Here is a 140903-nt window from a genome sequence, read left to right as displayed (position 1 = left end):
TCATGGCATGATGTTGGATTGGAGCTTTAGAGAATACAGTCTAAGGTTTTGTACAGATGGTCCTAGTAGTCCTTTATGTTTATGTGTTTGGTTCCTTTTGAATCAGTAAAACAGTTTTATGTCCTCTTTTTGTTCATATTTATATTTATACTAGCCTCTGTGTGTGAGAGAATGAGAAGGAAGAAGCCAATTCTTAACTCGTTAAGAATGAATAAGATGTTTCATAATGAAAAAATTAGTAATTGGTTTGATGAACATGAACCTTTGTCTGAAAGGAAAATCAAACGTGAAATCGTTCCATGTCTTTTTTTGTTCTTTGTTGAATCAATCGTTCGATGGCTATTTGCTTTTGTTGTTGCGTGTATCTCTCTTCAAACTTAGTTTCTTTATGGAGCATGTCAACCTTATTTTTTTTAATGAAACATACAATTAAAAGAAACCTCTAGAAAACTAGTACAAACAAAGTCTGCTATTAAAGCATGCAAAATAAAACCCCGGAGAGTATCAAAGAGACGACATGAAAATTGGAGATCCAATCCAAATTTAGCCTATGCATCATCAACTTGATTAGCTTTTCGCAGGGTGAGTCCAAGAAATGTGGCTTGTGTACTGGTGAGTTCTAGGAATAGCCTTAATCAACTTATAGCAAGGGTGAAGATGACATCAACCCTTAGATAAGAGACTAATTAGAATCAGATAGGACATTTATTTTACAAAAATCTCTGCTTCATGCTAATTGCAAGGCATGAAAAATACCCCAAAGCTCTCCTTCCAAAACAGAACAGGTTCCTAGCTTCACTGCAACGGCAAACATAAAGGCTCCATCCTCATCTCTTAAAACACATTCAATGGAATCTAGTTTGTTTTAAACTTAGTAAAATAGTTTCATGCCTAGGATAAGTTCAATCTATTAAGATGAGCATACTAGAAGCTCAAAATTGTTCACAAAGCAAATTCAGAACAAAATAATTACTGCTGCAGTTCAAAAAAAAATTCTATATCTTCATTTATTGAAAAATAGATATTGTATTATAAGATAAAATAGTTGGTTAGAGTTCTATAGAGCTAGGTAGTCGTGGTTGTATGGTGCAATGGTGTAATGGTGTAATCAAACTCGTTCATTGGAAGGGGAAAGTAAAGGGATATAAGTGTTATGAGCAAGAAAAGAGTCCTAGCTTTCGAGGCCTAGGCACCTCCAGAACAAGGTAAGGAAGAAGAGATTTTATTTATCGTTATCCATTAGAATACATCAGTCATATATACATATATAGGAAATTTCTACTACTATTTCTAATGGATTTTGACATCTTGTGTGCCTTGGAGGAAAACGAAAATGCAAATGCGAGGGAGACAATTCTCAACGGAATGCGTTACCCTGCCGACAGGAAGAATCTCGATCCACTACTCAGCAGCCAGCTCACCCCCCTATTTGTTAACGAAATCTTTGAGGTAATTTGGTTTGCTGATTTCCCTTTTTGGCCTTCTTCCTTCTTCTTTGTTTGCTTCTGCATTTCTGTTTGGGTTCGCTTCTTCTGATTTAGGGCCTTGTTGCTCCTTGCTTCTGATCATAACATTCCTTGGATCTTCCAAAAACACCTTGTCCTCAAGGTGTTACGAGTTTGCCCAGATCCTCCAAGATCCCAAGGTTTGTCCCGGCGCAACTCACTTGGTTTAGCAGCCGTCCATAGCACAAAAACAGCTAGTCGGCGCTTGCTTACGACCATGGCAGACCCATAGGACTCAACTCCCCTCTCAAACAGTGTCATATCTCTATGGTCCAAAAGCATGTCATGCAAAGCCGCTGCATAACCATAATGAACAACAACACTTAAGAGGTTGTCAAGGGAAACAACGGTACAAGCGTGCCCGAGCTGGTTGAAGATGGAGGATGGCACATGGGACACTTGGTGACGAGACACTGTGCCATTGTAGTTGCTGAATTCGCAACCTCGTCCAAACACTGATTTCTCATTGCTTCCCAGTGCAAATTTGGAACCATCTTCACCATGAACTTCCGACTCCATGGTTTGATTTTCCACAACCGTCCCTTGACTAGAAATCAAGTTCAGCAACTCTTCCATGAAGCTTGGTACCTTTTTGTCTAAGCAAACGAAGCTCGGTTCGAACTCTGTGGCTCCCTCTTCGGTACTCGACTGAGGAACTGTGCTGACGACGGTTTTCTCAAATGAAGGGGTTGAAGGAGGTTGGGAGTGAAACACATAGGAAAACTGATAGTAGATTTCAAGAAGGGTCAACCTCTGAAGAAATTCGTCCAGTTTGGTGGACATGGTTTGATCGAAGGTGAGTTCTACGATGGCGGCCTCAATGTGGTCTGTAGTGGACGTGGAAGAAGCAAAGGCAACCATTGATGTTCTCAATGAAAGCACCAAGTTGTTATGAGCAAGAAAAGAGTCTTAGCTTTCGAGGCCTAAGCACCTCCAGAACAAGGTAAGGAAGAAGAGATTTTATTTATTGTTATCCATTAAAATACATCAATCATATATATAGGGAATTTCTGCTACTATTTCTAACGGATTTTGGCATCTTGGGTGCCTTGGAGGAAAACGAAAATGCAAATGCGAGGGAGACAATTCTCAACAGAATGCGCTACCCTACCGACAAGAAGAATCTCGATCCACTACACAGCTGCCAGCTCACCCCCCCCCCCTATTTGCTAACAATATCTTTGAGGTAATTTGGTTTGTTGATTTCCCTTTCTGGCCTTCTTCCTTCTTCTTTGTTTGCTTCTGCATTTATGTTTGGGTCCACTTCTTCTAATTCATGGCCTTGTTGCTCCTTGCTTTCGATCATAATAACAAGCATCTCCAAATTTCATGTAAATTAAAATGAAAATCTAAATATAACACCCAGAATATTAAACCAAACCAACAAAAAATTTCAGCAGCAAGAAATAAAGTAATAGAATTGTGATTAACAGACTCAATGCTACACTTCACATACAACTATTCATCAAGGATGTTTGGGTGTTCCAACCAAAAGGTTGGTCCAATAATGTCAAAATGTCCTACAATAACCTTTCCATAATTTTCAGGAGACTCTCCATTCTCCTGATGAATTAGAACATTGTCTACCTTGTCCCTATAAATTGAGGATCCTTGTCGGTACATGACTGGTAATTTATTGTAGTCAATAGCCAATTCCTCAATTTTCTTTTGCAACTGACCACCTTTTAAACTGTTCTGGGCTTCCCTTTTGCTTTTTCCAGATGCAACTAACTTCCAGAAACAAGAGTTATATTGATTGTTGATGTGACAATCCACTTGTCTCCATGAAAGGTAGTCCCGTAGAATCTCGGTAGATGGATAACACACAGCTCGTCCATCAAAGGAAGGAGGGTACTTTAACTCACTTTGTGGGAAGAAATCTTTCCATCTCATCACATAAGTGGATGTGAAGAAAGACACAATAGCTGAAATTATTGTATTAGCTCTCCTTTGATAAAGATTAGTGGTTTTCTTAAGAATAAAGCTATACTCGTCACTAACCCCATAGGCAAAGACTATATCCTCCCAAAACTTTTCTAAGACAGCGACTGCACACAAATTCATCAAGTTAAGAACTCTATCATCATTTGGCTTCACAAATTCATGTATCTCAGAAAATCTGTGGAAGTGGCACCCATCTATTCGAACTACAATCCATGTACATGGCATCAATTTGCTATCAAATTCAAAGGACCTCACATACTCTGGAGTCACATTGTTAATTTCTTCAACAAAACCACCAAGGTCCTTCAAAAGAACAGTATGCTCATTCCAAAATCTCTTGCTAGCTATTTTCTTGGAATGCACCGTGACTATCTTCCTTCTGTGCCTTTTAATTGGAGCACCATTATCTGTGTACTTCACAGTATCCTCACCCGTTGTCTTCAGAACACAAGACCCTTGGCGGAGTATCGGCTCTAGTGTATTGTAATTGACGTTGAACTCGTCAAATAAAAGATTGTTTAGATCACTTTTTTCAAAACCCTTGATGAAATCCCATGCTTCCTTCTCATTCATTCCACGTTCAACAAGACGCCAAAGGCATTGCTCATGTTGATTACTCAAATGACAAATAGTCTGCCGCCACAAAAGATAAGCTTGGAGAGCTTTTATGGACGCACAAGCTATGACCCGCCCATGTAGGGAAGGATGACATTGTAGTTCCTTGTGTGGAAAGAATTCATCCCATTTTCTCACAAAGACAGATGAGAAAAAAGAAGTAATGATGGATAGCACTTTGCTTGCACGCCTTTCATGGAACTTGGAGGTCTTCTTGAAAACAAAAGTATACTCATCACTGAACCCATATGCAAAGACTACATCTGCATACTCTTCAAGAACTTCAACAGCACAAGAGTTCATCAATTTCAAGGTATTTGAATCATGAGGTTTATGGAGTTTACTAGCCTTGATCCAAACAAGGATGATATTGGGAAACATGGCCTCATCCCCAACTTCAAAACACTTGACATACTCATATTTGCTGTTTGCCATACTGCATGCAAAAGTTTACACATGTATTACTTTTATTAGCACACACAAGTTAACAACAACAACAACAACAACAAACTAATCCCACTAGGAGCATACACAAGTTAACAAAGTGAAACTAAAAATATACTAATTTAAAACTCTGAATCTACAACAATTGTTTTCAGATTATGAGATTATGATAAAGCTGCATATTTAAGATGAGTGTAAACTTTGAAGTTGCAGATTATAAAATGTACTAATTTAAAGCTTCTAATATAAAGCTGCAGATTATAATTGAAAGTATAACTATCAACAATTAAACATATCAGTAATAACTTATTAGATTTAAATTGAGTCATTCAGTGGATGAGATGAAAGGTATTTTACTATATTAAGGTAAAAAAATAAGCATTGGGTGGTGTCAATCAATAGGCCATAAGTTTGGTATTGCTTTTATCTTGCATCCTTAATAAGTATATTTGAGCAAAGTATAATATCTATATACAAGTATGACAAATAAGCTAACCATACAGACACATTCATCATGGCAGATAAATTGCTATGATCTAGAAAAAAGTGTTGCTAGTATCACAAAACACGAGGAATTAGAGCAAAAATACAGTAAAAGGAATGACCACAACGTAAAACATAGGAGTAATAATCAAAGAAAATCTCTTAAAAAGCATTTAAGAAAATTAAAGAGAAAGCATTTCTGTGTATCCAAACACAACATAAAAGGTGTCTTTAACCAACTAAGAAATCAATAATACACCAGCTAAAAGCATTTCTAAACCCAAAAGGCCAAATAAATATAGAAATCAAAGTGCATAAATCCCATTCCCCACACCTCAAACACCATCACAAAGCAAACAGCTACGCACTTTTGGAGTGACTGAATCCTAACCATAATTGGCAATAAACCAACTCTCACCCCTCTCTTTCTAATTATGTCTTAACCTCGCACACATTCTCATAAACTAGAATTGGCAATATCACACTCTTTGAAGACTGAGACCACCACACCACCAATCTATCGATTATTTCTCTCTTTCTCTTTCATGCATACTCACAAACAAATGGTGCTCACCAGCTAGCTCAACCAAAATCCAAGTAAACTCAGAAAATAAATTCAGAAATCGAAAGAATAATAATAATATAAAGTGGGCAGAGAGCGACAGAGAGAAAGAGAGAACCTACCAACGAGAGAAAGAGATGGGAGTTTCACGGGATTTTCAAAGTGTTCCCTTCGAGAACTCGATTCTGTACTGTAAAACCAAAATAAAGGCACAGTTCAAGGTACACTTCACAATAAATTAAAAATCGATACATTATTTTCAAAGTGTTCAAGGTACAGTTCATGGAACTTCCTTATCTCATCAAATATTTTTAATTCAGGGAGTGGCTCCAATTCCTGTAAGAAATTATTTTCATATATCAACAGATTGTAACAAGACAAGATCCTTAATACAACAGATATAAGTTGAATAACTTGAAGCTACAATTGAAGATATAAACAATAGCAAACATACTGCCCACAAATTAAAGAGGTTTAAATCAATACCTACAATTGAAGATATAAACAATAGCAAACAATCGTAGACTGCAGTACCAATGAAGAAACACATTTAGGCACCAATAATGACAAATTGGAAACAAAAGCAAAAATGATTATGACATCACCAAATCACTTGTATTTCACCCATTAATTCATTAAAATAAAGAGGGTATTGGAAAGTAATGGAGTGTGTTAAACACACATAATCTACATCTTTCGACTTTGGCATCCATGACTGCTTATATTTAGTTCATGGTTAGATAAATTTCTCCATAAGCACTCATAGGAGAAGAAAATAAGAAGGAAAGAAAAAAAGCTTCTCTCATAAACTTATATTAGCTTACACATAAGTTAAGATCAGCTTTTAGAGAAGCTAAATTATATAACTTAAACTTATAGAGTAAGCTTATTTCATTTTTTCTTCTTTCTTCTCCTATAATTTCTTATAGAGAAATTATCCAAACAAGGCCATAAACATGTTTCTCTGCAAGTACTGGATACAATGCTTTATTGATCATATATGCTTGTATTTATAATTTTATATGCAACTCTAGTGAGAATACAAAACTTATAAGTGCATAGCAGAGTGCTGGAAGTGCACATGATCAAGCATTCAAGTTATAGCCTAAATGATGATAGAATCGCATGTTTCTCCACATTTTAGGGGAAAGTCATATTAAGTCTATATGGTTGCATATATCTCTCGTTTGATATTGCAAGGTATAGTGCTAGAAAGTATCATTAGGCTTGAATAACAGCATAAATAATGTTACATAAAAGTTTGCTAGAGCAATTATTTGATATTGATACTAAACAGGAAGCATGTCTCATTTAGTTATCAGTTGTTATGAGTCTGGACAGCCATGACACAAATACTGCTGGGTCTGATACGAAAAAGACACTAAGTTATGCAGCTGATGCGTCAAAGCTACATGTTGAAGAAAAGAAGTACTCATTCTACAAAAGATGGCCATGATGCTGAAAAAATAGGTTTTGGAGAGGCAACACAGGAAAGTGTTCATCAACCGAAAAGGACTGCAAAGATTCATGACTTCTGTTTAGGCATCCCCTTTGGTAAGTGTTTCCTTGTTAGTTAATTTGCATGTTAGGCAACTTTATTGTTAACTTATAATAATGCATTCCACTTACAGTGTGCTTGGTTGGACGGAAATGGAGGAGGAGGGTAGTTCTTTTTTTTACCTTATTTAATTCAGAAATTTGGAGGGGAGGGGAGGAGAAATCGTTGAGCTCAAATGCCTCCTTGCCTGTGTTTGTTTCCCCTTCAAATTAGGGGGGTTTGGATGGGAGGGAAAGTGGTTTATAATTTTTTGACTGTGTAGAGTAAATTGTGTCAAATTTGTTTACCTCTTTATTAGGTTAGATCTAGATAGAGACATAAAATATAAGTGAAGGGGGATAGAAAACAATCATTCCTTCTTTTCAAATTTCGAAGAGTGTAGCAAATTAAGTGAAGGATCTATCAATAATAAGTCAATTGGTTTATGTTAGGGCACCACTCACAATGACTGGGTGGCCTGCTCTCAACAATGCCCAAGTCTAACTAACTAGTTCCAACTCATCATTAGTCACTAACTCCTGCTAACGAGCTTCCTGATCTGTCTTTTTCCTGACCAACTCTTATGTTGTCTACTCCATGACTGAACCTTGTGTCATAACATGGCCCTTTCCTGGACCTACAGCCTTGTCCTTAAGGATGAAAGAAGGAAACTGGCTACATAGCACAAATTCATCCTCCCACATTGTGATTAATTTCCCCTTCCTCTTTTCCAGCCTTTGATGAATCATCTCTCTCCTAAATAACTTGTCTGCTAACCATTACCATTACATATTCTGGCTCCACTTCATCTTGTAACTCAATTTCCAGTCCCTCTAGCAGGTCGTTAGGCACAATTTTAAGGAAACCTAATTTCCTACCTCAAAACATTTGTTCCTTTCTTTTTCGATCCACATACTCATTCATCAGTTGTTGTGCCTGTATAAGGTTCTGTCTCAGCTGTGATAGGCTTCATCTCTGTCCTTCATATATTGAGCTAGAGCGTCAACTCTGGTTTTGCTAGATAAGAGGCATACCAAGGTAGGAAGGAGCCTCAACTCTGGCAGTGTCTTTGCAGCACTGGTATACTAACGTACCATGTTTGTTTTGGCCATATTTTACTTATTCAACGGCATTTAACAAAGATGATCATGGTTTGCAGGGTTCTGATGGAGGACTGAAGCTGTATTGTGGTATTGCAGCTGATGGATCTGTGGTGATCACTGATGATCTACAAGTCTTAAAATAGGGTTGTGCCAAATCCTTTGCTCCCTTTCCAACAGGTATAGCACCATCCTTTTGGATACTTTATTCAATGCAAAAGTTGCTGGTTTTGGACTTGCTAAGATGTTAATCAAGCCAGGGGAACTTAACACCATGTCAGTTGTGATTGGGTCATTTGGCTATATTGTTGCAGCTGAGTTTTTTTTCCTAAATTTATTTGCTTTTGCTTAATCTTTTTGTTTCCTAACTAACAAATATATTGCTTTTGCTTTTACCATAGACAGGAGTAATCCTTTGTTCAGTGTTGTAAATATAAGTAGTAAACTAAAATAACAAATATAAAAGGTAATACTCAACATTATGGCAGGTTCCAGTTTGTAACTTGAATGTAATCATGAATTTACGATAACCTTAACCTTGTATGAAAATATGTTCTGCTGTTTTTAGCTTTTTACCAGTATTATAACCAGTTCATTTTAATTTTAATATCTGCTATGTTTTTCATGCCAACTTAACAAGGTCCCTCTCTATTCATGCATGAAATGACTTGAAATTTTACTCATGCAGGTAGCACACATGATTGGGGTTCAGATCTGAAAGATGATTTCTTTACGATTAATTTGATGTTATGCATGTATAGATTCCTTTAGGCTTTAGCTTTGCTGTACATGTTCTGCTCCTTTTGTAGATGCATATCCTTCGTAGTTCACAATACCCACTTACCCACCACAACAGTGATTTTGGATTCCCAACACTTAACAAAGGATTAGTCCTGTCTATGGTATGCACTGGTACACAATATAAGGGCCCTTATAATCTATGAGTCTTATGAATATATTCATTATATACTAAGAGCACACATTAAAAATGAACGTAAATATATTACAGTGCAAACAAATAATTACGCATCTATGAAGGATTAACAAAAACAGGATAAATCTGTAAACTCATAAACAGTAGTTACTACTTTAAAGCACAGAGACAAAGACCGATTTCACTACTATAAAAAACTTACTTGATCGAAGCCAACAACTTGAGTCAGCGTGATGAAATGGAGCTCTACCACTTGTATTCACAGTCTGAAAGTAAATATTTGCACACCAAATATTACAATTAAGCTGAAATTTCCAGGTTCAAACAAAATTGAAAAGTATCGTCTTAGTAGGTAATGAGTTACTAACAAATCCACTAGAATGAAGTTGTAAATTACAAATGTCATAAGACAAGGTATTCTATTGAGGTCGACCCTCAAGTATTCCATTGAAAAACCTTTCAAATTAGAAAAAAGTAAACAGACAAATACACATGGATGAAATGAGCAACAAATTTTATGGTACCACAACAATGTAGGAAAATGACCTTACACAATGACTGTCAACGACAAGGACGACCCAGGCCTGGAAAATGACCTTTGACGGTAGTCAACCACGCGCGAGAACCACGGAGGTGCTGGAAAGCCTTCACGACGATCGACTAAGACGAAGAGGGAGAAAGGCTGCAACTCAGACGAGGGCTAGGGTATATGACTCGTGAGGGAAAAAGATGAAATTAATTAAATTGCTTCAATTTCAAAGACCATCTTTGAATAATAGAATACAAGTGGAATTTTTAATATGAAGGTTTAGAAAGGAAAAATTGTCTCATAAGTGGATTTATATATATTAAGATAAAATAAGATATTTTTTTTTTAGGTTAAAGACCTACAAATATTTTCAACCCAATATTAGAAATTAATTCTGTTCATGTGATCTCTTATTAGTTAGATCATTTTCACTTATAAATACTATAAGATCTTAAATTATTAAATTATTGTGTCAATCATTTAAATTATTTGTTTGTTATATATAAGAACAAATATAATAATATATATTTTTTAATACTTATAAAATAAATATTATTTATATATTTTTTTTAAAAATGATTAACATATATTTCAAAATTGATTTTTTATGAATTTTAATTCATAAGAATTTTGAAAAAAGAAGACCTCATTAATTATTTCTTTCTTTCTTGACCATGATTAAATAATGTCCAGATTTATATGCTTGGAAACAAAAGATCATGAAACAAATCTCGTTCATATATGTTATAAGATTTGAACATTTTTTATGAGCGTTTTGAAATTTTTAGTCGATAAAAGGAATATATTTAGCTTATAGTTATTCTTACAACTACTATTTAAAAAAAAAACACTTTTTAAGCTTGTCAATTTTAGCTAATAATTTTTTTAGATTAATGGAATACTCTCTTAACTTCCATAAATCTATGATTATAAAAAAATTATCCAGATCAATTAGTCCTAATATGATTAGTCGTACAATTCATGATTAATGGACTATAAATAGTATACACAATAGTTTAAAAAAATTAACTTTAAATTATTCTTTTTTTTTTTAAATGCTTTGATATAAAAAGTAATTGCTTATCGTAGTTGAGCTTATAAAAAATAAGGTGATTTTGGCACTCAGAAATCATACCGATGTCAGGAAGAGACATGAGTGGAAAATTAGACAATCTTCTATTGTTATTTTGTAACAATTTATCCAACTCTGAGAGGCGAAATTTTTTAACTCTTTATCTGACAACACTAAGCATGTTATTCAAATAAATAGGAATTATACATTTTTGTAAATTGTTGTAAACTAAGTAAACAAAACAAAAATAAATTATATCAATTACCATTATTCTGAAGAACAAGTCTTTGTCTGTGTTGAATGTCATGATTTAAATACATATAAGTCTTTTGCCAAACAAATTCTAGTCTAGATAATTGATTTGACAAAAGTAAGGTAATGTTCTCAAATATCTTCGTGAGCCCCAATGACTTGCCTCAATAATGGCATCAACATATTCTCAATCATATATCATAACAGGCCTAGTGCATAACAAACATCTTTAAAGGTAGTATAAAGAACATTACTAATTGTTCTTATGCAAGAATATGATTGTGGCCCCTTTGAGTAATTTAGTAAAATTCTCAAATAGTACAACTCTCCACTTCCCAGAAGAATAAATTGCAATCTTCCAACTGTGGTGCTCCTTTTCCTAAGACACCACACCCTTTCATGTTGCTTCCAAACAAATTTTGAAGGAAAATGAGCATATAACAGTTTAATCAGTTAATTATTTTAACTAATATGGATAAAAGAAAAATCATGCATAAAAAACACCACATAATTTGTTACAACACAATTTACATGATAATTTTGTTCAAGAAAGAAATATATCAGAACTCAGAAGGAACTTTATGATATAATAAGGGAGTTCTGCATAATTCAGAAAAAAGGATGTGAGAGGGTTTATGCAATTATGCTATGCATGTAAATAAAAAATGGAAATTTTCAAAACAAAGGAGAGGTCATTCTAATTTTATTGAAACTTGGTCTTCACAATTTACTCAAAAAGAATGACTGAAATTTTACAATTGGAAAAAATCAAATGCGGATGCAATTATACTTCTCTGATAGCTTTGTATGGCTTTCCATTAGATCTGCCAGCAACAAATAACTTTTCCTCCATGCTGAAAAAAGGGGGGAAAACAGTCACAAATACTAGACATAAATAATGGAAAGAGGGTCTCCCCAAAAGATAGCATGCAAAATTACTTACTTTTTATTGGAAAGAAAATGTAAAGCTTAGACTTGGCCAAATGTATATGATCAACAACTGTCAGATTCAGGGAATCCATATAGTACATGGCTGCTTTGAGTCCTAAAAATGGGCTGAAATACAAAGAAAATGTTTTCATAGTCATTAACTATTTGAATAGCATGATATATATATATATATATATATATATAAGTATGTAGCTTTGACAAATGACATTTGAGTATTGACCACCAATATGTTGAGTTAAGACTTATTTGCACATAGAATAACACAAATTTCAGGATAGTTTCATTTAGTGGCAATGCAAGTGACACCAGAATGCAGCTAAAAAAATAAATGTGGTTCACGCTAAAACTAAAAGCAATCATTTTGACAATGATGTTGGTACCCAGATAATAATGTTAAATATACCTGAACAATGCGGTGTGCAAGATTAAAATCCTCTACTGTCAAACCATATCTTCTCCATACACCAAAGAATGTAGCATACAGGACCAATTTCTGCCCAGAAAAAAAAACTTTTCCTTCTATCCTCATTCCTGGTATATACTAAATTACTTTAGTCCTTGAAATGAAGAAAAAGAGGAGAAAGCAGTTCATGTAGTTCCAAAGAGGTTTCAACAATCCAATTCCCATTACTGATCTTCAAGGATAAAACTTGTTCCCATTCCAGAATCCTGCAAAACATCAGAGACATGTAGTCATGATTAGGTAAAATCATGTCTCTTTGAAATGTTGTTACTATTCTGGCAGATAAAATGATCTTTAAGAAATGAAGAGCAATGTTCAGCAACTACAAACAATATATACAACAAATATCAATTTATCCTATCTTCATTTTTCAGATATCCCCATATATTTTGCTTCATTTTATGGAGAACTATTCAAACTACCAAACCATATTATAAGATTATTATAGAAATTACCAGTAGTAATTCTAAATACTGTGATTGAAATGCTCCAACCATAGCCTCAGGCCTCAGCCATGTAGCCAATAAAAAGGCAAACAACCAGCTCCAGAGGAAAGCCAGACTAGGTAAGCCTCCAATCATGCTTTTATACCTTATGTAGGCTCCAACCATAATTAACCACATCTACTCGTTTGTATAATGAACTCCTTCAAATGCACATGAGAGTGCCAACATCCATGCTTGCAAACCATGAGGAGCATCCCTTTTCACCATTACTTCTAGCCTGCCAACAGCCTGCTTTGAAACTCCACAATTCAGTAAAATGTTTGCAAGAGCTCTGAATGTAAAATCATCTGGTTGAACACCAGATTTTATCATTTCCTTGAATGTCTCTGTAGCTTCCCTTAGCCTCCTATCCATAGAATACAAGCCAAGCACATTATTATAACTCAATATATCAGTCAAGAATCCTAGTCTTCTCATCTGTGTTGCAATTTGAATGGCTTCGTCCAATCTTCCAATTTTCTTATACATGCATAGCATCATTGCATATGAAAACTCATTTGCAACTTCATTCTTCATCAAGCTCTCAAATATCTCTTTTGCTTGTTCAACCATAAGTCGCTCAGTATAAAGATCAATCATACAATTAGAGGAAAATAAAGAAGGACCTTCATCTGATAATTGAATCAACTTGTATGTTTCTTGTGCTTCTTTCAGGTAGCCTACTTTAGTATACAACTTTATCAAAGAGTTATATATAGCTGGATTCCCTGGCAGTCCTGCCTTTCTCATTTCGTTAACATAATTGATGGCTTCTTTAACGCTTCCAGCATCAGCAAAAGCATTGATAAAAACACCATAAATAATGACATCAGGCTGGACGGCATATCCAAGCATTTCCTTGTATAATTCTTCTGCCATTTCAAATTGGCCTAACTTTGTGAAGCTTGATATCACAACACAGTATGGGACACAGTCACTCACAAGTCCTGCCTCCTGCATTTTTTTAAGATAAGATTTGGCAATGTGTGGCTTGTCAGCACTGGCCAAAATATGAATGAGAGAACTGTAGCTACATTTGTCTGCAACAACACCAATTTTTTTCATACTATCAAACAATTGACATGCTTTATCATAGCATTTTCCTATCCCATAAGCCTTAATCATCACATTAAACTCAAGGACAGTGAGCTTCTTCTTTTCTTTGCAGCAAATAAAGACTTTCTCGGCTGCTAAAGTATACCCCCACTCTCCATATGCATCAATATTGGCAGAATAACAATCAGAACTGATATTTCCAGCTAGGTGAAACCTCCTGAACCACAACCACGACTGCTCAAGCATACCTGATTCTACATACATTCTAGTCAACGCAGATTGGGTGAATTCATCAATCTCAAGATCCCTTTCGTCCATCTCCCGTATGAGCTCTTCTGCTTCTCGAACCATTTTCCTAGTCGAGTATGCATACAAGAGGGTACGGTAACTCACAACGTCTGGCTCAAGGAAGGCCTTTTTCATCCTTGCAAAATATTTAGCTGCCAATTTGACCTTATTATTCTTAATATTAAGAGAAATGAGGATGTTATACGTCCAAGTGTCGGGTACACACCGAAACTCTCCCATTTTCTGGAACAGCAAACAAGCTTGTCGTAACCGTCCACAGTTTCCATACAAGTGAATCATTGTATTGAGTGTAACCGTATTCAGGGCTCTGCCTTGTCTGATGATCCTAGCAAAAGTTTCACATGCTGCGTGAAATTGACCACCCTTCCCATACGTGTCAATCAAGGTAGCATATGTATGAGAGCTTAAACAAACATTGGTATGTGATACTACTTTATCATCCACACCTAATCTAAAAGGTGCACCTCTCATCCATCTCCTGAAAAACTCTTGAGCTTTTTGAAACTCTCCGGCCCTCTTGTACAAGAGAACAACAATCCCCATGGTGACCTCATCAGGCTCCATTCCTTGACTCTGCATCCTCTGAAGCCAAGCAAGTGCTTCCTCTTTGAGTCCACCTTTGCTATAAGCATCAATCAAGGTCCCATAAGTGGAATTCACAGGGGCAACCCCTTTCGCATTCATTTCGGTCCACAAACTCTCCACGAGGTCCCACTTGCGTGCTCTGCCGAGGGTGCAAAGCATTATGTTGTAGTGAATGACGTTCAAGTCGTAACGACCCTTGTTCTTGAACCACTCGAAAATTTGCAGAGCCCTCTGCCAAGAGACCTGGGCCTTCAGAATGACACTGATTTCCCTGTCGGAGAGAGTCCCCTCTTCCCATTGTCTGAGAGCGTTATCCAAATCGTGAGTGGTGTTGAGAGCGCGCAGAACTGCGGGAATGCTTCCACAGTGAGAGACCCATTTCGTCGAACACGTGGAGTGCACCTTGTTTTTCTCCAAATTGAGCTTCTTTGGTCGATGTTCATTGGGAGAATGAGGCAGAGGCAATGCGTGGCTGGTTGTGTTGGGAATGGAGAGAGAGGTTTCGAGTGTGTTGGTGAAAGTGAAACCCAAAAGTTGAAGCTTCACAAGCATTTGAACTGGACGACGATAGGAATTCGCTCTGCGCTTTCGAATCGGATTATCGTTATCTTCTCTTATGGGCAAGGTTCGGCTTCTTTGCTAAGAAAGTATTTTGGGGCCTTGGGCCTTCTCCTTTTTTATGTTATAAAAAAATAAAAGTAAGAAATTATATGTCTACATTTCATACTAATTTGGAGGGTTTTACGTAAATATTTTTCCTTCTTATTTTAGTTCTCAAAACGTCAATAGAAATTCGGTATTTTTATCTTACTTTCTTTCTTTTTGTTTCCTTTAATTCTATTCTCTCACCTAAACAGATAGAAAATAAGTCTTTTTGGTTTTATTCTTCAATTGCACTTAAAATTTTACCTAAGTTACTTAATGCTAGTCTCCAATGCAAGTCTTTAATTTTTTTTTGGAATCCCCTTTATATAATGCCACTGTATTAGTAGTTATTCAAAATTAAAAGAAAATAGTGACCCTGATAAATAATTAACAGAGGGAACATTATTATTATAGTTTGATCTCTCTTTCTTTTCTCTCTTTTTCTATATCTAATTATCAAAATACATTTTTCTTGTAGTGAGTTGGTTCATCGGGTGGGTTAGGGCCAACCCATTTTGGTCATATGGATTTTTTTTAAGAATAAATTACACAAATATCTCCTGAAGTTTGACAAAATTACATAAGTAATAAACCATAATTTGAGTGATATTTTATGTGATTTTTTGTGTGATTTCATGTATTTTATTGTCAGAACTCCCGTTTAGACATTAGTTTTTACCTTACAAAAATATAATTGCTCAATCAAGTGGAAAAGTTGAAAAATATACAATTGCATGAAGATCTGATGCTAATTTCACTTGATAACAGACGCGGTAAATTGACCACAATTGTGGTTAACCAAGAAGGTCATGGTTAATCATGAGGGTCCTTATCATTTCACAGCATCTCAAGCCTGGGCACCATTATTTTGATAACAACAATTGTGGATATCACCATGACCATAGTGAGTTTAATTAAGGAAATTACTTTTAGATGTCTAATTAAAGTAATTATCTTTAGAGATCTAATCATAATATTTATTTATAGTGCACCTAATTAAAGTAATTATCTTTAGATATCATATTAGAATATTTATTTATGGTGTGTCTAATTAAAGTAATTATCTTTAGAGATTATATTAGAATATTTATCTATAGTGTGTCTAATTAACATAATTATCTTTAGGAGTTTATAAATAAGAAGTTGGAGTTTGTACTCTGAGGATTCGAAATTCATTAGACATTTAACGAACAATAAGAGCTTTTGAGAGGAGATTACACCAAGAACAATTGGGGTTCAAATTTGTAAGGGTTTTTGATCTTTTTTTTCCTAATGCGATATTGTATGTTGTTTAGTTATTTTATGACCATGGTTGGTTAAACCCCTTTAGAACTCAGATTGTGATGTAGTTGTACTCATGCACTATAGTTCCCTCTTTTTGATAAATTTCTTCAGTGTTATTTATTTAATTGTATATTTCTATCGCTTTCACTTCTATATTGGAATTGATCACTTTGATTATTAGTTAATTACATGTTAGTGACCATCTTTTCGTAATTAAGTGACTTATAGAATGATAAGGTTCATAAAGCTTGCACGACCAAACTGGCGACATGAATCCATTTTTTATAAACTTTTTTTTATTTATCATTAATCTTAAATTAAATCTCAAATGACCAATGCATGATTGGTTTAGGGGAAAAAATATTCTCAAACCTTGACCATAGGCTGATAATTAAAATAAGAGGTATTAGATAGTTAATTGGTAACTGAAAGTTCCTAATTAAAATAAGAATTAGGATAAAAATGGTACATGTGAAATCGTATTTCGAGAAACTTTTACTCATACATATCTCTTCTTTGCTCAAGTTTCTAGTGTTGTTGCTAGGGACCAGTTGTGAAGTTCTTGGATGATTTAATTTGTGTAAATTAAATATAAAAAATTGTTCATATTTTTTTGTTCTATTTTATTTTGTTCTATTTTTATTAGTTAAAATTCTGAATTTTTATTGCAATTTATTTTTCTTCCTTTTTCTGCAAGTTGCATTTTAATAATTTTTTTTTGTTAGACAGTGTATGTTAACTCAATATTAGAGGGGTAAAATTGCTAAGTGTGATTTTGAGATAAAAAAAAAAGTTTGTCGTAGGAACAACGCTGAAACAAGGGGAAGAAAAATGGTCGTCGGTGGAGAGCAAGAACGCACCTTGCAAGATTACCTCACCCCTTGTGTGAGAATTACTGTAGCCATACAACTTCTCAATCTGGGAGATCAAAATTATGATTGAGAGGATACAGTTCCATTGTTTATCGTCAGAAGATCACGTGGTCCATCTAAGGATGTTCCCAAGACTCGCAAGCACACGGTGAAGATCCCTGCCAATGCTCGTGACCACATTAGATTGACTACTTTTTCCATTCTTATTAAGGGGAAAGGTTGAAGATTGATTGGGTAATTTGTCAAGAAGGAGCATTACCACCTGGGACGAATGCTTATTAGTATTCCTAATGAAGTTCTTCCCAGTGGAAAATTGGATAGTTAATATGAAAGATTGGAAACTTTGCCCAGCTTGAGCACGAGTCATTCTCTGAAGCATGGGAACATTTCAAGGGGCTACAAAGAAACTCCCCACATCATGGCCACCCACCACAGAGGTTGATTCATATCTTTTATGGGGGACTATCACAACACAACAGATCATGCCTAGATGTTGTAGTAGGGGGAACCTCATGTACAAACTAATAAATGTAGAAGTGGAGATCATTGAGGTTATGGCCTCTAATGTTTATAATGGCGTAAGTGACAGAAGAATTATCAAGAGATCATTTGCATTCGGTGGAAGCCAATTCATCTAGCTTATCTCTTGAACAAAAGATGGACATGGTAGCCAAACAAATAGAGCCTATGATGAAGGCTCAAGTATAGTTGATGACACCCACACCTCCACCTTCTATTTGTGAAGAGTGTGGGGGAGACATGACATATGTTTGGAGACTACCCATACTCTCAAGCCTTGGAGGAAGTAAACTATGTTGGGGGAAGAGTATTGGCTATGACCCTTACTCTAATACCTACAAACAAGGCTGGAGAGATAATCCAAACTTCTCTTGGAAAAAGCAGAGAGATCAGAGGTAAGGACAAAGTTAGAACCAAAATGTGTATAGGCCCCCTCAATTGCAAAGACAAAATTAGAACATGTATACAAGCCATCAATATCGTGATCAGAGGCCTAAGCATGAGGAGAGAAGACCAACCTTACAAGACATGGTGATGGAGCACATAACTGAGAGTTATGAGAGGTTCAAATCCTTGGAATCCACCATGTCAAACCTTGTCACTCTTATGTCTTAAAGAAATATTGCCACACTTCCTTCCCAGATTGAAGCTAATCCTAAGAATGAGGAGGTGAATGTTGTGAGCACCAGGAGTGGAAAGTCCATGGCAAAACCAAAGAAAAAAAGAAAAGGTCATTCCTACACTAGGAAAAAAATGCTTTCATTGAGGAGAGTCATAAGATAGAAAAAGTGGGCGAGAAAGAGGTTCTGACACCTCTTCAGGAAAGTGTTCCTTTTCCTATAAGAGTAAAAGATGAGTAGAAGGATGACCAATTTTCTAAGTTTGTTGAAATGTTTAAGAAATTGCATGCTAACATTCCTTTTGTTGAGGCCATTGCTAAAATGCCATGCCAAGTTTTTAAAGGGGATTATTTCAAATAAAAAGAAATTAGAAGACTTTGCAATAGTTAGTCTCAACAAGGAATGTTTTGCTATTATTATGCCTCCTAAGCTTAAAGGACCCCAAGGATTTTTTTTAGTCCCTTGTGCCATTGGCAATTTGTCCTTTGATAAAGCATTGTGTGACTTAGCTCTTAACATTAATTTGATGCTTTACTCTATTTATAAGTTGGGGTTGCAAGAACCTCAACCTACTAGCATTTTTATTCAGCTTGCAAATAGGACTCTTACCTACCCATAAGGGATAGTGGAAGACTTAATGATCAAGGTCAGCAAATTTATTTTCCCATGTAGACTTTATGATTCTGGATATAGAGGAGGATGAAGACACACCACTTATTTTGGGACAACCCTTCATTAACACAGGAGGAGCATTGATTGATGTCAGGGAAGGAAAATTGATTTGGTGGCTAGGTGATGAGGAGGAAGTATTTAAGTTATTTGGTACTGCAAAGAACTCCTTTCTTTCCCATTTGTGCAATTTTGTGCAGACCATTAACAAGATAAAAGTGATTATGGCTAAGTCTAACCCAAGTATGGGGAAGAAAAACCATACCAAGAACAAAGTTATTCTAAAAGACCCTAGATGAAGTAAGAAAAAGGGATATGACACCACCATTCAAGCTTTTGGCTATGGAGTACATGGTTATAATAAAGGATTAGTGAAAAGCAACATGTTTGAGGTTGGTTGATTTTCTTCCCTTTTTCATCTGTTTGGCTCATGACGTTAAACAAGCGCAATCTAGGAGACAACCCATGACTTACATCCATTTATTTATGTTTTTCACATAATTTCCTTTCATTTGCTAAGTCAAACTGCTTGTTAGTATGATGACCATAATCATTTTACAATGAACCATGCATTTATTGTCAGAATCAAGTACGACTGTGGTAAAATGATCATGGTGAATTTATTATGATTGTGGTAAAAAAATAATGCCGAAGGTCAAGTTAGTTTTGTCAAAATTTCAGAAAAAAATTGTGTATTTTTTTTATTATTATGGACCATTTGGTCATAACTCATTTTACCAACTCAAAAAGAAAACAAAAAACCAATAAAAAAAACCGACATATGTTTATTTTATTTTTATCATTTTAAACCGCACAGTACGGTTTGCGGGTTGAGAAGGTGAAAACCGAACCGCTTGTATTTTTTTTTTTTTTTGTGAATGCACATCAGGTAATACGACAAACGCTTAACATAGGCAGTCTCTAAAATGTCTCACTACGACTGAAACCCTAAATCTGAACAAAGAAAGCTTTCCGCATCTCTCGTTGCGTTTCGTTTCGTTGAAGACCAGCGGCGTCACCGACCGGAGCAACCTCGCCTCCCTCACAGTAAGTTTCTGTTAATTTGGTTCTGAAGGGGGCATTTTCCCCTTTTCTCTAACTAAGGAATGTGATTCTGTGTAGTTCGTCAATTGTTTGAATAGTTTCTCTTTATTTATTCTTCTTCTTACTATCGTTATTTCAGGAACTTAAAAAACCCGACTCTTCAAATTTACTCTACTTCATACCGAAGCTCCATAGTGAACAGGAACTCAGAAACAAATGTAATGATTCTTTTTGTTATATTTTTTTTTCTTCTTTGCATTCTGCTTGGGCCTTTCAATTTTCAATTGTAAATATGTTATGGCCTCAGAGCCTTCTTGTTTGCTTTCCTGTGCTAAACATTCTGTTTTTTGTTGCAACTTTCTTGTTTGATTTCAATTATCTGCATCCTCATGAGTCATGATCCTTGTTACAATATATTATTTTATTATTTAGGATTTAGGATACAAGTGATGATGATTTTCTATTATTTGACATGATAAAAAAATAGTTTGTTTCCTTATTGTTAACTTATAATATTGGCTATATCTTTATCCATCTGATTGTGGCAGCTGATTATTGTTCGTTGTTCCTCTCCTAAAATATTGGGTACAGGCCATTGGATATCTTAATCTTGTGACTGGAAAAATATATAATGTCTGAAGAGGCTGGATCTATGTTGGTAGTTTATGATGATCCCTCCGACCAACGCTCACTATCTTTGGATGATGCAAGCAGCACAGAGGAGTCACCTGATGAAACCAGGCTCTCCTTGGAAACAACAAATGATGCTATTCCATATATTGGTCAAAGGTTTGCCACTCATGATGCTGCTTATGAATTCTATAGTGAATTTGCTAAAAGGAGTGGCTTCTCAATTAGACGTCACCGTACAGAAGGAAAAGATGGTGTTGGAAAAGGACTTACTAGACGCTACTTTGTTTGTCACCGTGCTGGCAACACTCCTGTCAAGACATCAACTGAAAGTAAACCTCAAAGAAATAGAAAATCTTCTCGCTGTGGGTGTCAAGCTTACATGCGGATTAGCAAAACAACAGAATTTGGAGCTCCAGAATGGCGTGTGACTGGTTTTGCTAACCATCACAATCATGAACTTTTAGAACCAAACCAAGTTCGGTTCCTCCCTGCATACAGAACTATCTCGGATGCTGACAAAAACCGAATACTCATGTTTGCCAAAACAGGAATATCTGTTCATCAAATGATGAGGCTTATGGAGCTTGAGAAGTGTGTGGAACCTGGATATTTGCCTTTTACTGAAAAAGATGTAAGGAATTTACTCCAGTCATTTAGGAAATTAGATCCAGAAGAAGAAAGCTTAGATTTATTAAGAATGTGCAGAAATATTAAGGAGAAAGATCCTAATTTTAAATTTGAGTACACACTTGATGCAAACAACCGTTTGGAGAATATTGCCTGGTCATATGCTTCATCAACCCAATTGTATGATATATTTGGTGATGCTGTGGTGTTTGATACATCACACCGCCTAACTGCATTTGATATGCCGCTAGGGATATGGGTTGGAATAAATAATTATGGAATGCCTTGCTTTTTTGGCTGCACGCTTCTACGGGATGAAACAGTGAGGTCATTTTCCTGGGCACTGAAGGTAGGGTGATGAAGTTATCTATATTAATATTATTTGGTTTTTTATTCAAACTGTGTTGTGACCTCTTACATGTTTTTTTATTGAAGCATAGGTCTGGCCTAATGAAAATAAACTAAATTGAAGTATAACTAATTTTATATTGAAGATTGGGTTGCCATAAACAATACGGCAGTTTTTAAGATATACTTATGTGCATATGGTAATGAGTGGATGCCAATTAAATCACTGCCACTGCAAAACTTTCTTTTTGAGTAGTCTAGCCTTTGGTAGATGTGTGTAAGCAAGCACCTTATACTAGTGTCCTGTTTTCTTCTTTTCAATTCTTCTGAAAGGGACAAGATTATGGTTGAGAATTTCTTTCTTTTTACTTTTCACTTATGAAATCTATATTAATTTTTGAGAAGTTCTACAGCTCTTTAATTTACATTGCTGTTCCTTTTGTTTTTTTTTTTGAATCACCTTGGAAGGCTTTCTTAGGGTTCATGAATGGGAAGGCTCCACAGACTATATTAACCGACCAAAATATATGTCTCAAAGAAGCACTATCCACAGAAATGCCAACAACAAAACATGCTTTCTGTATATGGATGATAGTAGCAAAGTTTCCATCTTGGTTTAATGCTGTTTTAGGGGAACGATACAATGATTGGAAGGCAGAATTTTATAGACTTTATAATCTTGAGTCAGTTGAGGATTTTGAACTAGGCTGGAGGGAAATGGCTTGTTCTTTTGGGCTGCATTCCAATCGGCACATGGTTAATTTATATAGTTCACGTTCTCTTTGGGCGTTGCCATTTTTGAGAAGCCATTTTCTTGCTGGGATGACTACAACTGGTCAGTCAAAGTCAATTAATGCTTTTATTCAACGATTTCTGAGTGCACAGACACGCCTTGCGCACTTTGTTGAACAGGTATTATACCTTTTTGTATTGGTTTGTATATTGTTAAATAGGTTCCCATGAGTATTTGCAGATTTGGTTTTATCAGATGTCTTTATGATAACTTGGGTTTGCACAATCAGGTTGCTGTTGCTGTGGATTTTAAAGATCAAACTGGAGAACAACAAACCATGCAGCAGAATCTCCAAAATGTTTGCCTCAAAACAGGGGCCCCCATGGAATCACACGCCGCCACAATCCTCACTCCTTTTGCCTTCTCAAAGCTTCAAGAACAACTTGTGTTGGCTGCACATTATGCGTCTTTTTCAATTGAAGATGGTTTTCTTGTGAGGCACCACACAAAAGCTGAGGGAGGCCGGAAAGTTTATTGGGCCCCTCAAGAAGGAATTATAAGTTGTAGCTGCCATCAGTTTGAGTTCACTGGTATTCTCTGTCGGCATTCTCTTAGAGTTCTTTCAACAGGAAATTGCTTTCAGATTCCAGATAGATATCTTCCTATTCGATGGCGTCGGATCAACATGCCGTCTTCTAAGCTTCTTCAAAGTGCACCAAATGATCATGCTGAAAGAGTTAAGTTGTTACAAAATATGGTTTCATCTCTGATGACAGAATCTGCTAAATCTAAGGAACGGTTAGATATTGCAACAGAACAAGTAACCCTCCTTCTGTCTCGCATAAGAGAACAACCAATTTCGTTACAAGTTGGCCGAGATATTTCATCCATCAATAGGAATCTTTGACTCCAGGATACAAGAAATGGTTGAGTTGGTAGTCTCTGGTTGAATGAATGGGAGTTACACCAAACTGTTTATGAGAAAGCTTAGTTATTGGATTTCTCATGCTAGATTGAGACAATTTGAAGGGTGATAGAAGCTGTTTGTTAGCATCAACTTCGGCAGTGAAATTTCTGTAGATTGGTTAATGCCATGTTAAGTGAATGACAAGAAATGTATAGTAAATTTGTTCATACGCATTTTTGTATTTGCAATATATCTGCTATTTTTATACATATATGGTCATCTTAAGAAGAGTATTCTTCACTTGATATGTTTCAGGCTCATAATCTATAACTTAACACAACTGTCTGGAAGTCATTGGTGAAATTTTACTGTAAATTCTTCAGTGTTTTGATATACATGCCCTTCGCTCATTGGTCATAGCTTGTTCATTTTTTGTCTGTTAGTGTATGGGTCCAAATTTTCGTTGGCGAGCATAACACCGTTCATTCTTTATTGTTTGTCTTTTGTTCAGTCTGCTCACTCTGCTCTGCTCTTCTGCATCTATAAAGTATCTTCTTTTAGAATGTGCGCACTGCACATTGACTCGTTGAACCTGGACATACCTATTTCTATTTAATAGGTAAGTATTTGTGAAGAGACCTTAATTTCTTTTTAATGAAAAAAGGGTTCCAGAGGATGGGTTTGTCGTGGCCATGGCGTGTTTTGGGTTCAAGGGTGTTTGTGTATGGGGTTATGGTTCGTGAGGGTGATGACATAGTGAAGGTGGCACGTGCGGTTGATTCTGCAGCGATAATGGAGTATTCTGGGGTTTCTGCGTGTTCTGGCTTGGTTTATGGTGAAGACGATGGGATGGGGTGATTGTTATGCCTTGGCTTCTCTGTTGCCTTTGTGGCTGTGTCAACCACATGTTTGAACAACCATGATTAGACACAACAGAAAACAGAGACAACATAAAACATAATCATCAACAACCAAAAACAAAAATGCATTAGAACCACACATTACAAAACTCACTGAAGGCATGCACCCTTCGTACAGTACTGAAGTTCAACAAAAAACATGGGCCTACAAGACCCTTCATTGGAAATAAAGGAAATGACACAAGCAAGTAAACATAAGTAACGGGGAATGTAGGAAAATTATTCTTCCTCGGTTTCTGATTCTGCACTCTGAAGCCAATCAATGAAAGGTTGAACATTCTTCCAAATCTTGGAGTTCTTGTTTTCGCCCTTCAGTCCCTTTTGATACCACTGCACTATGTGCTCTTCCTCCAACACATCAGCATCGTAGAGTGCCTTTAGAACCAGGGCAACCTCCTTCAAAGCATTGGAAGTAGACTTGCAAGAAAATTCTTCGATAGCATGAAGCAATAACAGCTGGGATCCCTCATCGGCAACAGCAGCAACAAATTAGTTCTTCTTCTTAACAGCTTCTTTAGCTAAACCTTTCTCAGTTCCCTCGAATAGAGCTTCAACCAGAGCACTCATCTTTTCTTGAGCAGGTGCAGCAAGTTCTGAAAGATGGGACAGCAATTCATTTGCTCAAATTGATTTACGTGTTCAATGATACTAAGTTAAATCTTTCTACCATAAAAGGTTGTAACTTTTTTTTTTGAAAGGAAGTTATAAAATTTTAATTCTTTCGTAACTAATTCTATCATTATGAAATTGATTTTAAAAATAAAAAATACCATTAAACCAAATAGTTCTTTTAGAATTTTCTAAAAAACAATCTCTAGGAATTGATTATTTGCCTCACTTATAGATCAAAACAAATAGATACTAAAATTGATATCAACACTGGAAATTTAGGGAAGTGCTTTATAAACAGATGTATAAAAATAACAAAATGGTTAGTCAAGCGACTGAAACTTGACATTTTAAGCTTGTGATAAGGAATTTAAATTCTGATTGGTATGTATGGAGTAATCATTATTGAGAGGTTTTTAAAATTTATTTAAGCATTTTGGGTCTTATTTAATGATTTAGCAATTATATGTTTTAAAAATATCATTGGGCAAGGGAGTTATGTAAAAATAGAAAGCAATCAAAATATTCTTTTTAAATAAATAAAATGAGTTAGTGAATTGACCAGTAGGTTAAATGGTCAATAAACATTAATGAGTGTCATTCTCCGAAAAGAGTTTAAAATTTTAATATCGACTGAAATATTCCTTTGCAATCCAGAGCATGGAAGAAAAAAAATTGGTTCCATATTGTCATGTTTGTGGATTCCCACATTCCCACCTACCTGTTAGTTGTTTTTCTTTTTCAACTTTTTCGTACTTTTTTTTTTAGGTTTTTCAAATTTATTTAAGCATTTCGGGTCATATTTAATGATTTAGCAATTATATATCATTGGGTAATTTTACAAATAATATATATATATATATATATATATATATATATATATATATATATATATATATATTTCTTAAATATAAACAAAAACATGCGTATAAGGCACAAGTTGATTTTAAGATTATGTACACATTATATTTGAGTACGAAGATAAAACAAATTTTCTAGAGCATCCTCAAAAAAGCGAAACACATCATAACCAACAAAGAACAGGTTAGCTGAGTCATTAGTGCATTTCAGTAACTTCATTATTCATCCTTCAACTGAGTCATCCACCTCAAAAACCTTCCTCAGTTTCTCTTCGTCTGATTCAAAAACCTTTCTTGCTTGTTTCAGCTCTTCATTCATAGAAAGTAGTTCTGTACAGCGGTTAAGTTTTGGCGAATCCTGCAATATATTATGGATCTTAGACAGATTATCATGAAACGGCAAACAAATATGATTGTAGTGTAATTCTGCTGTTTATAATATAGAGCATATTAACTTATGACTAATGGTATGCTAGCTCAGTCTTCTCTATGAAGGCTGCAACATTCCAGGTTTTTTTTGTAGTGTGAACGGCGTCTAGGCTTGTATGCCAATTTCAAATTTCTTAACTGCTGCCTCTCCGTAATAAGATCGTCAAGAAGGTTGTTGCGTAATCAATTGTCAATACCAACCACCAACGGAGTGAGTTCAATTTTTTCTTCATTTTAGAACAAAACAGTCTTCACTAGTTTTTTATAATATCATGGTACATTTGCTCACCTAAATGAAAAATGATGACGTAACGTTCATGCAGGAAGGGTTTCTGCCAATGCATGTTTAAGCCTTTGACGAACCAGAAAATTAACCTCTGCAAATGTCAGTAGGGTGCAACTTCGACAATCTATGGTACTGACATTTATATTTGCTGGAAATGCTTAATGATCCTTAAGACACTGTTAAATCAACCTAAAATTTGCCTCATATAGATCTAATGCTAATAATTAATGGTCCCATTGCTACAAAACCAAAGTGGGTTCAAGTCTAGACAGGAGTGGAATAAAAAACATTGGTATACATAATTATACATTATGCATTAGTGGTTCTCTGCAGACTCATTTGGTAAAATAATAGTACGTCAGTCCCTAGTCTCAAAATGAGGGTGTTAGGAGTATATAGTCATGAAAATGTCAGATTCCTTGGCTTGTCATGTTAATAGTTCTAATATCCATTGTTAGCATGAAGACAAAGGCAGATTGGAAAGAGCAATTTCTGGCTAGTATTAGTGTTAGATTACTAATTCCAATTGTGTTGTGAAGTTTTGATTCCGAATAAATTAGGAAACAAAAACTTATAAAAAGATGGGTCAATTAAATAGGGCATTCTCAATATATAGAAGGGTGTTATAGAGCATTTTTCCTTTAGTTTCTGCTGGATTCCTGTTTAATTCATTTGTTCAGTTTTGCATTTCTCTTCTAATAGATTTAAACAATTAACAAAAGGATTAGGGAGACTAAGATAAAAATTTGCTAAAATATTTCAAGGTTCCCCAATAACTTTTAACCTTCATAATAATTATTTGCAATTTTTTAACAAAAGAGTACCTTGCGAATCAAATAGAGGAAATCCTCAACTGATAGCTTCCCCCTCTGAGATCCAATATCTTGGGCTTTATGTACCTTGGCAGACAAGTTTAGCATAAGGACAACCAAGCTATAACTACTCCAGGAGTCCAGGCCACTCAGACAGAGTTGAACAACTAAAAAGTTAAAGAGTCTTACCAGTTCTGTGACATACTCCACAACAATGTCCTCCATAAGAGCCACACTTTCAGGAAGTGGCTAATCAAAGCAGCAAAAAAAAAAGTTCAAGTTAATAGACATTATTCTTTAAAATTTACATGAAAAGAATGTAGTTAAATGTTGCATAACCAAGACAATACAACACAAATTAAGTGTACATCGGAACACAAGCATGGGGGCAGGTTTCAAACTCACATTAGGATCATCTCCAAAGCCATACATCATGTGCTGCACTACAAGAACCAAAAAAGAATATTATTAGGATTAGAAAAAAACTAGACTAAAATGTTAAAAATTCAGAACAAAAACTCTTACATTCTTTTTGGAAAACTCCTCTTTTGCGCTTAGACGAAGTTTCTGATGGTTGTGAGGAAGCTGCTCTTGGTTTTGATGAGGTTCCAGCAGAGGAATTGCTCATTTTTATTGCCCAATGCTTCCAATGTTATCTTCAGTGAGTAACTGGAGTTAATGAATAGGAGAAACTGATGATATTCTTGTATCTTCCAATGCAGTGCGTAGGTTCTGTTCTGCACACAGAATGCCAGAGAATGAAAACTGAAATGATGATATGTTTCAACTAAGGAGTAAGGCAAGAATCAGAAACACAGGCCTTAGCAACCGCACACCCCTCAAATGAACTTCCAACTTGTCCCAACCTACCCTTTGGTTTGGGACAAAAACCCACACCCAGCCTACCCCCACACAGCAGTTGTCATCTTCTACCCAAGAACCACAGTTGAAAAATAAACACATAACCCAACAAAAATTATGCCAACTGTTTCGTTTATTCCAGTATGGTCTTCCAACTAGTAAAGGGGAAGATTCTTAATTTTTGTTGCAGCTCAAAGAAACTTATACATAGTATTATGAGCTCAAACATATTTCATTTCAAACGTAAAAAAATCCACCCAATTTAGTTGTATTATGAGTTCAAACATAATCTTATACCTCCGCAATTTGAATTGCTCACAAGTCACAAGAGAGAGATAAACTTCGTTCTTCAGTGGTATGGCATAATGAAACCCTAGACAGAAAACAAAATCCTAAAATCAAACTCGAAACACAAATTGACTGAAGAAAAAACGAAACCTAGATCACAGAGACCAGTGACGAACAGCTGTGAGAGAGGAAGCGTACTCCGAAGTCTGAACAGAGAGAGAGAACGCACTCTGAATGGAAAGAGAGAGAGTGAGAACAAAAATGAAAACAAAGAAAATGAGAACAAAGAGCGAATGAAATATTACCTCGGCGAGAATGAGGAAACATGATTTGCTAGTCACGTTAGAGCCAAAGGCGAAGCAATTTGTTGAGTCTCTGAGTGGTGAACCGCACAAGAGAGGGAGAATTTGTGGATTATGAATTGAGTTGAAGCGTTTGGATGGAAGGAGGAAGAATAGTAAAATGAAACAAAAATATAAATACCTATTTTCAGTATTTTGGTCGGTCTCTCAAAGTGTGAGACGCTTTCTCCTTAAAAAAAAAAAAACAACACGCTCACCGATTGGAATATGACGGAAGGAAATTTTGAATTTGGTTAAAAATATGACAGATTGATGTTGCCAGCTCATCTGTTATTCTATGTAAATAAAAATATGACAGATTGATTTTGTCACTTATCTATTATTTCTAATGTAGTGTGGATACCTACATGATAATTTTGGTGATAATATGATAATTATGGTTAATGCCGGCAGAAAAATAATTCCAATTATAAAAACCTAAATCACATCGATCAAAAAAAAAATATTGATCAATGATTATCTAAAAAAACTAGTTAGTGTTGGCCAAAAATATCATTGGTTGTAAAAAACGGAACGAGGTTTGGCAAAAAAACAGACCCGACTACAACAACAAAAAAAGATTGGTTGAAGTTGGTTGAAAATTACTCCAAAATTCTTTAATTACTATCCTATTGTTGGAGAAGCATATGCAGCTCTCAAGTATTGATCAAGGAAGGTTATAGATGGATTATTAGTAAGGGTGATCTTGTAAGGTGTTGTCAGAGCCTTAGTTGAGGGATCCTAACCAAATTATAATCTCCATTGTCGTTCTATCTCAGGAGGTAAGTCATCTAAGGGTTGAAGATTTAATGATACCAGGTGAAAGAATGTGGAATGAAATTATTATCGATTATATTTTTAGTACATCTGATGTTGATATTGTCTTGAAAGTCCCTATGATTAACTCGATTTAGGAAGATCAATGTATCTAGTTACTTGATAAGTTTGGAAATTATTCTATCTGAATAGCTTGTAATTTTTTATGAATAGTATTGTGGACAATGAGTACTTGAGAGATGATGGAACATGATCGCATATTTGAAATTTGTAGGTCCGGCTGCGAGTTGAAGTTTTCATGTGGAGTGTGTGTCATGATTGTCTGCCGTTCGAACTAGACTGTGTACTAGAGGTGTAGATTGGTCTTCCATTTGTGTCCACCGTAGCTTGAGTAAAGAAAGCATGCCATGTTTTCTTGGATTGCATGACAAATAAAGAGTGATGGAAGGAAGCTAATTTGCGGCACATCATTAATTCTCTTCTTGACCACATTGACAACTTTAAAAAGGTGTGTTTTAAAGCTCTATCTTTACTTTATGTTCCTAAACATGTTACTTTTTGTTATGGAGGGAAGGTTATGAAAGGAATAAAGCAACAACAATGGACTCATCAATCGAATGACACTGAAACAGAAATGCTACAAGCAGACACAAGGGAGACAAGCACAGACGAGAGGCCCAAAAGGAAAATCATCAAACCTCAGCATTTGAGGGATTTCGTATAACTAATTCGACAGAGATTGCTGAGCTGGCAGAACTTAATTGGCCAAAGGAGCATATGTTGTCTGCCATTTATGCTTTTTTCTTATTTGCCAAATTCTGTTAATGATGTTTGTTAGAATTTGCTAGAATTGGATAACGGCTTTTAGTATTTGGTACTTATATATATGAATGAATCATGTAATAGAAATCAAGCAACAAATAAAACAAGTTTCTCCCTTCACCTTTATTCTTTGGAGGATCCTAGGCCTTGAAAGCTAGGAAACCACTGAGCTGTTTAGCAATTCATAACATTTTTGCAACGACTCAGTGGAGTTTGTGGAATGCAAGAAATGACAGACTTTGGAATAATCATAAATTGGTCTGTAAACAATTGGTCTTGCGTGCTAAACAAGTGGTGCACGAGTGGATGACAACAAAAAATATGAATTCTAATTCTCATGATATGCATTTTTGTCTACTTATGGTATTTGGTCTCCCCGAACTCATGATTATCTAAAATGTAACATGGATGCAATGTTTCATTCACAAGACCAAATCACTGGTTGAGGCTTATGTATCTGAGACAACGAAGGAAGATTTATGATGGGCAAAATAGCTACCACGAGACCATGTGTAGCAGTTACTAAAGGTGAAGCTTTAGGGTTATTGTCAACTATGAATTGGATGATTGAGCTAGAAATATTCCATGTTATTATGGAACAAATTATAAGGGGATTTTGACTTTGGCAACCGCCTGTCTCATCTCGCCCAAAAATCAGAGTGAGAAGCTTAGATTCACTCCACCACAGATCGAATCCGAGTCAACACAAACAGTAATTCATATCGATCGCAATTCAAAAGAGCAACAAAATCATTGAATCGAAGAACCCTAACATGAGTGAAACAAAAGCAAACGAAAACAAAAAACGCCTAAGTTCAAAATCAAAACAAAGTAGCCAATCGGAGCGGAGGAGAAAAGTAAGAAAGAAAAAAGCGAGATCGGATTAACAAAATTACCTGGAATCGGAGAAGAGATCTGAAGAACCGAAACGAAGAAGAGTGAGTGAGAGAATAGTGTGAAGAAGGTGAAGAAGCAAGTGCAACAGCGGTTACAATCGCATGGGCTAGTACTGGAATTAAAAGTATAAAAAAAAAACAAATATATTTTTATAAAAGCACGCGCTATAATAATAATCGAATATATTATTATCTTTTATTTACTTAGATAATATTTATCTTTTTTGTCTTTTGCCCGGGCGACGGGCCCGCGTTTGAATTGAATAAAAAGTGATAAAGGAGGTTAAGAGGTATTATAGCCACATAATTATTTTTAACATTTTTATTAAAAAGAGTAGATTGTAGTAATTGTTTGTGTTTGCCAAGGAGATATACGCCTTAACACAAGAAATTAAGATTACGGTGTATTACTTGCATCTGGTAAGAATGATGTAGTAAAAGCTATTTTGTTAATAATAATTTGTAATAAAAGTTAATAAATTTTTAACAAAAAATTAAAAATTAAATAGTGTCATATATGTAAATTTGTCAACAACAAAAAATGATAGTATATATATAAAATAAATGAGAAATAAGTCAAATAACATAACGAGAAGGAAATATAATTTATTGAAATTATTTAAATTATAATTTGAACTTTAATGCATATTGAGCATTGGGCAATTCACCCACTCGTTTTTATTTATTTTAAAAAAATATTTTGATTGTTTTCTATTTTTCCGTAACTCCCTTGCCCAATGATATTTTTAAAATATATAATTGTTAAATCATTAAATAAGACCCAAAATGCTTAAATAAAATTTTAAAAACTCTCAATAATGATTTCTTCATACATACCTATCAAAATTTAAATTCCTTATCACAAGCTTAAAATGTTCCAAGTTTCAGTCACTTGAACTAACATTATTGATATCAATTTTAGTATCTATTTGTTTTATCTATAAGTGAGGCAAATAATCAATTCTTAGAGATTGTTTTTTTAAGGAAATTCTAAAAGAATTATTTGGTTTAATGGTATTCTTTATTTTTAAAATCAATTCCATAATGATAGAATAAGTATGGTTCATCAAATATAACCGAAACATTAAACGTAGATCAATACGCGTGATGCCATGTTCGATGAGTGTTGTAGAAAAGCATCAAACGAAATTATTGTAGATAGGCAGATGCAAAGAGATCATAAGAAATAATCACATGAAATGAGAAGAAAGAGATCAAGAAAAGATTTATGCACCTGAGATCGGAGGAGGCAAGAGCGTGCAGAGAGGAAGAAAGGGATTAGGGATAGTGTTTGTTTCAGTTGTTGAGGCGGCGCGGCGCTGTGTCCTCTCTTCTGTTCGGTCCAATATTTATAATGATATAATAAAAGGTTAAAATAAGATTTTTATTCATGTAATTTAAAGTTTTTTTTGTTTTTCGTCCATGAAAAAAAAGAATTTAAAATAGGTCCTTGTAAAAAAAGAATTTGTATAATTTACCCAAAAAACATTACAGGGACTGAAAATAAAAAAGAAATTACAAAAGAAAAGTGTAGATTGCTAACGTTTTTAGCTATAATTACTCACGTTATAATTTTTGTGTTTACATAAAAAATTATAAATGAAGATTAAAACCCATTTTAGAAATCCCACTCAAAGTCAATTTTAATTGTAAGTTTCTAAATAATATTCTTTGTTAAAATCAATTTCTAATACTTGTTATCCCAACAAAAATCACGTTAAACCCACATCTACTTAAAATTAATTTTATAAAACCACGGTAATCTAAAATTAATTTTATAAACACTCATCCAAACACTCAATAGCCCCTCATTGACTAAAGCTTGTATTTCTTTTCTAAAGTATGTCATGTGCTTCAACTTCGCATTTGCAAAAATTGGTGTGCAGAATATTTAAGGGTGGATAATTAAGTGCTTGTTTGCATTGAAAGCCCAATGGAATTTGGCCTCCGTCGCTTTTGGAAAATTTGTGTTGAAAAGTGTGATTTTATCTGAAAACTGTGCTACCCCGTTGGACAAATAAACCAAACAGAACCTTAATCAGCAGGCAATTTCACCCATTAGAACCAGATCAAGAATGCAAATGACAAAAATCCTTGAAAAACTTATTAGTCATTAGTTGTTTTAAAAAGGGCGCCAAGGCCGAGTAAATATGGTTATAGCATTTTAAAGAAAAAGTGGCACTGCAAGTGGTATAACTTCTGCATTTTGATAAGAAAATACCATTCCTCCTTGTCGAGCCTCTTCCTCTGGACATCCAATGTTAATGAAGTTGGAAGATCAACATAAAAAACAATCAATCCTCGGTTCACACAATGCCAAAGAAAATTAACTATAAATAATGAGAATTTTATTATATTTAAGTAATCAGAATGTCTTGTCTTTTTCATAACCCAAAGCTAAAATACATCCTTCAGTGAACCAATTTTTTTATTAAAAATTAAAGATAGCAATAACAAATACAGTGTGTTACCCTTTCTTTTTCAAATACAAAATGCACTCTACCCCAATAGCATTAATATTAAGGGAGTCAAATGATTCAATCGCTAGCCTGGAAGGGAGTCAAATGATTCAATCGCTAGCCCGCTCATTTGCAATACTTGTTGAACCACATCGCAATGTTAAGGTAGCTTTCAAAGTCGGATTGTGGCCTGAATAAAAGTTATAAGCAAACTATATTATTTATTACGATTCTGATTAGCCGGAAGAGAGATGTTTATGTAAGATTTGTTTACCTTTCAATTCCATGAACATCATTTGGAAACACAATGACTTTAACCTGTACTCCTTTCTCCCTTAAAGCCCGAGCATACTACAAATATAAACAATATGGTTTTATTTATCTATTATATTGTTCTATCACATTATTCTAGTTTAGAAGGAAAAATCACATAAGAGTTTTCAGTCATTTGTTGAAGCTCATAAATTGAGTGAATCATAATACTTACTTGTAGTCCAGTCGAAATTGGGACACGGAGATCTTGGGCACCTAGTAGAAAAATCGTTGGTGTTTTTACCTGCAGATATCAAAATATAAATTTGCAATGCAAGAATTTAACAGCAATCAGCATGGGATATTATCAATAGGCTTCAACTTTAGTTTTAGTATGGCGGATGCATTAACATTGAGAGCAGTTAGTTCTCTGGATAGTAAAACTTAATCAAGCAATTCAAAGGAATGAGAGGAAAGAATGAAATAAAATAACATTCTAAGCAAGAAAAGTTTCAGTGCCAATGAAAAATTTATATAGCTAATGTCCTAATGCAATTGTTCAAAATATTAAGCCTTAACTATTCCTTGATGTTGGAATTGCAGGCTTGTACGATTTATTGTTATTTGCTAGTCACTTGCAGCATGCTTAAAATTCATAGCAATAACTGCAATTCAATATATCAAAACCTTATTTGGGTGTACAGACCTTTGAGAGGTGTGCAATAGGAGATTTGCTATAAAATAGTGTTAGATCTTCTGCTGAAGGTGCTTCAGTAAACTTATCTCTCCCCTTTGTACCATAGGTCTCCACATAGCACCAATCAGGGATATCAGTTGTACCAACCATCAGAGCAAGGTTACATACAGGATTTCTAGCAGCTGCTGCAACAAATTTCTCTGGTGCCTACGGCAATCAAAATGACAAGATAAAACAAAACCATAAGAGAATTGTAAAGGCCAAAACTTTAAGCAGACAGAATGGCACCACTATTAAAGTGAATATTAATTCTGCAAACTGTGTTAATAGCTAATACATATAAACTGTGAGGTTTGTATATTAAAATTCAATGTGTTTCTTTTTTATATCATCCAATGTACGTATATTATTAAAATTAATTACTTAAATTCTTTTCTTCCATTGAAAAGTTACTTCTAATGCCAATTAATTATAAGTTGAATTTATTGTTCCATGCTATAATTGATGTAATAGTTCAGCAAAAATTTTAAAAAACAAAACCGTGTTTCTTGAAAATGTTCAAGAGATTCAGGACATCAATAAATGTTGGGGTGGTTCAAACCCCCTTATGTCCAGGTGCATATGTGAAATCACAACTATTATGTTTAAGTTGTTATAATAATATCAATCAAACAATTAAAAAATGTCTGCTACTAAAAATAGATAAGCAGCCTCAGCACTATAAACTACTAATTTCATTTCAATCTTCAGCCCAGGTAATTATGTGCCAAAGACCTTTTTAAATAACTTTATTATAAATCCAAGGTTCAACTATCCCAATAACTGATAAAATCAGAATTCAAAAGTAGCAGTATTAATTGCACCTGGCCAATCAAGTGGGTTGTCAGAAAGCCACCATGTGAGCCACCGAGGACTGCAATCTTTGAAGGACTGGCAAGTCCCAAGTTAATGACGTGATCAATAGCAGTGAGCACATCATTGACATCCTGCATATAACAAATTATGATCAAGATTCAACCTCATAAAAAAAAATATGGCCATAATATGACAATAGTTTTGGAAATTGGAACTTGCTTTCACAGAAGAGCTGTTGTTGGATAAAAACTATATCAACTAAAGAAATTAAAAGAAAAAATCACCATGTACCTGAGATCCAGCTTTCCCTGGAAGAGATTGCAAGGCTTCCTCACCAAATCCTAATGAGCCTCTGAGAAATATTATCATGTAAGAAGCTTGGAACAGACTAGAACTAGATATATCTTCATCTATAATTGGATATCTAAAGAGGCTTTTTGTGCTGCGAGACCATACAGGCTATCACATTAAGTGTGCCGACAATATTATTCTTTTTTTTTTTTTGCTGATCAAAAAAAAAAAATTATTCTTTTTTACATTAAAGCATTTAGCATACATGAAATAACAAACTTATTGTTAAAATATTGGGGTTAATGTCAGTCTTATTTTTAGCAGGCTTGGGCTTGCACTAGTAACACTAGTACAAAACCTCATAATTAGTATAAAACTATAAATAAGATAGGGTATTGAATAATATCATCAATCTAATCTTATTATTCAGAGTATCATTTCTATCGGTCAAAAGCGCTTATAATTTGTTGAGGGGGAATACATCGGAAGGGACAATGGATGCAGCTTTTGTTGAGGATACAAAAAAAAGAGAGAGGAGAGATGACAGTGACATCTCACTGCTGCCTTCTGAATAAGGCTTACAGATTAAGCTACCAAACAAAGCCAAAATACAAAAGAAATATTCAACATTCAACACTCCCCCTCAAGCTGGAGCATATAAATCATATGCACCAAGCTTGGAACATATAGTCTGAATTCTGGGTCCTCTTAGGGACTTAGTCAAAATATCCGCTGGCTGGTCATTAGAACCAATGAACTCAGTGACAATCTCCTTGGACAGAAGCTTCTCTCGAATGAAATGACAATCAATCTCTATATGCTTAGTCCTTTCATGAAAGACTGGGTTTGAGGCAATATGAAGAGCAGCCTGATTATCACAATACAACTTCATTTGCAACTCTTCACAAAACCTCAATTCTTGCAGAAATTGTTTAATCCACATGAGTTCACAAGTAACCATAGCCATCGATCGATATTCAGCTTCTGCACTAGACCGAGCTACAACCGTCTGTTTCTTGCTTTTCCAAGAAACAAGATTTCCTCCAATGAAGACACAATAGCCTGATGTAGACCTCCTATCCATGGGACAGCCAGCCCAATCAGCATCACAATATCCTGATAATTGCGTATTACCTTTGTCTTCATACAACAACCCTTGTCCAGGAGCTCTCTTAATATACCTCAAAATACGCATGACAGCATTCCAATGGTCCAAATGAGGATTTTGCATAAATTGGCTAACCACTCCCACAGCAAAGGAGATATCAGGTCTAGTGATGGTAAGGTAAATGAGTTTTCCCACAAGCCTCCTATATCTCTCGGGGTCAGGATAAACTTCACTTTGATCTGCCATGAGCTTCAAATTAGGATCCATAGGACTTTCAACAGGTCTACAATTTTGCATACCTGTTTCTTCTAAAATATCAAGGGCATACTTCCTCTGAGAGATCACAACACCATCTCCTGATTGAGCCACTTCAATACCAAGGAAATACTTCAAAGATCCCAAATCTTTGGTCTGAAAATGGCTGAATAGATGCTCTTTTAGCTGGCTGATCTTAGTAGCATCATTCCCTGTAATCACTATATCATCAACATAGACCATTAGATAAACACATTTTCCAGGAGATGTATGACAATAAAATACAGAGTGATCAGCTTCACTTCGTTTCAGTCCAAACATGTGAACAACATGACTAAATTTACCAAACCAAGCACGAGGAGATTGCTTCAACCCATAGAGAGATCGATGAAGCTTACACACAAGGCCATACTCCCCCTGAGCAACAAACCCAGGTGGTTGCTCCATATAAATATCCTCCTTAAGATCACCGTGGAGAAAGGCATTCTTAATATCAAGCTGATGGAGGGGCCAGTGACGAATAGCAGCCATAGCAAGAAACAGACGAACAGTGGTGAGTTTGGCGACAGGAGAGAAAGTATCACAGTAATCAATGCCATATACCTGTGTGTAGCCTTTAGCTACCAAACGAGCCTTAAGCCGATCAACCTCACCAGTGGGCCCAACTTTAACAGTGTAGACCCACCTACAACCCACAGGGGTCTTACCAGGGGGAAGAGGAACAAGCTCCCAAGTACCATTATTTTCAAGGGCCTGCATTTCATCAATCATAGCCTGTCTCCAGCCAGGATGATCAAGTGCCTCACGGACAGTGGAAGGAATGGCAAGGGAAGACAATGAACAAACAAAGGAACTGTATGAAGGAGACAAACGGTGATAGCTTAAGAAATTATAAATAGGATGAGGATTACGAGTAGAACGAGTACCTTTTCTGATGGCAATGGGCCAATGTGAATCAGAATGAGGAGAAGAAGTGGAAGGAGAGGGCGGATCCATGAGTGGAGGACTGGTTGAAGAAGGACGAGAATCACTAGGAGAGGCTTCAGGTACTGGAGATCCAATCTGCCTTGTCCTGTGTTGATCTGTAGTCAGAGGTGGTAAGATGACTTCAGGTGAATTTGGTGAGGAAGATGGAACAATACTGACATTTTGGCCTGAGTTATCTAGGGGATAAGGAGAAGGAATAGGAAGAACTTCTTGAAGAGATGAAGAATGGTCCACGGAGGGTGAAAAGAAAGGTGTGTCTTCAAAGAAGGTTACATCTGCAGACATGTAGTATCGTCTCATGGTTGGAGAGTAGCATTTGTAACCCTTTTGAAGACGAGAATAACCCAGGAAGACACATTTGACTGACCTAGCAGAGAGTTTATCTAAACCAGGAGACAAATCATGAACAAAACAGGTACAACCAAACACTTTAGGAGAGACATGAAATAAAGGATCATGAGGAAAGACAAGTGAGTGAGGAATTTGGTTTTCAAGAGAAGAAGAAGGCATCCGATTTATTAGGAAACAAGCAGTAAGCACCGCATCTCCCCAATGATGTATCGGAACATTCGAATTTAGCATTAGGGAGCGTGCAGTTTCAAGAAGATGACGATTCTTCCTTTCTGCAATACCATTTTGTTGTGGTGTGTGAGGACATGTGGATTGATGTAAAATACCTTTGGAAGACAGAAAAGAAGAAAGATCATGAGAGAAATACTCTTTAGCATTATCACTTCTGAAAATTTTAATTGTTTTTCCAAATTGATTCTCAATTTCATTGTAGAATGACACAAATATAGGCAAAAGTTCAAATCTGTCTTTCATTAAATAAACCCAAGTACATCTGGAGAATTCATCAATGAAGGTTACAAAATATCGAAAACCAAAAGATGTAACACGACTTGGTCCCCAAATATCAGAATGAATGGTAGAGAAAGCCGAGTTACATCTTTGTACAGTTTGAGGAAATGACGACCTGACATGTTTTCCTAGTTGACAAGACTCACAATCTAAGACTCGAAGATTCTTAAGACTAGGGACCATCATCTTCAATTTTGATAAACTTGGGTGTCCTAGACGATCATGCAAAAGTTTGGGTTTTGAGATTGCAAAACAAGACCCAGGTGGACTGGATTCCAAATAGTAAAGTCCTCGTGATTCATGTCCTTCTCCAATCAGTCGCCCCGTCCCATGTTCCTGAATAACAAAAGAATTAGCAGTAAAGGTTACTGAACAATTTAACGAACGAGTTAATTGACTTAGTGAGATTAAATTATAGGGACACTGCGGAAGGAATAAAACAGAGTTTAATTTCAAGGAAGGAGACAATGAAACTTGACCACTTCCTTGAGACGCAACCTTGGAGCCATTAGCTACAGTGACGAGGTGAGGAATTTTTGGTAAGGAAAAGGATGAAAAGGAAGACTTATTACCAGAAATATGGTCAGAGGCACCTGAGTCGAGTATCCAAGGACTAGGACCTTCAATTGATTGAGAGATACAAGCTGTTGAAAAACATGGTACAGATGAGGATTGAGCTTGGTTGCTGGGTCTCTCAGATTTGAGCTTCAAATACTCCTGATACTCCTCATCAGAGAACTTAGACTCTGCTTTCTCTGATCTAGAAACCTGTGCAACCTTGTCAGGAAACCCATGCAACGAATAACAATTCTCTTGGGTGTGACCCATCCTCTTGCAGTAGGTGCAATGAGGACGTCCACCCCTTCCATTGCGGCCTCCTCTGCTGTTGCGACCGCCTCCTCTACCACGTGATGCAACCATTGCTGACGTCTCCACACTATCAGTAGGATTTTCATCCTTCGATAAGTGAGGCACACGGAGAAGCCTAGTGATGAGAGAATCCATGGATGGAATCTGATCCCCAGCGAGTACTTGATCACGAACATGATCAAAGTCTGAGTGTAAGCTTCTCAGGATAAGAACCATGTAAAACTTGTCCAGTTTCCTGTTCACTTCTTCTAATGAATCAGCCACAAGAAACTTTCTCAGCTCTTCCACGGCAGCCCGAGCCTTAACCACATGAGCAATCATGTCATGGCTGGTTTGCTTAAGGGCTGTAACCTTCATGGTTGCATCAAATAAGCTCTGAATATCATTGGCAAAAATTTCTTGAGCCTTCTTCCAAAAGGAACGACACGTTTTAAATGATCTAAGGATATCCAAAATATCCGGCTCAACTGATTGCCATAACACAGCACACAGTTGATAATCAAGCTTCTCCCATTCGGCTCTTTTGTCACTTGAAACAGAATCGGAAGCTTTCTCCAAGTGGTCATGGTGTCCTTGACCAAGAAACCAAAGTTCTACGGAAGCAGACCATGAGGGGTAATTTTTCCAATTGAGTTTAGCAGCTGTGATGGTTGGAGTCCCGGAGAAGGAGAAAACAGGTCCAGGGGAAGCCATTTTGACCCACAAGGTGAAACCCTAAGGGAGCAAAAAGGTGGAGAGAATAGGGCTGTAGCGTTCCAGGTGACGAAACTGGAAACTGAGGGCTGGAACGGACTCAGGAGAAGCCGACCAAGAGAACGGCGGAGGCGCGGCGCGATTCCGGCGCCGGGACGGCGGCGCGTGCAGTCCACGCGCCGGAGGACGCGCGGGACGGTGGCGGCGCGTGGCTGCTCCGTTGCTGACGCGAGTTGGCCGGCTGGCTCGCGCTTCCCAAGGCGAGCCTAACCCTGGCTTCGCCGGAGAAATGGCCGCCGGAAAGTGACGGCGGCGGCGGCAGACGGCGGCGGTTGCGGCGGACGGTGGCGGCGACAGCGGCGGGCGACGGCGGATGACACCTGCTCTGATACCAACTTGAAATGAAGGTGAGGAGGAGTCAAAACCTCACTTTCTCTCACAACTTTATTAGATTCAAAATGTTACATATATATAGGATACAAAAAAAAGAGAGAGGAGAGATGACAGTGACATCTCACTGCTGCCTTCTGAATAAGGCTTACAGATTAAGCTACCAAACAAAGCCAAAATACAAAAGAAATATTCAACATTCAACAGAACTGTGGAAATTAAAGGTACCAAGCAAATTCACAGTTTTTGCATGGAGATTACTCAGGGATAGATTACCAACAAGAAGAAACCTACAATCACGCCAAATTGTGATAAATGATGGGCGATGCCCTTTCTGCAACCTTGAGGACGAAGACGCAGGGCATTTATTTTTCCACTGCAGAAAAATTATTCCCATGTGGTGGGAAGTTTTGTCTTGGGAGAAACTTGTGGGTGCTTTTCCACAAAACCCAAAACAGCACTTCCTACAACATATGAATGGTCTGGTTGATGGAATACGGGTCAAGAGATGGAGGTGTTGGTGGCTAGCTTTGACATGGTCCATATGGCACCATAGGAACAAAATAATATTCTCTAATGAAGCTTTCACCGGCAACAAAGTCATGGATGATGCATCTTTCTTATATTGGACATGGCTTAGAAGCTTTGAGAAGGACTTTGACAAACTATAATCACTGGTCCAGTAATCTTAAATCAGGTTTTCTGTATTAGCTGAGGAAAGAAATGTAGGTCACACATACACGATAGGCTTCTTTTGTACCCAGACTTGGGTTCCGATCAAGACTACATCAAGTCTGAACTGGAACCTTATGTCTGCTGTCCTAATTTGTATCATTAGTACCTCTGGTACTCAGATTAATATACATATATTATATTTTTGCTGATAAAAAAAAATATTATTGGGGAGAATATGACGCTTAAAAGGTTTATGCTATAACAAATGATCTACTGCAAATAAAATGAAATGTTTAATATAATAATAACTTTGAGGTGGGGAATAATTGAATATCATTTGGAAAAATTATCCAAACACCTCGTGTACAATTCATTATTGATAGGATATATCAGTTTAAGCCACCTTCAACAATCACATAATACTCTAGGCTACCATTACAACTCCAAGTTACATCATCGAAAGGAATCCCTAAAAGGTGAAGTTTTGAGAATCTATGACGAATACAATAAAGGCTTGAATTTTTGTGTGCACCTTATAAGTCATAAACATGGAAACCAGAGAATTTCATGTTTTGAATTGTGCTTTTTGATAGATTAGAGGTTTATATTATCAACTAACATTTCACTTGAAACTAGAAAGACTTAAAGTAGGAAACTGAATAGTAATTTTATTTCTAATCTGATGGCTTTTCCACCCAAAGCAAAAACTTGAGTGTCAAATTGGATCTCCAGAGTCTAACAAGAATCATCCAGATATGGATTTCTACACTTGTTCCATATTATGGCTAGATTTTTTCAGAAAAAAAGAAGAAAAGATCATATAATTAGGGACTTTTCAGACACAGGAAAAGTGCAAGTCTCCTTGGCTTAAATACTTTTTAATGGTCCTAGCTCACTCTTGTGTCAATTTCTTTCGTCATTTATTTCCTTTCTTTCTATGTATGGCTATTTTTCAAAATAATTATTATGTTTCAAATCATTCTTAATCCTAAGAAGAATGAGGATTTTGCTCTTGGTAATTTGATGTCTAAGAATATTGTGGGAATGGATATTTCCTTTGGAACCTCATAACTTAAATGATAGGAAATTAGGTCTCTTTTTTTATATCTCCATGACTCTATTATTCTGTCCCTTGGCCCAACTGAAAGAATGTGGTTTCTTGATCCTTTTGTGGCTTCTCATGCAAATATTTTTTCATATTTCAAACTTAATCATTGAATAGGGTTACCTTCCATTTTGATAAACCACTTTGGAAATCCAAATCTCCCTCTAAAAATCAGGTCTATTATTTGAACCATAGTGCTTAATAGAATCAACACTAATTACTAATGAATAATGATATAATGCAGGTTTATAGGCCATATATGGCTATTTCTTTTATGTGTTATGTGTGGTTGCAGCTCAGAATCAGTAAAAGTCTCCTAGCACTTATCTGCATCATCATCAGTGTGAGAATAAGAATCCATCTCTTGATCCACTACTATGTAAAGAATCAACAGGAATATGATAGAACACATCCGACTTGTGAATTGAAATTGTATAGCCTAGATCAAATGCTTGAGCACCAAGGAGGATACCATTTACCTGTAGTTCACAATTAACAAGCTATATCCAAGGGAAGAAAGATAAGCCAGTGGCTTTGAAAAGCTTGACAATGAGACAGTGTGTGGTCCCCCATGAAGAACTACAATTAGTGGATCAAGTGCATCACTTTTCTTAGTTTTTGATGACACAAATATAGCTTCATATGGTTGACTAGCACCTGAAATTGAAGTTGAGATAACAAAAAAAAAAAAGTAATTCCTTAAGAAAAATCTGAGTATAACCATATATTGTGCAACCAAAAGGTGAGCAAATAAATATCTTTGTCTTTTTAATTTTTTTAAAGCAACTCAACTTTATTATCAGTTTGAAAGCTTTTAGGTATGATCAAGATCATCTAACTCATCAAATGATTTCAATATGATATAGAACAAAAAAACTATTAATTCTATGTTTACCGTTTATCCATGCAAATTCAGCCACACTTAACCCTACTATCCATAAACGAAAAAGTCTCAGTTCTACTATAGTTTCTCCATGTTCATTTTCAATTGTTTCTCACTTTATGATTTAACTTCTCTAAATTTCCATTTCAGCACCTCTATACAAGTTGTCCTTTTATTTAGAGCTTAATTTTAGTCTTCATGAACTAATCAGAAACACTTTTTCTTTACTTTTGATGAAGGGCAGTTGGAAGGTACAGAAGAATGAATAACATTTCTCTTATAACACAATACACAACATTAGATATCCAATAAAATTATTTTGGTCCCTTCTTGCTTAAATGTTCAATTGTTTTTGTTGCAGAACTATTATAGATACCATGAACCAAATAATACCATGGGATGATTACTCTAGAAATTTGTGGTAAGCAGAACATAAGAGCTATATTAAGGTAAATCTGTGCATTTAATCAGCCAAAAGACTCCAAATAAGCCAAATACCTTTTGTTAAGCTAGCAGAAATATCCTTGACTGAGATCTTCATTATACTGAATGTAAGAGAGGAGATCAAGGATCTAACCTGTAGCCAAATTTCAATGATACAATTTTAGCATGTAGGACTATTTCTTTTAATTGATTCGAAAAAATGTTCCAAAAGGAAAATTAACAAAACCTTGTCAGAGCATTTAAATATGGGATTTGCGACATCTGACCAACTCCATTCTTTATTATTAGCTGCCTTCTTAACAATGGCTCCATACTTGATTTGAGGAACATCTACTGGACTGCTAGAAACTGTATAAAGTTGAACAAGTTAGAAAAAACTAACATGTGTCAATACTCCAATAGTCTAGGTCAAATTGAGCATCTAATGGTTAGTACCAGCAAGAATATTGTTCCCATCCAATGCAAGGAGACTCCAAGAGAAGTTTGAGTCAGCAGGGGTGATACGCAATAGTTCTCCACTATATTTGATGAAAAATGTATAGACTTGATCATCATGCTTTGCATAAAGGTTTACACAAACATAACAAAAATACTTTCTACTGTCATAGCTACCTCAACACATTGATGGAAAGTAAAACTTGACTGCTGTGCCAGATAGATGCTATAACCAAAGTGTAGCCATCAGAAAGCCATGGATCACTAAGGATAGTTGAACAGTAAAGCCCAGGGAAGCCACCATCCTCAGCAAACAACACAACTGGAATCTTAAAAAATTGATACAAAATAAAAACCAAAATTTTTAGTATAAGTTTGGGAGAAGATAAAAGAACAATATCATGTAGTCAACTGAGTAAGTTTGATTTGGAGAGTTCACAGTTTGGGTCTTGATGCTGCCTCAGCCAAATGAGAAGCTGAAACATGATCTTTCTGGAGCAGTAGTCAACTGGTATTTGGTTTTTTAAAACATTGCTAACAGCTAGAATTCCTAGAGGCCAGTACAAACAGTCTCATCAACTTGATACTAGACATAGGTCTATGGAAGTAAGATATCCATCCCATTTAATATCTTCTATGGAGATTGAAGCCAGGATTCAGAAACAACAGTAAGAAAGAAAATTAAGTTATACAGTGTTGTATAAACTAACCACAGAGCACCCATTGGAAAAATTCTTTTCTTTCAGTAAAGATACTGAAACCAATTGCATAAAATGTAGTCCCAAGAAAAAGAAATTACAATGGCTGTGAGTAGATTTTCAACCAGAACAAACCCCCCATTCAACCATTGTAGAAAAAGGTTTAACACTTCATTTACAATCAAGGCATGTATTAAAAACAAACTTATCTCAATTCTCATGTAAAATCATAAACATACAGAAAGAGTCATAGTCAACATTTTATATTTTCCTAGGCATGTTCCTAAGCATAAGATAGAGAAGAAAGCACATACTCTTAAAATGAGCAAATACAAGAGAAACAGTAGATATATAGCTCAGTAGCATTTGTTCAGATTAAAGTTAAACTGATCAGGGAAAAAAAAAACTTACCACTTCATGAATTTTAGCTGATTTATAAAGCTTTGAATCTTCAGGCCAATCAATTCTATGAAGTGAATCAGTAGCAGAATGGACTCCAGAATCAACCGAGCTTCTTGCAGATACAAATACAAGAAACTTTCCATCTGGGCTGATAGAAAAATCATGTATAGAAATCAAATGCACATACTTATTACTAATTACTCATTGCTTAAATTTCTAAAAAAAGATGATAAAGTTCCATGTGTGACTAAAACTGATAAGTGATAATATGTACCATTTTAGGAGGTAACCTAACTTTCAGAAGAAAGTTTGGAATGATTTCAAATAGCTTTTGATCAGCATAAGTTCTCACACATCTTACTGAGGAAAAACTGATAATAGAGAATCTATGTTCCTTTCAGGGAATATATGCATCAAAGATTACATTCATATTCTCCGAATATTGGTGGAAGTTGGAACTGAAGTCTATAAAGCCTTTTCAAAAGGATAAAAATAAAAACAAATAACTTGTTAAAATGATAACTATTTTCTGGAAAAAGTTGTTTGTTCTGTTCTAACCACTATCCACCTCACCCTCAATGCCAAGTATTGCTCTCTGATTCTGGAGATTGATAGCCATAATAATCAATCACCTGAAGTCAGTAACCCCTTGCTTTCACCATTAGCTAACTTTCCTATCATCTTTGTCATCAACCTATATGTTATTTGCACACCAAAAGCTGGAAAACTAAAAAAGAAATTCTAACTTTTTGTGGGGGCATGAGGGTAACCTTGTTGCTCCAGCGTAAGAAATAAAAAATAAAAATAAAAAAGCAAAATGAGCCTGACTCTGATGTGTATTGGGAAAGTTAGTACCAGCTTACCTGAACCGTGGAAAGAAAGCGCTACTTATGGTTTGAGTTAGGTTAACAGCCTGAACATCTTCAGTTGAGCTACATCAGCACACCTTCATAATTTAGCACAACCAAACTTAACAAAAAAATACACTTTCCAAAGGAAAATTAAAAAAGAAGTGACGCACTGAATCTCAGTTTCATTAGCTTTTGACTCATGGTGTGGTGCTTTAACAACATATAATGCACATGGCCTGTTATAGCAGTACTTAATACCAAGCTTTCTTGTCTCAAATGTCCATCCAACAAAAACCAGATGTTGCGCAGAGCCTTCAGTTGATGGAGCCCACACAACTTGTCCGACACTCAAAGACTTGTCAATTCCTTTGACTGCTTGTACTTCTCCACTGTAAAATCACCATTTTAGTTAGCATTTCCTATCTAAAAATACATCACACATTATCAAATTAATAAAAAACCTGTTGATGTTGATGACAAAAGGCGCAGGCTGCCTCTTCCCTGCATATGTCTCTCCCCAGTCCTCCTCCCACTCCCCTTGGCCTTTCCAGGTACCACAATCCTTTTCTGAAGAACCAGCTTTCTTGTAGCCACCCAGATCATTGAATGTGGGCTTTGTAGGGGCCGGCTCTTCAGCTACATACGCTATACAAGTTTCATCCGAATTCCAAGAAATTCCCTCAAACCTACAACAACATAGAACAATTCTCCAGCTCATAAATTTTAGTTAGCTAGCAACAACAATGTCCTGTTAAGCACAAGTTTGGTTTAGCCATTTAGCTTAATTTGAATAAATAATTACTCAATTCCAAGCATGCATGGCAGTTTAATATTACTATTGCATCCATCAGACGTTTACAAATCAGTGAAGCACTTGAAAAAAATTATTGGAATAACTAATGAGAGTCTGAAATTAAGATCCTGTTTGGACAAACTTTTTCAGCACTTGTAAGAAAAGAAAATGAGAGGTCAAATAAATTGAGCTTCAGCTTCTCCTATAAGATAAATCAACTTATGCACTTAAATTTTATAAAGCTCTATCAGCTAACTTTTCCACAAGCTGATTTTTAGAAACACAATTCATTTCATAAGAGTTGATGAAAGAGGCTTATCCAAACAGAGTGTTAAACAATAATGAATTGATTTACCATCCATCAGTGTAGACAGAACCATGCTTAGATGGAGGGATATGGAACTCCTTTTGGAGTTGAGAGGAGCTCCAGATTTCGAAGCGGCAAGGGCCATCGCTCTCGGGATTTCGAACGATTAGAAGCTTGGATCCAGAAGGAGACGGAACCATTGCGGAGACTCCGGAAACTTGGATCGGAAACGGAGCCCACTGAAACGTGACGGAGGAGGCGTCGTTTTGTGTGAGAATGGTGGCGGAGACGATGGATTTCTTCCTCTTGTTGACCAAGAGGTTGGGTTGACTAACGCAGAACATTGCATGCGAAGAAGAAGCCGAGGCTGCAATGCAAAGCCAAAATGAAAATGAATCGTTGGAAAGAGGAAGAAGTGAAGCGTGTGATTAGTTAGTTACCGGTGTGAGTGTGGGATTTGAAGAGCCATGCCTTGTCGATGGCGGAAATGGCGGTGAATTCCAGGAGTAAGGTGGAGTGAAGTGCGTATTCTTGCTCCGCCGCCGCTGCGTCTTCCTTATCCATGGCTGAAACGGGTGAGGATGAAAACCTTCTGCTGCTGAAATGAAATGAAAATGAATAATGGATTAATATTTGTTAGTGGTTGTGAGATTAGAGAAAGTGACGTTACTTACCCAGTGAGAGAAAGAGAGAGAGGGGTGGGTGCTACTGATGATGATAAATAATTAAGATTAGGATTAAGAGTGGGAGAAATTCGGGGGAATAAAGTTGATGGTGATACTGCTACTGCTACACACCAATTAGCTACCCTGCTGCATGCCATTTATTTATTTATCCATTATCCCATATTGCCATTTATATATATGTCCCGCGTTGCGCGTTCAAGTCTATATATAATTTTATTTTATTTTTACAACAAGTATATTCTAACTAGGGATGGATACCCGGATGTACATACTAATCCGTTAAGCCTGAGAATAGTGTGGATAACCAACCTAATATTTTGAACCTGCATAATAATTCAAGATTTTAGGCCTGATCCGTTTAATCTGCGGACTTCATGGGCTTAATTTACAAAGTTTATGAACTTATTTGTATCAATTGAAGGTAAGAGAAAACGCCACTTAAAAAGAGAGAGAAAGAAGAAAACCTTCAAGAATATGGTATTCAAGTTCAAGAGAAGAATCCATACAAATGTTACTAACAACTATTCCATGGATTTTACCCGTCCAAGCACTCACACCTGAAGCAAATAACAACAACAACAGAATCAAACCCATCAGTGTCTTCTACTTTTCATGGTTGAGATTGAGAAAAAACAACAAAAAATGGTATCTTTTGTAGATCACTCTATTTTTGGGTAGTTTTCTTATACTTATAATGCTCCTTAAAGGTGTTTAGTGCACATAGTGCATTGGTTTTTCCACCAACACAATAGTTGAAATGCTAAATCACTAAGTCCGACGCCCGAGTCTAATAATTGCTATAGTTTTACATTTTTTTAAATTAAAAAAAAAACAATTTAGGCCACGGATTGGTCTGTATCCGTGGGTTTTGCGGGCAGGATACAAACTTAAATTTTATTTATTTTTCACGGACCGAATTTATCCCATCCGTATAAAATGTGGGCTTTACGGGCAGGGCCTTAAACGGGTTGAATTGGTTTGTATACCCACCCCTAATTCTAACTATATATAACTTAAATACAATTTTGGTTTTCCTCCACCTAAATTGTGATCACCACTAGATAGAAGAGATATGTTAAAAGTCTCACATGATAGGTAATTGGTGGTAAAAATGGACATGGTGAAGTCTCATATCAACAAAAATTTGTGTCAAGATAAACTGTATAAGTGGAAAACAATCGTTACCTTACAAGCTGGTTTTGTAGAATTGAGTTAGACCAAAACTCACTTTATGACATGGTATCAGAGCCTATACTAGATGGGTCTTTACGTCTGTCATGCTCTAGAAAGGTAGCCTTGAGCGTGGGGGGGGGGGGGATGTTGGAAAAGCCGCCTAAATTGCAATTACCCCTAGATAGAAGTGGTACTGAAAATCCCACATAGCAGGTAGTTGTAGGCAAAAAGAAACATGTTGAAGTCTTACATCGACTAAAGATAATGTTAAGATAAACTATATAAGTGGGAAGCAATCCTTACCTTACAAACATATTTGGTAGGATTTAGTTAGGCTCAAACACAATACATGACACTATAAAAGAAAATACAAACGTTGGATTCTGATTTTTATATTTCACTCAATTTAATCCCTTGTCACATAAGCATCGTCTCAACAGCCTACATAAGTGTCACGTCATCATCAATATACCACGTTAGAGTCAACATTTGATCATTAATGGTCAACAGACGAAATGACCAAAAACACCTTAAAGAATCATTAGTATGTTTTAATGGCAAGAATGATATGAGAATCCAAGAATAAAAGCTTGCAACCCTTTGAACTTCTCTTTCACCGTGCATTGGGATTTTCACCTTTTGGCAAGTACTAGAAGAACCTAAGGAGGATTTCCACAAATCACATATTCTCTCCAAGAAGGATTGTTGCCTTTGGCGAGTTTTGGGCTCAAGTTGTGGCCCAAATGGTGAAAGAACTGGTGGATCTGGTAGGGAAGTATGGTGTTGTGGAGGTGAGGAAGGTGTTGCATTTTGGGTCATTGAGTAATGTGATGAAGAGCGTGTTTGGGAGAAGTTATGTGTTTGGTGAAGGGGTGATGGATGTAAGCTTAAGAAGCTGGTGAGTAAGAGTATGATTTGCTTGGGGTGTTTAATTGGAGTGATCACTTCCTACTTTTTGGTTGGTTGGATTTGCAAGGTGTAAGGAAGAGGTACAAGAGTTTGGTGGATAAAGTGAATGCTTTTGTGGGGAAAATCATTTTGAAGCATAGAGTGAAGATGGTTGCTCAAGGTGAGGATAAAACCAGGGTTACTGAGAGCTCTGGTGACTTTATTGATGTGACATTGGATTTGGAGAAAGAAAAAAGGCTTCAACACCATGATATGGTTGTTGTTTTATGGGTAAGTTTTTTCATATTTAATCTTATGTTTTTTTTTTTACTTTTTTCCTTTATAGACAATTATTTGGTTTATTTTTTAATCATTTATTGTACATGCTAATTTGAATCTACTATATTAATGACCTTATGAATGTGCCAATGACAAAGTAATGGGATTTAATGTGATTTTACTTTTTAGGAAATGATATTTAGAGGTACTTATACAGCAACTATCATTCTAGAGTATATTCTAGCTAGGATGATTCTGCATCCAGATATCCAAGCAAAGGCTTAGTATGAAATAGACTTTGTGGTTGCCATTAGGCGCAATATGAGTGATGATGACCTTCCCAACCTTCCTTACGTGTGTGCCATAGTGAAGGAAACCCCAAGGATGCACTCACAAGACCCTTTTTCTTTTCATGGGCTAGGTTTTCCATACACAACAAGTAAATTGAGAACCACTTTAGTATAGTTGGCACCACTGCTATGGTCAACATGTGGGCTATCACTCACGACCAAGATGTTTGGTCTGAGCCATAACAATTCGAGCCATAGTGGTTTCTAAAGGATGAGGACGTGAAAATTATGAGATTTAATTTTAGGTTGACACCTTCTGCTTCTTGAAGAAGGGTCTGCCTTATAAAAGCCACGGGCTTGGTCATTGTTGAACTTTGGCTTGCTATGTTCCTACAAAAATTCAAATGGATGCTTGCAATTATGGTATGGAGTTGTGTAACAGTTGGAAGCAGGCTTTGTAATATTTCATTTCCAAAACTATTACAAGGCCTTCTTTAAGCACTCAGACAAGTCAACACCAAAATCACAAAACATCCATTTGAAGTTTTATAGGAGCATAGCAAGCCAAAGTTCAATAGTGGCTAAGCCAATGGCTTTTCCCGGGCACACCTTTCTTCTAGAGCCAAAAGGTATTAACCTAAAATCAAACCCCATAATTGGCATGTCCTTATCCTTCAGAAAATGCTTTGGCTTGAACTGTTATGACTTAAATCAAACATCTTGATCATGAGTGATAGCCCACATGTTGACCATAACAATGGTGCTAATTAGAATGAAGTGGTTGTCAATTTACGTGTTGTGTATGGAAAGCTTGGCCCATGAAAAGAAGAATGCATGATGAGTGCATCCTTGGGGTTTCCTTCACTATGGCACACACATAAGAAATGTTGGAAAGGTCATCATCACTCACACTACACCCAATGCTAACCACAAATTCTATTTAAGATTGAGCCTTTGCTTAGATATCTGGATGCAGAACCATCTTAGCTAGAATCCACTCTAGAATGATAGTCATTGAATAAGTCCCTCTAAATATTATTTCCTAAAAAGTAGAATCCCATTAAACCACATTACTTTGTCATTAGCACATTCATAAGGTCATTAATAAAGTATATTCAAATTAGCATGAAATATAAGTGATATAAAAAAATAAACCAAATAATTATCTGAAATGGAAAAAGGTAAAAAACATAAGATTAAATATGAAAAAACTTACCCACAAAACAACAACCATATCAGAGTGTCGAAGCCATTTTTCTTTCTTTAAATCCAACATCACATCAACAAAGTCAATAGAGCTCTTAGTAAACCTAGTCTTATCCTCGCCTTCAACAACCCTCTTCACTCCATGCTCCAAAATGATTTTCCTTACAACAACATTCACTTTATTCACCAAACTCCCATACCTCTTCCTCACACCTTGCAAATCCAACCAATCCAAAATTGGGAAGTGGTCACTCCAATTAAACACCCCAAGCAAATCATACCCCTCAGTCACCAACTCCTTAAGCTCACACCCATCACCCCTTCACCAAACACATATCTTCTCCCAAAAATGCTCTTCATCACGTTACTCAACAACCCAAAATGCAACACCTTCCTCACCTCCACCACATTGTACTTCCTTACTAGACCTATAATTTCTTTCACCATTTGGGCCCCAACTTGAGCCCAAAACTCACCAAAGGCAACAATTCTCCTTAGATAGAACATGTGAGTCGCATAAATCCTCCTTAGGTTCTTATAGTACTCACCATAGGGTGCAAACCCCATTACATGGTGAAAGAGAAGTTCAATGGGTTGCAAGCTTTTCTTTCTAGATTCCTTTCTCTTTCTTTCCATTTAAACATGGCAATGATTCTACAAGGCATTTTCATTGCAATGGTTGCCAACCCTGCTCATAAAGCTCACAATTTGCAAGTAATTCTTCTTTCTCTTTTGTAAATAGATTTTTGTTAAGTCGAGGATCATGATGATTATGCCACCTTAATATGTAGATTTACCTAAACAAAAGTAATGAAAATCCATTATTCAAAATACATTACAAAAAGAAAAAAATAGAAAGATATGAGGTACTATAATATGATATATATTGATAGCATGTATTAATTTTCTATACTAAAGCAATGGTCTCTTAATACTATTATCTCATCTGTAACCTTTCTCTTGTAAAACATGAAAAATAAGAACATGATTCTAACTAAATAATCATATATAAATTGATTATGATTAAAATATAAATAAAATATCGAAGCCTTGATGTCAAATGTACCACAGTTATGCAAGACCCAAATAAGTAAAACCAAGGCAACAAAACGTAAACTAAAGCCTTTTCTCTAAGGTCACTCCTTGGGATTTGGCTAGACATCACACATAAGCATATTAAGCATTTCATGTCATAAAATTTGCATATTCTTATTACAAAGTCACCATGTATTTAAGAAAGTAAACTTTCATACTCTAAAAATGTGTTTTCAGTGGATGAGGGATGCCCTCGCATAGCGACACAACGTAGGAAAAATCCTAAGTTTTCTATTACATGTTTGCTCGTCGAGAAACAAACTCACCTAAAGACACTTACTCTGCTTGCTTAGTGAGACTAAATATCATTTAACATCATAGTGCAAGGATCCTAAACCAATTCTTTGTATTATTTTTGCTAAACATAAATGGATATTTCTTAGCATAAACTTGATGATCTATCTGACTTATTTTCGATTTGAGAGAATGAATTTCATTTAGCGTAAAATTGATGTGCTTTCTGACTTCTTTTTGTTTAGTGAGAACAGATCTCACTTAGCGCAAAATTGAAGTAATCTCTAACTTATGTTCACTCAGTAAGACAACATTAGGGCTAAGTGAATTCCTTTTAGGGACTTACCTTAGTCTTTGGAGTTTTTTGGATCTACGAGAGCCCTTCCTTGTTAAGTGAGATGCGACAAACAAAAAGTTTATGATAGGGTCCTGTAACCAAGGACTCTCACAAAGACCCCTAAACACCGCCAAATGTTTCCTGTGCATTCAAAATAATTTGCAAACACAAATTAAATCATTAACGGACAAAGTTAATTGATTAGTTTGGTAAATTTCAAACACGACTTGCAATCAATTATCAAGTTACCAATTTCAGTATCACAAAAAAAAAGGGGAAAATGCAATCAACTATAGTGCATAATTCAACTCCAGACTCTAATCCCAAAGTAAATCAAGGATTTGGGGCAATCACATCCTTGTTCGCACACAATCACACAATTGTAATCAATTCGGGATCTAGGGTCAATCTCTTTACCCACAATCAAAGCCTACCCATAAGCGAGATAATCTGACTCTCCTTACCTTGAAAGAATTGATCCACGATAAAAGGATGAAAGTGTAACATGATTTTGATGATTTCTCAATCTGCAACTACAAAAACTCCGATGGCACAGTTTGCCGAAGAGGCAAGAATATGAAAAGGGGAAAATGTTAGGTTAAGAGATGTATAACAACTTTTAAGATGGGTTAGGCTTATAGAGACAAAAGCCCATTAAAAAGGTCCAAAAATTCTTAAAGAATTTAATAAAATATTTTAATTAGAAAACCCTTCTTTTTTTTCCTGTGAGGCCCACCCAAAACCATCTCCCAATTTTTTTTTAAAAACAAAACAAAGTAAAAATATATAATAATTACCATCACATATGTGTGCATGAATAGGAAATAAAACATCTCGATGTTGTATATTCAGAGAAGATTAAAAGCTCTACTATAAACATTATTCTACTATTCAATTCCTTAGAAAAAAAGACTTTCAATTTTTTTATCTAGTGATTTAAAATAAATCCATAATTACTACATTAATGTTGATATGAACATATTTATGAAATGCTAAACAAATTAACAACACAAAATATTATCATTTACTCTCTATATAAAAACTACTTTAGGTAAACGTACCAAAAAAGCAACACAATTTAATGGGTGTGTTCTGATAGCCAAGAAGATATCATTGAAATATTGATCATATATTCAGACTCACTCACTGAAAAATATTTGTAAGACATATAGAGAAATTCTCATTTTAATTGGAAAACATTATTAAAAGTACTTATAAAATTTTCATATAAGCTTTTCCTTATTCAATAGTATATATATCTCATAAATAATACTACTTTCTTTTAAATAATTGTCAAATAAATATAATGGATTTCTTCCTACACATCATTGAGTTTCTCCAAAGAGCATAATTATTTAGTTAAAGATAAAATAGAGGGTAAAATATAAGAATGATTTCTTAACTCTTTTTTCCCCTTAAAATAGTCCTCTAATTTTTAAAAGTTCTAAAATAGTTCTCTTATGTATTTAGTTAATAACACATAAGCCCTTTTGAAAATAGTCGTTTAATCGTCACCAGAAATTGAATGAAGGTGATGTTCGCAATTTTTTCTCTTAATTTGTTTTCCATAAGCTTTTCCTCTTCTTATTGGAAAGCAAAATTATTGGCTATAATTCATATATATTCTATCATTGTTTTGTATTTATTCATTCCAACAAAATTTTATTACAAGTCTTTCACATTTTCTCCTTTAATAAATAATTTTTTTTATCGCTCATAATAATTATTCTTTCAAGCCTTCTAGGTTCTCCTTTGGAAGACCCATTTTGCTGCTCATATGAGTTTTCTTTGTAACTTAGAATTATGAGTATAATTCTTAAAAAAATTGTGCAGTCACTTGCTTCTTCATTGTCTGAGATGAGTGAGTCGAGGCTGTAATTTTTTTCCACCTATATACTAAGTATTCCTTTTTCTTAAAGCATGCTACTAACCTTGCCCACCTATGTTTTTGCACCATATTTAGTTTCCACACCAACATGACAAATAAAATTTTCAGAACCACCAAATTATTGGTTGGACCCCTCCATTTTCCTCCTATAGCCAAAGGCGAATCCTAGGATCAATTTAGGGTTGACGCTAAGCCTACAACTTATAAATTATTTACAAAATTCTAACTTCTCTTTTATTGTCATCATATATGCACTGTTGTCTTTGGTGTGTATTTTCTTAACCTAAAATAATTTACTCTTATACACATCATGCATCCAGTAATACCTCAACTTGAAGTGTTTCAACCTTGCATGAAAAGTTGAGTTCTTACTTAGATGAATTGCGCTTTCACTATTGCAATATAGTAGAGAGCATAACATTCCCTAATTCTGGCTTAACTCTTGTAAGAATTTTTGCATCCACAAGGTCTCCTTACAACCTTCATTGATTGCAATGAAAACTTTGATTCTACGGTGCTTAAAGCAATGCACTTTTGTAGTTGTGATTGTCATGAAATAGCTCCTCCTGCAAAACTAATCAATCATCCTGATTTTTAGATTTTCTTGAATCCACATCTGAATACCTGATAAGCATCAAATTTCTTTTTCCAAAACACAAACATATATTGTCAATTCCCCTCAGATATACCTTAATATCCATTTCACAGCATGCCAACACTTCTTTCAAGGGTTTGATAGGAATCTACTCACAACTCCTACAACATAAGCAATGCCTAGTCATATATAGACCATTGCATACATAATACAACCCACTACAAAAGAATAAGGCACCTGGATAAAGGAGTAAAGGAGTAACTGGTTTAGGAGTAAAGGTTTAGCCAGATTGTATAGAAAATAACAAAGAATATAATGATCCCCGTTTTAACTATGATAGATATAGTTGGTGGCTCTCTGTCAATCCTCCATGGCTCTATCCATTATTAGAGTGTTTAGGTCTTTAGGAGGTCTTGTGACCCACTTATCCCTTATTTGCAGTACTTGTTGAACCACACCCCAATGTGAAGGAAGCATTCCAAGTCAGATTGAGGCCTGTAAAATATAAAATAAAACAAAAGAATAGTCAGGTTGTATTAAAATTAAAAAACAGGACTGATTCTATGTTAAGATTTGTCTACCTTTTGAGTGCATGAACATCATTTTGAAACATAATGATTTTGACCTCTACTCCTTTCTCCTTTAACGCCCGAGCATACTGCATATTTAAACAGTGAAAGTTTTACCGTCATACAATACCAATAAAGACTGTAATCTACTGAGAGTCCGACTATTCTTAAAGCTCACAAGTACTTACTTGCAATCCATCAAAAATTGGAACACGAATATCTTGAGCACCTAATAGGAAAAGTGTTGGTGCTTTTACCTGCAGAATTTATCAAAATACATACTATAATGCTAGAAAATCAACTGTATACAGTAGGAGTTTAAGGCGACAATCTTAGCATGTACCTTAGGGTGAAAAAATAACCTTTAAGAGGTCCATTTCTCCATATGAATATTTACTTAATGTATAAAATCAAGAGAAAGAAAAGAAAGGACAAAAGGAGATCAAATGCAAGCTTCATTGAAAATGAAAAAACAATATAGTCGATGAAGTTTGCTCTAAAGATTACACCTCAGATAGATATTGAAAAGAGCAGGCTTACAGGAATTAACATCTATAGAAGTGCCCGGACGCCTCAACATCTTGAGACCTTGTATTGAAATTTCCAAAGGGTTTTTTTATGGTTTTCAATGATCAAGTTAAGTTTATGTTCTTTTCTACCATGCTTTTGTTAAGAGCTCTTGTAAATACCAGTGAAATTCAATCTAGAAATGTTCAGCTCAATGTAAATACCTTTGAGACGTGTGAAATAGGAGACTTGCTTTGAAAGAGAGTCAAATCATCCGCTGAAGGTGGTTCAGTAAAGCAATTTTTGGCAATGGTTCCACAAGCTTCTACATAGCACCAATCAGGGATATCGGTTGTTCCAATCATCAATGCAAGGTTACAAACTGGATTGATTGCAGCAGCTGCTACAAACTTGTCTGGTGCCTGCAGCAATTAGATAGCCACAAAACAATATTCTATGGTAAACAAAAGCCACCAGACTGCAATTCATAAAATCAGAGTCTTACACTTGAAAAGTTGCCCTTATCCTTAAAGTAGACATTATTTTGTAAGCCATACCAATTGGTTTAACATATCCATATATGCTACATTTGTATAAATAATTACATCCAACACTTCATTATATCTTTTTTTTTTCTCTCCTATTTTGGCAATAATATTAGTCATGATATCTAACTATAAGGAACACAACACAAGCTTTTTTTTATCCTTTATGTAATTTTTCCTACTAATAAGTAATTTCTACAATCAATTAACTCAAACTGCTGTCATATTGGTAACAAAGTTCAACTGATGTTATGAATCACAACATATGCAAGGCATACGACAGTCAGTAGTAGTATCATAATCAGTGAAGAGATGCTTGACAGGCAAATGCAAAGTTCATATGTTACAGCAAATTGATATTGAAAGATGAGAGATAAAAAATATATATAGATATGTGAGTAGGTCAGAAAGAAGTCATGGTAAGTGTTCTAATTGAACCTGGCCAATCAAGTGCGTTGTCAGAAAACCACCATGTGAAATGCCCATCACTGTAATCTTAGATGGACTGGCAAGACCTAAGTTGATGACATGATCTATGGCAGAGAGAACATCATTAACATCCTACAGATGAAAAACTAAAATCAAGGTCCAACCCATATTATCCAGTGTAGCTTTACAACTAGCTTATAAATTAAAGGTTCACTTAGATAGCATAACCAAATCTAATTATTTAGAATTAAAAGTAGAAAATAATAAATACCTGAGACCCAACTTTCCCTGGAAGAGATTGTAATGCTTCCTCACCAAATCCTAACGAACCTCTGAGAAACAATAACATACAAGCAACCTCAAAATAGACATTAAGTAAACAAGTAAACATTTCTTCAACCATATTTTGATATCTAAAAGATTTTTTATGCTATTTGTGATCATATTGGGTTTCTCTTAAGGGTGTTGACAATGACATTCATTTCCAAAAGAAAAGCAGTCTCAGTATTACAAACTTTTAAACATATAATTAGGATGCAGATGGCATAAAAGACTTCTGTCCAGGAAATTTAATCAAAGTGTCTATTCAGACTCGTTATATCACAATAAAAAAAAAGGACCAGCCTTTCACTTTCAACTCTTCAGCCTCTCTATCATTTTGAAGTCAAAATAGACCCTAAACATCCTTTTGTCCACAATTCCCAGGTTATAAATCATTTCAATTTCTAAAGTAGCTCTTATAGACAGGTTTCAACAGTTGTTTCTCATTCCAGTATCAGTCTGGTTATTATTTGACTTCAAGGGATACTATTTAAACTTTATATATGCTAATATTCTCATTTAAACTCTAAACTTATTTTTCAAAGAGTCATGTTCTTTATTTTCTCTATCAATCTGATTTTTCCCCCACTCTAAACTTGCTTCATTTTTTAGGGATTCAAATGTTGTAACATACAGGTTCTATAACCAATCCTCTTTAACAGGTACTGCAAGCTAGTAAAGTCAATTAAGCTTATTTTTCATAAAAAAGCAACAGCCTTAAATCCATTTTTATCTGTATGAGGGCCATCCATCTCTCTAGGCATAAGTTTAACAATACTGGCCCCAACTAATGCTTGAAAGTTCAACAGTATATTTGCTACCTGTAATTTACAATTAGCAAGCTGTATCCAACTGAAGATTGAAAAGCCAAATACTTTGAAAAGTGTGACAAAGAGACATCGTGAGGCCCTCCATGAAGGATCACAATTAATGGATCAAATACATCCTTGTTCTTCGTTTTAGATGTCACAAATATAGCTTCAAAATGTTTAGTAGCACCTGAAATTAAAACAAAAATAGATAGATGTTAGAGTCCCTTGACTGGCCTATAAACTCGAGTAAGATTTATTGAATAGGGTATAACTAATAAGTGTTAGATTTGTTCCAGAAGTATTAAGTCATCAAATAAATGGTTGCATTGTATGAGAAGACAATCTTGATCAATTTAACACGTCAAATGCTTTCAATAGTGACATAACAAATGATGCACAAAGTTCTTTTATGGTTATGGATATGCCCATGATAACTGCGAAATCTGAGCTAAATTGATAGTCATTTTTGGCTAATAATGATAATAGTTTCTTCATTTTAGTAGTGTTTTTAATGAAATTACGAAAAAATTAACATCTTTGCAATTTGTGATTAGCAGAAGTCAAAAGAAGAAAAATTAAAGTGTTTTAGAGGGAATTTGACAATAAAATAGGGAAGAAAAAGAATGGAAGAAGAGTTGGAAAAATTACACGGCTCGTTCAGCGTGCAACCTAGGCTGACGTGACGCTCGCTTAGCGGGAAGTTCCAGGCTTAGCACTCAGCGCGTAGGACCAGCTTAGCGCAAGAAGGCCCACGAGGAGAAGCCCAATGTGCGCTCAGCACGAGGTCAGCGTGAAAAGTAAGCTACCTTAGGCCTATAAACGGAGAAGGAAGCAGAAGAAAGACACACCGTTAGAGCTCTCCAGTGCAGAAATCCAAAGCCTGAGTCTATCCCTTAGGGGAACCCCCTAAAGTGTAAAAGTCTCTCATAACAATGAGAGACTAAAACCCCTTTTGTGGAGGCCAAACTCTTGTAATTCTTTCCTATTATCTATTTAATACAATCCTGTTTTTATGCTTTTCTGCTATTATGGTCTGATCACCCATACAGTGTTTGAAGGGTAATGCATTGAAAAATGGTTATTTTCTACTGGGGAAGGGTATCTTAATGAATTCATTGCTAGAAATAGATTGACATTTATTTTGCCCATTAATTTTTGCATCTTATATCTTAATGCGGTTTGTTATTTTATATCTGTAAAAAAATTTGGGGGAAAATGATAAATAAACTAGGTCCTTCATGCGGGAAACCAAAAATAAGATAATTTAGTAGATATAGGTGGGAACACGGATTTCATAAAATAGAGAAAATCAATTACATTATATTATATTATAAGTAGTTTTGGCATACTAGGCCCCAACATTATTGCATTCTTGATTCTATCTTTTCACATTTAAATCGTTGTTTACTTTTTGTGTTATCTTTTTTTTTTTACCTTATTTCAAATTTCACATTTACAAATTCATTGTCGTGTCTTCTTCTCATTCTTTTCATTGATTACTAATTGGGTTTGCATCACTTAAGTACAACCAAAGTCTTTCTGGATTCGACACTTGAACTTCCATTTTAATCTTTATTATTTGTGATAAAATTGCTGCACTTGCCAATCTGTTAACAAGTTTTTTTATGGTTATGCATATGCCCATTACACTGACCATACTCGAAACTAAAGAGCTTCAGTTCTCTAATTTCTTGTTCTTATCTTTACTAGTTTCTTTATCAATAAAATCAAGCTTACCCAAGATTTTATACAAGATATAATATATGTATTATCTTCATGTACCAATCAAGTTCATTTTCTTTTTTGGGAGATCTCATTATTGATAAGCAGTATATGGATTTCATAAGAAGTAATTGGATACCTTCTCAATTTGTTTGAGGATAAACAGATGCAAACTAAAGCATATATGAAATTTCATTAAGTCATTCAACTTGGTATTAAATAAGAAACCAGAGTAACTTGAAAACCTTTTGTTTGACCATCATGAACATCCTTGACTGAGATACTCAGTATACTGCACTGGAGAGAGGACAACAAAGATACCACCTACAGCCAAAATCCAGGGATTCACTTATAAACATATAAAATAATAGCTTTTTGAGACAATGATTCCTATTAATATCTCACAAGAAATAAATCAAACCTTGTCTGAGCATCTGAATATGGGGCTGGATATATTTGACCAACTCCATGTAGTATTGCTTGTTGCCTTCTCAATGGCCATTCCATACTTGATTTGAGGAACATCAACTGGACTGCTGGAAACTGAAAAAGAATTGACAAAGAAAAAGTAAAAAGTATATTCCTCCACTTCAAAAGTCCAAAGTATTGATAGGTTGAGCATTTGTTTTTACTGGCAACAATATTGTTCCGATCCAATGTAAGAAGATTCCACGAGAAATTTGAGTCTGCTGGGCTGATATGTAATATTTCCCCACTATAATGTAACAAAAAAATTGAGTTGATCATAAAGAATACACAACCTTTGATAAATGGATAAAAAAACCATTCCTGTTATTATTTACTTACCTTAACACATTCACAGAGAGAAGAACTTCACTGCTGTGCCAGATGGATGATATAATCATTGTGCAGTTATCAGATAGCCAAGGATTATTATGGATAGTAGTACAATAAAGCCCAGGGAAGCAGCCATCCTCAGCACACATCACAACAGGAATCTCCAAAATTGATGGAAAACAACAGAGTTGTTAACTGACAGCAATAAGTACGAATTGACTTCTGTTTAGATTCCACTAAGAAGGAGAGGAAGAGGAGGAAGAAGGGAAAAGAATCTTCCTTATAGCATCAAGTACCGTATCATGTTTTGTTTGTAAAAAAGCAAATCACAAAAACAGCCTGAAAAGCTAACCATTTAACAAGCTAACTAAATGTGTAGCATCTATACTCCACAAAATTTCCCATAGATAAAATCACTTAATGCTAGCATAAGCAACCTCACAATCACAAATGAAAAACTACATGGCCGTATGTGCATCCAACACCTTGTACTGTAATTGAATTCGGAGTATTTAATAAATGAACTAGATGAGAAAGAAAATAGAGGTTCAGTCTAAGTTATTAAAGAATGCAATTAAACCAAATTAAACTTGCCATATACGGAGAGCTTACGATATCATAAATTTTGGAAGATTGGAACAGCTTTCCATCTGTTGGCCAATCAATTCTGTGAAGTGAATTTGTAGCATTGTGCACTCCAGAGTCCACAGCACTTCTTGCAGATAAAAATACTAGAAACTTCCCATCTGGACTGGTGGAAAACTCATGAATAATGGTCAGAGTTTTAGGGACACAACTCATACCAACATTTCGCAACAACTAATATAGTTTCATGAGCCAGCATTTGATTAACTTGAGACAAGTCACTTTGTTCATATAGGAGTATAGGACATTAGAAAATAATGACCACTTGAAAGCAAGAAGAGAGAGTGTTATAATAAAGGAAGGCAAAAACGAAATTTAATGCAGAGTAAGAAAACATGGATTATTTCTGCAATAATCAGGTACATGAAGCCATGCTATAATAGAAGATTCATAACTGGAAAAATATGATGTGATTGTATTTGTGAATTGTGAAATTGGGAAACTATCAAGAATAATTTTGTTAAAGAAGCTCAAATAGGTCCGATATGTGAACAAAAATATTGACGGCAGCACAAACTGACACTGATTTTCTGACCAGTTAAACCATGCCAACCAACTCCAGGTATTTATCTCCTTCAGTGACTATTGAGACAGGAGAATTGAAGAAACAATCATGAATCATGACTAACACTACTAACTACTCTAAGTTGCTGTTTAATAAAACAATCTTTTGACTTTTCAAAAGGAAAATAAGTGTTGTATGATTAAATTAGCTCACAACAAGTCATATAATGTTTTAGCACTTTGGCAACTTATCTCACTTATATGAAACAAATAACGATCCATAGATAGTTTTCTGCAGCACAACTTTCCTACTTCCCTCACTGACAAAACAGTAATACTCTATGTTTCAACTATAAAGGCAAGTAACTTTCAAGTAATATTTTTCATATTTTCCAATGCTCTGAAAAATAATCCATGACATCTCAAAAACTTAAAAATTAAAAAAAATTAAACATCTGCAAAAGAAAAATAAATTTTGATAGACTTTTGCTTCAACCACCATCCACCAGACCCAAGAATTCCAAGCCTTACTGCCACTAGCTACTAGCTTGACATGATTCAGGATAACACTAAACTTAATACATCCACCAGTCATCTTCATCTTTTGAAATGTTTCCATTTTCTTGTCAACAACTTACATCACAGGGGTACAAACCAAAACTAGAAAATTATGCAAAAATGTTTGCCACCCTCAAGCTTATGAAACAAATGGAGATTAATCAATACATGCACAACTAAAACCTAATAAAATATTAGACATAAAGTCTTATACATATTTATCTGATTCCACCAACCTACCTGAATCGTGGAAAGAAGGCACTGCTTATAGTTTGAGTAAGGTTCAGTGCATGAAATTCTTCAGTTGACCTACATGTAAAACATTGCTTTCATAATTCAGTTCAGAAATAACCAACTTCACAATAAATATACATTCAAAGAGGCATGAAAACTATGAGATTGACAAGATCTCACTAAAGTGACTTACTGGACCACTGGTTCATTAGGTTTTGACTCATGATGCAGTGCTCTTACTCTAACAGTGTATAATGCACAAGGCCTGTTAGAGCAGTACTTAATGCCAAGCTTTCTTGGCTTGGATGACCACCCAACAAAAACAAGGTATTGCTCTGAGCCTTCAGTAAATGGAGCCCACACAACTTGGCCAATACTCAAAGATTTGTCAATTCCTTTGACTTCTTGTACATCTCGGCTGTGAAAATACTAACCAAGCTAAGATTTCCTATCTGAAAAACATATCTAAATCTTATCCAACATTAACATGAATGATGAAAAACCTATTGATGTTGATAACAAAAAGTGCAGGCCGTCTCCTTCCCGCATATGTTTCTCCCCAGTCCTCCTCCCAGTCCCCTTGACCTTTCCAGTAACCCAAATCCTTATCTGCACAACCACCTTTCTTGTAGCCCCCCAAATCGTTAAATGTGGGCTTTGCAGGAGAGGATTCTTCTGCTACATATGCTATACATGTTTCATCCAAGTTCCACGAGACACCCTCAAACCTAAACCATAGAAAAAAGAAAAAAATGAATGACTTCATAATGCATTACATGAGGGTCAAAACAACAGTAGTAAAAAAGTGTTATAGTTCATGGTAATAAAATTGTCTCAATCCAAAGATATATATAGGAAGTCATATTATATCCAGTGCATAATTATGCGTCACTAATTTTGAAGCATCCGTGCATCACAGGGGCAAAAGACACGAATAATACATCACTTACCATCCATCATTGTATACTGAGCCATGCAGTGACTGGGGGATATGGAACTCCTTCTCCATTCGCGACGAGCTCCAAATCTCAAAGCAACAAGGAGCTTCATTCTCTGGATTTCGAATGACTAAAAGCTTTGAGCCAGACGGAGATGGAACAATCATAGACACGCCGGACATCTCTATTGGAAACGGAGCCCACAGAAACTTAACAGAACTGTCACTTTGTTTTAGAATGTTGCAGGACATGATGGATGTCCTCCTCTTGTTTGTTAGAAGATCTGGTTGGGAAACGACAAACATTCCCTGCAACTGCGAGCCCGGTGCTATGGACAAAAAAGTAAGCATCGCTTTGGTTAGCAATGCAATGGAACTATCACAGATCAATGACATAAGCAAACCCATTTTAGATAAACTTCTCAATAATACTTTGTAGAAGCTCTCTCATTTAGCTTCTTCAAAAGCTGATTTAAACTTATGTGAGTGAGAAGCTTAATTTGTTCTACTTTTTTTTTTTCTTGTATAAGTGATTATAGGAACATTTTTTCCAAACTGGACAACAAGAGAGACTTACAGCTAAAAAGCCATGCCTTGTCAATGTTGGGAATAATGGTAAAGTCTTGAAGTAAGTTAGAGAGGTAAGCATAGTCATCCTCAGTTTCCTTATGCATTTCCAAGCCTGAAACATAATCAACAGCAAGTAATAATGATATAGTGAAGAACAAGAATGAAGATTGTAGTGCTATAAGTTAGTGGGGTGTAAAGGGTGGTAATTGGTAAACAATACAGGGGAGGATATAGGAAAAAACATTTTTTTTTTAAAAATGATACAGAAAATAAAATAAAAATAAAAATTGCACTGGAAGATGATCCGATGCAAAAAGTAGTAAGTTTGAATGAATTTATTAGGATTCAGTTAGTATCGAAGTGGGTAATGAGCAGAAAGAAAGTATGTAATAGTTAGTACCTTGCTTGAAATGGGATTGATATTGGTAAGTACAGGTGTGGATTGTGAGTGAAGTATGCAACTAGAGGGAGAAATGAAAGTGTAGTTTTAAGTTTGAAGAAAAGAGAGAAGCATACATAGCCTTTGTGGATATATTCTGTATTGTTTGACTCATAATAAAGAGTGAATCACTTATGACGCCAACACAGACAAATGGTTCTCTTGTCTTGCATACGCAGTGGCCGGCTGAGTGTTCCAACAATTATTTCACCAGATTCTCTTTTATTTGGCTTCTGGTTTTTGTTGAGAATAGTGATAATATTTTTATAGAAAAAAAACTTATTCACTTTTTATTTTTTATTGTAATAAATAAATACTTTTTTCTTAATACAACCTTATCATTTTTAGATACTTCAAATCAGTTTTAAAGTTGATAAATATTTTCTCTCTCTTTAGCTTTACATACAGTGAAAGAAAATGGAAAAGCATTACTAACACACTATATTTATTATTAATTAAAAGAATTAAATTAGAATACACAATCATTTGACTTTTATAATAATTTATTGCTTTAAAGATTATAAAGTTTGTAGATAACAATAAAAGATATGTATTTGAATGACCTATTAGATAATTTTGTGAGGTTGGATAGCAATTAATAATTTATTTATAGACAAACGGTTTACTTTTCCAGGAAATGAAACAATAAGTTGATAAGATAATAGAATCAACATAAGCTCTAAATTCAAATGTCTTGTTGTGTGGACTGTGTTATAATACGAGAAAACGGATAACAGCATCCGATAGGTAGAGAAGCAAGCAAACCATTAACCACAACACATGGCGCTATGTTCCTCACTCTCACTTGTCTCTCCCATCAAACTCACTTCCAAGTCCTTCTTATCTCCAACACCAGTCAGTTGGCATGGCATCTTGATAAAGAATAACACCTCAACAAGATTCTTGCTGAAAGCTGGTTTTAATGAGATTGAACCTGACCTCAGTGAAGATCCTAGAGACCAATTTGCCACCAATGGCGTTGACGCTGTATCTTAATTAATTGCAATGCTCTTTTTTCTTGCTTCTCTCTTTTTCTGCATGCCCTTTTGCTTGTGATGTGATGGGTTTCATTTCTTTTCTTCAGGATGATTTTGTGTATGGAATATATGATGACCACCACACTTACCATGAAGGAGAACAGAAAGGTATTTGTTTATTTTTCACTTTTGCTTTCTTTCTGTAAACCAGACATATGCTTAGTCTAAGTTTCTTTTCATTTTTTAATAATTCATTTTAACATCTGGATTGGTTTATAGAGATCATTTTAAATTACCATAGATCGTATTTTTTTATTTTGATTACTATGCGTTTGCTTAATTTAACTGTCAAGTTTGATGCCAATTTTGTCAAATTCAGAAAGCATTTAATTCTTCTGTGGTTTAAAAATTGAAACCGGTCCTTCCTAAGTGTGTCCTGATTTTCTTACAAAGTTCGTAATGAATATTCATGCAGGAACATTTTGGGGCTCAATTAAAGAAGAGATGGCAGAAGCAGAACCCCCCACAGGATTCCAGGGTGTGTTTTCCATACACCATTTATCATTTATAACATTTTTCATTATAATGATCACTTTTTTTTTTATCATCATTTATTTCTTACGCAGGGCTTATTTCATGGCTCTTCCCACCAGCCATTGCTCTTGGGGTGTACTTCAATGTTCCGGTATTTCTAAATGTTAAATTGTTAATTGACATTAATGAAGAACTCAATCTTCAAATCACTTGGCTACTTTGTTTACATATAAAAAGTGCACTTGCATTCTTAGTTTACTTGGGGGGAGAAGTAACCATAAATTCTATCAACTTTCTGTTTTTCAGGGGGAGTACTTATACATTGGAGCAGGCATATTTACAATCATATTTTGCATTATTGAGATGGATAAACCTGATAAACCCCATCACTTTGAACCTCACATATACAATATGGAAAGGGGAGCTCGAGACAAGTTGATAAATGACTATAATACAATGAGCATATGGGAATTCAATGAAAAATATGGGGACCTATGGGATACTACTATTCCTATCAAGAAGGATGACATTATGAAGAGATAATTGTATAAAGTTCATGACTTTTATATGACAATTCTTAAATATAGTGATTTGAATTTGTTCTTTTGCGTTCCCCTTTTACTTTTCCCATTTTTCTGTTTATGTTGGATCAAGAGGTGTATATTCCCTATTTCTACCTTCTTCTTTGTCATTAAATAAGCAAAAACTTTGAGAGTGCTATTTTACTCACACATTGACTATTAACTCCGAGAAGAAGGTAACACCCTAGTAAAAAGTTTTATAATAAAGATTTCGAGTCTAGGAAGCTATGATGTCATTGCATCTTCTGGTGATGCCTTGACCGTTTCTATTCTTGAAGACATCTAGAAATTCGCCTTAACTATGTGAAGTTTGGAAAAGCTTGGATGAGTCAACATCATCACATCACTAATGTTGTCCAACTAAGTCTAATAGTTATCGGTTAACTATGTAATTTTTTAAGAAAATGGAAGCTTATCAGATATTTATGCCATGGTCTAGATTATTTGGCTTGTTTTGCATATCTGTACATCTTTAACTATCACAAACATAATATCACTCACCAAGAACATTTGCTAAATTACAAATAAAAAACTCCAATCTAGTCAACATGGTTAGGGAGGGACTATTGGTTAAACTCTCTTATTTCACATTCATATTCCTCATGGCTTGGTGATAGTGATTTGATGATGATCTAGACCTCAATGAAAGAGAGCACAACTCTTGGGCACAGAGAAATCAGAGCAAGAGTTTTGATTCATCATAAAGATGATATTGGATGTCATATTAAAGCATCTAAAACACATGGTACTCTGCAAAAATAAAATAAAAAGAGCTTAACCTAGATAATGAAAACAACTTCCAAAACATTTGATATGCTGTTAGATAATGCAGTATACTTGGACTTAAACTTCCACTGATCATTTGGCTTGCTCTACAAATTCCAACTAATCCCATCATTACAAATATGATCTCAGCTACTAACCTCTGTTTGGTCGCAAACTAACAACGTCTAATCTAGTCATCGACGACTTTTTCACTCTTCTGAAGTGGTCATAAGAGTCTCCCACTTTAATTTTTCATATTACAAAATATCTAAATTTGGTGATCATGCCATAGAAGAATTAGAAGTTTGGAGGGGAGAATTAGCTACCTAAACTCAAGAGGAAACACGGTTATGTCAAAGAACAAAACTCAGGTATACTACTTCATGCCATTGTGGTACTATTCTCCATTCAAAATTGAAATTTCACTACCGTAGCCTGTGTATTGAAAGATGACATTAAAGTTAGGCATAAATTATCAAGATTTTTTTTTAATAACATAAATTATCAAGATAAAACTACAATTTTGGTTAGAGAATAGCACCATAAATACTTAAGGATTAGTACCTAGTACTTAAATTTTGTTCTGTTAATTGGGCTTAACCGATTAACTCGAGTAGGAAGGATGGGTAGCATTGGGGTTGATTTCATTATTTAATTCATCTTAACTTTAAACTTAAAAGTGATGCAATCCAAGCCATGGACGCTTGGTTCGGATCGTTCCAGATCATCAGTACCTAGAAACTTGGAAATTTTGACCTTCACATCATCCATTCCATCCTTATTCCTCCTATGCCTATGCCTTCTACCTTCTTCATAACCATCATCACTCCCTTGAGAAGGATAAGGTGACCGATGATGCCTCCTCCTCTCTATGTCTTCGATTCTGCCACTCAAATCTTGAGTGTTTCTTTGTATCTCATCAAATCTCTCTCACACCCTCCTCTCAACATTCCTTAACAACTTATCCATTTGCTTAGTCAATGAAGTCATTAGCTTAGCAGAACTAGGGGAAGGTGGATCACTATCACTTTTAGAAACCATTGCCACAAGAAAATGTTAGTAAAATAAATATTGGATCTTATCACTCACCAAGTGTTTACACTCTTCAACACTCGTGTTTCATACTTATAAGACTTTTTCTATAATGTTCACTCTTGTCTTTTTTCACTCTCTAACTCTTCTTGAATCCTTGAGATCAACCAAAGATTTCAATTCAAGAAGTCAAAGAAGAAAACTCTAAGACAAAACCTTTGAAGTTTAGAAAACAAACAGTAAAAGCTCAAAAAGAAAGGACAACTCAAAAAAGGAATGACAAAGAAAGACAACTAGGAAGATACAAGAATTACAAAATTTTCTTCTCTAATGTTGTAGAAAAATATTTCTTGGCTAAGTATAAGCTACTGCAATTATGCAAAAAAAGTGAAAGTATTAAAAAGCTAAAAAGCAACAATAAGCCCACACTAGGAAAAAGGGCTATTAAATTTTGATTGTAATTTTTTTAAAAAAAAATTACACTTAGGTCCTAAGATTTTTTTGACATTTTTATTTTAACCCCAAAATATTTTTGTTTTTTTGCACTTTGGCCCCTCATATTTTTCTCTTTTAGGACCATAAACTTTTTATTTGCACAAATGCCCCAACACTCTCCAATAGAATTCTTTTGGATCAAACTCAAATTTTTTCGAATAATGCTATGAATTTCATGAAGAACAACCCAAACTCAGATTATGACCAAATCAACTCCAAATTCAACAAAAAGATAGGAAAATCGAAGGCATATGCAAGATTAACTCAAGATTAACTCAAGAAACACACAATTCAACACAAACAAACAAGAATCAAATGAAAATCAGTTTCTCATTTTCCGAAAAAATTGAAAAACGAAAATGATAAAACTACACCTAATTGATGGATATAATTTTGAATTGCTCTCCGGATTCAAGCTCTAATTACTACATGATGCAATGCAAGGCATGGATGCTTGGTTTAGATCGTTTCGGATGCAAATTCAAGAACTCCATTGTTGGCCTTCAAAGAATACAAGAACAAAAAAAGCAGAAAAGATGGAGAAGATGAGGAAGATGAACAAAATGATGTCACGATCCGCAAAAAATCGACAAGCCAAAGGAATATTCGTTACAATGGAATAACTTCCTTGATAAAAATCAATTTGATTTTCGGTAAAAAACAAAAGAAGAGGCTAAACTCTCTCCAAACACAAGCTTAATTTCTATTATGCAAAAAATTCTTACAATTAAGAGTTTCATATTTATATATCTAGGCTTATGAAGATAACTAAGCTTCTAATAATATATATTTACATTAAGCTTAAACCTATTACAAAAATAAACTATAATTAAGAATTTTCATAAATTCATGCTGAAGGTTTGTGCTAAGCCAGGTACTTCGCGCTAAGCTCAATTTCTCTTCGAGTTGGAATTGCACTAAGCTAGATATTCGCACTAAGCCCAGTTCCTGCTCGGGTTGAAATTGTGCTAAGCGCTTAACGAGCTGGTGCGGCTAAACGAGTTGTTCAATCTTCAACGTGCTCCATTTCAGTTTCTTGTGATTTTTCATTCTTTGTCTTTGATGAGTAGTCAATCCTTGATCCTCTTGGTCATCTCTTCTTGTAGAAGTTTAGCTTTAGACCTTGTCATTAGATCCTTCAACTCATGAAGTGCTTTTAGGTCCTTAAGCTCTTTGGATAACTTTCTATCAAAAAGGCTAGGAGATTGTTATATATCTTAATAATCTTCTTGCAAGGGTTACAGTAATGCCTGCAAAGATTGTCATATATCAAATATTCTGCTAATTGATTTGTAAATTTCCCATGTTCTTGCATACACGAAAACTGGTATTTCACTTATTTGGCTGGATGTACAAGAAAATTGAATGGTGTAGGAAGAATATGGTCCACAAATAAAGGGTTGGGCCGGGGCTCAAAGTGGGTTGGCCCAGCATCCTAAGTCCAATCGTGAATTCACACTTGCTGAGTCACCGACTCACGCAGAGAGTTTCAGCACGAGAGTGCTTAGATTGCTGCAAATTCTTGTCTCCACAAAGAACCCTAATCCCCTCTTCTTAACTTTGGCTCAATCCTACTTTTACACCCTTTAAGCACACGATTTCAGCTTCTACCATTTCTACTTTTGCAATTTCTCAAGGTAAAAACTAAATCTTCTTAGTTCACTTTTGTGTTTTTTAATTTTCTTCTCAAGGTAATGTTTGGCACTTCAGAAAGTCTTTTCTGCACTATAACCCAAATACCCTTTTGTTTCCATTAAATCATCTTAGTTCACTTTCCATTAAAATGGGTATTTTTGTTTCCATTCAGAAAGTGATTCTCTTACTACGTTTTCTTTTGATTATAGCACGTAATTTGAAAAGAACTGAAGTATATTCTTCTCGCTGAGACACACGCACGGCAAAGAAATCAGAATTTTCTTTGTTCTCTCTTTTTTTTGGTGAATTAGTTTCAGAAGTTAATTGTAGCTGAATGGTGTTAGTTTTGTCTTTCTGGTTTTTTGCTTCTCTCTCTGTCTCTTTTTTTTTCTTTTTTCTGTATCAGTGTGTTTTCCCAGCTGACATGTTTCTTACAAACAATTAAATATTATGGTGATGACTGAAGAATAGTTTGGAACAAGGATCATATAGTTTTAAACGAAATGAAGATTCGATCGTGTAAATATAAGTGAGTTGCTATGGTATCTTATAAAGGGTTTTGGTGTGGGCGAATGGTTGGATGAGTTTGAGTTTGAGCACAGTAGGGGGGGGGGGGGGGGGGGGGACTGGGGAGAGAGAGTTTCTCAATATCAGTAGCAAAACCCTTTAATTTCCAAGGATGTCATAAAATTTCTCTAAACATAAATTCAATTCATTTGAAGCATATGCAATATTGATTTATATTTAAGATGTCTATCGTTGGTAATATTCTGCTGGTGAATGATTTGGCAGTGCAGAAGCACTTTTCCATGTCATTATAGTTTTTAAGCATGCTAGTTATACACATCAATAAGTGTAATATATAGCTGTCAAAGTAGTATTGATTTGGTTTAAAGTTACGTTTGAAAATTTTAAGTGATAACCAACAATGGTCTGATTATGCTGTTGAAAATGTAGGCTTGATAGTTTGAGTATGATTATAATGCATGGAAACTAATTGCTACTAGTATTAAATGCTTCATTATATTTAAGTCTAAGTTAATCTTCACCTGTCACAGTTCAGCAGAACCTTGCACTTTAAATAGACAAATTAAATACCTGGTGAATAAGATTAGGTCCATAAGCAGATTGAATAAAGTATGTGAACTTATGTCGGAACAAAATACAAAAGAACAATACAAGTTGTTGCTGTAGTTAATATCCCTAGAATCTGAAAGCCCTAGTTGAACCCTTGATTAATAGTACTTCTATCAACAAGATTTCTTGCTCTCACGGGTTTAGCCAATATGGAACATAGAGTACATTGTTTCCACTAATATAGAGTACATTGGGATATGCTTCCTGGATAGTGAATTTCTAGCATGCATCAAGTATTAATAACTCTACTAGTGCAGTCAGATTCTTAATTAAGGTCGCCATGATAGTCCGGTTCATAATGCTCCATTGGTTTTTGTGTGTACTGTGTTGTCCCGTTGCTGTTGATTCTTTCCTTTTTTTGTATTAAAAAGGTTTCAGTCTCTTTATGCTCAGGTTTCTCTTACTCAGTGTATATAAGCTTTGGGGAATGCAATTAAAAGGGTTTCATTCTCTTTATGTCTAATGGTTCAATTTAACAGGTTTCAACTTAATGCAATTAGGTCCCTCAATGCCATTAATCCATTTGGCGTGGTGAGTGGTTCTCATCAGTCCATCTTCATATAATAGTGAGAGTTGGTCCTTGGGCTGGCCCTAACCCCTATGGGCCATTTTAGCCCTAGCCCACATCAGTTAGGGCTAAATGGGTTAGCCCACAAGGTCCTTGTCCCATAAACCTCTATTTAGAAGCGGTACCTCTAATACAGTGAATAAAATTCTTTTTGATTGGGGTCTCAGGCTGAGAACTGACCATTTGTACTGTAGGAAAGTCAAAGATTGAGTAACATGTCTGAAATATGAAAAATCACTTGTTAGTAAATTTTTATGCATTTTTCTGTAAGGTTTCTTGAATTATCCTAAATGTGATCAATGGGTAAATTGTGCTCTGTTCTCTTGCCTAGTTTAGTTTTGGGATACAGCATAGTAATCAACAATAGCTTTGTGGTTGTCTTATTGTATTACATAATCAAAACTGCTTTTATAATTGAATTTTTTTTAATTAAAAATGGTTTAAATTTTTTATTTATAAATGACTTTTGTATTAAAAGACAGTTTTAACGCATGTTGAAAATCGGATTGGTTTTAACCAAACCAGTTTTGAAATGAAAATGGGTTGGTTGTTAAATTCAATCTTTATAATTGGTTTATAGATTTGGTTTGGTATTGTGCCTATTGCCCATCCTATTCTTGCGTGTCCCTAACTATAAATTCTATGATATTTGGAACCTTTTATTCTTAGATGCTTTTTTTGTGGTCTTATTACCCTCGTGACAATTTAATTTAACTTTCTGTGTAGTTATTTTATTTTTGTTTGTAATGATGATTATTTGAATTTGATTTTGCAGTCTAAAATTTTCAAGTATTGTTTATTTATCCTTTTCAGCTGGGTAAGAATCATGGAAGTAGAGAAGGAAAATACCACATCAGCTATTACTGCAGAACCCTCTGTATCTGCCTCTGATGGTCAAGATCCTGTTTCTTCTGTTAATGCATCTTTACCGGATCCAATACAACCTGTTATTCCACAGGTTATTGCACCTTCTGTTGTACCTCCTTTAGCTCCAATTCCTGCACTTCCTCCCCCTCGCCCACTGGCACCGCTTCCAGTTCGGCCACCGGTCATTAGGCCACCTGTGCCACAAAATGGTGAGGTTGGATCAAGTGACTCGGATTCAGACAATGATGACTCAAATGCAAGAATTAACCAGGGGGGCGGGGAGTATGAGATATCCGAAGAGAGTAGACTGGTGAGAGAGCGGCAGGAAAAGGCAATGCAGGAGCTCATGATGAAGAGGCGTGCTGCTGCTCTTGCTGTTCCTACGAATGATATGGCCGTGCGAGCTCGGCTTCGACATCTTGGTGAACCGATAACTCTGTTTGGTGAGAGGGAGATGGAGAGACGGGACAGATTGCGGATGATTATGGCGAAGCTGGATGCAGAAGGTCAGCTGGAGAAGCTGATGAAAGCTCATGAGGAAGAAGAGGCTGCAGCTTCTGCTTCGATAGATGAGGCTGAGGAAGAACTGCAGTATCCTTTTTACACTGAAGGGTCAAAGGCTCTCCTCGATGCCAGAATTTATATTGCTAAATATTCTTTGACAAGGGCTGCATTACGAATTCAACGTGCACAGAGAAGAAGGGATGATCCAGATGAAGATATGGATGCAGAGATGAATTGGGCATTGAAGCAGGCTGGGAATTTGAGTCTTGAATTCAGTGAAATTGGAGATGATCGGCCACTTTCTGGTTGCTCCTTCTCAAGGGATGGAAAATGGCTTGCTACCTGGTATGTTTTTGTTGCAAGTTGCGCATCTTAAGCTGTACTTTTAACGCTTCCTTTCTTTGTGAAACCATTCTAATCTACTACTGATTGTTTTCATTTTGTAGTTCTCTGACAGGAGCTTCCAAGTTGTGGAGCATGCCCAAAATAAAAAAGCATTCCAGCTTTAAGGGTCACACAGAGCGTGCTACTGATGTTGCTTATTCTCCTGTTCATGATCATTTAGCAACTGCCTCTGCTGATCGAACAGCAAAGTATTGGAATCAAGGATCTCTTTTGAAGACATTTGAGGGTCATCTAGACCGTCTTGCACGCATTGCCTTCCATCCATCAGGGAAGTACCTGGGCACTGCTAGCTTTGACAAGACATGGAGATTATGGGACATAGAAACAGGAGACGAGTTGCTTCTTCAAGAAGGCCATAGTAGAAGTGTATATGGTTTGGCTTTCCACAATGATGGATCATTGGCTGCATCTTGTGGACTAGACTCCCTGGCTCGTGTTTGGGACCTCCGAACTGGAAGAAGTATCCTTGCACTGGAAGGTCATGTCAAACCGGTAAGACATTAAAGATCCCAGCCTGCCCTCTCTCTCACTCAAAATCAGGATTGTGCATTTTGTAAGGCTAACTATGATTTTAATTCATTTTAAGGTTCTCGGCATCAGTTTTTCACCCAATGGATATCATCTAGCCACGGGTGGTGAAGACAACACTTGTCGGATTTGGGATTTGAGGAAGAAGAAATCCTTTTATACTATTCCTGCTCACTCTAATTTAATATCACAAGTTAAATTTGAGCCACAAGAAGGTTACTTTTTGGTAACTGCCTCGTATGATATGACTGCTAAGGTATACATTCTATTCTATTTCTACCTTAAACAACGTTTTGTTCAAGAGAAATTTTAAGATTCTTTAGTTGTATATTTTGATTTCAGTATACTTATTTATATTTTTGTTTTAACTGCAGGTTTGGTCAGGCCGTGACTTTAAGCCTGTGAAGACACTATCAGGGCATGAAGCTAAAGTTACTTCTGTGGATGTTCTTGGAGGTAGGATTTCCATCTTAGAAAGGATTACACATCCATGGCTCTGATTCAAATTTCCTTATTATCTTTATGTGCTATTCCATCATGTGATTGATGTGTCTGTTTCACTGCCCCAGTGTCCTTTCCACAAATCGTAAATGAATTAAAAAGTAAACTAGTGGGTTTTTTGAAAGGCTAATGATATATCTGGATAATTTGTTGTAGTGAATTGATAAAACAAATTATGTGTAGCATTGAGTTTTATGGGTACATCTTATGAGCAATTGTGAATTATCAGTGTAAACCAACTTAGTGGATTGGAGAAGTCCTTAATTTCATGGAAAATTCAACGAAACTCAAAAAGTGCAAATCTAGTTTAAGATTTGCTGATGTAATCTGGCCGGGGATATTTTTGTATGTGTTTCATAGATTTTTCCTCTACATGCCATGGACTAAGATGTGTTGACAAGTAAAGGAAATGAAAATGAAAGGAGAGGGATGGTTTTTTATTTTATTTTCTTTGCTTTCAACATCTTGTCAAAATGTTGAAAGACGAGGACTAAATCGATTTTAATGTTTGCATATAATAGCCTTTTCATATGGCATATAAGTTTGAACCTAAGGATTCTTTTGGAAATTTAAGGTGCTAACACAGTATAAAAACTTAAAACTAGTGTCCAGTATTGCTTAGCAATTTGCATTGTTGGTTGTGACAATTTTTTTTGGTCTACTGAATCAGACTTCTGATTTTAGCTTGTGTTGTTATTGGTTGCAGATGGCGGGTATATTGTTACCGTCTCCCATGATCGCACCATAAAGCTGTGGTCCAGCAATACGACTGACGAACAAGCTATGGATGTTGACTAAGCTAATTTGAGGGGATGCAATTTATCAAAGGACTTTGGTGGTGCAAGTTAGATTAATCATTTTTGTTAGAAACAACAGCGTAGCAGCATGACTATGCTTGGATTTTTAGTAATTATACATTGCATTGAAAACATGTTATTTGCCGCCTGATGTATCACTCAATTGAGGAACTGGAGTACTGGTAATATCTTTCTCGCTTGATGTAGCATGAGTAAATATCTCTTAAATTTTTATATAGCTTTTCCCTTGCTGCTGTTTCGTTATTTGTTTTTTTCCTTTTTATTTTTATTTACTATAGTTAAAGATTGGATTTTGGTGGAATGCTCGGTGTGTAAAAGCATTCGGCAGCTTTAGTATTTTTAATTGTTGAATTCTATTAATAATTGTATTTTATAGGGATATTATATTTGATTTAGAGAAAACGGGATATGTACAATTAATGGAGTCATTACTCTACTTGTCCTATGTTTTTGTGTACCTGTTATTGCTCTCGGGTGCAGTCATTACTCCACTATATCCTGCTTGGGAATAAATGTTGTGGGGTTTACTGGTTGTCGTCATCAGTAATATTGTTATAACGTTGGTGGGGTATTATTGTGTATCAGCATTGGGAGGGTGGCCCTACTTATCCCATGCACGTATGTGTATCCCTTTTGGTACTTCTTGTACCCAATAATAATATCATTTGGCTGTTTCCAAAGAAAAATTGTACAATGTAATTATCCTATATTTCATGCATCCTTCTACTTTAATACACGGTTTTTACTTAATTTTCCTCGGTTATCCCTATTTTTCAGAATGAATTATATTTAAAGCAATAGAAATAGAAATGTGATTTCCTAGGAAAATAATAAGTTGCCATACATTCTTTCAAAACAAAAAAAAAAGTTGCCATACATGAATCTGTCTATTCGGCTATCTAGACATCAATTCCCTATGAATACAAATTGTTTCCAACACTCTCAAGTTGGAGACTAAACTTGGGACAAATAAATTGAATTTGTGGTCCCCTTAAAGATTTTGTCAAGATTTTTGTAAGTTGATCATTTAAGTTAACAGATTCACCAATGTCAAAGTATAGAATAGGTTCATGTTCAAATGTTACAAAGGTTTAGTTTTTATATAATTGAATGTAGAAAGAACGTAATATAATTAATTTGAGAGTTATGGTCAAAACCATTTGATTTTGCAACATATAAGGATATCAACAAAATAACTATTCTCCCTTGCCAAATAGGATACCTCAAGCTAGTTTTTTTGGTTGATTCGTATGAATCAAAGATAATGTCAGAGATTTAAAATAACTTACGCATTTATTCAACCAATTGACTTAGACTCCCTTACACCTCAGGCTTATATAATGACAAAACATCCCAAATCTTCATAACTTGGTATGTAGAACAATATCCGCACGGAGATCAGACCTATGCTATGGATTTTGTTCAGGGAATGAGTGTTTTTATGGATTCAATGACTTGTTGACATAACATTGATATTAGATCATTTGATTTGAGCATTGAAGATTTTTATTTGAATCTAATTTGTGCGAGACTTTAAGCTGGTGGGAATCTCTTTAATCTAAAGAACGGAACTCAAACTCTAGCTTCCAGATTCATTTTCTAATTTTCAGCTCTATATCAGGTTCGCTTTCAACAAGAAAAAGAATGCATCGAAGATCTCAAGGTATTTGAAAATTTAAATGTGAAATTAAAATATTTAAAATCATTATTATATTTTTTTAAATATGAGGCAAATTTCCTATAGGTTTTTCCTAATCCGATAAAATTCAACGAGAATGAAGTTATATAGATATGAATAATGGACTGGCTCAGCTTTTCATTATTTCTAGACAAACAAGATCTACAGTAAATCGTGCATGTTCATGTTCATGTTCCTTGCTACATGTCAAACCTCTGATCTGTACGTGCTATAAAAAAAAGACTGCTAATAATACCTAGCAAGTGAAAGGTTAATGCATTCTCCTGTTTTGATATTTTCTTTCTCATTAAATTAAATTCATGAAGGATCACTGAATATGTGAATTTTGTTTCTCATTCAGTATGATTCATTTTTAAATTAATGAAACATGCAAAAATTTGAATCCTAACCTCAGTACCTCAGTGCATGCCTAATCTATATGTATGGACAAACCCAATTCGTTTTGCATAACAATTTCAGTTTGATTTGACTTTGAACTCAATTCCATGATACTTAGGTGTTTGTGTGTAGGTGGGATTGGTGATGATAAGACCAATTAATATTACAATGAAAAATGACGACACCATAACATGTTTTCTGGGACGGATCAGATCCGCTTCCATAAGCCAAGTCATCTATTTTTTTTATAAAGTAATAAAGGATTGTAAATGGATTATGAAACAGATTTCAAAGTAAATAAGAAATTATTAAGAGCAAGAGATTCTGGATTTGGCTCACAACACATATCATGTTAAAAGTAACTTTTAACCATTTTAAGAAATAGAAAGTTAATTTCTTATAGAGGTTATCTAAAATCGCGTTAGAAGTCACTTTTACATCATCCACGAAATTTAAACATGCACATAGTAAATTTTGTGTCCATTGAATTGCAAAGTATTACATGAATATTTGATGTAAACAAACTTCGTTTAAGACAAATTTCTGAGGTTCCTCTTGATATGGTTCAATGGAAACAACAACATATATAGCAATCCCCATCACATATTCTAAAATTAATAACCAGAAATATTGACAAAACTTGTAGAAAGAGTCTTCCATCTCCCTAGTTTGATTGGCATGGTGATAGCAAAGCATTGATTCAACATCCCTTAGGTCCAAGAACCGAATTGCTGAAAGAATGATTTAATTTCCTCATCATAGCCATAGTAAATTAACTGTTTCTCATACACCACAACCAAGCCCTCTAGCTTTTGAGCCTTTCACATGACTCAGCCTTTTGCAGGAAGTCATAAACATGCTGCAGAAAACAAATAAAAAGCAAGCTTTGTGAGGTTGAAAATATGTGTATAGCTAAGAGACAAACTAAACATATGATGATATGAACAAAACACACACAGAAAGAGAAAGAGAACTGACTCCAATGGAACATCTCCAACTAGCATCCAGTCACCATCCTTGTCTTCATATGTAGGTGCATATTCAGATCCCTTATAACCCTCTCTTTTAGAGTACTCACCTGAAGAAACAACTAAAACCAATTCAGGTTATTTTCATCATAAAAAATAATTTCATTCACCACCACCACAACAACAAAAAGAAGACAATATTGGGCTATAGTGTATCCAAAAGCAAATGAAATTCTCTTATCTCTCACCTATGGTCAACTTGAACATGGTCTCTAAAGCTTGAACATAGACTCTCAAATCAATCTTTCTTAGGTAAGGGGCTCCATCCATACTCACTCGATCCCATGCCCTTGATTACCCTCCTGCAGGTTGTTTTTCCTGTATGATCTGACTAGTGGCCACCCCACTATATCTGCCCTGCCATCATCCCAATATTGTTGGAATTTTTAGTTTTTCAATTCCTATTTTCCCGAACTGTATTTTGTTGCGATTTTTATGGGAAGTGGATTTTTGTACATGATCCATTTTCTGTCCGCATTCAACCCATTTATGTAACGTTCAGCAACAACCCATGATCTTAATATCCATACCCACATTCTGTTGAGCTTTGTGATGGACAAAGCTCTATAAATAGAATCTGGTACTCTCAATCTTGATCATCAAACCTACTCCTTTTGTTAACTCATTAGCAAGTGCATCAAATTGTCCCAAGTAGTAAAGTAAAACGGAAGTTCGAGTGTCGAGTCCACATGAACTTTGTTTGTACTTAGATTGGTGTGTATCCAATTATCAAACAATTAATGAATTAATTCAAATAATTGTGAAAAAGGACAATAAAATAAATTGACATAATATTAAACTAATAATCTAACGCATGCAAAGGAAGAAAAACACACACTCGAAGCGATGAAGCAACGGTTGATTCAGAATATGGATTTGTTGGGGTCTAGCCTACCAAACTACCTTCGATGTAATGTTAATATTTTTTCTCTATTTAATACTAATCCAATTGTTACCTATACCCACTCATATATCCTAGCTATGATCTCTCATATGAAAGAGTCTAATTTACCTAATTCCTCTCCTAATCCCTTAAGAGAATAAACTAGTTAAATTACATTATTAGCGGAGATGCATAAAACAGGCTAAACAATGTCATTTTATCCCTAAAGATGAATTATTTAAATGCCCTTTCCCAAGAGATTAAACATTTCCCAATGTCTAAACTCTAAAACACATACATGAATATGGGTGATCAGACTACAACATGAAAATAAACACAAAAAAGAGACAATGAAATTGAAATAACATTAAATAGATAGTAAAAATCTTTACATCAAGAGTATTTGACTCCTAAACTCCCAACAATGAGTGATTTAGTCTCTCATTGTCACGAGAAGCTTTACAATTGTAAAAAGATGATGGGGAGAAGAAGAATGGAGATGGAATGACGAAATGACTCTTAATGGTTGCTCTTCTTTGCTTAATGTATGTGTATAAAGGTTTTGATGATGCCAAAACAAAAGCAACACAAGTTTTTATTTCAAGTCCAAATCAAGACCAAGAAAATAAAGATAAAAAAGAAAGCTAAATCTTAATCTATCTTTGTTAAAAGAGTCTCTTAATGATTGCAAAGATTTGGTCTCACAACATAGTTTTTAAATTGATTATAAAAGGTTTTAAAATATTAACATTTTCTGAAAAAGAATTTTTCCACTGCCAAGAGCAAAATTATTTTAAAAAGTTTTTTTTAGAAAATTTGAAATTTGAAAACTGTAATTGATTACCACTTGTCTGTCATTGATTACTATCTTAAAAAGTCATAACTCCTCATTAAATAACTGTGTAATCGATTACCAAAGAGTTATAATCAATTAGTAATGAGGAAATTTTATAAGTTACTCTAAAAAGTTACATCCCTTCGTAAGTTTTTTAAAAGCCATCAAGGACCTATAAATATGTGACTTGTTTATGAAATTTTTTGAGAGTTTCTCAGCTTATTGTCATATCCTCTCAAAAATAAATCATTGACCAAATACTTGCAAATCAATTAAGGATCCTTCTAAGAACTTCATATTGTATTTTTTTCTCTAAAAGAGAGAAATTATACTTTCTTCAAAGACTTATTGAGATCAAGGAAACTTGTTGGCAATAAGAGGTTGTTTATCTCTTAAATTATGAGTTTCTTAAAAAATCACGCAAAAAAACTTATTGCATTATTAAAAATATATTTTATTATATTGGTGTGAAATTTCACTATTTATTAACCATGATAATAATATTGCATCATACACGAGTACTAGAATTGTATTGAAACTAAGAATTACAATTTTATATTCTAACAAAAAAATTTTAAATTTGGAGCTAATTTTATTTTTATAATAATAATAGTAATAAATAAGAATTAAGTATTTCTATGAGTGGGAGTTGGAGAGGGTTTAGCACCTGACCTAATATAAGACGACGGAGAGGGTTTATAGTTAGGGTTTAAGCGTCCAGCCTCAGCCTCAGCCTCTATTTATTTTCTATTCATTTCCATTTTTTCTCGAATACCCTCTGCTTTCACCATGTGGACACTTCGTCGAGCTTCTTTTCGTCTCAGGTAACTAACTCTCTTTCATTCTCAAAGTTGCGAGCGATGAATACGAAATCTCTTCTCGCATCGATTTTATGAATTAGGATTTTGTTTCTGATTAATTTGTGGTTGCTGCTTATCGCAGTACGAGGCGAGGAGTTAACGCGGGAGCTAGCCGTGCTTCTGCTGTCAAATTAGTGGCAACCACTAGTGAGGAAAATGAGGCTGGTATCCCTCAGTCTCGTCAAATCACTTATGGTAGATTTCTGTCGGCTGGCATGGGTCGTGTGTCCCTGAAATTTGCTGTGGGCAGGCACGAACTTTCCTCGCAAGCCGGTGCTAGCAGCACGAAAGACGATGATGATGATTTGGAGATACACGGAAGTAATGATGAATCTGATGCTGATCTGTCTGACGGGGATGAGGATGGCGAAAAACCACATGATGAGCTGGAGTTATCAGATGCTGAGATTGATCCAACCAAGAAAAAATCACAAGCTAGATGGACTCAATTGAAACTATTCAAGGTAATTTTAAATGCTCCTGGTTTGTCCGTTGATTCTGCTCTCAGTAAGTGGGCTGGGCAAGGGAAAGAACTAAGTCGGAAGGAGATCTTTTTGGCCGTGCGTGAGCTTCGGAGACGTAAAATGTATGGCAGGGCTTTCCAGGTAAAAATTAATCAAACCTATATCTGCTTCTGATTTATTCAGTTAAACATTTAAATTATTCCGCTGTTTGCCAACTGCTTCATACTTTTGGGTGTTTCAAGTTTGTTTGTTATAATACTTCTAGTGCTTTTATCTGAAGCAAAACAATGCCAGTGTCTCGCACCATGCTATGCTTCTTTTTGTTTTTTTTTTGTTGCCTAATTTACAGAACAAAAGTGAAAATTTTAAACTAAAGATTTACACTTTACTAAGATTCAAGTCAGAGAAACATTACAGATTTTCAAAGGTACCACGAAGAGCTAAACTGGAAATTGTTGGAGATCCAACATCAACTAGTGATTTATGATGGATGGATGGCTGATTATGGTATTATCCATGTGGAGTTCGAATTAGACTGCAAAACGGTGGTGGATAGGCTCAACAGTTCAGGCCAAGATTGTCCAAAAGTTGGTGTAATTATTCATGAGTGTATTTACCTTCTTACACAGTATCAAAACCCTAGAGTTATGTTTGTTAAGAGGCAAGCAAATATTGCAGCTCATACTCTTGCTGTAAGGTAGCAATGTCATGCTAGACTCAGTTGTCACGACTACTCCTACTTGTATTTACAATACCATAATTAATGAAATTCCTTGATTTTTTTCTTTCAAAAAAAAGGTCATTTTGGTTGAAGGGAGTGGAATGGAATGGAATAGAGAGTAAATTTTTGAATTAAAGTAGTATAGTGGCAGTGTGAGACCCACTGAATTTTTTAAAATTTTATCTCCTCTCCCAGCTACAGTGATGTAACCAAATAGGGGGTATGATTTAGGAATCAAATAAAATTAAGTGCTCAAACATTGGGCTATCTTTTTGTGAAGTGATAAGAACCTTGAGAGAAGAGAACCAAACCACAAAGCCAGTTGTTGTTGTTGGGATCAATAACATGACCCTTCCATTCTTCCATCAATTCAGTTCTCAAAACTTAGACTAGCCAATAATTTGGACAACTCATTTAAAGTGTTCATCTTATATAGTTTAAATATTAATGAAAATATTCAGAGAAAACTATTATAGGCATGCTTTTACTGCCTACTTAGAATTAAACATACCCGTAACATAACTTAAATGGTAGAATCTCTAAAACTTATTTAACATTTTTATGGTTAGCCCTCCGCTCCATTATCCAGGATTTGAAAACTATGGTTAGGACTGCAGAATAGGGGGAATGGTTTTATTTTTGTTTTTTCCCCTGCATATTGATATGTTGCAAATGCTTTTAGTAGCTTGTAATTTTTCTTCAGTTGATAAAGCAGGCATATTGTCTTACATGGAGTGTTCCATAAATGTATTCTATGTCGTAATAACTATTATATTTGTTTGACTGATTAACATTGTTACTGTATATTTATATTTTTCTTTAGTTTCCAATTTTCCAATATGATGCTTTATACTGTAATGTTATTGTTTTTTTTTTTTTGTTGGAACTGTAGCTCTTTCAGTGGTTAGAGTCAAACAAGAAGCTTGAATTTATGGAGAGTGATTATGCTTCTCAACTTGATTTGATTGCCAAGTTGCGTGGCCTCCCACAGGCAGAGAAATACATTGAGAGTGTTCCAGAATCTTTTAGAGGTGAGCTATTATACCGAACGTTACTGGCTAACTGTGCTAGTCAGAACAATTTGATCGCATCAGAGAAAATATTCAACAAAATGAAGGACTTGGATTTACCACTTACAGTGTTTGCTTGTAACCAGTTGCTGCTTTTGTATAAGAAGTTGGACAAGAAGAAAATAGCTGATGTTTTACTGCTGATGGAAAAGGAGAATGTCAAACCTTCTCTTTTTACTTACAGAATCTTAATAGACTCAAAGGGCCATTCCAATGATATTGCTGGAATGGAGCAAGTGTTTGAGACCATGAAAGAAGAAGGCTTTGAACCAGACATTCGATTACAGGCACTCTTGGCTAGGCATTACACCTCAGCTGGGCTTAAAGAAAAAGCTGAAGCTATATTGAAGGAGATTGAAGGTGAAAACTTGGAAGAGAAACAGTGGGTGTGTGCAACTTTGCTCCGCCTTTATGCAAACCTGGGAAAGGCTGATGAAGTGGAGAGAATTTGGAAGGTCTGTGAATCAAAACCTCGAGTTGATGACTGCCTGGCTGCAGTTGAAGCTTGGGGAAAGTTAGAGAAAATTGAAGAAGCTGAGGCAGTTTTTGAGATGGCGTCAAAGAAATGGAAACTTAATTCCAAAAACTACTCAATTCTTCTGAAGATTTATGCAAATAATAAAATGCTAGCGAAGGGTAAGGATCTTATCAAGCGAATGGCAGATAGTGGGCTGAGGATAGGCCCATTGACATGGAATGCACTTGTGAAACTGTATATCCAAGCTGGGGAAGTTGAGAAGGCAGACTCTGTTTTGCAGAAGGCAATCCAACAGAGTCAGCTGCAGCCAATGTTTACCACCTATTTGGATATTTTAGAGCAGTATGCAAAGAGGGGTGACGTCCATAACTCGGAGAAGATTTTCCTTAAAATGAGACAAGCTGGTTATACGTCTCGAATAAGTCAGTTCAAAGTTCTAATGCAGGCATATGTAAACGCCAAGGTTCCAGCGTATGGGATCAGAGAGAGGATGAAAGCTGATAACCTATTTCCCAACAAAACATTGGCTAACCAGTTGTTTCTAGTTGATGCATTTAGGAAAAATCCAGTTTCCGATTTGCTTGATTGAGGCATATTCAGTATTCTGCAAGGGTTGTTTCTACTTTCTCTTTCCATGCAACTATTATTATTAGTTAGTTGAATTGTAGATTGCACATTTAGGTTGAATGAATGTTTTGTCTTGCACTGCTATCTATAAGTTAGATACAGTTTCGCCTTTAAGCGCATATATTAATGCTTAAATACTGGTTTTATGATTTTATAACGCCCGCTTGCACATTTAGGTTGAATGAATGTTTTGTCTTGCACTACTATCTTCTTCGATAGGCTAACAAATAGTAGTTGATAAATGTTGTTTTACTCCCCTCCCCTCATAAGTGAAATAAAATTAATGCTCTCTGTAGTATCTTAGTATCTGGTCAAAATGAATTTTTTTTTTTTTTTATCATCAAACTTAATAAATTTTATAAAGTTTTCAATAGCTCATGTAAAAGGACTTGTGAGTTCCAGCGATGTCTAAACAGGTCGAATATGATGGGCTGCCTTGATAGATGTGAGTTGGTTCAAAATAGAGGTCAGATCTTAAATCTTTTATGAAAAAAAAAGGACTCAGATTATGATGAATTTCATAAGTTATAAATATATGAGTTAATTAAGTTTTTTATATCTGAAAAAAATATCATTTTTAGATTATTATATAAATTTTATTTTTCTTTCAATTAAGTATTTGGAAAAAAATTATTATTTAATTTATTACTTATCGTTAATACTCTTTTGTTAAGTGATGATGTGATGGTTTGACAGATAGTAAATTGAAATATAAATTTTTTTTCAAATAGTTATTTGATAAAAAAAAATCAATTTTTAGATAGTAATATGAAAATGATTAATTTTTTAGATATTAAAAATATATTTAAGTTAATCTAATTAACAATTTTTTAGTTAACAAATGATAAAGAGGATTTTTATCAAAATAAATAATTTAATTACAAATAAAATGATAAATTGTATTATTTTATTGAAAATAAAAATAAAAATGGTAATCATAAATTTAAGTTATGTTTAAAAGTAAATCTTACAAGTCAATAAGAAAAAATTGTTTCTTAAACACTTTTATTTGATCAAATAAATTTGTAAACTTGTCAAAAAATTAAAATAACTTGATGAACATATATATGTAATTTATTTTTATATAGATTTAAAAACTTTATCCTATTTATTTTTTTAAGATAATTCCTTATTCAAAATAAGAAATACATTAAATTAATAAGATATTTTTTATTGATAGGAATAAACAAAACACCATTTGAAATGTGCAATAACTCACCTATCAATTTATCATGATTAAACAACTTAAATAAATTAATAAGATAGTATTAAAGGTGAAATTAAAGAGTTAAGATGGGTATTAATATATGAACAAAACTAAAAGAGAACTCAATAACATTAAATGGTGGAATATATATTTTGGGTCAAGAGAATAATAATGAAGGAAGAAGGAGCAAAGGCATAACATGTTGCATACATATATTGATCATAGACCGCAAAGTACCAATTATATATGATTTAAATATGTTTTTCATATATGAAAATAGGTCGTTTTCATATTATTACCTAAAAATTTATTTTTTATCAAATAACTAGGAAAAAATTTATGTTTCAATTTACTATTTATCGTTAATCTCATTTCGTTAATTAATGACGTTACAAAGAATGTCACATCATTAAACCTAATCACTAACATGTCATTATCACGTCATCACCTTAAATGACGTATGTGACAATGAGATGTAAGTGATAAGGAATGATGGCGTGAGACTCTGTCCACCACATCATTACTGAATTACTTGATGAAATGGAACTAACGACTTGTATTAAATTGAAATATAAATTTTTTTGGATACTTAGGTGAAAAAAAAATTGAATGTTAGATAATAATTTAAAAATGATCTATTTTTTATGAAAATTTAATTAAACCTAAATATATTAATTGATGTTATAAAAAAGGACAGTTTTGAAAATAAATTTCTTAGAGATGAAAAAATTAACAAATTAAAAAGAAATTACTTGTAATTTTGATATGTGTTTTTGTTAAAACTGATTTGCATGAACAATTTTAAAATGGACAGTTATACCATCATGATACGCGCGTGGACACATATTCGAACGGAGTAGTTTTAAAAATAACAATTATCATGAGTTAAAAATAATGAACACTTTTAAAGCTTGGTTTTTTAGAGATGACAATACATTGTCAGAAGGAAAACAATGAAAAAAACATGAGAAAAAATTATTGAGATAAATAATCTTTTAAATTTCCATAAAAGTTCATTATTATTATTATAGAGATAGAAGAAAAGAAAATAATTAAAAAATTCAAAAAGTATATTAACACGAATTAGAGATTAGAAAAAGATCAGTCACTTGCCTCATGATCCACGTACAAACAACTTTTATGCAATGTACAGAGTTGTAACTCTTTTACTTGCCCAACCCTCATGCAAATCTTACGCAAAATGTTGACACGGAGTTCCAACTTCACTTTGTTTGGCGCTTGACTCCTTAAGATCTTCTACTTTCTGAGAAAAGTAATATGAACATATCAGTGACCAAAATAAAAATAAAAATTTAAAAGTGATTGCATATGATACACATTTTCCAAATATAAAATACAATCATTTATGTAAATAAAAATTTGAAGTAATTGGAAATAAATAGAAAATGAAGACGGATAGAGAGAGAAGGAGATAACACAAATCATACAATTTCTATTTACTTTACACCTTTCAAGTGGTTAGCCTTAAAGTGTTGTGGAATGGGAGAGAGAAAAATAAAGGTGCGATTTTCTTTCCTCTTAACGAAGCAACTTATATACCAAAATGTATTGTAGGACGTGAGAGAGAGAGAAAAGAAAGACTAGAGGCAATAGGTAGTTTATGGAGTGAGATGGAAAAAAAAACCTAAAAAAGAAAATGAGAACTTAAGAAAGTAAAAGACAGTTAAAGATCACCAAAAGAATAATTTAGGAAGAGTTTAAAGGACAATTTAATCTAACTAAATATGTACATTAAATCCTTATTAAAAAGATATAGATATAGAACATAATATTGTTATAGAATAGATATAGAACATAATATTAATATCAAATATATTAATGGATTAAAATATATTTTTTATCTATGAAAATTTGATGATTTGGAATTTGGAATTTGGATTTAGTTTCCGTATATTTTTTTATTCATTTAAAAATTACGAAAACCACATGTTTTGAATCTTTATTAAAGAACCATTAAGAGATTAAAAGTAAAAAAAGTTAAATAGGTACTAAAATAATAAAATACCATGCTTTTTGGGATTTAAAACTAAATCAAATCTCATCTCAAAAGAATTGACTAATTACTAGGCATCAATTAGTTTATATTTAAAATCTGATATGCTTAATTAGCTCGGTCAGGTCGGAAATAATATACACATATATAAATTCAGAGAGAGAAAATTGTTACCCACAACAATTTTATATAATTCAATTCAGATTAATTTGGTGTCTAATCAAATGTGATTCCAAATTAACCATAAATATAACTATGCTATCAATGTAATTTCTAATCCTTATGTTGACAGTAAATTTTATATTTATTTTTGTTAACAAATATAATATTATAAAAATTTGAGGAAGGACACAATTCTTCTTATAGAGTCCGTGTATTCTCTTGATAGGTTTTTTTTATCATGAACTAATGTGTTAAATTTTTAATGTTTAGTTCAATTTAAAATATATGATTGTAAGTATAATCAAACAAATTAATAATATGTATTAAATAAAATGTTATAAAAAGAAGGAAAGGACATTGAAAGAAGATGTAATAGGAACAAGATGACATTAAAAGAATTTACTCTACTCAAGAAGGAAGAAATGATGAAGAACATTACATTAACGGTCAATCGGTGAGGGACGCAAAGATTTAGGATATGAGGGTATTTGTTATCCTATTGAAGAAGTGATTGTAGTAAAAACCAGCCTTTTTAATTTTATTCATTCATTTTGAAAAATTATTGGCCTCTATAAAAGCATTCGTTCTTCTTCTCTCTCTTTCTCTATCTTTGTGTGCTAGGACATATCAAATATCAGCTGAAGTATTAAAGAGACTCATCCATAAAATCTACTATCTCATCCGTGAGAATGGTTTCCCTGGAGAAAGATTCCAATGAAACAACCAAAACTCATCGAACCATCATCGGGAAGTCCATGCGAACGATGCGCTCCAAACTATTCCAACACGACTGTGCTACGTGCATCTCCGAAAACTTAACCGGTTCGCTAATGGAGCAACTGTTAGGAAAGTCAACTATATTCTATGATTCTTGTTGTTATGAGAGTTAATTGTATCCCATGATTCTTGCTGTAAATATGGTAACAGTCATATTAGTCATATTAGAATGGCTTGATTGTAGGAATAGATTGTTGAGTTATATGAGTAGAATCATCTAATTAGATATATGTATTTGTGTATATATTTCCTCTTTGTTTCTGAATGAATGCACAACTAAATTATTTCCATCTTCTCTTGTCACTTTATATGGTATCAGAGTGGTAACGATCTGCTCTTTCTCTTTCCCATTTTTTGTACCTTTCAAATATTTTTTAGTTTCTAAACCATTATGGCCAATGATGGAAACAAATTTGATTCCAATAGCTCTTACTCTCTTCACCATTCCGATCATCTTGGAATGGTTCTTGTTTCTAAATCTCTCGATGGCGACAATTATTCGACTTGGCATCGAGCCGCTACCATCTCATTGAATGAAAAATCTAAATTTGGTTTTGTTGATGGAACCCTCAAAGCACTATCTGCCAAAACCAAACTAGAACACTACGCAACATGGAAAAAATGCAATGATATGGTTTTGTCATGGATTCTTAATTCATTGACCCCTGATATTGCAGATACTTTTATTTTTTATGGCACTGCTCATGAAGTTTGGGAAGATCTTCAAAATCGTTTCTTTCAAAGCAACGCACCACGCATTTTCCAGATCGAGAGAGAGATTGCTTTCCTTACTCAAGATCAAATGATAGTTGTTGCATACTATACAAAGTTAAAAAAATTGTGGGATGAGTTAGGATCCTACAATGATGTTATTTGCACATGTGGAGCAAACAACAAAAGACACAAGTTGATGCAATTTCTCATGGGGTTGAATGAATCTTATAGTGTTGTTCGTGGTCAACTCCTTTTGATGAATCCTCTACCTGATGTTTCACACGCTTATTCTTCCATCATTCAAGAATAAAAGCAACGAAATTTGGGTACAAGAAGAGAGACTATTGAAGCTTCTACCATGACTGTCCAAAAGGAGGAACCAACAACCCTTGCTATTCGACACAAATATGGCCAATCTTCTCGTCCCAATTCCAATAATCGTAAACCGTTGCATTGTTCCCACTGTGACAGAGATCATCACACAAGGGAGACATGTTGGAAGTTACATGGTTATCCACTAGGACAATCCAAGCATACCACGAACTATCATTTCAAGTCCAACGACAACAATCAATCTTCAACAAATAATGTCAAAGAAACCCCATTAGCACATGTTCAACCCTTTGTGAATGGATTGACTGAATTACAATTACAATTACAACAAATTTTGTCTATTATGTAGGGCAATGGAGCATCTCAATTAGTTGCTCCCAAGACAAATAATGTCAATCTTTCTTTAGGTTTATCCTCACCTAAGTTGATAACTGATAGTGATCCAACAAATCACATAACTTTTTCTCCATCTCTACTTGTCAACAATAAAGAAAACACTTGTTTACCATCAATTGTTATGCCAAATGGAGATCAAGCTCCAATTATTTCTACTGGAAATTTACCTTTGAGTCATATTATTTATTTGAAGAATGTACTTGGGGTGCCATCTTGTAAGGTGGATTTGATGTCTGTGAGTCGAGTCACAAGAGAATTAAATTGTTCAGTAACATTTTCCCCTCAATTATGTATTTTGTAGGATTTGATGACGGGGATGACGATTGGTTTGGGTGAACAATGAGATGGACTCTATTACTTGGTTTCAATGAATAAGACACACAAAGTAAATACCATCAAAGCTGCCTCCACTTCAAACACCTCAAGTATCTTGTGGCATAGACGTCTGGGACACTTATCCTCTTTTCGATTAGACTTTATGGCCAAAAACTTCCTTCATTTCCCTTTTAAGCAAAATAATGATTGTACTATTTGTGCTCTTGCAAAACAAACTAGGCTTCTTTTTTCCACAAGTTCTATTTCCTCTGATTAACCTTTTGAATTAATACATTGTGATATTTGGGGGCCTTTCAAAGTTTCTTCCCTTTCTGGTGCAAAATATTTTTTGACTATTGTGGATGACTTTTCTTGTTTTACTTGGGTTTTTCTAATGCATCATAAAAGTGAGACAAAAAAATTTCTAACCAATTTTTTCTCTTATGTGAAAACCCAATTCAATACTACAATAAAAAATATTTGGGTTGACAATGGAGGAAAGTTTTTCTCTATGCAAGAATTTTTTTTTCCCAACAAGGCACTAATTATCAACATTCTTGCATTTACACACCTCAACAAAATGGGGTGGTTGAGCGCAAACATAGACATATCCTTGAGTCAGCTCGAGCTCTTCGTTTTCAATCTCAGCCCCCTTTACACTTTTGGGCAGAATGTGTCTCTGCTGCTATTCATATAATTAATAGGTTGCCCACACCTATACTTTCTCACCAAACTCCTTTCGAAAAACTTTATAAAAAAATTCCCTCTTATTCCCACCTTAGAGTTTTTGAATGTCTAGCTTATGCTACAAATGTTCATGTACCCCATAAGTTTGCTCCTCGTGCCACCAAATGTGTTTTTATTGGTTATCCAGTTGGTCAGAGAGCTTACAAATTATATGATATTGAATCTAATAAAGTCTTCACTAGTTGTGATGTTATTTTCCACGAGGATATTATTCCCTACGAATTCATTTCTCCTTCCCCAACCAAAACAGATTCTGTCCTACCCATTGTCGTCTTAAATTCCTCACCCATCCAACCAACACATGCGGAATCTAACCCTGCCACTACTGCTTCTTCAACAGCCCCTTTGCGTCGTTCTCAAAGAGCTCATGTCCCCCCTATAGCCTTGAGTGATTATGTTTGTAATCAAGTAAGTTCTCCCGAATCATTTTCATTCACGTCATCTTTTCCAAGTAAAGGTACACGATATCCTCTCTACAAATCCATTTCTCCTTCCCCAACCAAAACAGATTCTGTCCTACCCATTGTTGTCTTAAATTCCTCACCCATCCAACCAACACATGCGGAATCTAACCCTGCCACTACTGCTTCTTCAACAGCCCCTTTGCGTCGTTCTCAAAGAGCTCATGTCCCCCCTATAGCCTTGAGTGATTATGTTTGTAATCAAGTAAGTTCTCCCGAATCATTTTCATTCACGTCATCTTTTCCAAGTAAAGGTACACGATATCCTCTCTACAAATCCATTTCTCCTTCCCCAACCAAAACATATTTTGTCCTACCCATTGTCGTCTTAAATTCCTCACCCATCCAACCAACACATGCAAAATCTAACCCTACCACTACTGCTTCTCCAACAGCCCCTTTGCGTCGTTCTCAAAGAGCTCATGTTCCCCCTATAGCCTTGAGTGATTATGTTTGTAATCAAGTAAGTTCTCTCGAATCATTGTCATTCACGTCATCTTTTCCAAGTAAAGGTACACGATATCCTCTCTACGAATCCATTTCTCCTTCCCCAACCAAAACAGATTCTGTCCTACCCATTGTTGTCTTAAATTCCTCACCCATCCAACCAACACATGCGGAATCTAACCCTGTCACTACTGCTTCTCCAACAGCCCCTTTGCGTCATTCTCAAAGAGCTCATGTTCCCCCTATAGCCTTGAGTGATTATGTTTGTAATCAAGTAAGTTCTCCCGAATCATTGTCATTCATGTCATCTTTTCCAAGTAATGGTACACAATATCCTCTCTACAATTTTATCTCATATGATTGTTACTCACCACAACATACATCCTTTATTGCTACTATTACTAATGATGTTGAACCTACATGTTATGAACAAGCTGCTTCCCAATCTCATTGGCAAATAGCAATGAAATCTGAGTTGGTTGCTTTAAAGGCCAATAATACTTGGTTTCTCACACCTCTCCCTCCTAGAAAGCAAGCTATTGGTTGTCGTTGGGTCTACAAAATCAAGCGCAAATCATATGGTTCTCTTGAATGCTATAAAGCACAGTTAGTAGCAAAGGGTTACACACAACTTGAAGGGATTGATTGCCATGACACTTTTTCACCTACGGCTAAAATGGTTACAATACGTTGTTTATTAGCTTTGGCAGTTGCTCAAAATTGGTCACTTCATCAACTTGATGTCCACAATGCATTTCTTCACGGAGATCTTTCTGAAGAAATTTATATGTCTCTTCCTCCTGGTTTTCAACGACAGTGGGAGAACCTTGTGTGTCGCCTCAACAAATCCTTATATGGATTAAAACAAGCCTCTCGCCAATGGTTTGCCAAGTTCTTTACGGCTATTCAAGGTGCTGGATTTATTCAATCAAAAGAAAATTATTCGTTGTTTACATGTAAGAAAGGCAAATCATTTGTTGCCTTATTGATTTATGTTGATGACATCCTCATAACTGGTAATGATCCCAATGCCATAATTGTTCTTAAATTTTTTTTGCATAATCAATTTTGGATTAAAGATTTGAGTGACTTGAAGTATTTTTAGGGCATGGAGGTTTCTCGGTCAAAGAAAGGTATATTCATTTCACAAAGGAAATATGCTTTGGAAAATCTAAAAGATGGAGGATGTTTGGGAGCTAAGCCTGTGAACTTTACCATGGAGCAAAATGTAAAATTATCAGATGAAGGAGAATTGTTGAAAGATCCATCTCCATATAGGCGACTTGTAGGATGCCTAATTTATTTGACTGTTACTCGTCTGGATATCACCTACTCAGTGCACATATTTAGTAGATTCATGCATGCTCCTTGCAAACCTCATATGGAAGTTGTCATGCGAATATTGTGGTATCTAAAGAACAATCCAGGTCAAGGTTTATTTTTCTCTTCCCAAAATGATTTATCTTTACGTGCTTTTTGTGATTCAGATTGGGGAGGTTGCCCAATATCCAAAAAATCAATTACACGGTATTGTGTTTTTTTGGGATCCTCTCTTATTTCTTGGCGAACAAAAAGACAAAAGACAATTTTTCTATCATCAGCTGAAGCAGAACATAGAGCTATGACAAGCGCATGTTGCAAGTTGTCTTGGCTACGTTCATTGTTGAAGGATTTGGGGATATTGCACTCAAGGGCAGCACTGTTGTATTGTGACAACAAAGTAGCTCTTCACATTGCGTCTAATCCGGTATTTCATGAAAGAACTCGACATAGAGATAGATTGTCATTTTATTCATGACAAAATTCAAGATGGTTCAGTTGCAACTGAGTATGTTCCTTTAGCAGAACAAGTTGCCGATGTGTTCACTAAACCACTAGGGAAGGAATCCTTTCTTACAATGAAGTGCAAGTTGGGAGTTCTTGATATCCACTCTCCAACTTGAGGGGAAGTGTTAGGAAAGTCAACTATATTCTATGATTCTTGTTGTTATGAAAGTTAATTGTATCCCATGATTCTTGCTGTAAATATAATAACAGTCATATTAGAATGACTTGATTGTAGGAATAGATTGTTGAATTATAGGAGTAGAATCATCTAATTAGAGATATATATTTGTGTATATATTTCCTCTATGTTTCTGAATGAATGCACAACCAAATTATTTCCATCTTCTCTTTTCACTTTACAGCAACTCCTCGAGCTCTCTCAAGCTCTGAGCGATTTCTCTGCCTGTAGTAGCGATATCTCCAGCAAGCTCCAAAGGCTCGCCACCGTCTCCTCCTCCCAACCTCCTCCTGCTGCTCCTCACATCGACAACCAACCCTAACCTGAGCACGAGCCCTGCCTAGGGTTTCTCCAAAGGGAGAGCTTCTCCACCGAGATCATAGAGAGCATTTCGCCAGAGGATTTTTAGCCGATGGTCAAGATCTATGTTGACGGACTGCACTCGCCATCTGTGGCCGTGAAGCGATCGGCGATGGCCAAGTTGAGGCTATTGGCGAAGAACCGAGCCGACAACCGCGCTCTGTTCGGCGAGTCCGGCGCGATGGCTGCTCTGGTTCCGCTGCTATGACAACTTGCATATTGGAGGTCGGCAAGTCCACGCTGGTGCTACCCTGACAATGGAGCCCAACGAATCCCCAACGTCGATGGTGCCGTCAGGTGGAGTCCCGAAGCTTCCACAACCCGTATGACCTGAACTCCAAAGGTCACCTTTGGTTGTTCTTATGAAAGTAGTTTAAGGTCTAGTTAGGTTTATAGATGAAACAACGAAAAGTCTTTCATCCAATTACGACATTTTTTACAAAATCGCCTTAGAAAACTACCATTCTAAAACGGTTTTTGTAAAATCGTTTTTGTTGAAAACCTTATATTTATAAAATTGTCACCGCCTTAATAACTAAGACGGTTTTGTTGGAACCGATGTCGAAAGTGCATCGTAAAAAAATGTTTTTTTAATTAGTAGTGTTCCCTCAATACATTCTTTTATATCTTTCTTTGTATTATTAATATTATATATGACTATTCAATAAAAATATCAATATTCATTTGTTGAGAGACATTTTAATTTCAATCACAAATAACACTTAAAATTTTAGATTTTGATGATTTACATCTTTTATATATTTCTCCATTTTATCTGCTAGCTTAACCATAAATCTTATGATTTACTTCCGGTTTTTCTCCCTAGCTCGTTAATTACCAAAAGCAAAAAAACATTCGATATCTTACTTTATTCTTGTCTGTGAATGAAGTCTGTAATTAAGCATTCATTTTTTATATATAATATATATATAACATCAGCTTTGGGAGTCTCTTATATTTTTCGTTCCCGCAGCAACACGTACAGGCTCTAACAGTTACAATATATTAGTGAGATACGTTTTATAGTGAGCTTAAAACAGTGTACTTAATTATTTATTTTTAAACATATACTACAAAGAGAGCGAAACTGTACTCCTGAACCTCAACGGGTGAACACATGATCATTTAATTACTACATATGGTATGAAGCCCCTCAGTTAAGGACAAAGTAGATGGTATCCGTTGCTAGCTTGTCGATCGCAGTCTTCAAATATATATATTCCCTTCCTTTAACCTTTAGTAACATACAATTATTCCTTCCTTGAAGATTTTGAGAACAAACATACTTCCATCTTTATCAAAAGCAAAAGCTGCACCAAAACGTCAATACTAACCCTGCTTATATATCATATGAATCATGAATACACAAGGTTATATTGTAAAATCCTGCATTGATGTCACAAAAAGAGTTGGCTCATAGATTCTGTGTGTTTCGGCCAGTGTAAACTCTAGCCCACCCTTTAAGAGTTATAAATAGGCGAAGCAGATAAAGAAGAAGGCACAATCAAATTAAAATAAACCTGAGAGATCAGATACAAAGAGATCGAGCAATGGCATTAGTGTCTTCACTTTCTCCTGCGACCCCTTCTTCGGTTCAAACCAACACTTTGAACCCATTGGGTTGGACTGATGATCAGATCCTGGAGAAGGTTTACATTACCCACGTCCACACCGCTGAAAGGTACGATGTGGAATCGCTTTTCAACGTTACTGCAAACATCATCAAGCGTTCTACTGCACTTGCTGACAGTGTTGCTGTTAAGGTATGAAACATTCAATCAATCTATATAATTTGCATTTGCATGTAATAGAGTAAAGCAATATTATTTGTGTTGTTGCAGACTGGCACACCCGTTGGTCTTATTGAAGACAAGGTTCCTTTGTCCACTTTCGACCCACCGTTCCTAAAACTTAAGCATATTGCTTCTCAGGTTGTTGATTATTACTTGTTGTTGTTGTTGTTGTGAATGCATGTAATATTGTTATAAATAATAATAATAATAATAATGTGGGCGGGTGTACGTAGATGATGAACACACCGCACGGTGAGCATCATGCACACAGCACAGCAATGTCGATCCTTGACCAGCTGAGAACGTACACATGGGATGGAAAAGCGATATTGGTTCTGGCGGCTTTGGCTTTGGAGTATGGAAACTTCTGGCACCTCGTCCAGACTCCGAGTGGAGACCATCTGGGAAGATCACTGGCACAGATGAGCCGAGTTCACATCGTGGAGAGGAACAGGCAAGCCGTGGCTGACTACAACAGCTTGGTCAAGAACTTGCTCATCGCGGTTGAGTGCATCACCGAGTTGGAGAGGCTTTCCACCAAAGGTTATGACTTGAAGGACGTCCCAGCCTTGGCAGAAGCCATGCAAGAGATCCCTGTTGCTGTCTACTGGGCTATCGTCACCACTGTTGTCTGTGCTAATCACTTTGATTTCCTCCTTGGTGAATCGTAAGCACTTTAATTTCTCTATTTATCATCATCAGATCAATATATACTAATATTCTTCTTCTTATATATCTTTCTCAATTACTTTTCTTCAGGGACTCTAGATACGAAATAGCCAATTTTGACGACAAGCTTGCAGCTGTTATCAGCAAATTAAAGGCGAATCTCACCAGGAGCAGAAAGAAAATAGGTTAGGAAAATTACTAAGATCGTTCAACCCCATTTTAGGCTGGGATTCAAGTAGATTAAAGAGTACTGATAAGAAGAAAAATAAATTAACAATGTGATAAGTAATATGATGAAAGAAAAAAGAGGGAAAAAAAAAATTGGACTGACATGTGTGATGAAAGAAAAAATGGAGTGATATGTGTGATAAGTAATGTGATGAAGGAAAACACAGATAAAAAAATGTGCTGGAAGAGAAAGTGAGTGTAGATTTATAACTATCTAAGCATCTACGTATTTGGCATTTCTTTTGTTTTTTTATTTTTATTTCTGAAGGGATAAATAAATACTCAGTAAAATATGTATCGATCCACCTGTTTCTAATTAACATTAAGAGGTATTTTTTGTTTTTTGAAGGAATAAAGAGGTATATTTATAAAGAATAATTTAATTGAAAGTATCATAATATAAATATGTTTAACAAATTTGAAATTAACTATCACCGTAAATATGTTTTATCTTCATGAAGGGTGCAGTCTATTCCTGAGAAAGAAGAAAATATAAAATTCATGATATCTGTGTTGATTGATTTCAGGTGACCTAGAAGACTACTGGAGGCGTAAGAAGTTGCTTCAAACCCCCACAGAAATTGTAGAGGTTCTCAAGGTTCTGATCTACCACAACGAAGTTCACGACCCCCATGTCTACGATGGACTCACCAGACAAATGGTTAGCATCGAAGTGTTCAGGAAGAAACACGTGTTACTGTTCATTTCGGGGCTTGACAGCATCAGAGATGAGGTTCGGCTTCTGCAATCAATCTATGAGGGATTACAGGAAGATCCAAGGGAAGTGAAAGGATACAGGAAAGAGGATTTCAGGATTCTGTGGGTCCCTGTCGTGGATGAGTGGAATCTTCTGCACAGGGCAGAGTATGATAACCTGAAGCTTGAAATGCCGTGGTATGTGACGGAATACTTCTACCCCTTGGCGGGAATCAGGCTCATAAGGGAGGACTTGAACTACAAGAATAAACCCATCATCCCTGTGCTCAACCCTCAAGGCCGGGTCGTCAACTACAATGCAATGCACATGATTTTCGTCTGGGGCATCGATGCCTTCCCTTTCAGACCCTCTGATGATGATGTCCTCACCCAGAAATGGAATTGGTTCTGGGCCGAAATGAAGAAAGTCAATCCCAAGCTGCAAGACCTTGTAAGTGCAACTTTACTTGTATCAATATTATTTTTAGCTACCCTTTATCCTTTAAAGCTTGAATGCAAATAAAAATGTGTGTATATGTGAATGATGATCGATCAGATAAAAGCGGACAGTTTCATCTTCATATATGGAGGCAGTGACAAGAAGTGGCTGCAAGATTTCGCTCAGGCAGTGGAAAGAATCAAAAGGCATGAGATCATCAAGAGGGCAGACGCGGTGATAGAGCACTATCCATTCGGAAGGGAAGATCACAGGATCGTTCCTCGCTTCTGGATTGGCATAGAGAGCCTGTTCGCGAACATGATTCAGAAGACACACAAGGACCCTACCATTGAGGAGATTAAGAGCTTGCTCTGTCTGAAACAGCAACAACCCGGGTGGGTTCTTCTCAGCAAAGGGTCGAACGTGAAGTTGTTGGGGAGTGGGGACCCAATGCTGGCAACTGCAGCTGATTTCGAGATATGGAAGGAAAAGGTGCTGGAGAAAGCAGGGTTTGACGTGGCTTTCAAGGAATACTATGAGCAGAAGCGTCGCAACTACCCTCAGGAATGCTCGAACATGCAGTTGGCTAACTACCCTGCTGATATTCTTCACCCCATTAATTGCCCTGATGCTGCTTGTGGCAGATCCATGGAGATTGCTTCTGTAAGTTACAAGTGCTGCCACGGTCAAGCAGCTCATCACAAGGCTGAAGTTCCAGAGAGTGGCGATGTCATGATTGAGAAGAAGCTCTACGCTTCTTAATTGCAACGATCCATTTTGCTGACGGATCCACCTTTTCAATTCTATTCCAAGTCTGTGTGCACTACGTACTTTTATCATACTATTCTCATTTTTACGTTTCGGCTGTATGTTGTCATGAAGCCTCTTCTGTGCTGCCCTTCTATGGGTTGAAAATAATGGCTTCAAACACCATCTGTTTGTTTATCTGCAATTGATTTTGATTCAATTCAAGAGAATCCAGTTGTTGGCTTCTATTATGATTTCATTTCTAATGAGTTACGTTACTGCTTTATCTCATTTTTATCTTTGACAAAAAAAAAAATTAAGGTATTACTTTTATTCTTAATCAATATATATATATATATATATATATATATATATATATATATATATATATATATATATATATATATCAAAGAATATGTTAAAAATAATATCGAAGAGTCTGTTACTTTTAAACTAATATTTGCTACAACATATTGTATCAAAATAATCATTTTTTTTAAAGAAACAATTGATTTCATGGAAAACTATTAAATAGCTTCTGATTATTTTAAAAAAAGAAACTAAAACAAACACCTAAAAAACTAAAAGAAGTGATATATTATTATTATTATTATTATTATAAAAAAGAGGTGATTCTTTTATAAAAAGAAGTCGTATCAAACATGCCCTTAGCATTTATTAACAGAGTAAATTACATAAACTTTTACTAAGATTTGACAAAATTACATAAGTCTCCTCTTCATTTTTAATCCTTACAAAATAAATCCTAAATGTTTACTAAGCATTAACAATGTCCCTTCTCTATTTAACACCGTTAATATCTTGACAGAAAGGAATCATGTGCATCTCGCATGGCTTCTAATGAAATTTTTTCCCTAAAATGCCCTCTACTTCAACCTTGCAAATATTGGACTTTTGAAAGGAATAAAAAAAGGAATGAAGAACTTAATCATGGCAAATGTGGAGTCTGGTATTTGATCTTCTAACTAAGGTTTGTTTAACCGCTTCCATCCAAATTTTTTCATAAAGAGTAGTTTTAGATAGCCAACATTTCCTTATTCCAATAAGATCGTGAGAACTTGAAACAAGTATCAACATATCATATTCCTTCATGCAGATTCCAATCACATTTCTCTAAATAATTAACCAAATGGCCAAATTTCAAACAAAATGCATTCTAGTGTAGCAATTGCAATGGATTTCCTGAAAATCCCAAAATGCATTCCGTGAGAGGGAACAAGACCCACCCCAAAAATTTTAAACAAACAAAACATTTAACATACCTAGAATATTTTCATTTTCCGTTCTTCTTAAATTAAACTCTCATCCCCCTCTCTTTCTCTTACCATCTTTTGATTATAAATTTCTAATTTCCCAATCTCAGAGAGAACAACGCGCGCCTCCAACATCAAGCCAAGAAGAGAGCCGCAGCTGCAATATGCGCCTCCAACAAATTTCATCAAGTAATTCTCTCATTTGATTTCAAGATGAATCTTGTTGATGATTGTGTGTATCACAAATTCAGTGAGAGTAAGTACATTTTCCTGGTTTTATATGTTGATGACATATTGTTTGTCACTAATGATATAGGTATGTTGCACGAAATCAAGAGATTTCTATCAAGAAACTTCGAAATGAAAGATCTTGGTGACGCCTCCTTTGTATTATAAATTCAAATACACCGAGATCGATCTCGGGGTATTCTAGGATTATCACAAAGGAGCTATATCGAAAAAGTACTTAAAAGGTTTGACATGCATGAATGTAAATCCGATGATACTCCAGTTCCTAAGGGAGACAAGTTCAATCTCAAACATTACCCAAAAGGAAATTTGGAAATTCAGAAAATGCAGAAGATTCCCTATGCATTAGCTGTAGGGAGTTTGATGTATGCCCAAATATGTACGCGCCCGAATATAGCATACATAGTTGGGTATTAGGCATATATTTAAGCAATCCAGGAATGGATCATTGAAAAGAAGCCAATAGAGTTATGAGGTATTTGAAGAGAACAAAGTATTATATGCTCACATACAAGAGGTCAGATCAGTTGGAGATCACTGAATATTCTGACTCAGATTTTGCAGGATGCCTAGATAGTTTGAGATCCACCTTATGCTACATTTTCATGTTAGCTGGTGGTGCGGTTTCTTGGTGCGGTGCCAAGAAAACCCTTACTACTTCATTCACTATGGCGGCAAAATTTGTGGCATGCTATAAGGCATCAAATCATGGAATATGACTGAGAAATTTTGTTATAGGGCTGGAAATTGTGGAAGGAATTGAAAGACCACCTAAGTTATATTGTCACAATAAATCAGTTGTATTGTATTCTAACAACAATAAGAGCTCGACCAAGTCGAAGCATATTGACATCAAGTTCCTAGTTGTTAAGGAAAGAGTATAGAGTAGACAAATTTTCATAAAACACATAAAGATAAACTCCATGATAGTAGATCCTCTAAGGGACTTTCACCCAAGGTCTTTCATGAGCATGTTGCTCACATGAGTGTTTTACAGTTCGAGGAATCTTTGGTTTAGTGGAAGTTAGTCACTTTTATGTATTTTATGTTCTCTGTTAGATTTTATGTATGCATACATTAACTTTTGGATATATATATATATATATATATATATATATATATATATATATATATATATATATATATATATGTATATGTTTTATTATTCATTTATTACACTTTGTACATTAAGGTTATTAATTGATCTCATTGAGGTAAAGTAGGACCAGTTAGAAATAGACGTGTACATGCCACTTTCATGTAATTTGCATGCTACACATTTCATGATGAGTCTATGTCATTTGATTTTGTCAGCATTAGTGATCATTATTGAAGGGTTTGGTTGTGAATTGTGATTGATACAATAAAAATTGATTTGGTTCTACGTGCGGATATAATCAATGGACAAGTATTTTGGAATATGTTCAAGGCATGTAATGGCAAATTTTGAGCTCATGAAGTCTAACACATTCATAATGATTGTAAGGATATTTGCCATGAAATGCTAATTGTGTAGATACCAGTAGTGATATTATAATTTGACGAGGAGTTAAATTATAATTATCAAAATTGGGGTAACTGATGGCAGCACTTACCAATCCAAGAGGTTATGGTCCTCATTTGTAAAGAGAAGCGACAAAACGTACAATTGTGCTCCTCTCTTTTTCTCTTTATCCCCAAGCTTTCTACATTTAGAAGATCATAAAATATCAATCTTGATCTTCACCAACCTTTTATCACTCCATTATGGCTAATCGAGGTACTCTTCCACATTTAGTTTTCAGAGTATGGGAACACAATGAGATTTTATTCATTTTTATGCAATAATTTCTCTCTACATAGATAGAAAGCATGTGGTTAGGATTAATGATTATCTGTTAGAATTAAATTAGGTAGATTGATTGAATTCTTATATAAAATTGAAACCAAATTTAAGTAACAAAATTTCACAATAATAAAAATTGAGAATATGAAATTAATAATAATTAAGACGATAAGATCTTAGGATTAAGATTGCGCATAGTTTGAAGATAAATCTTTAATTATAAGACAGTAATGAAAAGTTAGCTGGCGCCCACACTTTTTTTCATATTACGTTGTTTAATGTCTATTTAGAATTAAAAGGTTAAATTTTCTTTCTCTATATATAAATTCGCAGTTTTCAACTCATGAAATCCATATATATATATATATATAGCTTCACACTAAATGATTATATTGTATTTATTTTGCTCCTTCATAAACTATTATATAAAAAAATTGGTGAGCTTATTATAAAAGTTATAATTTCGCCATTTCATGGTTTGCTTCTTTGACACACCATCGTCTTTGTCGGCATCGATTGAAGTGAATTTAGAACAAGTCTCGCTTTTAACTAAGATTATTCGTTGTAGTTTTGTACCTCGCTTGTGGTAGCATTGCCCAATATAATATACTTGCCTTAACCTTTGGTCGGTCTTTCTGAAAAAGGAAAATGTTTGGCAGTAGTACTTTGGACAAATCTTATATGATGCAAATGGATGAAATATTGACAAACTAACAAAATTATAAAGATGGACAAAAAGAAATATGATTATGCCTAATTTCACCGCAATTATAGTAGCCTAATGCTTCAAGATAACGCAATTACAGTGCAACCATTGCTCATGTGTAGCTTCTATTACTAATTAATAATAACTAGAAAGATCTAACTTTTAAGCGTAACCAAAGATTTGGTAAAAAAAAAAAAAAACTTAATACAAGATAATATTTGAAAGGATAGACCGGCAATGATTCCATGCATGCGTTTTTCTATTTGTATTGAGTTTTTTAGGTCAATTAATCAACTTAAATGAACCTTTTTACTTGTATTTATTTGCATATTGCATTTGTAGTTGATGATGTACCCCACAATTTTATACTTTAGATGCGGGGGCAAATTTTCATTTATAAACACGTCATTCAACTAAAAGTCAAACGCTTCTGACTTAACAGAACCCAAAGTGAATTTTGATTCTACACTTTTCCAATACTATAATTTAGAATACAGCAGTAGAAATAAAAATAAAAAAAAGAGTAAGTATAAATCAAAACTAGGTAAAAATCCTGGGAACAAAATTCACTGTCAAGACCTGTGTAGCTGACCAAAAAAAAATAAAACTATCAAGACTTGTGAAATTTCTTGCCTTGAAGCTTTGGACAAACGTGACCTTCAGCTTACATCCTTCTGGAAAGCAAAAGTTTCAGTAAACTCCAACATAGGAAGCAAATCATTGTCATCTAAGGTAACTTTGTCCTGTGTAATCTTCTTGCCTTGAAACTTTAGACAAGTGAGCTACCATCTTTTATAAAAGCGAATGTTTCAGGAAATTAATTCCACCACTAGAAGAAAAACACAGTAGTAGTTTCGTGAAATTACAAGAAAATGCCAACTATATCCTTTATCATATCGTGACTCACGAACGTCTCGTACGAATGTACCATAAGGGGTAAAGCTGAACTTTGCATCAGGGCGGCACGTTTCACGTACGCTTGCTGTGTATAATTTACTCAAAGCACTCTCATCTTAGCTAAAGTTATTAATTATTATTAGTGTAAAGCCTCAAAGGATCTTAAGCTATATATAAATAGGTTGAGCAACTTAATGATATCAGAAAACATACATCACTCATTCGCATCCAAACCTAGCTACGAAGCTGATCGATTACCGACATGTCGATCTCCAACACTCAACTAAAGCCTCTGCTTCCCAACCCATTTAATTTGAGTAATACTGAGATCGTTGAAAAAGTTTATGTATCCCACACTTACGACGACGAGATGTTCGATAATGAGCCCCTCTTCAACGTCGTGTCCAACATTATCAAGCTATCAACTCGAATTGTTGGGGCTCTTCTTAAGGTAATTAACAAAATGCAATCTTAGTGATGACATGCGTTATTCCTTTTTTTTTAATAATTTTAACAAAACCGTCTCAGTAATATATTTCGGTGTCTTACGTACAGATAGATGAGCCCAATGGATTTTTAGGAAATCCCATAACCATAAGCAGTTTCAAACCAGAATTCTCCACTCTGAAGCTGATGTCGTGCCAGGTATATATTTTAATTTGTCGCATTTATATTTTCAAAAGTTTTTGTTATTGGAACTGATGCTTATAATTAAGCACTCCTCAAACAGCAGCTCTTATATTCTTTTGTCCCAATTATGCAGTGTCGGTTTAATAACTAACAAAGGTTATGCATTTTCAGCATAAAAATTTAGAGTTTAATTAATGACTAAATATAATCTGTAAAAAAATTATAATGAATTAAAATCAACATTATAATTATTATAAAAAATAAAAAATTTATTATATACATAGTGATATGTAATTCAGTGTTAAACTACTTTATTGTATATATTGTTGGTACATATACTCTAAAAATTAATTATTGAGATAAAACATATATATAAGAATGTGAAGATAATTGTACATTCATTATTTAGTAAAAAACAAAAATTAAAGTTGCTGATTTAGAGAAAAGAGTTGTTTATTAAAATGTAAAAAAAAAAAAAAAAGTTGATGTGTAACAGTGAGAGCTGTTTAAAATATTTAAACAGTAAAAATGAAATATGTTAAAGTATAGTAGAAAGTCTGATAATTAAGAAGATTGAGTTGATAGAAGTCTTGATCATGATTTTGACATATATATGATTGGTGTGGCAGATGATGACCCTATCTTGGGGGCCAGAAAACGCACACCAAACAACCCTTCGGATTCTTCAACAACTGAGAAAGTACTCTTGGGACGCAAAAGCGCTGATAGCTCTAGCGGCTTTCGCTTTGGAGTATGGAAATTTCTGGAACCTTCAGCAGGCATCAGACCCTCTGGGAAACTCGTTGAGACTGCTGAATCAAATCCAACACAGACAGCTTCCCGTGACTGATATCAACGCAACAGTGAAGTTGGTCATGGAGGCCGTTGAGAAGATCAGACGGTGGGGAACCTTGTCTTCTGATGAAACTTATGAGACTGAGGATGTTCCCGCTCTATCAGATGCATTGCAACTCATCCCACTCCTTGTTTACTGGGTTGTCGCTTCCCTTGTCGCTTGCAACACCAACATCCAGGGTGTTTCGTAAGTTAATGTTTACTAATTAATCTTTTTTTCTTCTGGTTATAGATTTTTTGTTATATAATTCATTATTTATATTAAAGTTAGAAATGCTATTATTATTTAATTTTTTTTGTGAAATGTTATTAACAAATTGATAAACTTTTTCTGTGTTTCAGGAACTATGCATTATCGGACTTCCGTGGCAAACTTTCTACCGCTCTGGATGAGTTCAAGCATCACCTGGAGATATGCGAGCAACAAAAAGGTTGTGTGCTTTATTAGTGTTTTCGCGTGCTTCCTTCAATTAATATCCTTTCAAATTTCTAGTTTCTACTTAACGTAATGAAAAGAAATTACTCCCTCGATCTCGTTTATTGGTGCAGCTAGTATAGAAGACTACCGGAGACGTAAGAAGGCCTTTAAAAAGCCTAAAGACATCGTCGACTTTTTGAAGCTTCTGATCAATCAAAATGGATACAAGTCTCAAATATATGATGGCAACGCCAACAGAAATGTGGTCCGTACCATTAAATGATTTTACAAACTCTCTATCAACACTTGCTATAACTTATATATGTTTTTTGTGAATATATAGAATGTTGAGGTTTTCAAGGAGAAGTATGTGTTGCTGTTCATTTCGGGGCTGGACAGAATTGAAGACGAGATTCGGCTTCTGAATTCAATCTATGAGAGACTTGTGGAAGATCCGAATGACAAGAGCGGTTTCAAGAAAGAGGAATTCAAGATTTTGTGGATCCCGATCGAGAACAAATGGGGGGATGCTAGGAGGGAACTTTTCAACACTTTGAAGAGTGACATAAAGTGGTACGTGGTGGAGTACGCTCAAGTACCCTTACCTGGCATCAGGCTAATTGAAGAGGATCTCAGGTTCCATGGTAAACCTATCCTTCCGGTGGTGAAGCCTCAAGGTGTCCTGTTGAACGATGATGCCTTGGACATCATTTTCGAATGGGGGATCCACGCATTCCCTTTCAGAAAATCCGATGCTTACCTACTTGCTCAGAAATGGAAATGGTTCTGGGATGAGGTCAAGAAAACAAATCTTCATGGTATACAGGTAAAAACCAAATCAAACAACTATGATTTTTGAGTTGATCATTACAAAAGTCAATCAACTTAATGTATATACATATATGCAATTATCTCTATCAGGTGAAAGGTGATAGGTATATCTTCATATATGGAGGTAGCGACAAGTGGACCCGAGAATTCACTGTGGCAGTGGATAAAATTAAAAGGCACGATACAATAAGGAGGGCAGATGCAATAATAGACTATTACCATTTAGGAAAGGATGACCCCAAGATAGTTCCTCGATTCTGGATTGGCATAGAAGGCAAAAGGCAAAAGAAGCACTCCGAGAATTTGGACTGTGAGATCCAAGAAATTATCAGGTCTTTGCTCTGCCTCAAGCAGGATACACAAGGATGGGCCATTCTGAGCAAAGGGTCCAATGTGAGGATTCTGGGTCACGGCCAACCTATGTATCAAACTGTGGCAGATTTTGAAAAGTGGAAAGAAAGAGTGCTTGTCAAAGAAGGCTTTGACATTGCATTCCAAGAATATTATGACACACAACGTGATCTACCTGCTCCTCAACCATGTGAATTTAACACTTTGGATGTCCTAGCAACCATAACATGCCCAAATGCCTCTTGTGGACGTGTGATGGAGGTCACATCTGTTAATTACAAGTGCTGTCATGGTGGTAATGTTGCTGACCATGCTATTAAATCGAGGTCCACAACCGCAACCTAAAGCTTGAGTCATTCAACCAGGCTTGTTTTGGAGAAACATGAACTTGAATTCAAAGTGTGTTTTTTTTTTACTATATATATGTATGTATGCCTAAACAAGTGCGTTGCCCCTTACGGCCACTTCATTTGTCCTTGAATGGGCAAAAATTAAATAATGGCATCTTTTGTATGTTCTGAATTAGATGATTGAATAAATAAATTCTGTACACACAGAATTTGAACTCTTCCCTTGTTCTCTTTTTTCTTCAATCTTTTAGCACTTCACGACTCCATTAAAGTTTTTTGTCGATCAGAAATAGAGATTTTATATATAATTGAATGTGTATAAGTCTTATAAAAAAATTGAATGTGTACAAGGGTAATCAAACCTATTTATGAATATGAACCATACCTCATCATATCTAACATGCCATTTTTTTTTATAAAAAAAACATTGAATATGAATCAAGCTTTGACGAATATTTTTTTTTTCATGAAGTAATTTTGTTTGAGGCAACAGAATTTGAACTTTTCCCCTGTTCTCTTTCTTCTAGTACTTCACTGCTACTCCATTCAATTTTAATCATATTTAATAACATAATTTCATCTCATGTAAAATAACTATGTACAATTTTCTTTCAAAATTGAAAATGCAAAATAAAAATAAGACATTTTGTCCCTCTAGTTGTCTCCAATTTCGATTTTGGTCCCCCATTAAAGTTATTCATGCATTTTATCCTCATTTTCTATTCAATCACACAATCTTGGTCCCCAAGTCCAGATTTAAACGTTGACTGTTACAAAAGAATGTTGACGGCCACGTGTCACGTTCTGATTGGACGATAGATGTCATGTGTCATATTCTGATTGGCCAATGACAACAATGCATTTCATCGTCCATAGAATCAACATCCAATTGAAACATGATACGTGACAGTTATCGTCCAATCAGAATGAGATACGTGACAATCAATATCCTTTTGTAACAGTCTAAATCTAGACTTAAGGATCAAGATTGCGTGATTAGATAAAATAGGAGGACAAAATGCGTGAACAATTTTAAAGAGGGATTAAAATCGGAAACTAAAGACAACTAGGGGAACCAAAATGCAATTTTGCCTAAAAATAAAATACAAAATTTTTGCCCATGCTTTTGAGAGAACCATCCAAAATTCAATACAAAGAATGTTCAATATATATTTTCAAAATAAATATTTCATTCACATTTTAAATACTTATATACCATAGTACCTATAAGTTATTACTGAACTCGAATCCCACCATTCTAATTAAATAAAAAATCAATCAATATTATCAATTGTTATTGATGAAACATGTTTTTAGTTGTTACTTTTGTCGTCTCCAATATAAACAATCAAGGTCTTAACTCTCCAAAATATTCTTCATTTAATGAGACCAAACACTTTTTTTATATTTGATATCAAATTCGGATGAATCATATGGATTATGTAATTCGTATGATTCATACGGATCACCTAATTTGTATGAAACTTATGTGATTCATAAGTATTTTTTTTATTTTTTTTAAAAATATTTTTTTAATTTATTAATATATTAATTTTTTAATAATAAATAAAAAATATACGAATTAAATAATTTGTGTGAATTATATCAAAATTAATTATCACAAAATTTATTATTTAAATTTACATGCACATTAGATATACATTAAAAATTTTAATATTATATATAACAACATTATTTATTTTATAACATAGTTGAACTATTAGCTTAATTGGTTAGAGTGTTATATTAATAACATTAAAGTCATAAGTTTGATTCTTGATTGGGCCATTAATTTTAAATTATTTTGTAATACACATTTTTGACAAAAAAAACCTTACGGATTGGGCTTATACGGAGTTTTTGGGCATTTTCCATTTCTCTCCTTTTCATTTTCTTTTAATATCATATGAAACAATTGACAGTGCTTTAGAGCGCCGAAACCCTAAGTCTAAATTTTATTAATTTCAGTTTTATAGCACATAGAAAAGACCTAACATCAATGCATTTTTATACTTAATAATGTCAACAACTCAATCAACTAATTGGTGTCTAGTTTATAGAACCCCCAGACTTCAACACAAATTAAAATTGATCCAATCAATGTCAAGTTTATAAAACTAGTAAGTCATATCATCAAGAATACTCTGCAAATCCTCTCTAGCTCTAAAGGGCAATAAGGCAGGTAATGTTTTGTGCAAGTGTGTTCACTGCAGATATGCCATAGAAAAAATATTAGTAATAGTGTAATCCATCACCAGAGTACAAACAAATTAAAAGATTACTGATCCAAAAATAAATTAAAAGACTTGAAAAGTTATCACCGAGCTATATCAATTATCCTGTTTTTCTTCTATATTGTACTTCTGCAGGAGTTTTTGCTTGTGCCTAACAGTCAGCACTTGATGCTTTAGTATTCAATACACGCACTGTATTGTGCGAAATTCTATGATATCCTCGGAAATTTAAGGGTTTTCTTCTACATTGAGACACTCTTCCATGGTGTGCTCAAACTCATTTAACCATTGGTTCAAAAAACAGTTGTACCAAAACCCTTGGATTTCTAAAGATATCCTAGCAACCCTCCTTATAATATTAAGTAGTCTGTGACCTGCACGTCAGGTTCAAAAAGGTTTCCATGGGTTGTTAGTCTTAGGCATTAAACAAATAATCTGTATCAAGCATCATTACAGATAACAAGTCAATCAACAAGTTTTAATCGGAGGAAAATAAAATATAGACAAAATTCTTGTTGCAGGGATTACATTTAAGTAAATGAAAAAAGTTACACAGGATTGGCATGAACCAACTTTCAGAACACGAGAGGAAGGACAGGAAACCTAACCTGGAGGGTCCAGCACTAATTAATCCTCAATAATGTCTACATAACCAATTTCTTTTTGTGGAAACAATGACCTAAATTGTTGCATACGACTAACATATGAAGTTTCCCAAGAACGAGATTCAGCATTACAATATCTTGACCACTGCAAAGCGGTGGGAGGTAACACTGAGTCAGCCTTCAAAACAACCTGTATATTATTAGTCAAAATTAAACAAAGTCAGTAACTTAAATAAATTAAAGATTTAATTTAAAATAAAATGCATCATATCATACCTGTACAAAGTGACATTTATGCACAAACCCAATGGAAATAAGACGGTAACTTGACTGAGATAGTGGTGGTCGTCCTCTAAGAGGGAAAAAAGTCATGCACTCTTGTAAGGATAAAGTGACCAGGACCACGTTATATCTTGAGGCAATTACATAGCCCATATCTGGTATGGTCATCCAACTAGCAACAGATGCCTGCTTGCCAACATACAAAGATTGCCTCAATTCAGCCACTCGGTCATTGCTACCAAAGAGTTTGGCATAATTATCTTGCCACTGTTGAAGCTCTCTAATTAAATCCTGACGGACTAGAGCCCACGATTCCTCACCCATACCAAGTTGAGCTGCAACAGCACGATAACCACAATTTGAATCTCCTTTCACATCAATAATGTCTTCAATAAATGGATGGATCTCAACCGGAAATTGGTCCATCATTGGCAGAACTCTCCTGCGTTTAGACTCATGGACTGGTTTCTGAGATGAAGGGAGAGATTTTGTGATATCATGGGTAGGGTGCAATGCATGAACATGCTCCCAATACGAAGGATCAAATTTAGTTGATCCATCACTTTTCAACCGTGGACCCTCTAGAGCATGCTTTGTCCCTACCTCTTCAAGAGGTGGACACTTGGAAATTTTAACAGGAAATGCTATTTCATGCAATTTAGCCATTAGTATAATTTTCCCAGCATAATCAAGTTCCTGAAATCGGTTGTACAAAGCACCAATTTCAGGTTGCAATGATAACTCAGTCCCCTCATCATTCGATACGTGGTCACTAAACTTTAATTTCCTCCAATGAACATGAATCGCCTCCAAGGGAATTGGGTGACACATCGTACTGTACCTAGCAAGTTCACATGCACAAGGTAGACCATGTGTGGTTCTAACTATGCACCCACAGATAGAACTATCAATACCAGCAGTCTTAACTCGATCATACTCATCAATTATATGACTTAATGCACTCCTTGATACAAATCCCACCAATTTGATGTAAAATGGAGTATTATGCCGGTGTTCCACTACATTTATGCTTTTCTCGAATGACGCCTCAATCTCTTTGTGTTGCAATGTAATGATGTTCTTCATAGCATCCCAATAACTACACATATCCTCCTTGCTATCTTGAAGCAAAGTCTTCAATCTCCAATGTGTCGCCTCAACCCTATCAAGTAACACATAATAATAATATTTATAATAATAATTAACATAATAAGTAGCATAATAATTATTATTATAATAATTCTATACCTAATAATAATAATAATAAACAGAATAATCTTAAAATAATAATAATTAGCATTATAATATATTTTTCCTGATAAATTATTAAAATATAAGTTTGGGCATACCTATTGGTTGCTGTGTTACCCAAATGCATCACCTGATTTGTCCATGCAGTGACAAATTTTTCCTTGTGTGGAATCAGCCATGTATTTTTCACATAATCACATAAAATAGGAAAATCTAAGCAAACATTTTCAAAAAATGCCAGACGCTGCATATATTCACCCTCATTAGGAGAATTCACGACAACATCCCATGCATCCATCATCAGTTCTTGTTTCTCCTTCAAATGAACTATCGACTTGCATTTAGCCTTCACATTCTGGTTGATATGAAAACGACATAACAAATTAGAAGAGCTTGGAAAGACCACCTGCACTGCACTCATCAGAGCAATGTCTCCAACAGTCACAATCACTTGGGGCATGTCATCATCTTTGGCAATCAATCCTCTTAATTTTTTTAGTGCCCAAGTAAAATTTTCAGCTCGCTCAGACTCCACAAAAGCAAATGCAGCAGAGAATGTTAACTCGGTTGAAGTAACTCCAACGATCTCAAGTAGTGGTAACTGATACCTAGTGGTTTTATAAGTACTATCAATGACCAATACAGTGTTGAAAGCACCCAGAAGTTTAATGGCGTCTGGATGTGTCCAGAATATGTCTCTAATAGCATCGGAATCATCCACTTTTCTGTGCCAATACACATATCGATCATGTTCCAATAATTTCAACAGGTGCTGCATTTCTGAACCCTTTTTAGAGGATCGATAAGCCTGTCGTGCATTGTAAATCTGCTTGATAGTAGTGATGTTACCCATGTTATGATCTTTCAATGTCAATAGAATGTCTTTTGGCTTCATCATGCTCTTTGTCAAAGCATCGACCAAAGACTTCTCTTCAGCACTCAACCGACCAGCATATGGATGACCCACTAATGTTTCCTCTAAGTCATGGTTGTGACAACCACACATTACCTTAACAATCCATCCTTCAGCCTTTTTCAAAGCTTTTCCCTTTAGCTTGAAGGGACACTCACATTTTCTAGTACCACTCACCTTCCGGGATAATTCATTCTTGTATGGTCCTCTATATTTTCCACTTCTATCACAGCCCATAATTACAAATGTCTTTCTTTGATTACATCTTGTAGATCTAGTACAAGTTGTAGATGTCTCTGATCTCAAAATAATAAGAACAAATCCATTCTCTTTTGCAACATCTCGAGCCCAATTCAACATAGCTTCTCGGGAAGGAAAGACCTGAAAATATAAATAAAAATTGAGACTTTCATGGTCACATGATGATAACTTAACAAAATTAATTTATAGTTAACAATTACCTCTGTAGTGTTGAATGCATCACTACAATCATCAGACTTATTTGCTGCCCCATCAATTGGCATATTCACCACCTCATACATATTACTAACATGGTCTTCCATGTCTAGCCACAAATAAAAAAAAAACTGTAACATCTTGAATAGAAAATTGTAAAATCGAAAATTTGAATGAACAAATTTAGGTAAACAATATGATTGGAAGTAGGATTACAATGGAATATGATGCAGACCAGATTTATAGATGAACAGAAATAGGCATAAATAGAGAAAAAGGAAAGGAATCAAGTGTATGTTATTGATGAAATAAGAGAAATAGCAGTAGGGGAAAACCTACTACCCACAGAGCCTAGCTCCTCTCAGAGAATGAATGTATTCTCTGCCTAACAGAATGATACGCACAATCATAATCCCTCCTCACTCACCCCCATGTCCCTCTATAACAGAATACCTCACCATCCATCCTCACTCTCTTTCTCTCACTGCCACATCATCATTGTCTCTCCGCTCTCGTATTCTTCCTCACATACACTCCCCACACTTTGGGCTTATTTACTTGGGCCACATCCTGCACTAGGGGCCTATCAGAATAAGATTAACATAGAACTCTAATACCTTTGACAGATGAGAGAAGAGGGAGAGGGGAGAAAAAAAGAAGGGTTTAAGGAACAATGAGAATTGGCTGTAGAGAATAGGATTTTACAGTTATATAGATTAAAAAAAAGTATTTTGGGTATCTAAAAAAAAGGAATGAGGTACATTTACCAATTAAAGGGTGCATTTAGCAATTGCCAAATAATCATTTGACTCAATTCTCAAATAGTTTGGCCCTGGCCCAACCCATGCAGCCCACTATAAAAAATGCAAATGTAACATGTATACAAAACAGCAAAGGGGAAGAGAGAGAGAATCGATTCCTACTAAAATTAAAAAGAATGACCAGATGAAAATTAATATATTGTTTGAAGCTTTCAAATGTTGGTTTTAAGAAAGTCGGGACTTGCTTTGAATTTTCTTAGGCTGGTGGGTATTCCAGCTCTCTCTTTCAAGCAATATTCCCTGACTTCACCAAGATCCCTGAGTTGTCTTCAAGATATTGTCTTTCTTGGAGCTCAATTTATATCTTTTTGTTGGAAACAAATGATTTTCTTGTAACAAGCTGAAAGCTTAGTAAGCTTCAGCTTGAGGGGGAGTGTTGAGAATCAGAAATATTTAATGTATAGATTTGATTAGGATCTGATTTGTAGGAAACATATCTCATTTAGGAGAAACTTATCTCCTCTAATTATGTGCGATTATTACTATCAGTCTATATAAACGAGCATCTGCTGTGTACTCTGACTCAGTTTACACACAAATATCCCTCAGTTTATCCTATTTTACATAAACAAATTAATTTCCTATCCTAAACTAGAATATGACTACATGAGATCAAAATTTTCTTGAGAAAGCAATGTCTGCTATGTAAAACTAGTAAATTGGTGTCTAAACAAAACCTTAAGAATATGGAATTGAACAAAGTTAACAAAAATGGTACCATGCAGCAAGCTTCCAGTGCTTAATGAAGCAATTATAAAATATTAACTTTACCTGCATGCCAAATTTAACAAGAGATTGGAAATATTGATTAAGAAATGCACCAACCAACACAGGAAGAAACAAAACCTGTTTATAGAGAGAATGAAGAGACAATTGAAAGGAGATGACAAAGGAATATCACAACAAATCAGAGACAGACAGCATTTAAGAAGGAAGACTTACTTTCAATGTTGATATCAATAAGTCAATTACATCCACAGCTTCATATTTTGCAACAAATTGAGCTGTCAAAAAGAGAGTCATGATCCACAATGTTCATTTTTCATCTAGTCAATGTGAGAAAAAGTTTACAGTTTACGAAAAGTAGTACTAAATCATAAAATATAATAGCTCAGTTACTATTCAATGATAAAATATAACAACACAGTTCCCCCTCCCCCAACTTCCTCTTTGAAAAACTAAATAACTGCTCAGCATGATGGAATTTAATAGAGGCTGCACATCAGTACGCATCTTGCGGAGAAACCTTTAAACTGAGGCAAGTCATAGTCTGTGGGAGCCCACATTCAGTTCAGCAACTATGTTAGGCCTCCTAGTTTAGAAGCAAATTTGATGAGCTTCAATGAAGTTTCAACAATCATTAGTATAGAATCTATAGATATGAGACTTTGGATTTGGCACCTAATGCCTACTAAAATAATCACATTTCTCAGCATTCAAATATATTCAAGCTGGAACCATGCATTCACATTCCTTAGTCATGATCAAATTAAGGTGTGTTTGGAAGAGCTTATTTAAAGTTTATTTGGGCTTATCTGCACTTCTATAATTGTCTGCAAAAACTTGAAAAATAGCTTATGATATGTCCATAAGTTGTTTTCAACTTATTTCAATAAGCATTCTAGGATAATTAATAAAAACAACTTATATCTTGTGTGAAAATAGTTTAAACTGATTTCTTCAATTATAAAAATAATTTACATGATATCTAAGTGCTTATACAATGAGTACTAACTCAATAAATGCTTAATTGATTTATTTACCCAAATCCACCCTTAATCAATGTAACACAGTAACAGGCATAACTATATTAAGCTTTATATAGTACAACCTATGATCAGAAAAAGGTATTTCATAACCATTCTATCAACTAAACTACAAGGAAAACAGGTAAATGATTGATCACAACCATTAAAGTCCTATTATAGATTGGGTATCTTTGCGGTTATGAAGGTTTTCACAATTACATTTCCTTTAATATGATCAGACTTAAATATAGAAACAGACACCGAGAATACTAGATTGAAATGAAAGAAGTTGCTCCTCTCTCTCCTACTTTTTATTTCTTACTTTTTCAATAATTACTGAGAAAAAGAAATTAAGGTTTCCAGGTTAGTGTGTGGTCTATTCTGTAGGCACTTACTTGTATAACTTTATAGTTCATACTTAAATTTTTTCTTAAAAAAAAAGTAAAATAAAATGAGTTCAATAAATTAATCACCATTCCACTAATAACTGAACAAGATTTTTCAAGGGCTTGTAATACTTTTACTCAATCTGTTGTTCGACTAAGTAGCATAAAAGGGTTATGGCAGGGGAAGGCCAGATCAGCACATATTTAATTGATAATGAAGTCGCGCTCTGTTAGCCAAATATGACCACCTGTTGACTGTAATTAAATAAAGTTAGTAATGTTAATTACATAACCTAGATTATAGGGAGAGCTAGAAAATATTACACGTTAGATTTTATTTCGATTCTTCACAGAAAAGTAAGAGAGGTGCATTGATATTTGGTTCAAAAAGGACTTTACAAAGAAAGAAATAGACACGCTATTGGCTGTGTACAGACTACAGAGCACCTGGAGTTGTTCTACTGCTGTTATGTTCCTCTTTAGTCCTTTACTGATTCAGCTCTCCCCTCTCCTACGTACAGCCCCTATCATTTGTTGTTCTAGCAGGTACCAATTGTAGCTCATATATCGTATTCTTATATTACCCCATAGGTCATGTGCCATCTTAATTATGAAATCCCTTTCTTTTCATTCTCTACTATTTCAGCATAGCCTCATTTTAGATGTTATTTGCTTCATTTTAATCACTTAATAGCTCTAATGAAAGAAACAAGTAACACTGTGCCGTAGGCTCTGAGAGTGGTGTTAATGCTATGTTCAAAGAGAGCAAGTGAAAGACTTAAAAAATATTGGTTACACTTGATTGTTAACAGAAATATATACCTCAAACTTGTTACTACATGCTAGTTGCGAAATCATTTGTAAGAACATTTAATTTTCAAGAAAAAAGTCAGCATAATTTTGGTCCGCTTGAAATGTTTGTGGCTAAGAATTTTACAATTTTACAACAATAGACAAACTCAAGTTTAAAAGAGAAAGAAAAGACCAGCATGTACAAGGAAGAAGTTTGTTAAACATGTCCCAGCTGAGGAAGAAGTTTGTTGAACATGAATTTGTAGTACATGATGAAACATGATTATCAATTGTCATTGATGAAACTCCAACACACGTTTTACATCATTAACTAATAAACATATTAAAGGGCGTGTTCTATATCTAATAGTTTTGTCAAAGTACTGAATCACCCACTGACACAACTGTTTTGGATAATTCACTCTCTCGGTTCTCATTGTTTCTCTCTATAGTACTTACTACCAACGCACCACCTCAAAGCTTGGAACAAAAGTTCATACCTCAGGCCCCAAAAACAAGGCCTGAAGTGTCCCTGATATGACTCTCCCAACACCAAACTCTGTTATAGACATGCATAAGTATAAACATATTATATCTTTTCACAATTTTACAATCCCATTTCACTTCACGCATTTTTTCTGGGTTTTTTCCTTTTTCCATTTCTCTCTCCTTTCCAACTTTGTTTAACATCATACAGAACAATTGAAAGTTCATTAGAGCACCGAAACCAAAAGTCTAAATTTATTAATTTCAGTTTTATAGCACATAGAAAAAGACTTTGCATAAATGGATCTTATACTTGATGCAAACAATACAACCAACTAATTGGTTAGTGTCTAACTTTTAGAACCTCCATACTTTCAGACAAATTAAAACTGATCCCATCAATGTCAAGTTTATAAAACTAGTTGGTTATCTCATCAAGGGTATCTCTCTGCAAAGTTTTTCTATCGCTCTAAGGGAATTAAGGCATGTAATGTTTTGTGCAAGTGTGTTGCTGGCCGAGTTATAGTGCATTTGGCTAAAATGCAGTGCTAAATACAATCTGAAAGACATTGTCAATTTTAAGGTGTTCTTGTTGATACACCAAACAAAAATTAATAATAGAAGTGATAATGTAAAAAAAAAAAAGCTATTCCCAGGATATATCAATTGACCCGCTTTAATTACTTGTATCAATTGTCAGTACAGATAACTTGTAAGTTTTAATGGGTGGAACAATAAAGCAGAGAGACAAAAATTCTTGTTGCAGGGATTACATGAAGAAAGAAAGAAAGTTACAGAAGCATAACAGGAACCAAAATCAATAACAATAACAAAAGAGAGGGAGAAGGGGAAACCTGGTCTGAATTTGACACCAATGAAGGTCTTCAACTAGCAAAAGTCAATGCGAGTGAATGGGGAGAGAAAATTGTACTTATCACTTGGAGATTGAATTGCGAACAAACGATTTGAATTGACGTTAGGGTTTGTGAATGCATAGGGTTCTTTGGACTGAGAGTTTTGTTTGATTCTAAAAATTTGGGGATTTTAGCATTCGGGGGTGGTAATTGGTAAAGCGGGTTAGGCTGCTAATAATTGCGTCGGCTGAGTTGGGCTGAAAATGTATCTCATAGCCAATGATATATTCACAAATCTTTTCTTCTTCTTCTCACCCTCCACTTTTTTAGCTTTTTGTGAAATTAGTTTCTGTAATTATTTTCGTTGTTTAATTTTATATAAACTAGTTTCCGTTAAAGATACTTTTTTTCAAAAAAAAAAAAAAAAAGTGAGGATGGCAAGATCGAACACAGTAAGGACATGTTAGGTACACCCAACAATATTGTTGGTGCACCCAGCAAATTTTTGAATGGGCAAAAATGCCCTTGTGGCAACCGGAAGAACGTATAAGAACTTCTTTTTCCAATATACAAAGTTCTTCTTCCGAAAGAAGGCTTTTATTGGAAATATTTTTAAAAAAATTAATGATCAAGACTCAAACCCAAGATTCCGGGATTATTATGACAATGCTCTAACCAACTAAACTAATAAATCAATTACATTATAAAATAAATAATATTAGTATACATAAATTATTATTATACATAATTATCACTAACATTTCTAATGCATATTTAATGCGCATGTAAATTTGAATAATAAATATTTACTTATGTAATCTGTATATTTTTTTAAAAGTAAAAAATATTTTTTATGACAACATTTTATTTGTATTAAAAAAATTTAATATATATTAAATAAATATTATTTATTTTATAACAACATGAATTAAATATGCATTAAATTTTATAATAATAATCCGAATTAAAAAAATATTTAATGCAAGCTTTGGTTTTCGTAAAATTTTAATGACAATTTTGCCACTGTCTTGTTTTTCTTTAAATTTATTGTGCCTTTCGATTTTACGTTTTCTTTGTGTTTCACTTTCACTCTCGTCTTGTGTGCTGGGTGGTTTTTGCAAGTTTGTTGGAAGTAGCTGTTCGGTGAAAGTTAAATATTGGTGGTTTTTATCATAGTTGTTCTTCTTATTCCCTTAAAGGTACGCATTTTATGGTTTTTTTTGCTTTTTTTTTTGTGTGTTCATATGTTATAGAAGAAGTAGTAAAATGGCGAGGAAGGTTATTCAGTAAAAACTTCTTCCGGAAGAAGTTCCTTCTATCGAAAGTTAATGCTACTTATTCTGGAAGAAGGTCTTCCGTAATAAGGTGTGTCAGCTTCCGGAAGAACTTCTTCCGGTAGTACACACTGCTTCTTCCGAAAGAAATTCTTCCAGAAACTGTATTTTTTTAATTTTTTTGGAGTTGTGTTTTTAAATTTGTGAAAAAATTAATATATATGAATATTATAATTTATAATATTTGTATTTGATATTTTTTAAATTGTGGATAATTGGTTTAATTAGGTATAATAATTTAGGTATATTATTAAATGATTTAGATAAAATAATTGTATTTTGTTGTAATAGTAAAATGTTTTATTAGTTGTTAGTTATAGTGTTAACTTTAGTTTAAGTAAATAATTTAGTTTTAACTTTTGTATTACTTGTGTATGATGCATAATTTAATAATATGTCGTTAAGATGGACGAAGATCAATGGACGTATGACTATACGATGTCACAAGAAGTTCATATGGATTATGATAATGAAGAAGAATGTGGTGCGAATGAACCACATGTTGATTGTTCGAATGCTTTTAATACCTGTCAGGTAATCATGTTCATTAGTTTGAGTCATTTGGTTGAACGTATGTTTCGTATAAAAATTAATATGTTGGAGTTGTGTTATAGGTCTTTGGTACTCGAGATGATATTTTGCAGTGGGCTCGAACAGTTGCCCATGAAAATGGATTTGTTGCAATGATTATGAGGTCTCACATAGATACTGGTAGCAGAGGAAGAAGTTCATTTATGTTAATTAGGTGTGAAAGGAATGGTCTGTACAAGTGTAGGAATAAAAAATTCGTTAGAAGAGATATTGGGAGTAGGAAATGTGGTTGTCCCTTCAGGCTTCGTGGGAAACCAGTGCATGGAGGGGAAGGTTGGATGGTGAAGTTGATCTGTGGGATTCACAATCATGAATTGGTCAAGTCCTTAGTTGGACATCCATACGCTGGGCGATTGACTAAGGATGAAAAGAAAATTATTGTTGATATGACAAAGTCGATGGTGAAACCAAAAAACATCTTGCTAACGTTGAAGGAGCACAATGCCAACAGTTGCACCGCGATCAAGCAAATTTACAATGCAAGAAGTGCATATCGTTCTTCAATAAGAGGAGTTGATACCGAAATGCAACATCTGATGAAGCTTCTCGAACGTGATCAATACATTCATTGACATAGATTTAAGGATGAAGTTGTGGTGCGTGATCTGTTTTGGTGTCACCCAGATGCAGTAAAGTTATGCAATGCATGTCATCTGGTATTTTTTATAGATAGTACCTACAAAACAAACAGGTACAGACTCCCACTACTTGACTTTGTTGGGGTGACACCAACGGCGATGACATTCTCTGTTGGGTTTGCATATCTGGAGGGTGAGTGTGTTAATAATATTGTATGGGCTTTGGAACGGTTTCAAGGTCTATTTTTAAGAATTGATTATTGTCACTGACAGAGACCTAGCACTGATGAATGTAGTGAAAACTGTATTCCCGGAGTGTACAAACTTGTTGTGCAGGTTTCATATCGATAAGAATGTCAAGACGAAGTGAAAATCTTTAATCAGTCAAAAAAATGTCTGGGACTATGTGATGAATAACTGGGGTACTTTGGTTGATTGTCCGTCCGAACAAGAATTTGCTGAGTCCCTTCAGAAGTTTCAAATTGCTTGTTCACCTTGGCCAATGTTCGTTGACTATATTAACGACACATGGATTATCCCCCACAAGGAAAAATTTATTACAGCCTGGACGAATAAGGTCATGCACCTAGGCAACACAACAACAAACAGGTATTAAAATCTTTTTTTTCTATTAAGGATTATTAATAAATGGTATTTAATTGTTGTATATTTTTCATGTTTGTTGTGTATTTTAAATGTAGGGTTGAATAAGCTCATTGGGCTCTAAAAAGAGTATTACAAAATAGCCTTAGAGACTTGTGTAGTGTTTGGGATGCCATGAACAACATGATCACGCTGCAACACGTTGAAATTAAAGCATCTTTTGAAACCAGTATGCATGTGACTGGACATGTATTTAAAAAAACCTTATACAAGAGGCTTGTTGGAATGGTTTCAAGGAATGCTTTAAATGAGATTGTTGGTGAGGTTGAGCGTCTACGTTATCTCGGCAATGATCCTTCTTCTTGTGGTTGTGTGATGAGAAGCACGCTCGGTCTTTCTTGTGCATGTGAGTTTTCTAGGTATACTGTTGGCAGCATCCCAGTGGATTCAGTCCATATGTTCTGGAGAAGACTTTGCTTTTCAGACCAAGGGTTATGTGAGATCGAAGTCAGCATCAAGGAAGAGATTGAGATCATATCTAAAAGATTTGAGGAACTTGATGTGTGTGGCAAACTAACTCTCAAGAGTAAACTTTGAGATATTGCATACCCTGATCATAACTCTATGTGCCCTCCTCCGTCAAAGGTCAACACTAAAGATGCACCAAAGAAACCAATGAAAAGAAGTCAAAGATCCACAAAGCGTGATCCATCTTACTGTGAGTATATTGATGCTTTTCATTTTGTTCAAAGCAGCAACTCTTCAGTGAAACGTAGTGCATCATCTTCTGAACCGCCGAAGCCAACAAGGATCATCCCGATGTTGGATCAATTTGCGCCATTTATACAGGATTTCATTCACAACGTTGTGGATGTGAAAGCGGATGGTAACTGTGGATATCGGTCCATTGTCGGTTTATTAGGTATGGGGGAAGATTCTTTGTCGTTGGTGCGCAACGAATTGATTAAAGAACTTAGCAGATGATCGCATGACTACACCAACCTCTTTGGTGGCACAGAGAGATTTGAACAATTAAGGTTGTCCCTACTTGTTGATGGGTTTTTCAAGGTAAGTTTTTAGGTTTTTTTTTAAGAACAAACTTTAAATAACTTAGATGTGTATGTTTGCTTGATTCAGGTTAGTGTGGACAAGTGGATGGATATAACGGAGATGGGATATGTCATTCCATCATGGTATAACGTAATCCTTGTATCGTTGTCCCGAAAACAAAGCATGACATTTTTTCCTCTTAGAAGTCAACCACCATCCGATTCTTCTGTGCACCGCATGATATGTGTCGGTCACGTGTTTGGAAATCATTTTGTTCAGGTACATTGAAGGTAGTTAGTCTAAGAATTATGCAATCACTTCCCTAGTTCATTTGAGTTAATAATGTTTGTTCACGCACAACAGATTTATTTGAAAGACCGTTGTCCTTTACCGCCTTTAGCGTTGTTGTGGTCAACCAATTGTTATTCTCAGGCAAAGCAGTGGCCAACTTCATATGTTAGTAGAATGCAGCAGTACACAAGCTTGATATCATTCAAAAGAGACTATGTCGACCTAAATGAAGACTGAACATGCATTGTTTATCTAATTATATCCATTATGCGATATAATTTGTTGTAAGCCATTAAAGGATAATTATTAAGCACTCATTGCGTTAAGAAAAAAATTAGTTGGTGCAACCAAAATCAATTATGCATGTACGATACATCATTGTCATAATTGACAACACATAATGATATGCATGCGTATTAAAGTTTGAGTGTGACACGACATTGACTTAGAAGGAAACATAAACACAAAACATGTTCACGCGTGTTCTTTTGTAAAAAAAAATGAAGCAATCTGTCGGTGAAAACCATGTATATATATGAGACACGGCAAACGCTAATAAATTACACATTATCTTGCTTTCACATACTCTCCCAATTGATACACAAAGTATGGTATTTTTAGGAGAAACTAGCAGTCAGACGATTTTTAACTCAAGGTTGGGTTTCATTTTTTCAAATGGATCGATTATTCACAACGATAGTGGGATTTACTTCCAAACTTCCACTCTGGTGCCCATTCGAGTACCAAACAACTGTGATTTTGCAAGTCTAAAAACCAGAATACACAATACCCTTCAGCTAACCGATAGATAATTTTTGGATGAAATTCACTATCGCCAGCCATTCACCCATACAAGTAACCAAATTCGCTTTCAATGTATGCAATTGATAAATGATGACGATGTCAACACAATGTTAATGTGTAATGATCAATTTTCGTGTGTTGGTCCGATTGAGTTATTATGCTCCATTGGAAGAACACCAGATGAAGTAATAAACTTACTTGAACGCACTACGACCCCTACTCATGAGGCGCTCTTGTATTACAACGGGAGATGGAACATGCCACTCCAGAACAAATTTGTAGGATGCGCGTTCATAGGAAAAAATCCAAAGAAATTTGAAATTCCTTCAGGATGTACCCTCGATGAACTGAAGGATTTGATAAAGCAAGTTGCATCTAAAAGGATTCCCCCTCATGGAATTCACGAATCACAAGCGGTAAGACGATTGTTTTTTCGACAATCAGGACGTTTTGAGTATTTAGATAAAGTTATAAAATATGAAATTAATGAGCTGAAAACCAACGATGAAGTGCTGAAGGTGTTGGTACAGTCAAACTACTAGAAAAAATATGGGTCAATAGAGATTTTAGTTGTTTTTACTAAACATGGTATGGAATTCGAACACGATGTGGATACCGCGTCGCTAAACGAATGAATGCGACATTTCTTTTTTTTGTTTTTAATGTAACTTTTATCTATTTGTTTACAGTGTGTATGAATTCCATAATAAAATTGAAGGGTGGAAATCCTTTTTTTTTTTAAATTTCGTGCTTGTTTTTTGAGGTGTTATTCGGTGGAACCGGCTGACCATATTATTTTTTTGGCTTCCTTGACATCCAAACATGAGAAATAGCGCCCCTCGAATGTCTTAGGCGACTCGCGCATAATTTTAAAAAAACCCCGAACATGGGTACTTGAACATGTGTGAAGGCTCCAAATCTTTTTTTTTTTTAAATTTCGTGCTTGTTTTTTGAGGTGTTATTCGGTGGAATCAGCTGACGATATTATTTTTTTTGGCTTCCTTGACATCCAAACATGAGAAATAGCGCCCCTCAAATGCCTTAGGCGACTCGCGCATAATTTTAAAAAAACCCCAAACATGGGTACTTGAACATGTGTGAAGGGTCCAAATCCTATTTTTTTTAATTTCGTGCTTGTTTTTTGAGGTGTTATTCGGTGGAACCGGATGACAATATTATTTTTTTTTGCTTCTTTGACGTCCAAACATGAGAAATAGCGCCCCTCGAATGTCTTAGGCGACTCGTGCATAATTTTAGAAAAATCCCGAACATGGATACTTGAACATGTGTGAAGGCTCCAAATCCTATTTTTAAAAAAAAATTAGCTATCTTACTTTAAAACATAAACATTTAGCTATCTTATTTTTAAAAATTTATAATTTTAATCTCATTCTTATGAAGGAAATTCATCATTTTCAGAATCGAAATCGGAATCGGAATCAGAATCAGAATCGGAATTGGAATCGAAATCAGTGTGTCATATAGAGTGCAAAAAAAGTAAAGTAAACTATATTAAAAAAAATGTAACAAATACAAAAAATGATGCCAACTACAAAACATAAATAAACATCATCAATGCTCTGTGCGCCGTCTTTGTCGAGCCCTAACACTTCCATCTGCGCTGGCACCCCCTGGCGATCCTCAGGCAATCCTACATGATATCATGTAACTCTGTCCCTACAGTGACCATCCTAAGGTTGAGAACACGCTCCAACCTTTCTGCGATCACCTCATAGCCTTCGTAATCATCGTGTGGCAGTCATAAAAAACATTTATTACAAAATTTAAAATAAATAACAATTCATCAAACATTAAACACGCAAACAATCTTATCACTACATGTCGAGGGGGGGTCAAATGCCACTAGAACCTGTGGGATGTCCGGCTGCATGTAGTCCTCATGGTCTGGGGCAGGTGCATGTCTGGGCTGGTCACCTGCCTGGGTCGGTATCATGAATGGGTGAGATATCTGAAAAAACCACTCCATGTAATCTGCAGATACCTGCCCAGGCACTACACAAAGGTCACCCACAACTACTACGTGGTCCGAGAAATGCATCCACCTGTCATCTATATCATCATATGACAACGAAGCGCTAACAGGTGGCGGAGGGATGCTCTGAATGTACCCAAATTGGCATAGCACCCTCTCCGGTCGAATTGTGACCACCGTAGGACCCCATCTTATCTGACCCTGGAATGATGAAATCGGCTCAAACCCCCTAACCCCTCGATGGTCACTGTAAGGCAACCAGCACACGTCTGTGACCGTCAAAGCATCACAACATGCCCAGTACGGGGCTGCTGTAATTCCCTTCATATGAGCCTTCATCGTCAGCCACCGGGAGGCACGAGGGGACGTCTCCTCATACGCATCATCGGTGACGCACTGATGCACACTCAGAAAATGCTCATAGATCCAGCACTACAAAAAAAAATTAGGTTAACATAACATAAAAATATGTTTACATCATAATCCAATGTAACATATTAACAGCACAAAATTTACCTGTAATAAAGCAAGGTACCCCCCAATCTGCATTGTCGTGGTCCTAGAAGCTTCATCTAACTGGTCATACATATGAACCAGGGTCGCAGCACCCCAGGCATAGCCCCCACTCTGACCTAGGTCATGAAAAGCCTCTAGATACACCACATGAACATTTGTTGCACTCTTGTTAGAAAAAAGAGTGCAACCGACCAGGTGCAGGAAATAAGCACAAGCTGCTACAATCCATCGTCATGCCTGGCATCTCATCTCATAGATCTCTCGAACCCATGAGAGGCGTACATATGCCTCGCGCACTCATACTGTCTCGGCTTTAGCCTCCTCACCAGACACCTAGAGCAACTCCATCAACAAAAATACCGCCTCGTCCACGGAAAGAGCCTTGAAGTCGTGGAAGGCGCCACTGATAGGGAGAGATGGAGGAGTAACGACACATCATCTAGTGTGATCGTCAACTCTCCAACTAGAAGGTGGAAGGTGTTGGTCTCCCTGTATCACCTCTCCACAAATGCGGATATAAGTCCAGGATCGCCAGTTACAACTGAATACTCGATCAATGGACTTAATCCTGTGGCGACAACCAGCCCTTCAATCGCAGGCACTGGCCTCCCAATTAATGCCACCTTCCTCCCGTGCGACACCAACTTCAGCTCAGGATGCTCCTGAATTGAAGTACAAATCATTTGAAATACACAAATATAAAAAAAAATTAATGACAAACAAATCAAGAAGAAAAAAGTAAGAAATTATAATACATGTCCAGTCCAAATGGCATGTGCGACATGCTCCGCAAATGAAATCAAAACTGATGGGTCACGGGGCCCACCAGGAAATCCCTCATCAGCATGTGACCCCTCAGCACCATCACGACCTAAGTCCTCTACAACAGTCACATCTATGTCCGCGGTCATCTGAGGCACATCTTCACTCCTCTGAGCAACATCGTCAACCATATGAGGGACATCCTCAGTCACCTAAGGAACATCCTCTGCCATATGAAGAACATCCTCAGTCACCTGAGGAACACCCTCATCAACCGTAATATGTACTCGTCACCTACGGGCTGATGCAGTAGGCCTACGCCTCTGGGGAACATCGACTGCATCATGCTCATCCTGTCTACCTCTGCCTATAACCCTAGCTAAAGCATGACCTAAACCTCGTGTGCTAACCATGATCTGCAAATCATGAAGAAAACGTATTTTTTTGGGTCAAATAAATTATTCATATAATTAAAAACCTACATATATTTACATAAATCTTCAGCCTTACGTTATAAACCCTAATCACATTACCCTAAGCATTGTTGACTACCCTAAACTAAACCCTACACACTCAACCACTAAACATATATCTTACACTCAACTAGGTCCTAACCCTAATACCAAATTTTTTATGCAAATACAAAAAAACAAAAATTTAACCTAATATATAATATTTAATTAATTTAACTTCATTTATATATAAAAAAAAACAAAACTAAGTTTAGAAAAAAATTGTTCCTTCTCCCGGAAGAACCTTCTTCCGGTAGAACGTTTTGTTATACCAGAAGAAGGTTCTTTCGGAGAAGCTACCGGAACAAGTTCTTCCGGTAGCTTTACCAGAAGAACCTTCTTTCGGTACAACAAAACGTTCTACCGGAAGAAGGTTCTTCTGGTAAAGCTACCGGAAGAAGGTTCTTCTGGTAAAGCTACCGGAAGAACTTGTTCCGGTAGCTTCTCCGGAAGAACCTTCTTCCGGTAGCTTCTTCGGAAGAATCTTTTGTTCTACCGGAAGAATGTTCTTCTGGAGAAGCTACCGAAACAAGTTCTTCCGGTAGCTTTACCGGAAGAACCTTCTTTCGGTACAACAAAACATTCTACCAGAAGAAGGTTCTTCCGGTAAAGCTACCGGAAGAGGTTCTTCCAATAGCTTCTCCGGAAGAACTTTTCTTCTACCGGAAGAACCTTCTTCCGGAGAAGCTACCGAAAGAACTTCTTTCGGTATAACAAAACGGTTGCTCTTCGTCATTTTTAGGAGATTTTTCGGTCTTCTACCCTAAAGCCATCATCTCCTAAACTAACTAAACAGTTAACCTACGAGAGGAGGGGAGATAGGGGTTACTAACCTTGACGGCAGAAATGCAGCAACGGCACCACGGAAGCTTCACGGCAACGCAACAATGGTCGATGGAAGGCGCGGAAGAAGAAAAATGAAGCAAGAAGAAAGAAGACAAAAAGGTGGGGAAGAAAACAAAGGCCAACACGTTTTCTTTTTAAATTTTTAACTTAAGAGCAATTTTGCCATTTCATAAAATTACTGGGTGCACCAGCAACATTGCTGGGTACACCTAGCATGTCCCAACAGAGTATCAATGTCATGAGCCATATGGACGTAAGCTAAGAGGCTGCTCTATCAAAAACATTAAAAATATATATTAAAGTCTTATTTATTATCACAATTTCATAACTTGATTTATTATGTCTGAAAGTTGTAGCACATACTATTTATTAAAAATATCATACTTCTATTTAAACGTCTCATTTTTTTTGTCAAGGGACGTAGCCAAATTGGTTAAGTATATGTATGTCTAAGTTATTCTAAATTCTCTTATACATCTTTCATTCATGTGGATTAAAAAAACATCAATACAACCCATTTTGATTTTATTACCTAAACTTAATTTTTTATTTTATTATCTGAACTTTTTTTTTATTTCATCAATTAAAATCCGTTAAATAATCATGTAATATTTGATATATTACATATCATTTAACATATAATGTGACACTCATGTAATAATAATGTTATCAACTAATGTTACATAACAACAAAGACTAAAATTATAATAAAAAAATAGGAGCAAAAACACTAAAAAAATTCTAGAGACTAAAAATGAAATTTACAAATAAATTAGAAATCAAAATCCTAATTAACTCTATAAAAATACAAGAGACACAATAAATAAAAGTAGTTACTAAATAGAATATAGGGGAAAACAACATGACATAATAATGGATTAAATAGATTTTTATTGGAAGTGTTGAATCTTTTGATAATCTGAAATCCACTTTAATCTTGAGATGAAAGACTTCCATGCCTTCAAGAATGATTCTGACCTTTATGTTTCTAATACTTGTAATAACCCTTATTTTTTTATTTTAAGCCTAATAATTATTTTTGTCAATTTGGTTTCTCTAAAGTTTTGTTTTATAGTTTTAGTTTGTGTTGGTATTTACTAATGATATTACAATCATATATTGGAGAAAAAATTAAATAATAGGACAAATAAAAAAATACAATAAAAATAGCATATACAAAAAAATTACAATAGTTTTGATCTTAGTCAGATTTGATGTACAACTGTCTCTTACTTAGAGACCAATCTCCTTCATAATAAGTAATTGTTACTTATTCAAAAAAACAAAATCAAACATGAGTTCATTCTTTCATTCTTCTATCATATAAATCATTCACTCATATGTAAATATAATGAAACCTTACACTACATTAAGGAAAAATCTACAGTTTTATAAATATTATAACAATGCAGACATTTTATAAAAACTTAAATAGAGAATTCTTTTTTAGAGATTATAAATATATTTAAGTTTTTTTAACTCTATAATTTCAATTAATATTCAAATTCCTTGATTTTTTTAACAAAGTCCTTGAAATTTAATATCGAAGCCATGGATGTATTTTCATCAATAAGAAGTATAACAAATATAAAAATTATTGAAGTCTGTGTGTGTGTGTAACAAATATCAATTTGTCGTTTTAGGTTTTATGACACAAATATCAATTTGTCGTTTGGGTTTTATGAATGGTAACAAATATCAAATTTTCGTTTGGAATTATATTCCGTGAACAATGACTTGTACCTAATCCCTCCATGTTGGATGCTAATAATATTATATTAAATAATTTAATATAAATTATATATTTTATATAATAAATGTTTTGATTAAAAAATACGTTAATTTCTTATTATGTGTTCCTTAAAATATAAGAAAAAAAGACACCAGTAACATAGAGAAAACAAAGTCAAAAGTAAACTAAAAAGATAAAAAAAAAATTACGTTAATCAAATTGAAATAATAATGTTATATAAGCAATTAACTCGATATTGCACATGCTAAATGAACTAATAATTTATCCAATTTTATACATTTATTAATATTTTTTATAAAATGGATGTATTTTTAATGAAAGATAAAACTAATATCTATTGCAAAATTTTCTTTGTAAATATTTAATGCAAATCTATATACTAAACTTAAAATTAAAACAAATTACACTTGTAATTCCTACTTTTTTTAAAAAAATACACACAATATATATCATTCTTTTTTTCTATAGTTACCACTCTTTATTTTTATCCATTCACTAATTCTCTTAGTGTTTGAAAATATTACACTAAAATTTCTTTATATATTACATTAACATTTCTTATAAAAAATTTGACATAAACATTAAATTTTTTTGGAAGAGGTATAAACATTAAATAAAAAATATTATGTGTAATTTTTATAAAAAAATCCGAATGATTCATTAACATAATTTGCTCTAAAATTTTAAATAGATAAATTTCGTACCTATCAATGCATGCACTGTCGACTGTTACTATTTATTTATCATTTATGGGGAGACTTAGAACCAACTAGGTTAAGTCATTGTCAAAAAATCATGATTTAAGTTGCACTATTTCTTATAAAATTGAATCCTAAATTATGTACTCGCACCGCCACACCAACCAACAATTTGTCGAATTTTATACTGTTATTATTATTTATAATAAGTAGACTGACTACTAGTACCAATAAACGGGGTCAAGTAATTGTAAAAAGTCACGACTTGAATCTTTGATATTTTTTTATTCTTTTACCGAGTCAAATTTTTTATTTATCTTATATTCTCTCTATTTTTATTAAGTGAAGACGTGATGTGATTAATAAATATTAAAAAATGAATTTAATATCGTAAATAATAAATATTATGATAAAATATTCTAATATGAAAGTAATTTTTCTTAAAAAAATTATTTTAGAAGAATTAAAAAATACTAAGGACCACACCAAACATTAATAAAAACCAAAACTTCTATTTTATATTAAAATAAAAATAGACATATGTCATGAAAATTAAAAGCTAATTTTTTTCTCAAAATATTTTTTTCATGATTCTTTCTTTTATATATATATATGGAAAATATTTTTTATTTTTTAACTTAAATCATAAAATATGATAATGTCCTTAATTTAATTTTGAAAAGCAAAAAGATTCAATAAATTTTTAATTTTTGAGTGTGTCTTAAATACTATTATACACTAACTATGATGAATATTATAACATTCTATATATATATAATTCATTAACACCTTATGTAAATATAAAAGACATACACCATTAATATTAATATATGTTAATCCTATGATTTAAAATATCTTAATAAATATTATAACTTTATTTATTAAGATATTATAAATAATAGGATTAACATATACTGTGTTATGTGTGATGTGTTATATGATAGGAAAAAATGGTATTAATAACGTATTTAGTACAAAAAAGTGTCCATCAATAAATTTTTCTTTTATTAAAATTGAAATCGAATTAACCTAATTATTTTTCATTGGTCCGGAGCTTTTATTCTTCAAAAATTGAACTAGTTATTATCCTATATATTATAAAACAAGCATATATACATTTATTAAACAAAAAAGAAGAAGTTAAAAAACATTATTATAAAAATGTCAGAAAATCATTCTTCTTGAAGCGCCGTGGGTGCTGATGGTTTGATTATTTAAATAATTATAATTATAATTAATAAATAACTAAATTATAAGTGGTTATAATAATTACAACTAATTATAATTTGACATAATAGATTATTATTTTTAAAAATTGATTATATAATCATTTATGTATAACTAGTTATACCTAAAATTTTGAAATAATTATTTTTATAAAATTAGTTATAATTTTATAATTATAAATATTTTTTGAATAAAAATAAAAATTTGAAAGAATCATTTTTATAAAATTGATTACGATTTTATAGCTATTTTTATTTATTATTGTTAGTTATGATTATTATTTTTAAAATTGGTTTTATTTAGCTACCCTACTTGTCAGTGTCACATTCACATATTTAGTAAACGAATCAACAGATTCACATGCTAATTAATCTTAAAAATAGAAAATAGATTTTTAACAAACCAACGGACCAATAATTTATAAAAAGCCTTTTGGCATGGCGTTACGTCGCATCACGCTCCTTGTTTCCACACCGATCATAATTAAAGAAGAAGTAGAGCAGGAAAACACGATGTGGGTCATGCCATATTTTCCATATTTCAATATTTCCATTAAATATACATACAAGTGCTGTTCGTTAAGTCTCCACATTGAAGTATACATACCATTAATTAATTCTATTTCCATCATTAACTTTCAATTCGGCTAATGGACACATCATTGGTGTTTACCGTGAGGAGGCGTGAGCCAGAGCTGATAGCTCCGGCGAAACCCACCCCTCGCGAAGTGAAGCTACTATCCGACATAGATGACCAAGATGGGTTACGGTTCCAAATTCCGGTGATACAGATCTATCGCCACGACCCATCCATGGCAGGGAAAGACCCTGTTGAGGTTATCAGAAAGGCTTTGGCCAAAACGCTTGTGTTCTACTATCCTTTTGCTGGTAGGCTCAGGGAAGGACGTGATCGGAAACTGATGGTGGATTGTACTGGGGAATTAGGTGTTTTGTTCATTGAGGCTGATGCAGATGTCACTCTTAAGCATTTTGGTGATGCTCTTCAACCTCCTTTCCCATGCTGGGAGGAACTCCTTTATGATGTTCCTGGTTCCCAAGGAGTTCTTAACACTCCCCTCCTGCTTATACAGGTATAATATATCTTTATTATATCTTAAAAATGTTCAATGATCAATAAACTTTTTTTTAAATGAATAAAAAAAATAGTTTTTCTTATATACTGGAATAATAAAAAATTATTTAGTATTTTCATTTTAATTATATTTCTCTTATTTATTCTTTTTATTAATTTACACTCGTTCAAGTGTAGTGTTGATTATGTTGCTGATTATGTCCTAAAGATTTTGATTTCAATTCTTACGATCATTATAAATTAAAGGTGATTTAACAACGTGTAAAGTTGTAAACTAAAAGTTATACCAATTTAAATTTATAACTAATTTTTTTTCCTATACTTTAAATATTCTGTTAGCCAAGGCTTTGATTGATTTGTGTCCCCTTCTTTATATATCCTTGGTATTAAAAAAATTATATTAATTTTCAATCAGTTTAACTCCATTCCATAGGTTCCGATTGGTAAAGTGAAAAAAATAGGGTGGATGAAAACAAAACAAGTGAAGCAAGTTATGTGAGAAATAATAAAATGAAAATTAAAGGTGATTGGACGTTGAAGAAAAATAAATAAATAAATAAATAAAATGACAAATAGAAATGTATGAAAAATAATAGAATAGATCTTATTGTTTTTAAAAATATTTTCATCTCATTCACTTACACCAATTAAATAATACAATTTGATTTTATCATCTCTCCCTTTCCCTCTTCCTCCTACCATGCAAACAGTTATAAATATACTTAAAAAATAAAGGTGTATTAGGATATCTATACTTGTCATGTGCCAGATTTTAGTTTGGAGATCAATTTCCACTTATTAGATCTAACATGGTTTAGTTGGAAATATTTAATTTGAAAAAATATTTTTTTCGGAAATGATTATAAAAAACTACATTTTTTCTTAATATGTTATTAACATTTAAATATGTATTCAAATTAATTGCTCAAATACTCAAATCCCACAAGTGAAAATGACTACAATGTAATTTTTCAATATTGTATTTCTTAAAGGAAAAAAGCTGTATTGTAGAAACGTGATTTTTGAAAAGTACAATGATATTATCAAACCCTTTATATAGTAGTGTGAAATAAAACAGGACAAAAATAATGGACCACAAAGTAAGATTATTCACGAGTGAGGTGATATCAAGAACAAGAGACATAATAAATAGAAGTAGTTGGTAGTAAATAAAATGTAAAGGAAAACGACCTGATATAATAATGAGTTAAAGAGATTTTTTATGTTTATTTTACAATTTTTATAATAAAGTTTAAATCTGGTATTTAATGTAAATTATTGAAAATTTTCATCAGTACGTAGGTTCAAATCTTTTAATTTATGAACATGCTTTTCATGCATGCGTTATGTGTACGTAGTTCTTACTCCCTTTTAAAAAAATGTGTCGTTCTTGTTTTATAGTTGAAGAAACAATTTTTTGAACAGTGACACATTTTTTCTATTTAATTAGTTCTTTAAAATTAAACTGTCTTTTTATATATGTTTGATTTTGTGTGAAAGACAAGAATCCATACTTTAAACAAATGGAAGACTAAAAGAAAGTGATTTTCATAAAACAATAATTTTATATTTAGAAAGAATATTAATTAAAAACATATTCAGGGTAGAGTAGTAGTTTCTTTGAGTTGAATTGGAATGGGCGCAGGTAACGCGGCTCAAGTGCGGGGGTTTCATATTGACTCTCCGGCTGAACCACACGATGAGCGACGCAGCCGGTCTGGTCCAATTCATGAGCGCGCTGGGCGAAATAGCTCGCGGGAGGCACGAGCCATCGGTCCCACCACTGTGGCGCAGAGAGCTCCTGAACGCGCGGGACCCACCAAGAGTCACGTGCACCCACCGCGAATACGAACAAGTCCCCGACACCAAAGGCACCATCATCCCCTTAGACGACATGGCCCATCGCTCTTTCTTCTTCGGCCCCAGCGAGGTGTCCGCCATCCGCCGCCTCATCCCACGCGCCGATCAATGCTCCTCCTCCAACTTCGAGGTTCTCACCGCATGCCTTTGGCGCTGCCGCACCATAGCGCTGCAGCCAGACAAAGACGAGGAGGTTCGCATCCTCTGCATAGTCAACGCGCGCGCCAAGTTTGACCCACCTTTACCAAGTGGTTACTACGGCAACGCTTTTGCGTTCCCCGCTGCGGTCACCACTGCAGGGAAGCTGTGCGAGAATCCTTTGGGATACGCTGTCGAGTTGGTGAGAAAAGCGAAAGCGGACGTGACTGAGGAATACATGCACTCGGTGGCGAATTTAATGGTGGCCAAGGGACGGCCTCACTTCACTGTTGTGAGATCCTATGTTGTGTCAGATGTGACTCGTGCTGGGTTTGGAAACGTTGAGTTTGGGTGGGGGAAGGCTGTTTATGGAGGACCCGCCAAGGGAGGGGTTGGAGCCATACCTGGTGTTGCTAGCTTTTACATACCTTTCAAGAATGCTAAAGGAGAGGAAGGGTTGGTTATACCGGTTTGTTTGCCGTCTGAGGCCATGGAGAGGTTTCAGAAGGAGTTGAACAGTGTGGTTAACAACCACATCGTCCAACCTAGCATCATTGTTTCTTCCTTGTAGATCGATTCAATACTATTCCAGTTTTTACTTCGTGCCAATTAAGGAATAAAGAAATAATTTAGCATTTCATTTTGATGTGATCGAGTACGTATAATTAATTATTAACAAGCCAGTGGTACCAAGACAAGAGTGACAAAACTATTAGTTAATACTTCATATTATTTACCACGCCATGCACCGATGCACGATATACTAATTCAATGATATTACTAGTTTGTAGTTAGTCTTAATAATTTGTTAAGGTTTCAATTTTTTTAATACATGTAAGTTTGGCTAGTTGATACATATCAAAAGATATATATATATATATATATATATATATATATATATATATATATGATACGTAAGTAATATTAAAGATGAAAAGATATATATGCATGCTAGTAAAAGTTAATAGTATTTATGTCGACAACACGGTGTAATTCAAAATTTGTTTGTGTTAGAAGAAAAATTATCAAAAGAGTCACTATGTGCCACAAATTAAGGCAACTCTCCAATAGTAATGGTTTTTTTTTAAAGTCCAATAGTATTGAAGCTAATACAACAGTAATGAATAAGGTTTGATAATATCTTATAATATATATTTTTATATTCACATTAAAAAAAATACTTCTATCTAATTTCATTTTCACGCCAATATATAGTAACTTTCATCACATAATCTCACACACGCTGGGTGTATATATAGCTATATTTGTACTTGCAACGAACTTTAATTACTTAAATCAATAAAAAAAATTAATTAAAAAATTATTACAAATATATTAAAAATTTACTCTTAACTAATTCAAACATAATATTATAAGGGAAAACAAGAAAATAGGATTAATATCAGGCACAATCAATATTAACATCAATAGGATGAAAGGTTTCAACAATCACCTCCTTCCTCTCTTTTCTGCTCTTTCTTCCAATCTGAAGGAAAATCGAACGGCTGCTCCTCCCATGAGGATGATTTTTTTTTTAAGATGTACAAAAAAAAAAAAAAAAACCAAAACATACCACTCCTACCATTATTTACACCAATATATAATTTTATTATTCAGTATAAATTCAGGTTAGAAAGACCCAAACTTACAATGTAATTTAAAAAAAAATTGAGTTTCAATGTTGAGAATTCGGGTCTCAAACCCGAATTCTGAACGTGCTTTTTGCTCTTTTTTATTTTTTTTAAAAAATATTTTTTTAGAAATATATATAAATAAAGAAAATTAATAAAATTAGAGAAGATTATAATATAATTTTTTAGTTATGATGTAGGTATTTTTTTACCTAAATTTATGTGTCATTGGCTATTTTATTTTGTTATGTACGTTAATTAAAAAATGAGAAAATTAGTTAATAGTATTAAAATAAATTAAAATAAAAAATAGTGAATAAATAATTAATACATCTTTCTTATATAATACACATAAAATTAAGCAGTGCGATGAGTGAAATGATAGACGAGAATGACAAAACATACTAAAAAATACAATTGCAACGTAAATATGATGAAACTAACTAATGATAGTCTGAAAGATATTGTACAAGAGACATGTCAAGAGACATGTCTTCTTCCACTTGGGTTATTGGTTTGTTAAAAATAATTAAAATTTCTATTGGTAGAATCATTTCTAGTAGTTGGATTCTATTAATACCTTTAATACGTCTTCTTCGTTTTTCAACTCTGTTATTTCATATTCGATTAATTTTTCTAAATATTTAGCATGAACTGGTTGTCGAAAGAACAATCATTTGACCACCTGTGATTCGTGAATTCCATAAGGGGAAACCCCTAGAGGTGTAACTTGCTTGATTATATCCTTGAGTTTGTCCATGCTACATCTCGAAGGAATGTCAAATCTTATTGGATTTTTTCCAATGAAGGAGTAATCCAAAAATTCACCTTGATGTGGTATGTTCCATTTTCCTTTGTAATACAACATTGCATCATGAGTAGGAGTAATAGTGGATTGAAGCAGGTTGAGTATACTATCTGGTGTTCTATTGATGGTACATAATAATTTTATAGGGCCAACGCACGAGTATTGCTCATTGCACATTAACATTGTGTAAACATCATCATCATTTTTCAATTATAGAGATTGAAAAAAATATTGCTAACTTGCATCTATGAATGATTATCGATAGTAGATTTCATCCACTAACTAATCATTGGTTAGCTAAAGGGTGTTGTGCATTCTACTCTTGAGTATCTCAAAAGAACATTCATTAGGAACTCGCATTGGTGTTGGAGTGAGACTTTGAAAATAAACAATTTGGTTGTGAGTAATTGATCTATTTGGAAAAATGAAGGCTGATCTCGAGTTAGCTATGATTTGACTACTTATTTCTCCAAAGAATGTCATAGTATTGAGATTGAATTTGGTTTGTGAAGGTATGTTATGTTGAATTGTGAGGTTGTATTGAGGGTGTTTGGTGTTATTTATAGTTGTATGAACATTTTGTCACGTTAATGTGTATTGGAATTTCATAAGGTTAGAATTGTGTTCCTGCTAAAGGCTTCTCTGGAATCCAATGTTGATTTTTCCCTGCTACTTGATGCAACAGACGTCCATTATAACTTTCAGACTAAAAAAGAGATTATGAGTTGTCAATTTAATGTCAGTTTTGTTGGTGAAACATTTATTTTTTTAAGAGACGTGTGCAAATTACAAAGTGTTACAATTTTGACTGTGATTTTTTCCTGCTAACTGATGTAACTGACGTCCATTATAATTTTCATACTGGAAAAAAGATTCTGAGTTGTCTATTTTATGTCAGTTTTGTTGGTGAAACATTTGTTTTTTAAGAGACGTGTGCAAATTGCAGAGTGCATGTTGTCAATTTCGACTATGTTTTTTTGCTAGTACCTAATGCAACAGACGTCCATTATAATTTTCAGACTAAAAAAGAGATTCTGAGTTATTCATTTTATGTCAATTTTGGTGGTGAAACATTTATTTTTTCAAGAGACGTGTGCAAATTGCAAAGTGTTGTCAATTTCATCCGTGATTTTTCCTTGGTACAAGATGCAGCAGACATCCATTATAATTTTCAGACAGAAAAAACATATTCTGAGTTGTTCATTTCATGTCAGTTTTGTTGGTGAAACTTTTATTTTTTTAACAGTCTAGTGTAAATTGCAAAACATGGACACTTAAGCATTGTTGCAAAGGTCCAAATCATAGTTTTGTTTTTATTTTGTTCTCCTAATTTGAGATGGTTGTCCATGGAACTAGTGCACAATATATATTTTTTAGATTCTTTAATGTTTATGTTATGACAAAAATGTGTCACAAATATTAGTAATGTATTGGACATAATTTTAAAAAAATGCATAACATGGTCACTTAAGCATTATTTCAAGGGTCTAAATCATAATTAA

General features: G+C 34.7%; 15 protein-coding genes, 1 long non-coding RNA gene and 5 pseudogenes across 49 annotated transcripts in view; 11 read left to right on the top strand and 10 right to left on the bottom strand.

The window, feature by feature from the left end:
- The window catches only part of LOC114372277 (CBL-interacting serine/threonine-protein kinase 7-like), a 1597-nt gene extending 1336 nt beyond the window's left edge, over window positions 1-261 (top strand). Inside the window, exon 1 of the mRNA XM_028329766.1 lies at window positions 1-261. This exon is cut by the window's left edge and continues 1336 nt beyond it. Within this exon, the coding sequence (XP_028185567.1) occupies window positions 1-30 (30 nt within the window). The 3' untranslated portion in view covers window positions 31-261.
- A 1018-nt stretch (window positions 262-1279) lies between these two features.
- LOC114372279 lies at window positions 1280-2747 on the bottom strand. The gene has a single exon (XM_028329767.1). The coding sequence runs from the start codon at window positions 2364-2366 to the stop codon at window positions 1566-1568; it is 801 nt and encodes a 266-aa protein (XP_028185568.1). The 5' UTR covers window positions 2367-2747; the 3' UTR covers window positions 1280-1565.
- Window positions 2748-2875: 128 nt separating this feature from the next.
- Window positions 2876-9882, bottom strand: LOC114372276 (tRNA(His) guanylyltransferase 2-like). Of its 4 annotated transcripts, none has more exons than XM_028329762.1 (4): window positions 9671-9882; window positions 9327-9390; window positions 5676-5889; window positions 2876-4500 (listed from the first exon to the last, which is right to left on the bottom strand). In XM_028329762.1, exon 4 carries the CDS (start codon window positions 4497-4499, stop codon window positions 2964-2966), a length of 1536 nt encoding a protein of 511 aa, XP_028185563.1. In that variant the 5' UTR covers window position 4500; window positions 5676-5889; window positions 9327-9390; window positions 9671-9882; the 3' UTR covers window positions 2876-2963. The 4 variants fall into 4 exon arrangements, with proteins under 4 accessions (XP_028185563.1, XP_028185565.1, XP_028185564.1 ...); XM_028329764.1 differs by having other exon boundaries at window positions 5676-5743; XM_028329763.1 differs by having other exon boundaries at window positions 9676-9882.
- LOC114372280 lies at window positions 6737-9224 on the top strand. The gene is made up of 3 exons (XR_003658193.1): window positions 6737-7107; window positions 8250-8370; window positions 8879-9224. It is a non-coding gene; the product is annotated as an uncharacterized LOC114372280 (long non-coding RNA).
- Window positions 9883-10992: 1110 nt separating the features above from the next.
- On the bottom strand, window positions 10993-15491 carry LOC114369922 (pentatricopeptide repeat-containing protein At3g23020-like). The gene is made up of 4 exons (XM_028327203.1): window positions 12847-15491; window positions 12332-12597; window positions 11921-12033; window positions 10993-11831 (listed from the first exon to the last, which is right to left on the bottom strand). Exon 1 carries the CDS (start codon window positions 15376-15378, stop codon window positions 13015-13017), a length of 2364 nt encoding a protein of 787 aa, XP_028183004.1. The 5' UTR covers window positions 15379-15491; the 3' UTR covers window positions 10993-11831; window positions 11921-12033; window positions 12332-12597; window positions 12847-13014.
- Window positions 15492-20327: 4836 nt separating this feature from the next.
- On the top strand, window positions 20328-24118 carry LOC114371208 (protein FAR1-RELATED SEQUENCE 11). The gene is made up of 5 exons (XM_028328655.1): window positions 20328-20482; window positions 20619-20697; window positions 21071-22088; window positions 22556-22999; window positions 23110-24118. Exons 3-5 carry the CDS (start codon window positions 21111-21113, stop codon window positions 23725-23727), a joined length of 2040 nt encoding a protein of 679 aa, XP_028184456.1. The 5' UTR covers window positions 20328-20482; window positions 20619-20697; window positions 21071-21110; the 3' UTR covers window positions 23728-24118.
- Window positions 24119-24690: 572 nt separating this feature from the next.
- On the bottom strand, window positions 24691-25268 carry LOC114371209 (annotated as a pseudogene).
- Window positions 25269-26179: 911 nt separating this feature from the next.
- On the bottom strand, window positions 26180-32982 carry LOC114370518 (transcription initiation factor TFIID subunit 13-like). 21 transcript variants are annotated; one of them, XM_028327878.1, is made up of 11 exons: window positions 32863-32978; window positions 31629-31741; window positions 29276-29323; window positions 29098-29167; window positions 28969-29022; window positions 28802-28877; window positions 28169-28380; window positions 28049-28086; window positions 27833-27892; window positions 27656-27730; window positions 26180-26474 (listed from the first exon to the last, which is right to left on the bottom strand). In XM_028327878.1, the coding sequence occupies exons 7-11, from the start codon at window positions 28269-28271 to the stop codon at window positions 26340-26342; spliced, it is 411 nt and encodes a 136-aa protein (XP_028183679.1). In that variant the 5' UTR covers window positions 28272-28380; window positions 28802-28877; window positions 28969-29022; window positions 29098-29167; window positions 29276-29323; window positions 31629-31741; window positions 32863-32978; the 3' UTR covers window positions 26180-26339. The 21 variants fall into 21 exon arrangements, with proteins under 21 accessions (XP_028183679.1, XP_028183683.1, XP_028183688.1 ...); XM_028327882.1 differs by lacking the exon at window positions 29276-29323; XM_028327887.1 differs by lacking the exon at window positions 29276-29323 and having other exon boundaries at window positions 28991-29022.
- Window positions 32983-33954: 972 nt separating this feature from the next.
- On the bottom strand, window positions 33955-48777 carry LOC114372179 (acylamino-acid-releasing enzyme-like). Of its 2 annotated transcripts, none has more exons than XM_028329624.1 (18): window positions 48614-48777; window positions 48380-48537; window positions 47988-48306; window positions 47301-47525; window positions 47010-47228; window positions 46852-46920; window positions 45998-46136; window positions 45066-45217; window positions 44889-44971; window positions 44680-44801; window positions 44508-44586; window positions 43606-43783; window positions 36183-36243; window positions 35900-36022; window positions 35046-35243; window positions 34575-34643; window positions 34362-34438; window positions 33955-34277 (listed from the first exon to the last, which is right to left on the bottom strand). In XM_028329624.1, the coding sequence occupies exons 1-18, from the start codon at window positions 48760-48762 to the stop codon at window positions 34214-34216; spliced, it is 2484 nt and encodes an 827-aa protein (XP_028185425.1). In that variant the 5' UTR covers window positions 48763-48777; the 3' UTR covers window positions 33955-34213. The 2 variants fall into 2 exon arrangements, with proteins under 2 accessions (XP_028185425.1, XP_028185426.1); XM_028329625.1 differs by having other exon boundaries at window positions 48380-48534.
- Window positions 48778-49861: 1084 nt separating this feature from the next.
- On the top strand, window positions 49862-51025 carry LOC114370067 (annotated as a pseudogene).
- Window positions 51026-52334: 1309 nt separating this feature from the next.
- Window positions 52335-53220, bottom strand: LOC114369625 (annotated as a pseudogene).
- A 3394-nt stretch (window positions 53221-56614) lies between these two features.
- Window positions 56615-66404, bottom strand: LOC114372112 (acylamino-acid-releasing enzyme-like). 2 transcript variants are annotated; one of them, XM_028329522.1, is made up of 18 exons: window positions 66278-66404; window positions 65769-65873; window positions 65205-65520; window positions 64758-64982; window positions 64448-64672; window positions 64261-64329; window positions 62926-63064; window positions 62323-62474; window positions 62148-62230; window positions 61937-62058; window positions 61761-61839; window positions 59803-59980; window positions 58932-58992; window positions 58670-58792; window positions 57911-58108; window positions 57368-57436; window positions 57192-57268; window positions 56615-57105 (listed from the first exon to the last, which is right to left on the bottom strand). In XM_028329522.1, the coding sequence occupies exons 2-18, from the start codon at window positions 65863-65865 to the stop codon at window positions 57042-57044; spliced, it is 2277 nt and encodes a 758-aa protein (XP_028185323.1). In that variant the 5' UTR covers window positions 65866-65873; window positions 66278-66404; the 3' UTR covers window positions 56615-57041. The 2 variants fall into 2 exon arrangements, with proteins under 2 accessions (XP_028185323.1, XP_028185322.1); XM_028329521.1 differs by having other exon boundaries at window positions 66162-66395.
- Window positions 66405-66856: 452 nt separating this feature from the next.
- LOC114370116 (photosynthetic NDH subunit of subcomplex B 5, chloroplastic-like) lies at window positions 66857-68323 on the top strand. Its single transcript, XM_028327402.1, has 5 exons — window positions 66857-67187; window positions 67285-67345; window positions 67653-67715; window positions 67804-67862; window positions 68018-68323. Exons 1-5 carry the CDS (start codon window positions 66981-66983, stop codon window positions 68252-68254), a joined length of 627 nt encoding a protein of 208 aa, XP_028183203.1. The 5' UTR covers window positions 66857-66980; the 3' UTR covers window positions 68255-68323.
- Window positions 68324-72049: 3726 nt separating this feature from the next.
- Window positions 72050-77963, top strand: LOC114372185 (U4/U6 small nuclear ribonucleoprotein PRP4-like protein). 2 transcript variants are annotated; one of them, XM_028329634.1, is made up of 6 exons: window positions 72050-72221; window positions 74700-75640; window positions 75742-76192; window positions 76287-76484; window positions 76603-76684; window positions 77436-77963. In XM_028329634.1, the coding sequence occupies exons 2-6, from the start codon at window positions 74751-74753 to the stop codon at window positions 77525-77527; spliced, it is 1713 nt and encodes a 570-aa protein (XP_028185435.1). In that variant the 5' UTR covers window positions 72050-72221; window positions 74700-74750; the 3' UTR covers window positions 77528-77963. The 2 variants fall into 2 exon arrangements, with proteins under 2 accessions (XP_028185435.1, XP_028185434.1); XM_028329633.1 differs by having other exon boundaries at window positions 72051-72221; window positions 74738-75640.
- Window positions 77964-80182: 2219 nt separating this feature from the next.
- Window positions 80183-81188, bottom strand: LOC114370062 (annotated as a pseudogene).
- A 1851-nt stretch (window positions 81189-83039) lies between these two features.
- On the top strand, window positions 83040-86772 carry LOC114372292 (pentatricopeptide repeat-containing protein At1g80270, mitochondrial-like). The gene is made up of 3 exons (XM_028329778.1): window positions 83040-83194; window positions 83313-83835; window positions 85308-86772. The coding sequence occupies exons 1-3, from the start codon at window positions 83160-83162 to the stop codon at window positions 86550-86552; spliced, it is 1803 nt and encodes a 600-aa protein (XP_028185579.1). The 5' UTR covers window positions 83040-83159; the 3' UTR covers window positions 86553-86772.
- Window positions 86773-91141: 4369 nt separating this feature from the next.
- On the top strand, window positions 91142-96490 carry LOC114370060 (annotated as a pseudogene).
- A 1532-nt stretch (window positions 96491-98022) lies between these two features.
- Window positions 98023-101359, top strand: LOC114372236 (protein SIEVE ELEMENT OCCLUSION B-like). Its single transcript, XM_028329706.1, has 6 exons — window positions 98023-98291; window positions 98370-98459; window positions 98555-98988; window positions 99081-99175; window positions 99746-100365; window positions 100471-101359. The coding sequence occupies exons 1-6, from the start codon at window positions 98079-98081 to the stop codon at window positions 101113-101115; spliced, it is 2097 nt and encodes a 698-aa protein (XP_028185507.1). The 5' UTR covers window positions 98023-98078; the 3' UTR covers window positions 101116-101359.
- A 4882-nt stretch (window positions 101360-106241) lies between these two features.
- On the top strand, window positions 106242-109705 carry LOC114372347 (protein SIEVE ELEMENT OCCLUSION B-like). 2 transcript variants are annotated; one of them, XM_028329851.1, is made up of 7 exons: window positions 106242-106502; window positions 106607-106696; window positions 107311-107723; window positions 107879-107967; window positions 108086-108216; window positions 108298-108780; window positions 108876-109705. In XM_028329851.1, the coding sequence occupies exons 1-7, from the start codon at window positions 106314-106316 to the stop codon at window positions 109479-109481; spliced, it is 2001 nt and encodes a 666-aa protein (XP_028185652.1). In that variant the 5' UTR covers window positions 106242-106313; the 3' UTR covers window positions 109482-109705. The 2 variants fall into 2 exon arrangements, with proteins under 2 accessions (XP_028185652.1, XP_028185651.1); XM_028329850.1 differs by having other exon boundaries at window positions 106243-106502; window positions 108086-108219.
- Window positions 109706-111557: 1852 nt separating this feature from the next.
- Window positions 111558-120593, bottom strand: LOC114370569 (PKS-NRPS hybrid synthetase CHGG_01239-like). Of its 7 annotated transcripts, none has more exons than XM_028327957.1 (8): window positions 120315-120593; window positions 116991-117052; window positions 116820-116894; window positions 115233-115336; window positions 113957-115152; window positions 112602-113769; window positions 112329-112515; window positions 111558-112094 (listed from the first exon to the last, which is right to left on the bottom strand). In XM_028327957.1, exons 4-7 carry the CDS (start codon window positions 115332-115334, stop codon window positions 112348-112350), a joined length of 2634 nt encoding a protein of 877 aa, XP_028183758.1. In that variant the 5' UTR covers window positions 115335-115336; window positions 116820-116894; window positions 116991-117052; window positions 120315-120593; the 3' UTR covers window positions 111558-112094; window positions 112329-112347. The 7 variants fall into 7 exon arrangements, with proteins under 7 accessions (XP_028183758.1, XP_028183760.1, XP_028183759.1 ...); XM_028327959.1 differs by lacking the exon at window positions 111558-112094 and adding an exon at window positions 117295-117385 and having other exon boundaries at window positions 112171-112515; XM_028327958.1 differs by lacking the exon at window positions 111558-112094 and adding an exon at window positions 117295-117360 and having other exon boundaries at window positions 112171-112515.
- A 13849-nt stretch (window positions 120594-134442) lies between these two features.
- Window positions 134443-137694, top strand: LOC114372437 (benzyl alcohol O-benzoyltransferase-like). The gene is made up of 2 exons (XM_028329989.1): window positions 134443-134962; window positions 136610-137694. Exons 1-2 carry the CDS (start codon window positions 134522-134524, stop codon window positions 137531-137533), a joined length of 1365 nt encoding a protein of 454 aa, XP_028185790.1. The 5' UTR covers window positions 134443-134521; the 3' UTR covers window positions 137534-137694.
- The last annotated feature ends 3209 nt before the right edge of the window (window positions 137695-140903 follow it).

Source organism: Glycine soja, chromosome 10 (assembly GCF_004193775.1).
Source record: "Glycine soja cultivar W05 chromosome 10, ASM419377v2, whole genome shotgun sequence".
NCBI lineage: Eukaryota > Viridiplantae > Streptophyta > Magnoliopsida > Fabales > Fabaceae > Glycine > Glycine soja.
This window is presented reverse-complemented; position numbering and strand designations above follow the sequence as displayed.

Coding starts and splice junctions, on each gene's coding strand:
- LOC114372279 (XM_028329767.1), bottom strand. CDS start 2,366: ATGGTTGCCTTTGCTTCTTCCACGTCCACTACAGACCACATTGAGGCC.
- LOC114372276 (XM_028329762.1), bottom strand. CDS start 4,499: ATGGCAAACAGCAAATATGAGTATGTCAAGTGTTTTGAAGTTGGGGAT.
- LOC114369922 (XM_028327203.1), bottom strand. CDS start 15,378: ATGCTTGTGAAGCTTCAACTTTTGGGTTTCACTTTCACCAACACACTC.
- LOC114371208 (XM_028328655.1), top strand. CDS start 21,111: ATGTCTGAAGAGGCTGGATCTATGTTGGTAGTTTATGATGATCCCTCC. Junction 22,089..22,555: donor CATTTTCCTGGGCACTGAAG/GTAGGGTGATGA, acceptor TCACCTTGGAAG/GCTTTCTTAGGGTTCATGAA. Junction 23,000..23,109: donor TTGCGCACTTTGTTGAACAG/GTATTATACCTT, acceptor TTGCACAATCAG/GTTGCTGTTGCTGTGGATTT.
- LOC114370518 (XM_028327895.1), bottom strand. CDS start 28,271: ATGAGCAATTCCTCTGCTGGAACCTCATCAAAACCAAGAGCAGCTTCC. Junction 27,731..27,832: donor TGGAGTATGTCACAGAACTG/GTAAGACTCTTT, acceptor TTGTCTGCCAAG/GTACATAAAGCCCAAGATAT. Junction 26,475..27,655: donor TCCTCTATTTGATTCGCAAG/GTACTCTTTTGT, acceptor AATATATTGCAG/GATTCGCCAAAACTTAACCG.
- LOC114372179 (XM_028329624.1), bottom strand. CDS start 48,762: ATGGCATGCAGCAGGGTAGCTAATTGGTGTGTAGCAGTAGCAGTATCA. Junction 34,644..35,045: donor CTATTGCACACCTCTCAAAG/GTCTGTACACCC, acceptor TGATATCTGCAG/GTAAAAACACCAACGATTTT. Junction 34,278..34,361: donor GATGTTCATGGAATTGAAAG/GTAAACAAATCT, acceptor ACTTTTATTCAG/GCCACAATCCGACTTTGAAA.
- LOC114372112 (XM_028329522.1), bottom strand. CDS start 65,865: ATGCATAAGGAAACTGAGGATGACTATGCTTACCTCTCTAACTTACTT. Junction 62,231..62,322: donor CTCTCTGTGAATGTGTTAAG/GTAAGTAAATAA, acceptor GTTACATTATAG/TGGGGAAATATTACATATCA. Junction 61,840..61,936: donor TATTCAGATGCTCAGACAAG/GTTTGATTTATT, acceptor TTTTGGCTGTAG/GTGGTATCTTTGTTGTCCTC.
- LOC114370116 (XM_028327402.1), top strand. CDS start 66,981: ATGGCGCTATGTTCCTCACTCTCACTTGTCTCTCCCATCAAACTCACT. Junction 67,188..67,284: donor CCACCAATGGCGTTGACGCT/GTATCTTAATTA, acceptor TCTTTTCTTCAG/GATGATTTTGTGTATGGAAT. Junction 67,863..68,017: donor GGGTGTACTTCAATGTTCCG/GTATTTCTAAAT, acceptor TCTGTTTTTCAG/GGGGAGTACTTATACATTGG.
- LOC114372185 (XM_028329634.1), top strand. CDS start 74,751: ATGGAAGTAGAGAAGGAAAATACCACATCAGCTATTACTGCAGAACCC. Junction 76,193..76,286: donor TGGAAGGTCATGTCAAACCG/GTAAGACATTAA, acceptor ATTCATTTTAAG/GTTCTCGGCATCAGTTTTTC. Junction 76,485..76,602: donor CGTATGATATGACTGCTAAG/GTATACATTCTA, acceptor TTTTAACTGCAG/GTTTGGTCAGGCCGTGACTT.
- LOC114372292 (XM_028329778.1), top strand. CDS start 83,160: ATGTGGACACTTCGTCGAGCTTCTTTTCGTCTCAG. Junction 83,195..83,312: donor CGAGCTTCTTTTCGTCTCAG/GTAACTAACTCT, acceptor TGCTTATCGCAG/TACGAGGCGAGGAGTTAACG. Junction 83,836..85,307: donor TGTATGGCAGGGCTTTCCAG/GTAAAAATTAAT, acceptor TTGGAACTGTAG/CTCTTTCAGTGGTTAGAGTC.
- LOC114372236 (XM_028329706.1), top strand. CDS start 98,079: ATGGCATTAGTGTCTTCACTTTCTCCTGCGACCCCTTCTTCGGTTCAA. Junction 98,292..98,369: donor CTGACAGTGTTGCTGTTAAG/GTATGAAACATT, acceptor GTGTTGTTGCAG/ACTGGCACACCCGTTGGTCT. Junction 98,989..99,080: donor GATTTCCTCCTTGGTGAATC/GTAAGCACTTTA, acceptor ACTTTTCTTCAG/GGACTCTAGATACGAAATAG.
- LOC114372347 (XM_028329850.1), top strand. CDS start 106,314: ATGTCGATCTCCAACACTCAACTAAAGCCTCTGCTTCCCAACCCATTT. Junction 107,724..107,878: donor ACCAACATCCAGGGTGTTTC/GTAAGTTAATGT, acceptor TCTGTGTTTCAG/GAACTATGCATTATCGGACT. Junction 108,220..108,297: donor GCAACGCCAACAGAAATGTG/GTCCGTACCATT, acceptor GTGAATATATAG/AATGTTGAGGTTTTCAAGGA.
- LOC114370569 (XM_028327957.1), bottom strand. CDS start 115,334: ATGGAAGACCATGTTAGTAATATGTATGAGGTGGTGAATATGCCAATT. Junction 115,153..115,232: donor ATGCATTCAACACTACAGAG/GTAATTGTTAAC, acceptor TTATATTTTCAG/GTCTTTCCTTCCCGAGAAGC. Junction 112,516..112,601: donor ATAAATGTCACTTTGTACAG/GTATGATATGAT, acceptor AATAATATACAG/GTTGTTTTGAAGGCTGACTC.
- LOC114372437 (XM_028329989.1), top strand. CDS start 134,522: ATGGACACATCATTGGTGTTTACCGTGAGGAGGCGTGAGCCAGAGCTG. Junction 134,963..136,609: donor CTCCCCTCCTGCTTATACAG/GTATAATATATC, acceptor GAATGGGCGCAG/GTAACGCGGCTCAAGTGCGG.